This window comes from Vipera berus (assembly GCF_964194415.1).
Source record: "Vipera berus genome assembly, chromosome: 2".
In the NCBI taxonomy this organism is placed as follows: domain Eukaryota; kingdom Metazoa; phylum Chordata; class Lepidosauria; order Squamata; family Viperidae; genus Vipera; species Vipera berus.
Window position 1 is genome coordinate 149,567,451 of NC_138203.1, and position 144,179 is coordinate 149,711,629.

General features: G+C 40.9%; 2 protein-coding genes and 1 long non-coding RNA gene across 5 annotated transcripts; 2 read left to right on the forward strand and 1 right to left on the reverse strand.

Annotated features, from left to right (window-relative positions):
* Window positions 1-4,398: 4,398 nt before the first annotated feature.
* On the reverse strand, window positions 4,399-115,133 carry LOC308662691. Of its 3 annotated transcripts, none has more exons than XR_014025277.1 (4): window positions 115,038-115,133; window positions 77,771-78,021; window positions 52,942-53,045; window positions 4,399-4,937 (listed from the first exon to the last, which is right to left on the reverse strand). It is a non-coding gene; the product is annotated as an uncharacterized lncRNA (long non-coding RNA). The 3 variants fall into 3 exon arrangements; XR_014025278.1 differs by lacking the exon at window positions 115,038-115,133 and adding an exon at window positions 114,722-114,781; XR_014025279.1 differs by lacking the exons at window positions 4,399-4,937; window positions 52,942-53,045 and adding an exon at window positions 59,340-59,950.
* On the forward strand, window positions 18,547-101,333 carry SCN8A (sodium voltage-gated channel alpha subunit 8; the record flags this gene model as incomplete). The annotated part of the gene is made up of 26 exons (XM_081318788.1): window positions 18,547-18,822; window positions 30,515-30,647; window positions 36,525-36,612; window positions 38,947-39,075; window positions 41,795-41,886; window positions 50,939-51,160; window positions 52,924-52,987; window positions 54,768-54,909; window positions 55,954-56,160; window positions 58,425-58,712; window positions 59,596-59,988; window positions 62,575-62,710; window positions 63,269-63,507; window positions 64,470-64,643; window positions 65,740-66,096; window positions 70,489-70,959; window positions 71,679-71,796; window positions 73,215-73,369; window positions 74,747-74,920; window positions 81,382-81,504; window positions 85,576-85,860; window positions 91,362-91,415; window positions 92,669-92,839; window positions 97,156-97,248; window positions 98,432-98,702; window positions 100,189-101,333. 26 exons carry the CDS (start codon window positions 18,547-18,549, stop codon window positions 101,331-101,333), a joined length of 6,000 nt encoding a protein of 1,999 aa, XP_081174914.1.
* A 1,261-nt stretch (window positions 115,134-116,394) lies between the features above and the next one.
* On the forward strand, window positions 116,395-120,844 carry LOC308662687 (thiol S-methyltransferase TMT1A-like). The gene is made up of 2 exons (XM_081318796.1): window positions 116,395-116,982; window positions 119,665-120,844. Exons 1-2 carry the CDS (start codon window positions 116,491-116,493, stop codon window positions 119,899-119,901), a joined length of 729 nt encoding a protein of 242 aa, XP_081174922.1. The 5' UTR covers window positions 116,395-116,490; the 3' UTR covers window positions 119,902-120,844.
* Window positions 120,845-144,179: the final 23,335 nt, after the last annotated feature.

Consider the following 144,179-nt stretch of genomic DNA (forward strand, 5'->3'; position numbering starts at 1 on the left):
CTTCTATTTTCTTCCCAACAATCACCTTGCAAATTGTTTAGCTGAGAGGGTGACTGGCTCAAAATCAGCCAGTTGTTTTCATGCCTAAATTGGGACTAGAACTCACCATCTCCTGGTTTCTAGCCTAGTTTCTTTCCTTATAAGTCAGAGGAAGTTGCTTCAAGCCCAGCAGAAATTGTCACTTCTTTCCAAGCTCTTTACATGTTTTGGTTAATAAGTGCAGTTGCACAATCCATTATTTTTCTAGTCACTTGAGAGAGAGAAAAGGCTTCATTCAGAGATGCCAAATAATCCATAAGCTAACTGGCTATTCAGGAGCTACCCTGAAAGCCCTTTAATTGGAGACATAAGATCCTGAATATAGGACCACATGCATACGAATGAATCAGCTGTTCTCTTACTGAGAGATAGACACTGTCTAAGATCTGACCTCTCTTCCCCAGGGAAGTCTAGAAACCGAAAGCTTTCACACCCAAAGTGCCAAAATCAGTCTCTCAGACCACACTTGTCTTGTGTAAATAAAGAACTTGCTGCAAAAAGAGACTTTGCTTTTAGAAGACTTCCACCCTTCAAGTCATGAAGCATCTCCTATTCAGCTTTAGACACTCTTGCACCTATTATACGTTGACAACACTGAGAACCAAGTCAGAGAAGAATGGGTATCTGTTTTAACATTCCATACACATCACTCTTGTGCCTTGCAAGCCCAAAGCGTGCCAGGAGTCATATCTGGGCAGGTTGTTTCTGGATAAGAATGGAGCAGAAATGAAAAGTAGCAACCTCTCCAATGTGCAAAGGAAAAATAAGTGAGCATTTTGTTCCTTTTGACTTTTATTTTGTCGTCTCAGCATCTGGAGGACATTCTGATGGCTCTTCTTCCTCCTTCTCTTAAATTCTACCATGTGAGCTCCTTTGTCCTTCCTGTGATTTCCCACTTTTCTCCAGCCATGTTTTACCTAATTTTCCTCAGAGGAGTCTCTGAGTATACGGAAGAAAGGCAAATCATAGAATCACTTACTGTGATTAAGGACGTCGCCAGGAGAGAACAGTGGGCTCAGCAGAAGCTGGTCTTATTTGAGAGAGGCTGCAGAATACAATGCAGTTGTAGACAAAAGGAATATATTGGGAGTGCCATAGCAAATATTTTTAAGAGGGGAAAGAACAGAAAGTAAGAGAATGTCAGAGATAATAGGAGGAAGAGGCATAGGATACCTAATTCTAATGGGGAGAAAATAATATGAATACATTCTAGTACAGGTAGTCCTCGACCTACGACCACAATGGAGCCCAAAATTTCTGTTGCTAAGTGAGACATTTGTTAAGTGAATTTCTTGCTCCAGTTGTTAAATGAATCACCGCAGTCCGAATTCTGAACACCACAATGGTCGTAAGTGTGAAAAACAGTCATAGGTCACTTCTTTCAAAAAGTGAAAAATTTAGTGACTGTAACTTTGAATGGTCACTAAATGGACCGTTGTAAGTCGAGGACTACCTGTATATGATTTTTTTTCATCTTTACCATGCCTAAATATGCTATAATTGAGCAGCCTAGTTAATAACGATGAACATGATATAGTAAAATAATAGGTGTTTGATCTACTCAAAAGTGACATAAGATTATTGCTTTTATTCAATTAATATGGTATATGCTTAAAGGCAGCAAGCCTTTATGATTTTTTAATGATAAAATCACTTTAATCTCCAATATATGAAGTTTTCCCAAAGGAGAAATGTGAAGTAAAGTACAAACCTATCTGATTAGAGCTAAACATGGCATATCAAGAAAAATTGCACATGCTGTTGAGGAAGTACGAATCTGACCTCAAAAACGTATCTGTTCATTTATTTTGAACAATAGCTTTTAATTATTGATAGTCATAACTTCCCAATGCTCAAGTAAACAGACTATAGGGAACACTTGATAAAAGAATGTCATGTTAGTAATGGAAGTCCTGGTGGTAGTGTTTTGCTCACAGTCGCACATTTGAAGTTTGCATACAACTTAATCTGTTCACATGTGGCACCATTGTGAGTGAATGAAGGTCAGCCAAGAGGTTGTTTGGTGCTGTGGCAATGCTGCTCAGTCTCCAAAGAAAAGCTCCCTGGCGGGATAAAATATCTAAGTTGGAAGCTCCCAATAACTCCACTAGAAGCTTCTGGACCTACAGATAGTTCTCGACTTACGATCACAACAGAGCCCAAGCTTTCTGTTGCTAAGCAAGACAGTTGTTGAGTTTTGCCCCATTTAACACCCTTTCTTGCCTCAGTTGTTAAGTGAATCACCACAGTTGTTAAGCTAGTAACACAGTTGTTAAGTAAATCTGGCTTCCCCCTTAACTTTGCTTGTCAGAAAGTCACAAAAAGTGATCATATCATACTGGGACACTGCGACCATCATAAATATAAACCAGTTGCCAAGCATCCGAATTTTGATCATGTGACCATGGGAATGCTGCAAGGATCACAAGTGTGAAAAACGGCACAAGTCAACTTTTCTGTGCCATTGTAATTTCAAACAGTCACTAAAAGAATGGTTGTAAGTCAAGGACTACCTGTAGTAATGGTCAAAACAGGATGACACAGTGGTTAGAGTGCAGTATTGCAGGCTAACTCTGCCTACAGCCAGGAGTTTGATCCTGATCCAGCTTAAGGTTGACTCCATCTTTCTGAGGTCAGTAAAATGAGGACCCAGATTGTTTGGGGCAATCAGCTGACTCTGTAAACTGCTTAGAGAGGGCTTAAAAGCACTGTGAGGTGGTATATAAGTGCTATTGCAATTGTACAGGCAAAACTGAGGGAAGTTATTCCCATCTTCATCTTGATTATAGAAGTTGAACATGCACTCCTCTTCTCCACCCTTGCTCTTCATCTATAATCCATGTGCAAATTGATGAAGAGGTTATTGCTGATTATATTGCTATCCAATGTACTAAGACTGCAACTCCCACTTTTCTCCTGGCAGGGCTGCTGCCTGAGAATTCTGGGAGTTGATATTTCAACATATGTAGAGGTTATCTGACTGGGGAAGGAAACATCTTACTGTACAAAGGAAATTTAATAGATCACAGTTTAAACCTGATGAAATTGTGGTTCTCAACATTTGAAAGGACTATAGCTTGGAAAAATTGCCATGAGGTGAACCGGTTGAGCTCCTGATGGCGCCCGACCTTCGCTCCTTCCGTCGCGATCTGAAGACATTCTTATTTGAACAAGCCGGCCTGGCCTGAAGGGGGATGGGTTGGGTTTTTATGTCATTTTTAATATCTGTATTTATTGTTTTTAGCTGGGCATATGTTTAATTTTCTTTTAACTTTTGTATTTTTGTATTTTTTATATATCTGCCCTGTTCACCGCCCTGAGTCCTTCGGGAGAAGGGCGGTATATAAATAAAATTATTATTATTATTATTATTATTATTATTATTATTATTATTATTATTATTATTATTATTATTATTATTATTATTATTATTATTATTATTATTATTATTATTATTACACTTTTATCTGGGTTTAAGAAAAGCCCATATCATGAGAATACTTAATCCCATTCTGCATGCAGGTAGAAATGATGTGTCATTGACTTTGTCTTTCAGCTACATCCATTCCAATTGGCTCTGCCAAGGCAAATGAAGCCATAATAGTACACAATAAGAAATCTAAATCAATAACCTTTCTAATATAGACAATGTGTCTTTTTAGTCTTTAAAATAAAGTATCCTAAAATCTAAACAGAATAAAATATCAACCTTTCAACTCCTTACATCCTGATGGGAAAAAGTAAATGTAAAGGGGCACTTTCACCTTTTGGGGGGATAGTGATGCTTGGCAGAAATATTTCTTAGTTGCAATGTAGTCATTTTTATTTACAGAGATGATTCTTATTATGATTATTATATTGCACAGAAATAAAGTTTTATTAGGACTGATATCCCAAATATTGAGACTGAACTAATATGGAGTGATGATTATGTAATCCTGAAATAATGAAGGATGGTAATAATGAATTATTATGATTTTCATTGTTTATTTTTCTTCCAATACAACTGTAGACAGTGTACTGCAGTCAAGAAATATAGTATAAATACATCGATTGTTGTTCTTTAACATGTGGGAATGTATTGTGTTATTTATTTTAAGTGTCCTTAGGAATCCTTCCTGAGTCATAAAATAATGTTATAAATAATAGAATATATAAATAATAGAATAGCAGAATGCCTCTCTATTGTATTCCTTTGAAAAGTTAGGAACTGGTGCCCTTGGCTGCAATTTCAACTGACTTTCTACCTTCAAGGGAATAAATAAACAGAGAAATCCAGAACCAAAGGTGACAATGGCAAATTGTTATTTTCAGGAAAGATTGCAGCAAGCACACCCCCTGGCTATTGTTCATATTTCATTGATTTCAGTTGCACCTGGACTTGCATAATGCTTTAAGGCATCTGTCTATTGCTTAGCTGAAAACCAATTTTCAGTAAATACATACTGCACATACTTGCAGCACTTATAGTTATGCCCATTCTTAACCAATACATTGGCCATATATATGGGTAGGCATCTGTTCTGGTTGAGCAGCATACGTATAGTTTTTATTTTATTTTTTAATGTTCCTGAAGGTGTTCATCCAGTGGTTGTGTCCTCAGAGTAAGTTGGTCTGTCCATGTAAGCAGATTGTAAAGGGAGAAATAAGTCATTTTTGTTGTTGTTGTTGTTAGTTGTGAAGTCGCGTCTGACCCATTGTGACCCCATGGACAATGTTCCTGCAGGCCTTCCTGTCCTCTACCATCTTCTGGAATCCATTTAGGCTCACGCCTACTGCTTCAGTGACTCCATCCAGCCACCTCATTCTCTGTCGTCCCCTTCTTCTATTGCCCTCAATCTTTCCCAGCATTAGGCTCTTCTCCAGTGAGTCCTTCCTTCTCATTAGGTGGCCAATTTCTAAAAATAAGAAAAGGAAAATAAGAAACTAGTTATCTAGAAATGACTATTTCTAGTCATTATAACTTTTGTCAATCTCTTTGTTTTCTGTGATGAATAGGTACAGGCTATATTACCAGGGAAAAGAGTCAAATACTCGTACTTTGCATAATGTATCATGATCATAATCACATTGTAATCAAAACCCAACAGGAAAAGCCAAATAGCAGGAAAGTCCTGTCATCCTCCAATGATGCAAGAGATCTGACCGACACACATCCTGTAGTACCATATCACTGCAATATACACCAGGCTAGAAACAGGGTAGTAGAAGTAGAAACAAAAGTGTGGGATGATGTTTCTAAAGAAGAAGACTCTAGAAAGGGTACAGAGAAGAGCAACAAAGATGATTGGGGGACTGGAGGCTAAAACATATAGGAAACGGTTGCTGGAATTGGGTATGTGTAGTTTAACAAAGAGAAGGGTGAGGGGTGACATGATAGCAGTGTTCCAATATCTCAAGGGCTGCCACAAAGAAGGAGGAATCAAGCTATTCTCCAAAGCACCCAAAGGCAAGACAAGAAGCAATGGATGGAAACTAGTCAAGGAGAGAAGCAACCTAGAACTAAGGAGAAACTTCCTGACAGTTAGAACAACTAACCAGTGGAACAACCTGCCTCCAGAAGTGGTGAATGCTCTAACACTGGAAGTTTTTAAGAAGAGACTGGGCAGCCATTTGCCTGAAATGGTATAGGGTTTCCTGCCTGAGCAGGGGGTTGGACTAGATGACCTCCAAGTCCCTTCCAACTTATTATTATTATTATTATTATTATTATTATTATTATTATTATTATTATTATTATTATTATTATTATTTGGTATGTCATGAAACTGGATAACAAATAACATTAGAAGACCACCTCTCTAACAGCAAAAGTTCTTCATGTAAAAGTTCTTGATGCAGTCAGTATTCAAAGCATCACAAAGACAAAAAGGGACAGTAATATTTGCATTCCACTTACAGATATGCAAACTTGGGGAAATTATGTACAATCAACGATAGGAGGCTCCAAATATAGATTATTATTATTATTCCTTCCCCCCTCCCTTTTTTGGTTCATTCAAGCCAGTTTTTTTATTCCTGGCTATTGCCTGAACTAATTTCTGTAGTTTTCTTGGCAAGGCTTGCCCTTGCCTCTTTCCCAGAGCTGAGAGAGAGGGACTGGACTAGAACTTGCAGTCTCTTAATTTCTAGCTTGGTGCCTTAACCACTAGATGTATTTGTAAAATTTCAGTGGAAAGCGCACCAGGTAGCCCTGGCAAATTTTGGTTTTGTGGCATTTTTCTTATTGCTTGAATAATGTACATCTCTTCTGGAAACTTTATAATGTATATTTATGCAGACATATTTGACAAACGTATATATCGGGCCAAAGATAGTGGGGGCAGTACTCATGGCAGAGCTCAAAGTCACTAGAAAAAAAGTTTGTCACCAAAATTTGTGACCTTCAGCCCAGACGAGCTGCCCTTGTGAAATTCCACATATTCTTATACTTTAGCTGATAATGTTCTTTTGCTGAACAGTGAGCAATTTTATTTCCTTTTCCTTTTGGCATTGTTTAAAATATGCAGAAATTATCAGCACGCCCTTTCCACTATATTTAGAACCAGTGTAGTGGTTAAGATAATGGACTTAACTATTATCATGGGAGAAATCCTCAATTATGGAAATGTGCTAGATGACTTTGCGCCAGTTGCTCCCTCTCGGCCTGACTTATCGCACAGGTTGTTGTGGGGAGAAAATGAAGGGAGATTCCCTATGTAAGTCACCTTGAGCTCCTGGGAAAAAAGGAGGTTATAAATCTCACAAATGTATGCTGTTTGTTTGTTTAAAATATTTTTTAAAAATTTAAAATTCCTTTAAACACTCCATCACTCCATGACCTGAATTCTAGACCTTATCTCATGATTTCTTTCTTTGTACAGCAATTTCCTCATAGTTTTCTTTTGTGGATGGCCAGAGTTTAGATGAATTTTGCAATCTGATCATAGTTTCCTTCCTTCTGTCTATTTGCTTTTTAACTATTTTGTAGTGAAGGCATAGATTCCTCACTACTTTGAACGTTATTTTCACGTTATTAATTACCACCAAATTAGTTACTAATTCCTGTTCCTCACTCCTGTTTTACTTGCACAGTATTAGTTACCACCTAATTAGTTACCTCTCAATTAGGCTGTGACTCGCTGGTGATAAGAGCTCATTTAAGGCATACTGTGGTATCTGTTTCTTTCTCACATCGAATGGGTGATTTCTTTCGTTTAACCCAAAGTTCATTGGATTTGACCCTAGAAATCTTCACTGTGTGTTGAACTGTGGTGCAAAAGAGCAAATTCTCTTTATGACAAACCAATCAGATGGTCCATTATTGGGAATCAGCTACCACATTCAGGCTGCATGAAGTGGGTTCTCATCAGCACTAGCTTAGCTTCCATTCTCTTTCCTCTTCACTGCATGAAAGAGGACAATTTCAAAGAGATTTTTCCCCTGACATTTCACAGCTCCCAAGAGAAACATGTAGTTCAAGCCCAGGAGATGCCATCGGTAAGGACTTATTAAGTAATGTCATTAGCAAACAGCTGGTCTTCATACATGTGAAGCTGCTGTTACACAGTGGATTCCACCCCTGAGAAGATTCTAGCATGAATGTTGATCTATTTGAGATTGTTAAGAAGTCCTTAAGCACCTCTCTATTGGGGCAAGCCATGTATAAGTCTGGGAAGCCGGAATTTTGACATTTTGCACTAAGGTTTATCTGAAATGGTATAGGGTTTCCCTCGAGCAAGGAGTTGGACTAGAAGACCTCCAAAGTCCCTTCCAACTCTGTTATACTGTTATTCTGTTTTTCTGTTTAGCTTGCCTCTTTATTTTCTATTTTCTCTGAAAAATCCCAAATAGTTCAAGACACAGGAGTAGAGAGAAAATTCATGCTGCTACATGGTTGATAAGGTGGTTCTGGGAGATATCAAAATATACTGTCATGGCTGCCATCCCCCAAGCCAAGCTTTGCAAAGCCGACAGCCTGACATTAGCAACAAGGGAGGGAAGAGGATTGGAATGCAGGGATGAGATGGAGGGGAAGGGAGACCTAAGCATGCCAGCTGAGGAATGAGGAGCACCTGTTAGCCAAGATCAGAAAATAATCTCATTTTATTTTTCTCAGACTTGCACCTAAAGCATTTTCCCCAACCATAAGCAACCGAAGCGACTCCAGAAATGAAGCAAATGTGTGAAAAATATAGTGCTGTCCCACATCAAATCAAATATTTCAGTTCAATATTACTGAGGTTTTTTTTAAAATAAATAACTAATAATTTTAGCTTTCTTTGGTTTTAGTCATAATTCTCAAAACAAAGTACTGTAGAATTATTTGATGTAATATATCAGATAATTACATCAGTTTTATGGAGTGGGGAGAAGAGGACTCAATAATTTCTGACTCATTATTAGGTAAATGAGAACTTATTAATTAAAATATTATTAGTATCATTCTGCCAAATGCTGTTATTAGAGGATCAGAAAATATTTTTTTATTTTCTCTCAAAGAATTTTGGATTTCAGGGCCTTGTAATTCCTTTGGCATTTCAGGCTGCACATATCCAAATATGGTTTTGATAAAGTAGACCATAACCTACTACTTGATAAGATAGAAAATTGTGGGTTAGACAGCATAACTACCAGATGGATTCATAGCTGGCTGACCGGCCATACTCAGCATGTAGTCCTCAATGGTACTGCATCTACATGGAGGGAAGTGTGCAGTGGTGTGCCCCAAGGCTCTGTTCTGGGCCCAGTTCTCTTCAACATCTTCATCAATGATTTGGATAGGGGATAGATGGGGAACTCATCAAATTTGCAGACAACACCAAGCTGGCAGGAATATCTAACACTCCAGAAGATAGGCTTAAGATACAGGAGGATCTTGACAGACTTGAGCATTGGTGCTATCTAACAAAATGAAATTCAGTGGCGAAAAAAGTAAGGTTCTACATTTAGGCAAGAAAAACCAAATGCACAGGTATAGTATAGGTGGTACCTTGCTCAATAGTAGTAACTGTGAGAGGGATCTTGGAGTCCTAGTGGACAATCACTTAAATATGAGCCAGCAGTGTGCTGCAGCTGCCAAAATAGCCAGCACAGTTCTAGGCTGCATTAACAGAGGGATAGAATCAAGATCACGTGAAGTGTTAATACCACTTTATAATGCCTTGGTAAGGCCACACTTGGAATACTGCTTCCAGTTTTGGTCACCACAATGTAAAAAACATGTTGAGACTCTAGAAAGTGTACAAAAAAGAGCAACAAAGATGATCAGGGGACTGGAGCAGGGCTTTTCAACTTTTTCAACTTTTTCACCCATTGTACCACTTTTAGGATATGGCAACATCCGAGTACCACCAGTCGCCTAGCAAAAACTTGATGACCAAAAAAAAAAGGAAAAAAGTGATGAAGTACAGGTAGTCCTCAACTTACAACAGTTTGCTTAGTGACTGTTCAAAGTTACAATGGCACTGAAAAAAGTGCCCCCCAAGCCACAGCTGAGCAAGGTTTTCGTTGTTGTGAACATTTCTGTTGAGGATTGGCAGCAGCGGTGGGGTGGGGGGGATGTTTGGTTTTTATTCCCCCCGTCTGCTGGGTGGTTGCAGCAGGTTTTGGTCACTTCACATGACCCTGGGAGACTGTGAACATCATAAATATGAATCAGTTGCCAAGCATCTGAATATAAATCACAAGACCCTGGAGATGCTGCAACATTCCAGCTGATTGGCGCTTCTTCTGGGCTCAGCAGAAGTGCCAGGTTGAACACCAAGCTCCAGCTGGATCCTGGCGCTGATTCTGGCGCTTCCGCTGAGCCCTGACAGCCCTGCAGCTCCAGCCATCTCTCGCTCAGCCTTGTGCGGTGCTGCCACCGGTTCAGCTCATTCCCCTCCCCCGCTGCCACTTTTCTAGGATGGTCACGTACCACCTGCCAGGTGCCAATGTACCACAGGTGGTACCCATACCACTGTTTGAAAAGCCCTGGACTAGAGGCTAAAACATATAAGGAACGGTTGCTGGAATTGGGCATCTCTAGTTTAATGAAGAGAAGGACGAGGGATGACATGATAGCAGTTTTCAATATCTCAGGGGCTGCCACAAAGAAGAGAGAGTCAAGCTATTCTCCAAAGCACCTGAAGGCAGGACAAGAAGCAACGGATGGAAATTAATCAGAGAGAAGCAACTTAGAACTAAAGAGAAATTTCCTGACAGTGAGAACAATTAATCAGTGGAACAACCTGCCTCCAGAAGTTGTGAATGCTCCAACATTGGAAATGGTATAGGCCAGGGTTTCCTGTCTGAGCAGTGGGTTGGACCCTCCAATTTTTTGTTGTTGTTGTTGTTGTTGTTGTTGTACACCTTGTTGTGTTTTTTTCCCAGCCATCTTGCAACTTTCCCTCCATCTACATGTTAGAATCCTAACCCTAATTTCGCTGAAAAATTGAAAGCTAGAGAACTGAAGATCATCTCGGAAAGCCAGCTCCTGAAAGAAAATAGGAACATCACATCCTAAGTTGGGAAGGAATCTAAAGTAAATTTGATGGCTAGAGACTGTAAGCTCTAAAGTTATATAGATGTGTTTTATCTTGTCCCTATTGATTTCTGTATCTTATGGGTTTGTGAACTGATTATAAGGCTAAAACAATAATAGACAGATGCATCCTTGGTAGTAGAACAGTCTAACAGAACTTGGTTAACCTTATTAAATTTTTGCTGTCTTCCTTCTCTAGGAATGAGGACTGCTTACTCTGCTGGTTTTATAAGACTGAAGGTGAGATGTTATCACAACCATTATAGCAGGAGCTATAGATGCTTTTCTCCATTGTATAGTTGGATAAGCTCCAAATCATTTACATAACACATATTTCATGCTTAGTAGGGTTGGTTAAATCTTCTTGAGGTTGATTAAGCATCTGTTTAAATTTAAGTTCAAAAATTAAATACATTACTAATTAATCAGATTTAAGACTGACCCTGAAGACATGGATGCTTCAACAATCGGGCCTGGACTGACTATAGTTTTCAATTTGGTTTTATGGGGTTAAATTACTATGTATTGAACATATCTACTGTTTAATTCTTTTTTAAATTTTGTATTTTCATGTTCTTTTTTAGTTTTTATTGTTGTGAGCCGCCCTGAGTCCTTAGGGAGAAGGGCGGCATATAAATATAATAAATCAAATCAAATCGAAACAATATCTCCATACAGAAGGCTCCTCTGTTTGCCAGAGCAATTGGAAGAAACTTAAATGTGAACAGTGCAAACTATCATTCATTGGTTAAGGGGTCCAGCAATTTTTGTCTGTTAACTACAGCAGAAACGTATCAAGGTCAAAATAGCTTCAGAAAATGACCAAATTGGCTTTTTTGCAGCAATGAAGTAAAGCTTTGGTTATCTACCTGAACTTTGCACTCATACTTGAATGTCCTAGTAGATTTGGGGAAATCATAGAGCTCCCTAGCAGCAGAATAAACTTTCTCTCAGAAATTGGAATGTTTAAATGGTTTTGACTGTCTGTATCTTTGAGTTGGTGTTGACACCTGGTGATTTCCTGGACAAGTCCTTGCAGTTTTCTCGGCAAGGTTTTCAGAAGTGGTTTGCCATTGCCTGTCAGAAGTGGTTTGCCATTGCCTGCTACCTTGGGCTTTAAGAAACGGATTGCCCCAAGGCTGTCCAGAGAATAGAATAGAATAGAATAGAATAGAATAGAATAGAATAGAAGTAGAGTAGAGTAGAGTAGAGTAGAGTAGAGTAGAGTAGAGTAGAGTAGAGTAGAGTAGAGTAGAGTAGAGAAGAGTAGAGTAGAGCAGAACAGAGTAGAATAGAATAGAATAGAATAGAATAGAATAGAATAGAATAGAATAGAATAGAATAGAATAGAATAGAATAGAATAGAATAATAACTTTATTGTCACTTTGAATGTACGCTAATTGGCATACATTAAAATGAAATTTCATTGCAAACAGATTGCTCTGTGCCTAAGGTGGAACTAGAACTCATAGTCCTCCAGCTTTCAGCCTGGTGCCTTACCTAGTACACCAAACTGGCTCTCTCATTTTTATGTCTACTGTATGGTTGCATTTTTAACTGCACAGTATTTTCTCCAAGGAGATCAAGATAGCATACATTATCTCCTCTTCTGATTTTAATTTGACAATATTGTGAAATAGGTTAAGCCAATGATGGCTAACCTTTTAGAGACTGAGTGCCCCAAAACCGCCCGCCCCCTGCCCACCCCCACTCTGCTCCCTGCTCCACCCCCATCCTGCCTGCCCACAGGGCCACCCATCGCCTTCATGGCCTGCCGCAACAGATCACCCAGGCGGCCTTGCAGTGCCATGGCAGCCATTCCCTCCACCTGCACCCCACAACATCATCTCCACACGACAGGGCATGGAGTCTGTGCTGCTCCAGATGGGCTGTGCCCAGGGGCAACTCTCCTCTTTGTGGGCTGATGTGGGGAGTGGGCTGCAGGGGGAGGCAGGGCTTGGGTGACGGTGCACAAGACCACAGAGAGGGCTCTGAATGCCGCCTCTGGCACACGTGCCATAGGTTCACCATCACTGGGTTAAGCCAAATGCCAGGTCTCTTCAGCTGTTTCATGGTTGAGGGTGATCTCTCTGATCCAATCAACATAGCAAAACACTCAGCTCCTTTTATGTTTTTTTCTCTTAGGTGATTTTAATGAAGAATGATTCTGGATAGTGACCATAATAAAAATATGTATGTCTGGTAAAGAATAGATAAGAGAGGCAAGGAAGCAAGTTGGATTTCTCAGTGAGAATGATGACTGACTTCTTGCTGGAATAGCCACCTCATAATGATTTGGCCTTGTAGGGGTTCATTGACTTCAAACAATGTATTGAGTCATCCTTCTTTATTCAAGAAGTCCTTGCGAATCACTCATTTATGGGAAGATGCCTGCGTGTTTGGACTGAAAGAGAGGATGGATACAATATCCTACACCTCTGCATTTGTTTTTAGAAACCACCCTGTCTGTGTCAGGTGTGTAGCAAGATCAAGATTTCTGTACTTCAGACCTTCTGCACACTGAACAGCTGGATTCCTCCCTTCAACGCCAGAGCCATTGTGCTCTGTTGTATTTCAGTCTGCAGTGCTGCAGTGCCGTTGCATCAGTGCTCTGCTTCTAGAACTCCACTCCCCTTCTTCATTCAGTGTAAAATGCTGTCGTGAAGGGAGCCACAGAGCAGAGCCCAAGGCTTCCTGCTTTCCCTGCAAAGGGGTCAATCTGCCAAGAAAGGGTGCTTGTGTAGCTTGGTGTCTCTGCATGCATGCTTGACAGAGGCATTTGATGCAGATAAACTTGTGGGGGGGAGGGTTGTTTCTGACTCATGCATTTATTTTGTCTGAGAGCACGTCATACCTGGACGGTGCCCTCTTTGTTGGGACACAGTGCGGTCCCTGCTGCATGCAAACTTACTTCTCCAGGCATAGCCTTTCAACCATATGTATTTCTTTGCTGTCCTTTTAAGTTTCTTTCCTTGGATTTAATCAGCATCTTTTATAATCACATTTTATTTTTATATATATTTTATAAATATCTGGAGGACTGCTACTTGCTCAATTTGGTGTAAGGAAAATAGATTTGGCCTCGCTAGCCAGACGGATTTATTAAAAAGGATTGCCAAAACCTTCATTTGAGTCTTTCTGAATAGTAAGTTGCAGCTCTTGGTAAAAGTACTGTATATTGGACACTTTTTCCCCGATCTCAGCATCAAATATACTTTTACCAAGAGCAGCAACCTACCATTCAGAAAGACTCAAATGAAGGTTTTGCTGCATTTCTGAAAGACCAGTCCTGCTGTGAACCTTCCCTTATGTAGCTAATACAACCAGATATTCATTCTGGAGCCATTTTTCCTATCCAGGACTTATGTATAATACTGAAAAAGTCAGCTAGCTATTCATATTTCTCAAGCATGTCAACAGATTCTGGATTCTGGAAAATGGGTTCCTTTTATCAATCATTTTTATTTACTGAACGGGAGAACAAAGTTCTTTCATCTTTTTTGCCTGGAAATAGAAACCTAGATCTCCTTCAACTAAACCCTAGGTTTGTGCACTGCAACAAATTACTGTATGATTTTTTTTAAAAAAAAACACGAAACCACAATTTGTTGAACAAATGGCCATGTTCATTCATAATGCCAGGCCACTGTGGCTGAACTGGCAGATTGTGCTATGCCGCAAACAACCACAGTAAGATCCTCCTCATAGAAACTGAAAGGGTAAGCCTATTGTGCAAACATTTTAATGGTCAACCTACACTAGAAAAACTACCCCCATCTACCTACTTTATGTGAATTACTTTCTAGGTGATTAGTTGATGTTTTTCACTCATGAGACTGAGACAATAGTCTGGAGAGAACTCTTTGAAATGGTGGTGGTGGGTGGTTAGCAGTTTTGCCACTATCTTTTTCCTTTCCTTTTCACACCAGCCCAGGCAACGAAATAATATATGATCTCCTGCTCAAGCAGGGGGTTGGACTAGAAGACCTTCAAGGTCCCTTCCAACTCTGTTATTCTGTTATCTGTTATGTAGCAGAGGGTAAGTTCTCTCTCAGTCCATCTGCAGTGTAACTCGATCCAGTTGCGTAACTGCAGAGTCCTTGCCCACAAACATACACAATCATACAGGGGAAAAAGACAAGAGTTGAGAAGCGATAGTCTTTTTCACAGAAGCTGAGAGGAGTAAAAATATAGTAGCTACATGACAAAAATCCTGCCATCTTTGCCATTTGCTACCAGTAGAGGAAAAATGAGTTCTTCCTTGAATGGAGTAAAGTTATTCCTGTCATGTTAGGACAGCCTATGGCTTTGCAAATTATATGAAGGAAGACCCAGAATGATATGTGTCCCAACCTAGATCACACGTGGATATCTAATGTTTTAAAATCAAAAACTCTATGCTTTCAGCCTAAACATACAGTACCTACAACTCATGGTTGTCTCATACCTGCAAAAGTGTTCAGAGGCAAGTACAGAGCAGGTGTATGCTACAGTTGTGTGAGTCAGGTTTGATTTCATTTTGTGGCATAGAAAAATTAATGTTTTCTTTATTTAAAGAAAACCCTTAAAACTTGCTAATCTTTGTGCATTTAGGGACAAATACTTCTTGGATCATCTTTGCATTTAGAGCTACATTTCAGAGAGTTGATTCCCAGTGTAGCTTAAGGGAAAATGCTGCTTTGATATAGCTTTTCACAAATTCTTCCCTTTTGTGGCTGGTTGAGTTCTTCCATACAAAGCCAAAGGGTCCTGTCTTAGTATACTCAGAGAAGAACCACATTCTTATGAAGAGCTCTGGTTTTCAGGTGGCGCAATGGGATTCCATCTTTTTTTTTTCCCTTCAGGGAACCCTTTGAAATGGGCTTATGTGTCAAGGGACCACTGAGCATCTGGCAGAAAGTGTTTGTGGAGATTCTCAGTCATCCAGGTCATGGTTGTCCCAAAGGTGCTTTTCCAAAAGGCAACTCTACTTTCTTGGACTTTTTCCTTGAAAACTTTTAATCCAAGAAGCTTCTTCAGTTCTGACTCAAAGGTGGGGAATAGAAGCATTTAAATTACTTTGGGAAAAGCATCTTGGGACATCTGGCATGAAAATTCTGGGGCACACTTGATGGGTCATGCTTAATTCAGGCTGTCTCTGGTTAAACTACAGGAAGGGAAGCCATACAAAACTTTTGGGAATCTGTAGCTCAGCCAGTCTGAGGTGGATGCCAGAAGGCCATTGGTCAGCTTCAGTATTTAAACAAAAATCAACTTTATTAAAGGTGCCGAAAAAGATAAAAGATCCACACAGAATTAAAAAACACCCAGATATAATAACATATGCACACTCACACACACAAACCCTAACAGAATTCTACTCTAGAACAAACTAATTCCTCAGTGTTCAGGGTTGCCTCAGGCAATCCCCCTCACCATCAGTCCAGGACTAAAACCAACTCTAAAAAGTGTTTCTTGCCCAAAACGTGAGAGAACGCCTTCTTTTCCTCTCAGGGAATAGATAACTATTTCTGAACACATCAGGCTGGTTTGTTATGTAAAGGGACAGCAGTTCCCTACTATTCTGTAACATAAAAAATAGAAACAATGTTATAACATAAACCAAATCAAATATAGGAAGTCTTTGATTTACAATCATGGTTGGGACCAGAATTTCCATTGTTAAGCAAAGTGGTTAAGTGAGTTGCATCCAACTTATGACCTTTTTGCCATGGTTGTTAAGTGAACCACTCAGTTAAGTGAATCATGTGGTCCTTAAGCAAACCCAGCTTCCCCTATTAACTTTGCTTGTGGGAAGCTGGCTGGGTAAATCATGAATGGTGATCCCATGACCCCGGGATGCAGCAACCATTGCAAATGCATGCCAGTTGCCCAGCACCTGAATTTGATCACTTGATAGTGCAGATGCTGCGATGGTTCTAAGGGTGAGTACCAATTGCAAGTCACTTTTTCCCGTGCCACTGTAACTTCAAACAATCACTAAACAATTGGTTGTAAGTTGAGGACTACCTGTAATAATAATATTCCCATTCAAAATCATGCCAAGAAATGGCACTCTGAGTAACAATCAGCACAGAAACTCACCATTCCATTTATACCCCAAGTCCTTCTGGAAATGCTACGTTTTAGGGTTTTTCTTAAATGCCCACAGAGTTGGTGATGATGTGACCTCAGGTAGAGCATTATTTCAAAGGGGAAGGGCAGCAATGGAAAAGGCATGCCATCATAGTCCCCGAAGGGGGTTCAAAAGGGATTCAGAGGCTGTTCCCATTGAGAGAAAGTGGTCTCACGGATAGCAAAATCCTGAGCCACAAAGGGCCTTAAAGAGGACAACCAGGACCTTGAATTGCACCTAGAAGCAACCCGGCCACTAATACTCCCCTCCCAGTAGTGGTGTCACTTGAGCAAACCAGAGATGCACTTAATTGGTTCATTGCATTCTCAACCAGCTTTAATTGATGCTCTTCAAAGACATCGCTGTATATAGTGTGTTGCAATAAGAGATTTATTTATTTATTTATTAAATTTTTATACCGCCCTTCTCCCAAAGGACTCAGGGCGGTGTACAGAGCAATAAATATCAAAATACAAATACAAAAGTTAAAAAAGATTAAATAATTATGCCCAATATAATACAATAATTAAAAACTATGCTAAAACCCAAACCCAAACCCCAAACCCATCAGACCAGGCCAGATTGTTCAAATAAATAGGTTTTTAGATCGCGTCGGAAGGAGCGAAGGTCGGGGGCCATCCGGAGCTCAACCGGCAAGCGGTTCCACAGGTCTGGCGCGCCCACAGAGAACGCCCTCCCCCTGGGGGCCACCAATCGACATTCTCTGATCGGAGGCACCCTGAGGAGGCCCTCTCTGTGGGAGCGCACTGGACGGAGGGAAGTTGATGCCGGCAGCAGGTGCTGCCGTAGGTAATCCGGACCCATGCCATGTAGGGTTTTATAGGTCATTACCAGCACCTTGAATCTCACCCGGATGGCAACTGGCAGCCAATGCAGCTCGCAGAGCAGAGGTGTAACATGGGAGTATCGGGAGACCCCAAACACCACTCGCGTGGCTGCATTCTGCACCAGTTGAAGCCTCCGAGTGGTCCTCAAGGGCAGCCCCATGTAGAGAGCATTGCAGTAGTCTAAACGAGAGGTCACGAGGGCATGAGTGACTGTGCGCAAGGCATCCCGGTCCAGATAGGGCCGCAACTGGTGCACCAGGCGAACCTGGCCGAAGGCCCCCCTAGTCACAGATGACGAAATGTTGTTTTGAAATCATTGATTTAGCATCTCAGGTTTTGTAAAACTTTCCACGTTTCTTAGTATGAGCATCTGAAACTGAAAGAAAAATATTGGAACATATAACACAAACTGAGATGAAATTGCCCAGAATGGAAACAGGATAAAAAGAGAAATATCAGATTAATATGTAGTTGAGGAGCTGAATCTTCAGGAGAGGCAGAGCCCATCAAAGCATTACAAAACACAGTAAATTCTGGCAATAAAAGCTGCTGTTTCTTACTGTTTTGAACGTGGGCTATTAAACGGAGCAATCCCAATAATTTATTCTTCGTCTGAAGAACTCGGAAACTTGTGGTAAGGTCAATGTCTCAAATGTCCCCAGAAGAACCCAAAGTTAAGTGAGGCAAATGACATAGGAAAGCATAGTCCTTGAAAGTTGATGCTAATTTTTGGCATGCCTTAATGCTTTTTTATTGTTTATGCTACAATAGACAAAACTGATTACTCCACTGGTGAATGTAGGAAGTGATGTTTGTTTGTTTGTAACCTCAAAGGATTCTTGGTCTACTACTTCAGTGGGGAAAAGGCTCAACCGGATTAATTCTTTCCTAGGGAAGTTCCCAACTATCCAGCCAACCCTGATGTTGATAACTGATTTGTGGTTTTGTGTTTTTTTCCCTTCTTCTTTTGTGCTCTCCCATTCAGAGTTGACCTATCCTGGGTGCAACATAACTGAACAAGTTTCTGCAGGATGAAAAGATGGCAGGGCGGTTGCTTGCACCACCAGGCCCTGACAGTTTTAGGCCTTTCACTCCGGAATCTCTGGCTAACATTGAGAAGCGCATTGCAGAAGACAAGAAAAAGAAACGTCCTAAGCAAGACAGCAGTCACAGAGATGATGATGAAGAGAACAAGCCAAAACCAAACAGTGACCTGGAGGCAGGAAAGAGTTTGCCTTTCATCTACGGGGACATCCCCAAAGGCCTGGTTGCTGTGCCATTGGAGGACTTTGACCCTTACTATATGACGCAGAAAGTGAGTCAGCAAACAACCAGCTATGTTAAAGTCAGCCTTCAGATGGTCAAAGGAGTTACAGGTTTGGGTTGACGGAGTCTTCACGTGAAAGGCAGCGGGGGTGGGGGGGAGAAAAATAACATCTGTATGGCCTTTGCAAAGATGTACCTTGTCTTTGGGTTGTTGTGGGATCGGAGGAGAAGGGAAGAGGGGGAAAGTTAAGGGAGCAATTGCTGGGCCACTGAGTTTTTCCAAAACTGCCACATAGTTTCTGTCATTGTGTGAGTCGGAAGATTTAGTGGGGAGGCAGTAAAACATCCAAGAAAGATGGCAAATGAGAGGGAGAAGAAGATTGACTTTTCTTAGCAAATGGTCCATCCAAATCAAGATAACCACCTCATACCACTTATATTCCCGGAGGAAAAATAGGAAAATAGGATGTAGCTAGTGGTTCAGTTATATTTGCAAATATGCAAATGGGTACAGAAGTAGTATTTTGTGGCACCAAGAGACAGCCCAAAATTTTCTGGGAAAAACAATGACATTGACTCCCTCTTTTTTTGGAAATAGGAATTGCAGCTGTTAAATATTAAAGTCTAACTTCTTTCCTTTCTTAGGAAAATATGTGGAAAAGAGGTGAATCGGATAGCAATATGGAAACAAAGATTCAGCCTCTCACCTATATGGAAGTATAATCCATAAATTGGCTAAAAAGAATGACATGAGTGGAATTTCTTCTATTTTTTCCCCAGTGTGTACATACAAATAAAACCAGGTTCCAGCATTAGGGATTCTAAGCGGAAAACCAGATTTTTGTCAGCATATAAATGATATCATTATATGAATAATGACAGACTGGGTTTATTTGTCTGGTGTCAATTGCAGATGCTCCAGCCTTTCTAAAGAATGCTAAGCAGACCGAGGAAATTACTACTAAGGTTAGGATTAATACCACTACTGTCCATGCACTGCTCAGATTTCTACATGAGTCAGTCCTGTTTCTTATTTCCAAGGTCATTTAAATCTTAGGTAACATCTATGATTATCAGGGGGCAAGACAAACAACCAGTTTAAGATGTCGGAATCTTGAGCGCTTATCTCTCTTCACATGGTTTCCAGGCTCTTGATTCCAGCATCTTACACTTCCACTAGACAATGCCCATCTCATTCCTTTATTTTCTGTTTGTTTCAGACACTTGGCTATGTTTACCTCGCATGCCTAACTTGGAGACTGAATAACACATTTTCTGGTTTTGTACATTGAATTGCAAGCTGTCCCTACAGGCTGGATTTACACAGTGTGCACAGAAAAAAAAACTAACCAAGATTAACCCTAAGTCAGATTCAGCCTGAGTAAAATATCTTCTAACCTTTTTATCTGACCTGTCTATTTGTGTTTTGTGATCATTTGCAGTGCATCTACGTGAGAACTAACAATTGCATTGTAAAGGATGCTTTCTTACATGTATTTGCCAACTTGTCACAAGTTTGTATCTTACAATACCATGAATGGGAGCCTCTTTCACTCTTCTCATCATCTTCTTCAGTTGATGCCCTTGGGCGTATTTTGGGTTTTTATTATTGGAGATCTGAAGGCTGTATTCCAGAGTATATACTGTATGGTTAGTGAGGGGTCCTTGGTGCTCTCTGAGCTTGCTTGTTTTCTTGCAGATATTTCATTACCCAAACTAGGTAACATCATCAGTGCTAGTAAGGAGTGCGGTTTGCTGTCGGTTTATATTCTGGTGTCTTGTCCTGTCAATGTTGGTGGAGGTGGTCTTGGTGATTCTTTGGTTGGGCTGTTTGCTGCTGGCTTCTTTGGCAGTTTCTTGACTGGGGTTTGGTTTACTTGATTCTTGGTTTGATATTAACCTTGGTGTTAATCTAAGCCGATCTGGGTGCTGATTGCTGGTGGAGAGGTGCTTGGGTCTTTTTGTCCTTTATGGGCTGGGTGATAATCTCTTTTGCATAGTCTATAAAGGTAAAGGTAAAGGTTCCCCCGCACATGGGTGCTAGTCGTTTCCAACTCTAGGGGCCGGTGCTCATCTCCGTTTCAAAGCCGAAGAGCCAGCGCTTGTCCGAGGACGTCTCCGTGGTCATGTGGCCGGCATGACTAGACGCCAAAGGCACACGGAACGCTGTTACCTTCCCACCGGAGTGGTCCCTATTTTTCTACTTGCATTTTTACGTGCTTTCGAACTGCTAGGTTGGCAGAAGCTGGGACGAGTAACAGGCACTCACTCTGCTACGCGGCACTCGGGATTCGACCCGCCAAACTGCCGACCTTCCAATCGACAAGCTCAGCGTCCTAACCCACTGAGCCACCGCGTCCCTTATGCATAGTCTATAGATGTTGCTAATGTTCATGTGTCTATTGATGGCTGATTTGTCAGAGTGCCAGGCTTCTAGAAATTCCCTGGAGTTTGGGGGTTTGGCTTGGTCTAGGAAGGTCACATTTTCCCAGTTGAAACTATGGTTGAGTCTGTCCATATGTTGTGAAATAAAAGAGTTTTCATCATGTCTTCTGACTGCTAGTTGGTGTTTGTGGATGCGTTCTGTCAGTCTTCTGCCCGTTTGTCCTACATAGTGGTTGTTGCAGTCCCTACATTGTATATTGTAGATGACTCCTATTTTTTCTTCTGGGGTTGTTAGGTCCTTTGGTCTGCTTAGGACTTTTATTTTTTTTAGAGAAACAATCCAACCTCCCACAAGAAAAGCTGGGTAAGGACTTTATTTAGACAAGCCCAAACACACTGCAGCCACCTGGAACAGCAGAAAAAGAAAATAGAGCATCTATGCAACATATTCCAACAAAATGGATATCCACGGAACTTTATCAAAAAGTCCCTGACCATTCATACAACACAAACCCTAAAAAGAATTACACTGCCCTACATCAAGCATACCTCAGAAACTGCCAAGAGACCACTACAACCACATGGAATCAGCATAACACACAAGCCAACTAAAGCTCTTCAAAACATCCTAAGCAGACCAAGAGGGAGATGACAAGTGAAAAGATCTTGAGAAGGCTTTGCCTCAAAATCTTCCTATAAAATATATACACAATGCACATTCTGTGCTGAGTATGGAGTGTCTTGGCTTAGAAGTGAGCAAGTTTTCCTGAGCTAAGGGGCCACTGGCAGTTATTTACAGCGTGCTCAAAGCTGCACTCTAGAATTGGTGAACCAAAAGGAAGGGGAGAGACTAGAGCAATAAATAGATATGGTAAGTATTGAATAAATAGGAGATATCAGTGAATAAAAAAGCAGTCTTTGGGCAAATGCTTCCAAAAGGTTCAAAGCAAGGCCATAAAAGCCTGAGCCAATTAATAGTGCCCAATGGCTTTTATGAAAACTGAAGACAAACTGTGATAAACCAAGCAATGTGAATGCACACCCACACACATAAACCACCGGTCATCACATGAGAGGCTAGAATGGAAGAAGAGTGGTGTTTTAAAGGCCACTGGGTCAATCTGAAAATTTTCTCAGCATTTACTATAACTGATTACTCTGAACTTGTAAAGAATACTATTCCAGAACTTTTTCCCATTGTTTTAATTTTATAACTACATTCTTAGTCTTTTCAGAGAGTTAGAAACCATTTCCAAGTGGGTTTTTTCCCCATTACCATTGTGTACCAATCACAGTGGTCAATGGAATAATGGACCACAGTTTGCATCTTATTAAACATCTATGTATCCTTCTACGTCTAGGTTCCATTTACGCAGTCTATCACATTGTTTGTTTGTTAAATTTATTTGCCACCCATCTCACCGAGGAGTTACTCTGGGTGATAAATAAATTTCAAAAGTGAATAAATTAAAAAACAAATGTTGATTAGATGGACACTAGATATGCAACTGAACTGTCCAAGTTGCATTTATAGCTAAGAATTTTTATACCAGTTCATCTATTCTTGGTGTCATGCTTATTTGAAGTAAGAGAATATTTAGAAACCAAGATTGGTCAGGAACCAAGGCTGCCCATAATACGGTTGTCTAGCTGGGGCTTTGGGTATTGTTTCTTTCTTCTGTAGAGATGTTTTTTATAGTCTTATTCTCTTGAAGACTTCAGGAGCTTAAGACAGAGTTTTTCAGCCTTTTCACCAATAGCGCCACTTTTAGGATATGGCAATATTCGAGTACCACCAGTCGCCTAGCAAGGTGTCAAAAACTTGATGACCAAAAAAAAAGGGAAAAAGTGATAAACTACAGGTAGTCTTCGACAGCAGTACACTTAGTGACTATTTGAAATTAAAATGGACTGACTGAAAAAAGTCCATTTTTCACACTTATGACCGTTGCAGCATCCCCAGGGTGACTTACATTTAGATGCTTGGCAACTGATTCATATTTATAATAGTCACAGTATCCCGGGGTTGTGTGATCCCCTTTTGCAATCTTTTGACAAACGAAGTCAATGGCCAGGGCCATGGCCAGCTCAACATCGCTCAGGTCGGGGGGGCACCTGGGGGGCAAGGTGGGGTGGTGGTGATCTGGGGTTCTCCAGTGGAGAGGATCCCTCTTGGTCCACACAGGGGACTCCCAGATAGTGGCACAGGCTGCCCAGAGCCCTGGATAGTGGAGGGCAAGTGTCCAACCCAGTGCTCGAACTCCCGGGGCACCAGGATACTGCAGCCCAACCCAATCCAGCCCCACTTCCCCAAGGGGGCATCCGGCTGCGCTTACCTCCTCCCTGAGGCTGCTGCTGCAGCTGTGCTCACTCTCCTTGGCCAGGTTGCTCATGGTAGGTGCAGGCAAAGTGCATGGGTCAGAGGGAGGGCCTCTCCCTGCAAGGAGATCCAGCTTTGTAACCAAAACATTCTCAGCAATGGGATGGGAGACCACCAGGAGAGGCCAAGAAGAGGGGGCAAGGGGATGGCGAAAGGGCAACTGAGCTGCTGGTGGCCAAGTGCTAAGGTGGCACATCCTTCAGAGTCTCCCTCCCTCTCATTCTAATCTCCCTTCCTTCCTCCCTCCTTCCCTCCCTCCATCTCTCCTTCCCTACCCTCCCTCCTTCCCTGCCTCCCTGCTTCTCATTCCCATCTCCTTCCTTCTCTTCCTTCCTCCCTGCCTCCTTCCCTGCCTCCTTCCCTGCCTCCCTCTTTCCCAGCCTCCCTCTTTCTCATTCACATCTCCTTCCTTCCTCCCTCCAAGCCTTGCCTCCAGCTGATGGTGCCTTTCTTCATTCCTTGTGGAGAGTGAACCCTCTCCAGCTGCATTTCTCCCCTGTTTTTCCCTGCCACCTGTGTGCGTGCCCAGCACAGATGGCTGCCAGGAAGTTGTAGATCAGCTCCCGGCCAGACTGTTTGATCTCCTCTCCTCTCTCCCCCCTCCTTCTTTTCCCTTCAGTGCAGCTCCAGCTGACTCCTCCTCCCAAGGCTGTGTCTTTTTTCTCTCTCCCTCTCCCACCAAAACTGCCTCCTTTTATAGCCCTTCTGTCTCCGCCCTTCTCCTCCTTTCTCTTCCGGGTGAGCCAGAAGTGCCAATGCTGCAGCTCCTGAGGACCCTCTCACGGCAACTCCTGTGCTGCACCACTTTAGCTCGTTCACTCCCCCCTCTACACTTGTCCAGGCTAGGCAAGGTCATGTGCCATCTGCTAGGTGCCAATGTACCACCAGTGGTACGCATACCACTGGTTGAAAAGCCCTGTCATATAGCAAACAATAATAGGCATCGAAAACAAAAATCTGAAAAAAGAACTCAGTCCCCAGAGAATCATGGAAAAGAGATGAAGATGGCAGAGATGGGTTTTGCATCAGTGGAGAATAACTCTACCAATAGATCTCCAATGCACTAGCAGTAGGTATAAATCTACTGACAGTAGGAAGCCCCAGGATATTTCAAGAATGGTGCAGAGATAGATAGCCTTGGATCCTTTAGATAATGGACTGTTCCTTTTCCCACTGAGTCCACCAGATTTGGATCTTCTAACAGAAAGAAAAATGCTAATAGGAAACAACAAATGTAATGATTCTTTCCCCCCCCCAAACTTCCCAATCCTAAAAAAATATACTGTTTTTTCAGTCATGTACCACATAAACCAGCAAATCTTCAGGTTTAGTATATTATCTGCCATTTCCAATCCTCTGCACCCTCTTAAAAAGGTAAAGCTTCCCCCGCACATGCGTGCTAGTCGTTTCCAACTCTAGGGGGCGGTGCTCATCTCCGTTTCAAAGCCAGCGCTTGTCCGAGGACGTCTCCGTGGTCATGTGGCCAGCATGACTAGACGCCAAAGGCGCACGGAACGCTGTTACCTTCCCACCATAGTGGTCCCTATTTTTCTACTTGCATTTTTTAACGTGCTTTCAAACTGCTAGGTTGGCAGAAGCTGGGATGAGTAACAGGCACTCACTCTGTTACGTGGCACTCAGGATTCAACCCACCAAACTGCCGACCTTCTGATCGACAAGCTCAGCATCCTAACCCACTGAGCCACCACGTCCCTTTGCACCCTCTTAGGTTGATATAATTGTCAAGCAATAAACTTCAGACTACAAAAACTAGAAGGCTTTCTAAATACAAATATTTTAATACTGTGGCAAAAGGCCAACAAAGCAAAAGCAAAATTTACATCCAAAGCCTGCTTGCCTGAAAGTGATCGTAAACATGTTTATATTGAGGAAATTCCCAGTAAAGTATTTGACCTTAATCCCATGTTATTGCATGCTTAAGTTGCACTCTAACATGAATTTGCTTGGGAGTGAGGCCCATAGAAGAGAATATTTGTAGCTCAGGGTTGCACTGTGGAATCCTTGGTGCTCTCTGAGCTTGGTGATTTTCTTGCAGACATTTTGTTAACAAATTAGGTAACATCAGCAGCATACTGATGATGTTATCTAGTTTGGTAATGAAATATCTGCAAGAAAACCACTGAGTTCAGAGAGTACCAGGGATCCCACAATGAGTCCCACAGAAATTAGCATTTTTGAAGGATGAAGGACTGCAGGCTAAGCATAGCTATGTCATGGATCTTTGGGGAGGATTCTTTATTTCTACATTGTGATATTCTATTCCCCACTTGAAAATAGCAGAATCTGCCATCAGTTTTCAATAGCTATGCTCAGAGAGACACCAAGGACTGCCACAGTGAGACTTGAAGTTCGCAGGCCCATCCCAATCATAAGTATATAATATTGTCCATTTCTATATAGGAGACCTATATGTTGTTTTAATCAATTGCCTTTCTGTCCTGTCTGGTATTATTAAGTGCCCTGATCTTCCTCTTGTATAGATAGCTATATGTCAGTGAGACTGAACTCATGTGCTTCTAATGTAGATCCTTCTTATGAAGAGAATGCTGTAAATATTTTTTTTAAAAAATCATTGTACACATTACTTGCCACTGTTCCGTCACTTTTGACATTTTGATAGTCATGCCATTTGTTTATTCTCTGCAGAGTGTTTTGACAGATATGAAAAATATTTTCTTTTTGTTTCCATATTAGGCCTTTTTTAGAAAAATAACTTCAATTTTTAGCTGAACCATAATCTCTAGTTCATTTTTTTTGTACCAGGTGAATGCAGAAACATTATGGAATGGGCATAGCATGGCTGAAATGTTATCATTAATTACTTCTCTTCTATGTTTTTAATCATGATTTTGAAGACCATAAAATCTTTGCTTCTATAATTATTTGGTTTTTTTTAATCCATCCATTCTCTAAACAGGAAGATATTTGCAAATTTGAGTAAAAAGCATATAAAATTCATCAGGAAAATGCAATGTTTCACTTTCCTGAAACAAAGCAAGATTTCTTTGGCCTTTTGATCCCCATAAACAAAAAAGAAATTCTCCCCCCCCCCCTAAAATAATCCATGTCCATTGTAAGGTAAAATAATAGGAAATGACTGCCAATTGGAAGATTCTTGAAATATGATGCAAAAATTATATAAAAGGAGCAGTAAGAAAAAGAAAAGAGTGCCATGTGTATTTGTGGCAACTGGCATTTATGGGATTATAAATTTCCATGGCAACTGATGCTTCCATTTTATATTTGCTCATTTCAGAAACAACACAGGCACTAATGATAAAACTTAATCATACTTTTGCATGACCAACAAAGGAAGTAAAAGTTTGGCTGAACCTACTGGCTGGCTCTGGTTCTCTAACACAGTCAACAATAACTTGCAACAGATCCAAATATTAACAAAATCTGCTCTGCAATTTAGACTTGGGATCACCAGGAAGAACCTGAATGCTTTTATATGCCTGAATAGCCACTCTATATTTATGGAAAGTGAATTGACAGAAATTATATTTACCTGCCAGCCCATAATATTAATAGTACATTTGAAATTTACTGTGTATGGACCTTCAGGCTTGTCTGCAATAAACACATTCTGTAAGCAAGAGCAACTTGCTCATTGTAATATGAGCACTTCTATTCATAGAGAACACAGGTATCAAACTCGCCACATCACGTCACGTGACGTGTCGTGACTTTTTTTGCATTGCCGGAGCTGGGATGGGCATGGTCTCCATATGATGCAACTGGCCCATGGGCCGGCAGTTTGACAGCCCTGATTATAGAACAATCAGCTGCAGCCAGTTCAAATATGTATATAAATATTAAAATAGCAGTATGTTTTTAAGCAACAGATGATTGGCAGCCATATTGTTCTTCTCACACTTATCATAGTAAAAAACTACACAGGAAGAGGGGAAAACCAAATTTCTCAGCAGAAGCTTTGCAGAGGGAGGCAGATTGTTTTTCTATTGGCCCAGAAAAACTGCTCAGTTTGACTCCCGGCTGGTGACCCTTCCTCTCCCTTCATTTCCTGTGGAAGCAAATCTATAGTAGCTTTCTGTTAGCCATACCATGATTTTTTAATTGATCAAAGAAATAGGACTCTAATAGCTTACAGCTCTCCCTTGTTGTTGATGCTCAGACCTGTCTCCATGGTACAGTGATGACAAACCCCATGGCATGTGCGTCAAAGGTGACACATCATGACATTTTGGTTGATATGCCAGTATTCACTAACAAATAACAACCAATACAGTATTCTCAAAAGCATACTCCATTCTTGCACAATTTTCGGAGATTGCAGAGGCTGCACAAGAACAGGATGTGCTCGTCCATGGCCTCCAGACCCTCTGAAAATGAGGTGAGATAGCCATGTCTTTGGAGCCTCCCAAAATTGCATGAGAACACGACATGCTTTTATGTGGTTTTTGGAGGCTGCAGAGGCTGTGGAAGAGCATTCTCCAAAGCTGCTTCATGATCGAAGGCCTTGTGTGTCCCAGAGCAACCTGGGATTGGCCTGTCAACAGAAAGAAAACATGGCCTAAGGGTAGGTGGCGCAAGGCAGATCCTAGGGAGTAGCGGGCCATGGATGCAATCACACCATTCCCAAGGTTGTGCTTCTTGGGGAATGACGTAAGACTTTTAAGTGGCAGCAGTGGTGCTAGGGCTGAACCCAAGGCCCAGCTTTTTTTCAGCTCTTGATGCTGCCCTCGACTGCAACTGTTCAGGGTGGCCTAGATAGTGTTGGGGAGATAAAAAAATTTTTTCTTATGTTGGGTGGGTGGGGTGGCTCCAGCAGAATCAAGTTAGGCATTTTCTGAAATTTTGATACTCCAAGCCGAAAAGATTCACCATCATTGTCATAATAAAAATGCATAAGGGTGTGGTTGAGCTTCACTTTTTGCACTCTCTTATTAATCAGTTGAAAGGCAAAGTGGTTGATGTGGTTTTCTTAGCATTTTGAAAATGGTGGTGAAATGACCACAGGTCAATTTGAAATAATTTCTAAGACTCTGGAGAGTGAAAATATACTCTATCTTCATTCAACTCAAATTTATCATACCTGTTGCACCATTTATAAATTGGATAAATTGGAGTAATTTTTAAATATTTAGTTAGTTAGTTGCCTGTTTACACATTACACATTAGATAAGTATTTTCTAATTCATTGGTTGCAATGTTCTTCCAGAACTTCACAAAAGGAGTGGTTGTTCCACCTCTTTCAGTTGTCTTTTCTTCTCCATATGGAGATAAACATTAGCATCCATTACTAACTTTGGACCAAGCGGTACGTTTACTGCTCATGTTAGTCCTGTTTGGGCAACAGAACTGAGCAGTTCTTTGGACTACAGTCAGGGATACACCGAAGGAAGATCTCAAGTGTGTCTGTGCAACCTTACATACTAGGCTTTGGTTGTGCAATTGCCCTGAGTAACTTGCTGAATTTTATGTAGTGATCCTAAATGCAGTGATCCTAAATGGGTTTTTTCCCATTTGTAACCTTCCAATGTTTTCCTATTGCTTCCTTCTTCTTCTTCTTTCTTTCCTTTTCCTTTTCTTTACTACTGTACAGTAAGGAAAGGAGATTGGTAATAAGGGAAGTCATCCATAAAGTAGTATGGGGTGTATCGGTACGTATGGGTGAAGAAGTGTTTAGGGATGGGAGGTATAGACTATCCATGTGTCTGGGCTCCAGGAGCAGAAGTTTTGTATTTGCATTGTTTTCCAAAGCCAAGCAGAAAGAGCTTTGCAGAGAACCAAGGTTGCTTCTTTTCTGTGATTGGGCAGGTACTGTACATTCTTTATTATAATTTATAAAATGGCATCTAATACAAGTCCATATGCTACAGAAATACTAGAGGAGGAGTAAGAATTCAGTAAAAACGCATTCAAAGCAATATGACTCACTGGCTGGAGAAGAAACTAAAATGTTCTTGTTATACTTATTAAGAAAAACCATGTTACTTGACTGATTGTCTTTCTAGGGCTTTGCTGTTGTTGCTGTTATATCTCTTTCATGCAGCTACATACTGAAATGTTTTCAATAGTTAAATAACAAATGTGATCCTTTTTTTTTGAAAGCCATTCTATACACAGTATAGAAAGAAACAGGAGCAGTATTTGCAGAATTCTAGTCTGTTCCAATTAAACTCCAGGGAAAGCATTTAGACCAATCCTGGAATCTCCCCTCCAGATAGAAGAAAAATGTTTCATGGTGTACAACATGTAAGTTTTATGTGCAGAGAGTAACTCTCAAAACAAGATGGCAGCTTGTCTTGCAGTCCGAAGTGCTATAATGTCAGCCCTTAGAGACAAATCAGTCTTTAACACCAAAGTCATGAATGGTAAAGCTACTTTTATTACAGAGTTATAGTAACATAACTTTGCAACCCTGAATGTGTCTCTCCTCTCCCTCCCTTTATCCTTAGGAGAAGTGGGATAGGGTCCAATGGTTTTGTCTAACTCCATTCATGCTTTGGACTGAGATTTCTCTTATCTGACTGTTGCCTTGGCTGTGTCTCTTCTTCCTCAAGGTTATTCCCACAGCCCATTACATGTACTCTATTCTTTCACTCTCCATGTGCTACTTCATTCCTCCTTTTGTGGAGTAAAGGCTGTGAAATATCTTGTAATAACAGTTATACACATTTCACAGTGGGACCTGTTCTCGGGCTAATGAAGCCTTAATCAATGTATACATTTGCTTTAAGGATGTAAGCTACTGTTGTGGATAATATTATTGTTGCTGTTGCTGCTGTTTTTGTGTGCTGTATATACACTCTAAAAAAGCTGTCAGATCAATTAAAGTAAAAGTATATTGTGGAATATACAGAGAATCACCCAGTTAACAAGATTCTTTATAAAAATTGTATATTCATGGTCTTTGGATTGAATATGTATGCTTTCTGCCTAGGTGTATGAATGTGTAACTTTTCCTTCTTTTTCTCTTTCTCTGCAGACCTTTGTAGTACTAAACAGAGGCAAAACACTCTTCCGATTTAGTGCCACGCCTGCCTTGTACATTTTAAGTCCTTTTAATCTGCTTAGGAGAATAGCTATTAAAATTTTGATACATTCATATCCTTTTCATTGTAATGTGTACCACTTATTCTGAAGTCATTATTTCCTGTTTTGCAGGATTGATGTGCTACCTTAAAAAAGCATTATTTGTGTTTAAAAACAACTTTTATAGAAATAGCCTGGCTTGGGGAGATTGAAGTTTCCCTAAGCAACTGTAAGAGTAGGTGAATGAAAGTGAATTTACGTATTAGGGATGATGTTAGGGAATGTATGTACAAGATATGCCCATAGATTTGAATACAGGCAGTCTTTGACTTATGACCATTGATTCAACAACTGTTTGGAGTATTGAAAAAAGTGACTTACCACCAGTCCTCATACTTACAACTGTCACAGCATCATCATGGTCACGTGATCAAAATTTGTACATTTGGCAATCAACATGGTTTATGATAGTTGCAGCATCCCAGGGGGTCACATGATTGCCACCTTCCCAGAGAATTTCTGACAAGCAATGGGAGAACCCAGGTTTACTTAATTATAGTTGTGATTCACTTAATGACTGGGACAAAAAAGGTCATAAAATCAAGTGGAATTCACTTAACAGCTACATCCCTAGCCATAAGTCAAAAACTACCTGTGACTGGTATTCTGCAAGAAGTGCTTACTATCAAGCAGAACTCACACTAGAGAAAACATAAAAATGCTACTGTCTTCTCCTATTCTCTATGTCAGCCAGTTCCTTTGCTCAGCCCAGGGAGTAAATACATCCCAATGCATTCTATATATCTCCATATACAGATGCCACAGGAACTAGAGAGGGAGGCTGGGAGAGAGAGAGAGAGAGATGGGGAACATGGAGTCTAAATATAAAATGAATCAAATCATTAATTTCAAAAGAAAGATGCATACTAATTCTAAATGAGTGGTATTGCCTTCCTGTGTGAGTCCATAAACAGTCCATAAAACAATCTTGCAATTAAGGTATATTTCTCAAATCTAAAAGCTGACAAGTCAGAGTTCATCTTTTCCAACTGTACTGTTTCTATGTATGTAGAGAAATGCACCCATAAGATTTGGGATGTTGTCTGATTATGTATATGATGCCATTTATTCAAGGTCATTCATTTTGCCTATTTTACTGACTGGGCCTTGATTGTGATAGTTTTTCTGGGTCTAATTCAGTTTTTATCACTTCCTCTCTTTCTTCCCAGTGAACTGGCCTCTTTTTAGATCTTCTCATCTGCCTGCAGCAACTGCCTGAGAAAATTAATAGGAGCATACAATTGCCCTAAATCAGGGGTGTCAAACTCACAATGTCACGTGATATGTCATGAAGTATCAGGACTTTTTTTCAGCTGCCAACAATGGGGTGGGTGCGGTTTCGCCATGACGCATCTGGCCCATGGGCCGCCAGTTTTACACCCTTGCCTTAAATAGACCTGGATGCTCAATTGTCCTTATTTTCACTTTTGCAACCATATAAGAAACTCCCCAAACCAATTTGATTTAAAGCACATGGAATAGGTTTCACCCTTTATACTAAATCACAATGTGATTGATTTGTTTCTAGCTTAGCCTGAGGCATGAATGAGGCTAGTAAATAAAATGTGGTTCCATAATCACATGATTTGGAATTTCCTGATTTGTTTTGGGTTCCAGCCAAGCCTCTGCCCAACCCAAAGTGGTGTAAAGCAAAAGCACTTTAAAAAAGCATGAGGGAAAACAAAACAGGTCAAAATTATTCAGATAAAACCAGGATTATTTTGGTTGTTTGCAAAATTATTAATGATTTGTTTGGAACCACTTTTACATATAGATCTGGATCTTTATATGTTATAGTTTGAGCATTTTAACATTAAATGCTAAATAATGTGTTGAAAATGGTGGTGGTGGGTTTTCAGGACATTTTCTGTCCCCTTTATCCATTTGAAAATTTCTTATCTCCACTTCTTGTTAAGCTTTTTGCCAAAAGTTTTTTAAATGGTTGAAACTCTTTTTCCTTTTTTAATCCAGAAAAAAAAGTTGACTCACTAAGTAGAATTTTCTTATCCTTCTACTCAGAAAGTCTTTGTTTAGCTATAAATGATTACATCTAAAAGTGTTGAAGAAATGAGGCTTGTCAAACCTTGTGTCTATTGTGTTACCTTGTGTTACCCCCCATTGATAGGGCCCGCAACTTGGGTGTCCTCCTGGATTCACGGCTCAGTTTGGAAGATCATATAGGAGCCGTGGCTAGGGGGGCTTTTGCCCAGGTTCGCCTGGTGCACCAGTTACGGCCCTATCTGGACCGAGATGCCCTACGCACAGTCACCCATGCGCTCATGACCTCCCGGCTAGACTACTGCAATGCTCTCTACATGGAGCTGGCCCTGGGGACCACTCGGAGGCTTCAGCTGGTGCAGAATGCAGCCGCGCGAGTTCTGATGGGAGTCTCCCGATACTCTCATGTAACACCTCTTCTCCGCGAGCTGCATTGGCTTCCAGTTGCCCTCCGGGTGAGATTCAAGGTGCTGGTGATGACCTATAAAGCCCTAAATGGCATGGGCCCGGATTATCTAAGGGAGCACCTGCTGCCAGCGTCAATTTCCCATCGTCCTGTGCGCTCCCACAGGGAGGGCCTCCTCAGGGTACCGCCGGTCAAGGATTGCTGACGGGCGATCCACAGGGGGAGGGCGTTCTCTGTGGGCGCGCCTGCCCTATGGAATCAACTGCCAACGGAACTCCGGACTGCCCCCAACCTTCATTCATTTCGCCGGGACCTAAAAACCTGGCTCTTTGAGCTATCTGGTCTGGACTGAGGGGTTTAATGTTTTTAAATTGTGATTTAATTTTTGTGGCTAGACTTAATTTAATTTATTTTAATTTTATATTGGATTGTTTTAAAATTTTGCCTTGTAAACTGCCCTGAGTCCTTTGGGAATAGGGTCGTGCCGAGGAGTTTAGCCAACATCTGCTGGACAAAATCGCTCGGATCTGGACCGGTTTGGATTCCGACTGGGCAGAATCTGACGATGAGAACATGGACAGTCTTGTTGATGTTATCTGGGAAGAGTTCGATCCTGTGACTCTGGACGAGGTAGACAGGATCATGGGGAAACTGAGCTCCACTACGTCCTTATTGGACCTGTGCCCCTCCTGGCTGGTTTATGCGGCTCGGGATGGGACACGAGGCTGGATCCATGCAGTGATAACTGCTTCATTAAAAGAGGGTAGTTTTCCCGCCGCCTTGAAAGAAGCGGTGGTGAGACCCCTCCTTAAAAAGCCTGTCCTGGACCCAGCTGTTTTAAACAACTTTCGCCCGGTCTCCAACCTTCGCTTTCTTGCGAAGGTTTTTGAGAGCGTAGTGGCACATCAACTTCCTCTGTTTCTGGAAGATGCTGATTATCTAGACCCGTACCAATCGGGTTTCAGGCCCGGACACAGCACGGAGACGGCATTGGTCGCTCTGATGAATGATCTCTGGCGAGCTCGGGACAGGGGTTGTTCCTCTGTCCTAGTCCTATTAGACCTCTCAGCGGCTTTTGATACCATCAACCATGGTATCTTACTCAGGAGGTTGGGAGTGGGAGGCACTGTTTTTCAGTGGTTCTCCTCCTACCTTCTGGAACGTTCACAGTCGGTGTTGGCGGGTGGGCAGAGATCGACCCCGAGACCTCTCGTTTATGGAGTTCCTCAGGGGTCAGTCCTCTCACCTCTCCTGTTTAACATCTATATGAAGCCACTAGGTGAGATCATCCGTGGTTTTGGAGTGGGGTATCATCAGTATGCTGGTGATACCCAGCTTTTCATCTCGACCCCAAACCACCCCAGTGATGCCCTTGACGTGATGTCCCGTTGCCTGGAAGCGGTCCGGGTCTGGATGGGGAGGAACAGGCTTCAACTCAACCCTGACAAGACTGAGTGGCTGTACATACCGGCATCTCAGGAAATTCAGATTATTCCATCTCTTACTATTGGGGGTGAGTTACTACCCCCCGTAGATAAGGCTCGCAATTTGGGTGTCCTCTTAGATTCACAGCTCTCCTTAGAAGATCATATAGGAGCTGTGACTAGAGGGGCCTTCGCCCAGGTTCGTCTGGTGCGCCAGTTGCGACCCTATCTGGACCTGGATGCTTTGCGTACAGTCACTCATGCACTTGTGACCTCTCGTTTAGACTACTGCAATGCTCTCTACATGGGGCTGCCCTTGAGGACCACTCAGAAGCTTCAGCTGGTACAGAATGCAGCCACGCGAGTTCTTTTGGGGGTCTCCCGATACTCCCATGTTACACCTCTGCTCTGTGAGCTGCATTGGCTTCCAGTTGCCTTCCGGGTGAGATTCAAGGTGCTGGTGATGACATATAAAGCCCTACATGGCATGGGTCCGGATTACCTACGGCAGCACCTACTGCCGGTCTCAACTTCCCTCCGTCCTGTACGCTCCCACAGAGAGGGCCTCCTCAGGGTACCACTGGTCAGAGAATGTCGACTGGTGACCCCCAGGGGGAGAGCGTTCTCGGTGGGCGCACCAGTCCTTTGGAACCGCTTACCGGCTGAACTACGGATGGCCCCCGACCTTCGCTCCTTCCGGCGTGATCTAAAAACTTATCTATTCAAACAAGCCGGCCTGGTCTGATGGGTTTGGGGTTTTAACTTTTTTTTAACTAACTTACTACATTGGGCACAATCATTTAACTTTAAATCTTGTATCCTGTATTCTTATTTTTATTGCCGTGTACACCGCCCTGAGTCCTTCGGGAGAAGGGCGGTATATAAATCAAATAAATAAATAAAAAAAATATAAACCGAATAAATAAATAAATAAATAAATTTAGGCTGCGTTACAGTTGTGAGTTAGGTTGCAACTCCTTGACTTACAGCAGCTCACTTTACAAGCCAACTATAAAAACCTCAGTTCCTGCAGTTATCTCATGTGGAGTAGCTGTCCAAAATGCAAGTGCATGATCTCACAATCTCTCCTTTATCCAGAAAGACAGCACCAGCTAGAATTCAGCAACCTGCCGCCAATCATCACTGCAATGCTATGCCTGTTCCTTCAGGGACATCTAGTCTACAATAAATCCTCAACAGAAGACCAGAACATTTTCTTATTTGAGGTGGTATCAGTTTGAAATATGAATATGAAACTATCACTGGGTAGCATATACAGTATTCCAGATCAGATAGGCTTCTTTTTTAACATTCATACGTTAAAGGGATTCTTTTTTATTTATTCCTTAAAAAAGGAAATATCCTAAATGTGTATGTATATTTTGCAACCAGGGTAGGCAACAGTTGCACTCCTGATGTTGCTAAAATATTGGACCCATTGGCAGATGTTTCTAGAGATGGTTGGAGTTATAGCTAAGCAGTTGGAGTTATAGCTAAGCAGTTTCAGGAATGACAAGTTTTTTCTAAAGACTTACACTGGATCCTTTCAAAAAAGTTGAAATTTTTTGATAAATGAACTAATTAATGAATTGATAAATGATTTAATGGAATTTAATGGAGTCTAAATAATTAATGAATTGATGTTATGGCCCTGCATGGACTGAAAACCATTATGATTGGTCATTTATGGATGTCCATATTCTGCATCTAATTATGAGAAACCTATGTGTCCTCAGTAAATTGAGCCTAATTCAATGCAATTGCAGTACAAGTGAATTCAATTCCAGTGAAGGTTCCCAAAGCACTCCTTTGTTCTCATGTGGTTGGGTTCAGTATAATCTAAACTGCAAAAAGGTGTAAATCCTTCTTAAGCCAAACTCAAAACTAGGCCTATTACCATGTTTGTTATCAGGAAAGTTTCAAATCTACACTATACTGTACTATTACTTGTAAAAAAATGTTTGATTTTTCTTCCCAGATTTAAACAGGTGAGATGTACCATCAGTTTGATGTTCTTTTGTTAATGTCAATAAGAAATTTCTTATCTTTTCTGCTTCCTTGACTTTGTTTTACAGTATTTAGCATGATCATTATGTGCACTATTTTGACGAACTGTGTGTTCATGACTTTTAGTAACCCACCAGAATGGTCGAAACAGGTGGAGTAAGTAATAATATTTTTGTTTGTTTCACTTTGATTGTTTACAATTCTTTAAAGTAATAGTTGCCAATTTTTGAAGGAAAAATGTGCCATATATAAACTCCCGACCCAATATGGTTTATAATATCAAGCTGGGAGTTAATTGAACATGTTCTCACTCTTGTCATAAATGTCTCTCAAAAGAAAGACAGGATGCCTTCTGTTTAAAATAGATAATTATTAGATTATTTTTTTTTAGTCTGTATTGAATCTCTCCAGGATGGATAATTTTAGAAAGTCTTTAATGTTGCTTGGTTAGGCAACATAACTGAGAGGATTTTGACTTCTCAGCTTCAGGTACTTCTTGTACAAATATATTAACTAGATCTCCTTTCAAGCAGGATTAATAGGTTGAGATGACATTAATAGGCTTGATGACTTTTTGTCTAGATTAGAATCTGATAATGGGGCTGTTTATTTTAATATTTTTTGGGGGGTGGGGGGTCAGAAATGACTTTCAATAACAACAATGATGCCAAGAAGATCATTTGGGAATAATAGACATTGTTATTTGAATCTAAGATTATGGTGCCTGGAGTCTGCTGGGGAGTTATGATATGGAGTTCTTACAATACATCCACTCTCCAAAGATTTTCCACTTTATATAAAACCACTGGAGAAGATCACCAGGAAAGCTGATCCATGATGGTGTTGATATGCATTTTTTTAACCACCTTATTGGGAAATGACAAAACCTCTCCAAATTCCTACCTTCAGGCATTCATTGGTTAAAGGAGAGATAATAAATTAAAACTGAGACCTTATCTTAAATGCCTTAGGCCTGGATTACCTAAGGCAGGGGTAGGCAACCTTGGCTCTTTTATGACTCCTGGACTTCAACTCCCAGAATTCCTGAGCCAGCATGGCTCAGCTTGGAAACCTCTCGTTTTCCCCTCAGCATGGCTGGCTCAGGAATTCTGGGAGTTGAAGTCCATAAAAGAGCCAAGGTTGCCTACCCCTGACCTAAGGAAACATTAACTTCTAGATCAACCCTGGCTACTTTAAGGTGTGTAGACTCCAACTCTCAGAATTCTCCAGCTGGTATACTGGCTGAAGAATTCTGGCAGTTGAAGTTCATGCATCTTAAAGTTGCCAAAGTTGAGAGACACTGTACTAGATTATGTCCACCTAGCAATGCCTTCTTCACTGCTTTTCCTGAGGTCTGGAATGCACTGGAATGCACTCACTTTTGAAATACTGTAAAGGATTGTTTTTATGCTTTTAAAACTCAAAGTCATGTTTTAAAGGATTTTTAAATAGGGATTAAGATAAATTGAATAGTATTATTTGCATGCTTTACCCTTGTTAATTAGTAGCCTATATATCTTTAAACAAAATAATTAATGACTTATATTTGCATGCATCGACAAGGTAAACATTCTTTGAATTTCTATTTATTATGAATGAGCAACCATGTTCATTATGGAGTGTGATCACTCTATCTTAATTCTTCCTGACAGTGGGAACAACTAAAAAAACAACCTGAGTGGTTCTATCTGTGATTTGTTTAGCTTATGTATGAACAGGATATATTATGTATTTCTGTCCTAAGCCTCAAACTTAAGGCAAAAATATATTTTATTGTATTTATTGGTCTATATACTTGCCCATCTCTGGGTGGATTGCCAGTGTCGTAAATCTTGACTTATAACTTTTTGGAGGTGGTGGAGGGAGGAACCAGGATCCTGGATTGCATTGTAATGCTAAACAAGATACTGATGAAGCGATCCAGGATTATTATTTTTTAACCATTTCTCTTGCCAGAAAGCACAAATATTTTCAACAAGATGCCTGAAGTCAGAATTCTAAAAAAAATGTAGTTTATTGTTGGTACTAATGCCATTCCAGTGCATGAGATTTGTGTGCATATATTCACACACACACACACACACACACACACACACAGAGTTTTGCATGACTTCATGCAGATTTTAATTAGATTCTAAATAGCGTCACTTCCTGAATGTGGCAAACAAGATTGCAGTCCTAATATTATATCAGCCCAGATCTATATACGTTTATTAAGTTAAGTCAGCAGAACATTCTTTCCTCCCCTTCACTGATTGTACAACACATGAAAGCTGTGTAGCAGTCTAGTGCAAGCCTATTCTATTAAAATGTTCCTTGACATATCCACTTCGATCAACAAGATTTTGCAGTGCCATCCAGAAATCTGAAAAGGGATTATGAAATCATTACAGTCAATAAATATTCAGAATCTTGCCTTTTAAGATGTAAAATATATTTCACCTTCCTTCATTATAAATACTATTCATCATTATTCTTCACTTTCAACAGGTACACATTCACTGGTATATACACATTTGAATCCCTTGTGAAAATTATTGCAAGAGGCTTCTGCATAGATGGTTTCACTTTTCTTCGTGATGCATGGAACTGGCTAGACTTCAGTGTCATCATGATGGCGTAAGTGCCACAATTAGTGTTATTCTTGTCAGAAGTCGTATATAATTATAAGTGAAAAGAAAATATATATATACTTTTGAAGTAATCCAGAAAATCAAAAAGCCCCCAATCAGTCAACTCTTTGATTATTCTGGACTAATTACTGGTAAGTTATCTAAGATGGCTTCACATGTAAGATATGAATATCTTCACATCTAAGATACAACATTCTAATATTAGGGTGCAGGATTGAGAAATGTCCTTTTCCATAATATTACTGCAGCAATATGTATTTTGGAGTAGTTTTAATTGACAATATGTTTTGCAACCATTCTTAATTATTCTTGACCTAGATGTTTCAGATGAATTGGAAAATGAATCTGATTCCTGGATTTGTCTCAGGATTTTCTATTTATTTTTTATTTATATTTTGCATTCCTTTTTACTTTTGTAGTATATAAGAAGTAAGCAAAAAAGAAAGAATTCTGTTATAGCTAAAATGTTATATAATGTATAAATAGAATTTAGTTGATTCATTTTGATCAACTTACTGTATATGGGTGTCTCTCAATTAAATGAGGAATCAAAATCTATGTTGTCCAGATATTCTGGTCAGCAACTCCAATAATCTTCGATACTTAGGCAGGTTGGTTGAGTTTGTGTGGGAGTTGTAGCCCAAAATATATGCAGACCATGAGATTGCTAACTTTTGGCTTAGGTGAACTAACTCTAACTGAAGTATATACAGCATTCACAAAGAGAAAATTCAAACTTTCAGGATTTTTTTTAAAGTAAAACTCTTTTTTAATGTTAGCTAACCCCAGCATTTAGCCAGTAGTGGAAATGGTGTATTTTTTAAAAAAAATCTACTGATTTGTGGCCTTTCTGAAATTCATACTTTACATCATGTTTATGAATAGATGCCTTAATTTTAGCTTCTGCAGTAAAATCCACTGTAGGGTTGATCAGAAATAAGTCTCCTTGGTTCAGTGACACTCCCCCGCCCCCAGTACAGGAATTTGTGATGTCCCCATAAAGTCCAACATCTTCTCAGATGTATACAGATAAACCTAGTTTAGCCACCACAATTGGGACTGGCAACTCAGTAGTGAAGTGAAGTGGTTGCTAAATGAAATCACAACAGTGCTTATCTGATTTTGGCTTTCCTTTGTGTTACAGATCTGGGTAGGTTATAAATGGGAGGATTGGTCACAAAGTTACTTTTTCCACCACTGCTGTAACTGTGAACTAAATCAGGCAGTCACTAAACAAGGACCCCTGTATAGTCAACTGTTCTAATGCTCAAATTCAGGCATCTCTTAAATTTTCTACCGATTCTTGGGGAGGAGGAGTCTGAGATAGCAAATGGCAACCTAGCCATCACAGCTGTAGACTGTGACTTTGACTTTAAAACATGAGACAGTCTTGTTACTTTTTTCCTGCGGAGCTGAGGTGATGCTCGTAGGTGAGGAAAGACAATGGAGAAAAGCAGTCAGAGAAGGTAAATCATAACTCCTATGGAATGCCACAATGGCACTTTTCCTACTTTAGGGAGACAACCTAAAAAACCCCCCAGAGAAATGTCATGTCTGCAGCTGACATCCCTTAGCCATGTAAGGTAATCCAGAATTTGCCTGTAACCCCCACCCTCTATAACGAGAGGGCCAGCACAACCAAACAAGAACTTTGCAGACTATTACACTGTACTTCAGTTTCTCTATGGCACATATTGCTGGTGTGCTGAGCAAGTGTTCTTACACAGGAACAGGCTGTTAGTAAAGCTGATCTATTGCATTACAGTTCTCTTCCAAGAAATAAAAGGACAACCATATGATTTCAAAGAAAAAATAATAATAACCTTGTATCATCTGAAAGACTAACACATTTTTATGCCATTTCTTTTATCCCACAAAAAGAAATAGTTAGATTTTTCATCATTTTTTAATACAACTATGACTATGGCTGCTTTTGGGGTCCACGTGTCCTGGATAATTGATCTTTACCTCACCTCAATTTTCTCTAGAGTTGGAAGCAATGTTTGTTACATTATGCTCACCCTAATCTGTTTAGAACTTTGTTTTTTCCACACCGCCCATTGAAAATGGGTGGTGTTTTTTAAAAAAAATAAAATAAAAATCATGTTCTAATTGCTATTATCCTGGTTAGTTTCCCTCATTATTTTTGTGATGCTAGATCACCTCTTTTTCTATCTTCTACTTTTCCCCACAGCCACATTCTTACAGCTGATGAAGATAGTCAGTTGCTCAGATTTGGGCTCATATTAGAGATGTCCTTGTCAAATTATCCTTATTAAATTAGCTGACCTGGGATAACTGAAACACTGAAAATTGTCTTATTTACATCTTTGTTTCTTCTCTCCTTTTTTAAACACTTCAAAACATTTTACATTTGAAAGTTGTTTCTCTGCAACTGAAGATTACGCTCTTCTTTTCAAGGCAGGTGACCCCAATGGTGCCATTAACTCTGGTTTAATTCTGCAGGTATATAACAGAGTTTGTAAACCTAGGCAATGTTTCAGCTCTGCGCACCTTCAGGGTACTGAGAGCTTTGAAAACTATTTCTGTAATTCCAGGTAAGGCAGTTTGGTGTTAGGTGTTGGGTTGCAGCTCCCTGTGAGTGATGTACTGCTGTTTGTAGTTGTTGTTTTATTCCTCGTTCCCCTTTTGGTGTGTGTTATTGTCACTGTGTCTTTTTTTGTGTGTGACCTCCCTCATTGCAGATATGTCACAGAGTTTGTGGACCTTGGGAATGTGTCAGCCTTGAGAACTTTCAGAGTTCTCCGAGCTTTGAAAACTATCTCTGTCATTCCAGGTGAGAAGTGCTCTAAGAATGACCGTGTCTTACATTTTCCTTCACTTCCTTTTGCCTTCCTTGTCACATTTCAAAAATGGCTGTGGCACATTTCTGATAGGCCTTGTGATTTGCATGAGCATAAAATATAGTATGGTTGTTCCTCAACCAATCCACTCAAAGCACTGCTGCAAAACAAGGGATTATAATTCAACTGATAGAATAACTTTATAGTTTCAAGGGTTTGGACGCATTCAATCTTAACAGTTATGCTTTCCTATTATTTTTTATTACTATTCAAAGATAAGACAAATAAAATGCAATGACAATGTAATAGGTTAGGTTAGAAGCAAATAATATAAATGAGCAAATAAATGAACACACACACACACACACACACACACACACACAATGTGTTTGAATATTAGTAGCTCGGGTTGGTAGCCGGGCTGTTTGTTTGATCTCTGGGCTGGGTAATTAGGCTGCAAATGGTTTGTCTCGATTTGAGGGGACATCTTCAGTGCAGTTTGAATTGTGTTTGGTTTGTTTGGAATGGTGCTTCCGGTATTTCACACTGAAGATGTCCCCCCCCCCAACGAAGAAACGTTTACAGCCTAATTACCAAGCCCGGACATCAAACCAACAGCCCATACATATACATATATACATATACTTTTATGACCCAGATAGGCCACACTGGGCAGGCCTCCAGAGAGTTCTTTATTGCTCCTGGAAAGGGTTAACAAATGACCCTCCACTGACCAGTCAGGCTCCACCCTCAGTCCTCCAAACAACAGCCCTTAATTACTTGGCAAGTCCACAAGGCAAAAGTCCGGAGAGAAAGCCAGGGCAGTTCTCAGAGAAAGGCAAAGGTCCAAGACAAGGAGCAGTTCTCCGAAAGGGTCACAGTGAAACAAAAGACAAACGCAGTTCACAAACAAGGGCACAGTTCAAACCAAAAGGCAAAGAGCACTTCTCAAAAGAAGAGGGGGTCCAAGGCGAGGCAGGTCTGAAGGGGGATTCTTCAGGGCTAAGGCAAGCCACAAACAGTCCTCACAGCAAGGCAAAAGCAGTCTTCGACACACAGGGCAAAAGCAGTTCTTAAAGCGAGGCAAAAACAGGCAAAGCTGAGGGAGTGTAATCCTAAAACAAACATGGCATCTCCTTAAATGTTATTCTCCAGGTGAACTCATGGGGAGCGGAGAGGCGCCCTCCTCCTGAGGAGTCGCATCACCCTGTGCTGACTTTGCCTTCTTTCCAATCTTCACACTCAGGGATCTGGCAGGGGAGGCATTTGCTCGTCTCCTGAGTTCCTCTGCTCTGCTGCCTGCCCTTTCTGCCTCCTCCCCGCTTCTTTGCTCAGCCTGAGCCCTCTCTTCCTCCCAGCCTACTCTTCTGAGGCCCAATGGACCCGGGGCTGCTTCGTCCTCATTCTCAGGTTGTTCCTCTTGAGCCATAGAGACTGCTCCAGCCCCCTGCTCCAGTCCCTGCTCCTCCTCAGACTTGGGCTCCAACGGGGCCATGACATATACGTATACGTATACGTATATGTATTATTATTATTATTGTTATTATTGTTGTTATTATTATTATTATTATTATTATTATTATTATTATTATTATTATTATTATTATTATTAATTAAATTTATATGCCGCCCTTCTCCCTAAGGACTCAGGGCGGCTCACAACAATAAAAAATTAAAAAACATAGAATACAAAGATTAAAAAAGAATTAAACAATAAATAAAGAAATAAAGGATAATTTAAGCCGATAAAACCCAAATTTAAAAAACCATAATCAGTCCAGGCCCGCTTGTTGGAACAACCATGTCTTCAGGTTGCGGCGGAAGGATCGAAGGTCAGGGGCCGTCCACAGCTCCGGGGGTAAATCATTCCAGAGGGTCGGCGCGCCCACAGAGAAGGCTCTTCCCCTGGGGGTCACCAGCTGGCATTGCCTGGCCAACGGCACCCTGAGGATGCCGACTCTGTGAGAGTGAACCGGGCGATGGGAGGTTGACATTGGCAACAGGTGGTCTCGCAAGTAACCCAGGCCTAAGCCATGTAGGGCTTTAAAGGTAATTACCAGCACCTTGAATAGCACCCGGAGGGCAACCGGAAGCCAATGCAGCTCGCGCAGGAGAAGTTTAACATGGGAGTATCGAGATACTCCCATAAGCACCCGCGCAGCCGCATTTTGCACCAGCTGAAGCCTCCGGGTGCACTTCAAGGGCAGCCCCATGTAGAGAGCATTGCAGTAATCCAGTCGAGAAGTGACTAGGGCAGGGGTCAGCAACACGAAACAGCAAAAGAGCCACTTGGAACCGGTTCCGTCACACACACAAAAAAGTGGGAGCCGCAAAATGTGCGCGCGCATGTGGGCACGCACACGCATGCGCAGAACAAGCAAAATCATACACCTCCCTGATGCCCGCGCCGCATCCTGAGCCGCACGCACCTGTCGCTGCCCAGTGCCGCCAGCTTATGGGGGGGAGGGATGGACTCGCAGGCTGAAACGACCGCAGAGGGCCGGGCGAAGACGAGGAAGGAAACAGCCTTTCAGAGGATCCCGCCCAGCCCCCCTCGGAGGCAACGGGCCCTTCCCTGGCCGAAGGAAGCCTCGCAAGCGTCTCCTGCAGCACGGCTCCCTCGAGCTGTGAGGCACCTGCGCGACGGCAGTGTTGGGTCTCCCTGGCGACGGACACTGGGTTGCAGCGACGCCTTCAGTCCGGGCGCCATCAGAGCCACCCGAGTGCCCTGCCCCTGCCCCGGGACCTCCAAACCTCTGCGTTTGATGAATGCAGCAGCTCTCCAAATGGGGAGGCAGAGGTTTGGAGAGCTACACAGCTCTCCAAACCGCCGCCACCCCGTTTGCAGAGCTGCTGCGTTCCTCCGCGTGCGCATCTCTCCAAACCACCGCCACCTGTTTGGAGAGCTGCTGCCTTCGTCAAACATGGACGAAGGTAGCATCTCTGCAAACGGGGAAGTGGAGGTTTGGAGAGCTGCGCGCTGCAGGCAGCAGCTCTGCAAACGGGGCGGTGGCGGTTTGGAGAGCTGCGTGCGCAGCTCTCCAAACCGCCGCCACCTGTTTGGAGAGCTGCTGCCTTCGTCAAACATGGACGAAGGTAGCATCTCTGCAAACGGGGAAGTGGAGGTTTGGAGAGCTGCGCGCGCAGCTCCCCAAACCTCCACCGGCGGAGGAGGACTGGGAGCCACAGGAGACGGCTTAAAGAGCCGCATGCAGCTCCGGAACCGCAGGTTGCTGACCCGTGGACTAGGGCATGGGTGACCATACATAGGGCATCTAGGTCCAAAAAGGGGCGCAACTGGCGCATCAGGTGAACCTGTGCAAAAGCCCCCCTGGTCACAGCAGTTAGATGATCCTCCAAATTAAGCCATGAATCCAGGAGGACACCCAAGTTGCCAAAGTGAAACTTTGGCATGAGTACTTATTACTCCATAAGTACATAAATTGGCTTCTCAATTAAAATTTCCATTAGATATTAAAACCCATCATGTCACAACTTTATTCATGATAAACAAGACATTTTCTTAGGATGCCTTCACCTCTAATGGGTGAAGCAATCCTCAAGGAAGGCAGTGATACAATACATAGGCTGTCAATTTGAATGAGCTTATAATTTCAGATTTTAGATCTAATGTGGAGACTGTATATTGCTGCTCAAAATCACAAATGATTGAAATGAAATGTGAGCCCAAATAAGTAAATACCCCTTGCGCTTGTCACTTAAAATTGAGTCACATATTCTATTTTGCCTGCCCATCTTTTTAAATGATCTGATGGGTAACAGAATAATTGAAATATTGCCTAGCTCATTGATGGCAAACCTATGACTTATGTGTCAAAAGTGAAACACCATGATGTTTTGGGTGATACATTAGCATTCATCAACACCTGATCACAATTCTCAGAAGTATGGACTTTTTTCATGCAATTTTTGGAGGCTGCGGAGACTGCATGAGAGTGGGGTGTGCTCTTGTGCGGTCTCTGGACTCATCAGAAGTTGCATGCAAGAGCCATGTTCTCATGGGATGTCCAGAACCTCCGAAAAAAATCACACAAGAATGGAGTGTGCTTTTGTGCAATTTTCAAAAGCTGCAGAGGTTGTGAAAGAACTTTCTCCAAAGCCACTTCAAAAATGAAGGCCTTGTGTGACCCATAGCATCCCTGGGTAGAGGTCTGTCGAGAGAATACCTCCTGAAGATAAGTGGTGTGTGGCCTTTTTGATGATGGTGGTAGTGCTAGGCCTGACGCTGAAGTCTCTACTTCAGGCCCAACCTCTGTGCGGCCATTGCCGCTGTTTAGGGAGGAGGGCTAGATAAGGGGGAGATAGAGAACTGCTTCTCTTTTGTTCGGTGGAAGTGGTGATACACCAGTAGAGCCCAGTTAGGTATTTTCTGAAGTTTTGACACAACAAGCCCGAGGTTCAGAATCAGTGGCCAATGTACTAAGCTTACTTCACCCCACCCATTTTTACCCATTATGCAGTTGATCAACTTCAAGCAAATAGCAGGAAATATAACGTTACCTCGGCTGGAGAAACTGATATCTGATATGGTATCTGGAGAAACATCTCTGAGAAAGGAAGCACAAGGGAGAGTTCTCCTCTACAAGACTTGTGATTTGAAGGCACATTTTTTAAAATTGTGCCTTCAAGTGACGTCAGTTCATGACTCCTGGTGGCTGCCTGGATAAGTCCCTGCAGGTTTTTTGGCAAGATTTTGGAAGTGGTTTCCCTTGCCTGCTTCCTGGGGGCTGAAATGGGCCAACTCGCCACGGCCATGGGACAATTCAACACAGGATAACTCAAGAGAGGAATAAGTGAATTGCTTGTCCCTCTCTTGTTTGTACAAGTGACAGGCCTGAAGTCACCCAGCTGCAGTGGTGGGATTCAAATATGTGAACAACCGGTTCTTTGTGTGGATGCCGCTTCCGGAAGTCCATTCTGGGCCTGGGCAACAAAAAATTAGCTACCGGTTCTGCCGAAGTGGTGTGAACGACTGAATCACACCACTGCCCAGCTGGCTGTGTGGCGAAGGAGGTGCTAAAACTCACAGATTCTGGGTTTCTAGTCTGATACCACAACATTTAAATGGTTCCATTGCATCTTATCTCACATTTATATTCATAATAGTAAAGCCATTTTTGCAATTAAGTAAGTTCTTAGAGCCATTTCACAAATGATGGCACAGTCACATATGACTGTTTGTTATTCATTTTGTTAAAATTATCTACTCCAATTTTCCTAGTGAAAATAAAGTTCCCAAAGCAGGTAAAGGTGTAAATATCTGTAAAAGACATATTTTAATTAAATTATAAAGGTGCATAGTAAAAGCACAATAATTAAAATTGCATCAGTAAATCAGGGACAAGAACAATCTACTGGAACAAAACCAACTTAAGAAAAGCAAAACGATGAGTACAAATGATTGACTTCCCAACAATGTAAAAAAGTGGCAGTAGTCCATATCTTTGCAGCTGCAGTTTCAAAGGCATCCCTTACATTTACTTTCGGTTTGTCACAGTAGCCCAAACAAGATATAATAAGGAATATGTTACTTTAAAAGTTCCAACAACAGGCATAGTGGGGACACTGCTGGTTTCAGCAATTATGAAAGGAATGCATACAGAATGCAGATCCCTATGTCAAAGCAGCATTGGGCTCTGGAAGGGTCGTTCATTGTCACTTAGCAAAGGAACACTTGCAAAAAAAGTAATTATAAGCTTAAAACAGAATAAATCAGAATGAGCATCACCCTCCCAAATCCTTCTAAAAGTGGAGAGCTTTGGGAAATCTTGAAAGCAAGAGGCTGGAAATATTAATATCAGTTACAGCTGAGGGAAATTGTGAAAATAGACTTTGAATCGGGAAATGAATGAAATGAAGAACTGGGAATAACAAACATGTCCAAATATGCTTGAAATAAGGTGAGAAATTAATAAATTAGGCTCATTACTGTGCATAATTCATGCATAGTAAATTACAAATTAGAATAAATGTTAATGTCCATAAATTAAAATAAATGTGTATATGAATTAAATGTGCAAATAAATTAAAACAAATAAATTAAAAGACATGGATTATAGCAGAGGTCTCCAACCTTTCCAGGCACGCGGACCGGAAGGAAGGAGAGCAGCTTCAAAATTGGTGTGCGTGTATGTGCGCATGCACAGGACCATGCACACTGGCGCAGCACTAGCAGTCCCGTTCATGCATGCTGCATGCGCTGGTGCCATGCACATGCGCAAATAGGCCACACAAACCATCTGGGCTAGCGGCGCATGCACAAAGGGCTGCAGATACCAGCCCTGTGCTAGCGTCCCTGTTTGCGCCTGTGCACAGGCGCAAACGGGGCCACAGGCACTAGCACCAGTGGGGGGGAATGCGCACCCACATGGGCACGCACTAGCCAGCCATTTCCACAGCCCACTGTCCAAGAGCCATAGGTTGGGGACCCCTGGCTTATAGTATATATCAATTGGGTATAAATATTTTGGTTGATTTGATGAGAAGTTTGCTGGCTGAATCAAAAGTTGGATAGCACTTGGATCAAAAGATGAGGGTTAGTTCATCACAATGAGCTGGGGGAAAAATGATGCTATTGTGTCCAAAATGCTGCTTTCTGACTTTCTCTTCCCATACAGAAGCATAGATACATGTACAAGCATGTACGTGAACACTCAAACACAAACACATACACACAGAGAGAGAGAGAGAGACAGAGAGACAGAGGGACAGAGAGACAGAATCTGAATTCATCCTGGAACACTTGGAATTGTCAAAGAACCTTAACAAACTCTCAAGATGGGTGATTTGCTTTTAAATCCTATGTTCACCAAATATACTGCTCAAAAAAGTAAAGGGAACACTTAAACAACACAATGTACTGTATTTAATAGTAGGATGTCTTGTTTTCTGTTCCCTTTATTTTTTTGAGCAGTATATAAAAACATAAAAACACAACTTAAAATGCAAAAAAAAGTGCATTTTGGACAATGAATTTAGTACTCGCATGCCTGATTTACTCAGTCAAGTAAATTATCCATTATTAAATATGGAAATGCAAAAATCATTGCAGTCTTTTAAAAATAAATGCGTCTAAAACTATTACCAAATAATCCAGAAAATGCATAGCAGTGTGCTGGTTCACATATGCAGTTCTGGAGTACCCCAAGCAGTGCTTGAGTATGTGGTTGTTACTGTGAGATCATCGTGTCTCCTGGATGTGTTTACAGGTAAAGTTCTTGATAGTCATGTCTTATATTGTAATCATGTTAAAGGGCACAGTAAGCTTCAAAGCCAGGCACAACCCCTTCATTTTTGCAATATGTACTTATGGAAGACACATGGCTATAATCACAATAATCTATATGGTAGATTATCTGTTATAACCCAACAGATTTGGAGGGCAGAAGATTGCAATACAGTAATTGATTGATCCAAAAATACAGTGCAGTAGGAGTGCTGATAAAGCATATAACCTACCCCCAGTTTTTAACAGATTGCAGTTGTTAATTGATTAGATTCTGGCAATCTATCTCACACCTATCTAACTGCCCTGGCTTTCCCTTCTTTTTCCCCGCTCTGCCTCTTCCCTATTTAAATTATATATCACCTTAGCTATTCCATGCATGTGAAATTTATTTGTTCTGACATTTTCAATATACTTTCCTGTATCTTGCAAATCTTGTTTAAACTTTCAGAAAGAGGAGCAGTAGCTGGGAGCATGTTGGAAAAAAATCTGTATAAGCTCTCAATTAATTCTGTCATTCTGCAAGATGATGTTCATTCAGTTAAATCAAATGTTTCATCCCATTGGGCATGCCAAAAGTGTAGCATAGCATGATTTTTTTGGATGTACATTCTTAAGGCAACCCTAGAACCAAAACATTGGGCCTATTCTTAGATTATTTTTGTGCAGTAGGAGTATGTGTGCCTGAAGCCTTGTACTGTAGATGCTTAAATCTCTAAAAACCCTTTTCCAACCCCCTGCCTCAACTTAAGATCTGGTTTCCAAAAGAGCATCAGCTGAATCAAAAATCTTTTTGATTCATTGACAAAGGCTTTTTTCTTTTTTTTTGGAAGTTTTTCCTTCTTCATAGTGGTTCTAATAAAAAATCCTCCGAGAGCTGTTAAGCCATAGCTTCTGTCTATGTGCAGAGACTTTAACTTCTGCATATAGTTTAAGAAAGATAAATATGAAAGGATGGCTTCTTACGCAGGGTATTTTCAGTTCTTATCTATATGTCCAAGATTTGCTCTCTGAGACACAGTGTCTCAGTTCTCTGTACAAAATGAGACGAAATGTGTCTCATTTGGAATCCTGAATACATGCTTACGTGTAAAAGACTATGACATCTGAAAATTGATTGGGGGGGCAGGTAAGCTCTGGATGCTCTGTTAACTTCTTTCACCCTTCATTTTTCATTGTTTAAGCAAATTAACACTATGCTCGGCATTCATGACACCGACTTCTTGGAAAAAAAGAAAGTGAAGGTGATGTTCATATAATTTTCTGTGAATGACTGGGGAAGTACATGCCAGCACAATTGAATACCGTACTGTGTAAGAAAGTTCTCACTCCTGGCAATGCTGCTTTATTATCCAGAGAAATCCTCCTTGGTGGGGGAAACTTCTTTTCCTAGCTTCCTTTTTAACCATTGATCTGACCAACTTATTAAGATGGGAATCTTTTATCTGGTAGCAGCTTCTAATAAATCCATCAATCTTCTCTGTTTTCCATCCCACTCCCTATTAATATAGATTTCTTTGGACAATAAAATAACTTTCCAAAGAGTCAGGAAACTTTGGTGTATTATTCAATTGTGCTGATAGGTATATCCATCACCACTTACTGAAAGTTAGACGAACTTATGTTTTCTTTTCCATGCCATTCATTTATTTTTATTGATTGCTTTTTATCTTGCCAGTCCTTACAGATCATTCTGTTTGTCTTTACTTATATATAATCTGGGCACCCTAAAAGGTTGTTTTGTGCTTAGGTCTATGTTTCCACATAAATGTCATTACTGGTTTGTTTCCTATTTCCAGGCCTGAAGACTATTGTGGGAGCCCTGATCCAGTCTGTGAAGAAACTCTCTGATGTGATGATTTTGACTGTGTTTTGCCTCAGTGTATTTGCTTTAATTGGGCTACAGCTGTTCATGGGGAATCTAAGAAACAAATGTGTCATCTGGCCCATCGATCTCAATGAGACCTACCTAGAAAATGGCACCAAGGGATTTAATTGGGAAGAATACAGCAACAATGTGTGTAGGTGCTACCTTTTGCTGCCATCATTTTCTCTGTCTATATTAACTGTAATATTTATTGGACTACCCCATGAATACTTCGATTAAGGCCAACAGTTACTGTACTTTGAATGGCAAGTACGCATCTTGACGTCTACTTGCTTATCTTTTCCTTAACAAGCTATATTTGCATAATGTCTTCTTACCATTGTTAAAATTCCTTTGATGTTCCATTAGTCTTAATCCCTTTAAACATACTGACTATGGGTATAATATTACTTTTATAATCATTGTTCCTTCGGTTTGGCAAAGTGTATGTGTTTATTAAAAATGGTTTAAACCAAATAATCCCTTTATAAATGTTTTTTGGGATGGCTTTATACTTGGGATTTCTAGACTGGTTTAAAAGGTAAATGCCAGAGCACATTTTAATTGGCATTAGAAAATGAAGTTACAAATCACCTGTCAGAATAGTGCTTGGTATTTACAGGCTGGTAACGGGACAATTCAGCCATAGATGATCATAGACATGTTCCCTTTCCAATCACACTTGCTTTATGAAATGGCAAAGGCTCCAAATAATTCTTGACACTGAGGTGTCTGAAAAGCTAGCACTTTTTTAATTTATTTAGTGTGATTTTAAATCCTTTTAATAGCACATGTTTTCCAGGCAAATTATGTGAAAATAAAATGCTAAGAAAAATCAAGGATAAAATATACAGCCAGCTCCAAGCAATACTCAGAGGATACCGTTCCTCCATTCTCCAATTCCATCCAATTAAATTTGCAGATTGTATCTAATCTCTAGGGCAGGGGTGTCAAACTCAATTTCATTGAGGGCCGCATCAGCATTGCGGTTGCCGTCAGGGGGCCGGGTGGGTGTGGTCAGGGTGGGCATGGCCTACTGGGTGGGCGTGGCTGGAGTGTGTGTGGCCTACTGGGTGGGTATGGCCAGCTATACATCATTCATGTCAAGGGTGCCTTTGGGGGCCTGGGCAGAAGTGGGGCAGATCTGAGGCAGAAGGAGATGGGACCGGGGCAAGTGTCAAGGCATGGTCCACTGGAGGAGCCTCACTGTTCCTCTCAGGCCATGCGGGGGGGGTGGGGGGTGGATGGTGGCATGGAGGTCAAATGCCCAGCCCAGTCCTCAAACACCCACGGCACTAAGCCCAGCCCCACTTCCCCAAGGGGGTGTCCAGCTGCACTTATTCCTCAAGGTTGCTGCTGCTGTGCTTGCTCTCCTTAGCCAGGTTGCTCATGATGGGTACGAGGGCAAAATCAAGAGGGAGTCCCACTCCCTCTCCATGTGAGGAGACCTGGCTTTGTATCCAAAGGTTTCTTAGCAATAGGATGGGAGACACCCCAGGATAGGCTAGGAGGAGGGCGACGCGGCAGGGGCTGGTCCCTCGCTGTTTCCAGACGGCCTTGTGGAGCTAAGACTGAATGTGTTTCAGCATAGATGGCCACCACGAAATTGTACATTGGCTCCCAGCCGGCCTGGGCCAGGGCCAAGGCAGTGGGGGTCGTTCCCTCACTGTTTCCAGGATGGGTCCGCGGGCCACATGAAACCAGTTCATGGGCCGGCCCGGATCCGGCCCCCGGGCCTTGTGTTTGACATGTCTAATTCCTAAAATGTACAAGAAGAAAAAAAAGATCTTCAGGTGGCATCCTTTCTAATATTCCAGTTTAAGAAGCTTTAGATCAAAAGTGTACAGTATTTGGTCTAAATGTCTGTGTTCTTCCTCAATATGCTTATTCTTACGTGCTTTTCTTTATCTCCTCCAGCAAATTTTTACACAATACCTGGGTTTCTTGATCCATTGTTATGTGGTAATAGTTCTGATGCAGGGTAAGTTTTCAACTCAGTTGAGCTTTCTTTGCTCTTCCCCACAGCCAGTCTTTCTTCACTAATGGGAAAATAAAAGTCAGCATACATAGATTAATCCATATATAGACTTACATGGATTTATTTATAAAGCAATTTGTCTACCTAGTGCTGAGAGACCTTAGGCTGTTTGAAAAATTAACCTCTTTTTTAAATGGGAAGCTTATTAATAATAAACTATCTGAGACCCGTGGTGGCACAGTGGTTAGAATGCAGTCTCATTGAGTCAAGATTGACTCAGCCTTCCATCCTTCCCAGGTCACTAAAATGAGGACCCACATTGTTGGGGACAATACGCTGACTCTGTAAACCACTTAGAGAGGGCTGTAAAGCACTGTGAAGCGGTATATAAGTCTAAGTGCTACTGCTATTGCTATCTGTCACCATTAGCTTTGTAAGGCATGAACTCCACTTTGCTAAAGTACAGGATTGGGATTGGAATTGCACTTATTCTCTTCACCTACATTCATTTGTAATCTCATGTCTGAATAGGATGCTCACTCAATCTTAATTACTCATTGCCTCAAGTCAAAAGAAATGGAGTACGATAACTGTTGGTAACTACACTGTCATCTTACGTTGCAATCTTCCCAATTGCCAGACTTTGCGTAAATGGGGTGCTTTGCAAATTAGCTCTTTCTTGAATATTTGTGAAATATTGGTGCAGAGACGAGCACAATCCAATTGGTCTTTTATTTTGTTTTTTGTTCTAAAGTTGTATTTACTTGTTTCTCTGAAGTGGCCTATTGGCTTGGTACAGAAGGAATTAAGATTGCCATGACCAATGAGTATATAGTGCACATGTCAGCCTTTTGAAGTTGATCAGATCAGAATTCACAAGATGATTAAAGCTATAGGGTTTTTTTTGCATTAGACTAAAATAAACAGAATTTATTGCAGATTTTTTAATCCCACCTTTATTATTTTTATACAAAACTCAGGGCAGCAAGTATACTTAATATTCCTTCCTCCTCCTATTTTCCCCTCAACAGCAACCCTGTGAGGTGAGAGAGTGTGAGTGGTCCAAGTCACCCAGATTATTTCCATCCCTAAGGCAGGACCAGAATTCACAGTCTCCTAGTTTCTAACCTGGTGTCTTAACCATTAGGCCAAACTGGCTCCCTGTTGTAAGTCTGGTTGCGTTTTCCCTTCATTTGCTCTTATACTCCGGGGCAGGCATGTCAAACTGCCGGTCCGTGGGCCAGATACGTCACGCCGAAACTGTGAGCACTCCATTGCCAGCAGTAGGGAAAAAGTCACAATAAGTTGCGCAACATCACGTGACATCACAAGTTTGACATGCCTGCTCCAGGGAGTCAGGAGAAATGAGACTCTTCATATTTTCCCTGTTTCTGTTTTGCACATGCCACTATAATCTTCTATGAATAATTTCCCCAAGGTCATCTCTGTGGTTCCCTACAATATGACTTTTGCATATTTGCCTATAGAACATACAACCTTTTCTTATTTGATTAATTGCAGTTGGGTTGAACACCGACATCTGGGACTTATCAAAAACAACCCAAGTGTGGGAGGCTGTCCTAGATGAAAAAAATCATTCTAGTAATGTTGAGTCATAAAAATAATGTTATTACCAATGATATTTGGTAACATGAATCAGTTTAGCACAAAACCGATAGTTGAAAGAGAAACTGTGAAAATGACTATGGTTACTCTTTGCCTTTGGAGTTGGATATTTTCTACTCTCCTAAATCTGAAGTATCTCCTTCCATCTTGTCTGCAGCCAATGCCCAGAAGGATACACGTGTATGAAAGCAGGGAGGAATCCAAACTATGGCTATACCAGTTTTGATACTTTTAGTTGGGCCTTCCTGGCCTTATTTCGCCTCATGACTCAGGACTTTTGGGAAAACTTGTATCAGTTAGTAAGTATGTCTATCCATGATTTCTTGCCTTAAACAGGGATGGGCAATGATTTAATGGCTGGAGCTGAGTGTCCAGAGTCTGCAAAGGTTAGATTTATAATGTAAAGAAGGTGGGAGCCAGAACTGTTTTTTCTCTATTGCAGGAGGGAAGAACTTTCAGAATTTTTCTTGGCTCTGTTTTGGGATTTGGCTAGATATAAATCCAAGGCTTGCAGTCTAACTTCAGAGATTCTTCTCTCAAAATGGCAAGAAACTGGCCATTTTTCCAGCAAGAAAAGCTCCTTGGTTCACAATCAGGGTTTTAGGGGTTTACACACCTCTGCCCTGCTTTATTTATTTATTTATTTATTTATTTATTTATTTATTTTAATCCCATTTATATCCCGCCCTTCTCCGAAGACTCAGGGCGGCTTACAATTTAAGCACAAACCAATGGGCTTAGCAATAGCAATACCCTGCCCTGCCCTATGTATCACTTACAATCTGAAGAATGCAAAGCAATTGTACGTCATGCTTATGGGTGCTTGACAAAAGGAACTTCTGATGTTAGAAACATTAACATTAAATGGTATTAGCCAGGTGTTAGTGAAGAGGACACTTGCTGTTATTGGCAACAAAATAATGTTCGTATTAGATCGATTGTGATGGTGGTGACTTGAATTAGCTGCTGCAAAACTTCAGCTCTGGTGGAGAGAGGTCTAGAGACATATACAGTATGAATGCTTCATTCTTGAAAAGATTATCAGTTCTGGTGGGTAGAGATCATGAATGGTTTTTCCAACAGAAAGTTTGGTGAGAAATAAAACTCCTGGTTAGTCTCTTATTGAGCCAGGGCAGCAGAATGCATTAGAGAAGGAGCAGGATATATGTAAAACTGAAATGCAACATCTTATAAGTCACTTGTAGACAAAGCAAAACATTAATTCCTTGTACCAGGAATACTAGGGATATCTGTGCAATGAGGAAGAAGCAGTGCACCATAAATTCTTCTTTTACTTGGTGGTGCGGTCAGGAAATCTTACAATTACCCTCCCTTCTTTACAGACATTGCGAGCAGCAGGAAAAACCTACATGATCTTTTTTGTCCTCGTTATTTTTGTTGGATCATTCTACTTGGTGAACTTGATTTTGGCTGTAGTGGCTATGGCCTATGAAGAACAAAACCAGGCTACATTGGAAGAGGCAGAGCAGAAGGAAGCAGAATTCAAGGCCATGTTGGAACAACTGAAAAAGCAACAGGAGGAAGCCCAGGTTTGTTTCTTTCCTTCTTCTACCCCATTATTTAAAAAATGGTGTTAACTATGAATACCAAAATTTTACTTCCATCTAAAACCTATGCAAATATTCTGAACCATTTAATTCCACCCATTATTTCATAATGGTGTTACTTGTTATTTCTTGCCCCTAATCCCAATAATATAGAAAGTTTCCTCTACAGGTAGTCCTCAACTTACAACCACAATTGAGCCCAAAATTTCTGTTGCTAAGTGAGACATTTGTTAAGTGAGTTTTGCCCCATTTTACAATCTTTCTTGCCACAGTTGCTATGTGAATCACTGCAGTTGTTAAGTTAGCAACACAGTTGTTAAGTGAATCTGGCTTCCCCATTGACTTTGCTTGTCAGAAAGTCACAAAAGGTGATCACATGATTCTGGGACACTGTGACCGTCATAAATACATGCCAGCTGCCAAGCATCTGAATGTTTATCATGTGATCATGCAGTGGTCATAAGTGTGAAAAATAGTCATAAGGCACTTTTTTCAGTAGTGTTGTTACTTCGAATGATCACTAAACGAATTGTTGTAAGTTGAGGACTACCTGTAATCCTAATAATACAGAAAAGTGATGCTGAAGCATTATCCTTATCAATGCCAAATTGGAAGTTGAAGAGTATTCAGTTCATAGTTGGAATCTGATAAAACACAGTGATGTTGTTCACATGACATGCTGTGCAAAATTTGGTTAGAAATATGGCCTGAACCTAGACTGTGTCTGTGACTGAAATTAAGGCAAAAAGTCTTAACCGCCATTTGAATTATGGCCTGCAAAAGTAGACTATTTCTGTGATAGCATAGCTATTGCTCTGCTTTTCACAAGCTCCATCCTACTGATGGCACCATACTAAGGAACTGCTGGAAATTCCTAAGGAAAAAGTTAGAATACTGTAGTTACTAGGCACCTCCATGAGGATTTTAGGAAATCTGCCCAGAGACACAGAAGACCCCACCAAAAGTTAAGGTGTATTGTGAGGTAAATGTCTTCAACCAATCAAAACCACTGATGTAATCTGTAAGGCACATACACCTGTTGTGAGGGCATGTAGGGGCCATTTGCTTTGTCATTCTAGTCCAATGATGGCGAACCTATGACACATGTGTCAAAGGTGACATACCTTAACATTTCGAGTGACATAGCAGTGTTCGTCAACACCCAACAACTATTCTTAAAAAGAATAAGATGTAATTTTGTGCAGCCTCCAGACTCTTTAGAAAGGAATTTGTTTTACTCGTGTTTTATTTTTGTAATTACTTGACATTTCTTTATACATAGCACGCATGACTAGACTGTATGGTTTAAAATAAATGAATGTATATGTTTCCCTTGTGTTTGTGTGCGACAGGCCAGCGGAATCAAGTTAGGGTTTTTCTAAATTTTTGATATACAGAACCCAAAGTTTGCCATTACTGCTCTGGTCCCAAGTGTGAGCTCCACAGAATAGAAATAAAGTTTGAATATGTTCCCACTCACATTTATGTGATTATTAGCTAACTCACACCAGTGAAACAAACCATCCGACTTTGGGCTGGGCCAATACTTCAGGGCTTGTAGAAGATCTAGACTTTATCTGAAAAGCCTCTGACTCTGATCAAGCCACCATACTCCTGTATTCTTGTTATGAAGGAATGGTTATCCACAGATCACATGGCATATTACTTGGTTGGCATATTAGTCAGAAGGGGAGGTGACGTAAAATTGCTGTCAACTAAATAATCTGTGATGTGTCCTATATAGAAGTTAGTATTACGTGTGAACACACACAAGGTTTCCAAGACTGGAAAGTGTTTTCTCCCAAGTTCAGATAGGCCTATTTGCATTAGATAAATCCTTGTGAATTTTGTCAGTTGTGAGATTATCTCAAATGGCCTCCTTGTGGCTAGACTGGGTAGGCCTATCCCTGAGAAAAAATATGGAGGGTGGCTTCTACCTTGCAGAAAAGTTTTTTTTCTCTCTCTTTTACAGAAATTCCTTTTCACACATAATCCATGCCTGGTGACCTCATTATAATGTCAGCATTATAATGCATAGTGATAGGAGCATTATTTGATAGGAGCATTATATGGCTCAAAAACTGGAAAGAGACATGATTTTTGCTGATTTACTGAATATACCATGTATCTACCAGCAGATTCACTCTCCTGAATGCTACTCCTTGCTTGATCCTGTGTTAGTTGATCACTTTACTGACCTTTAGAAATTCATATTTTAACCTCTCGAAATTTCTCTTTTCCCGAAGGCTGCAGCCATGGCTACCTCAGCAGGGACCGTGTCTGAAGATGCTGGAGAAGAAGACGGTGGAGGAAGGATGTCCCACACCTCATCCGAGTTCTCCAAGCTCAGCTCTAAGAGTGCCAAAGAGAGACGAAACAGAAGGAAAAAGCAAAGGCAAAAGGAGCTCTCGGAAGGAGAGGAGAAGGGAGATCTTGAGAAAGTATTCAAGTCAGAATCAGAAGATGGAATGAGGAGGAAGGTTTTCCGCTTGCCGGACAACAGGCTTGGCCGGAAACTCTCCATTATGAACCAGGTAAAATCTCAGTTCCATAAACAAAATTTCCAAATTTATATTGTGCCGAGGCTGTGTGAGAGAAGGATGGACTGGAGTCTTTATCCACCTTTTCAGATAGCTGTGCAACATGTTCCCTTTTTATAATCAGTGTTTTAATTTGACTCAGTGCATGCAGCAGTCTTTGATACAATGAAGGCCTTGCTTCTGTTCCTTCTCCACCTTGCTTAAGCTTCGCAGCTACTACAGGTAGTCCTCGACTTACATTTAGTGACTGTTCAAAGTTACAATGACACTGAAAAAAGTGACTTAAGACCATTTTTCACACTTATGACCATTGAAGCATCCCCATAGTCATGTGATCAAAATTCAGACAACTGCTTGTCAACTGACTCATATTTATGAAGGTTGCAGTGTCCTGGGGTCATGTCATCATCTTTTGCGACCTTCTAACAAGCAAGGTCAATGGGGAAGCCAGATTCACTTAACAATCACTTTACCAACTTAACAACTGCAGTGATTCACTTAACAACTGTGGCAAGAAAGGTTGTAAAATTGGGCAAAATTCACTTGACAAGTCTCACCTAACAACAGGAAATTTGGGCTCAATTGTGGTCATAAATCGAGGACTACCTTTAATCTGCCAAGTCCAAGGAGTAAATGGGACTACCAAGCTACAACAAGAGAAGTGGAGTGTAAATTATGTATTTGATTTGAAATAACTGCCCAATTGCTTGACAACAGACCTCTAGTACATTTGCGAGGTATTTTCATGAAGAATTTGTTTTCTTTCCAGCTTTTTTTTTAAATCCAGGATGTCATTTCCTTCAGTAGTGGTACTTTATGGATTCTTGCCTCTGTTGCCCAATTCCAATTTTGGCTTCTTCTTTGTTTTCCCTTTCAGTCACTGCTTAGCATTCCAGGATCCCCATATCTCTCTCGACACAACAGCAAAAGCAGCCTTTTCAGCTTCAAGAGAGGGTGCCGGGATCCTGGGTCAGAGAATGAATTTGCCGATGACGAGCACAGCACAGTGGAAGAGAGCGAGGGCAGGAGGGATTCACTCTTCATCCCAATCCGAGGCTATGACAGGAAAAGTAGCTACAGTGGTTACAGTGGTTATAGCCAAGGAAGCCGGTCATCACGCATTTTCCCCAGCATTCGTCGGAACGTGAAGCGGAATAGCACTGTGGACTGTAATGGTGTGGTCTCCCTGATTGGTGGCCCAAATTCCAACATTCCCAGCGGGCGTCTTCTGCCTGAGGTGAAAATAGATAAGGCAGCTACTGATGACAATGTAAGGAAGTCAGTGAGTAGACAGTCTAGGCATGGCGGTCTGCCCTTTCTGCATTCCTGTATGCCGCCAAATGGATCCCTGATGGAATGACTAGAAATTGGTTTGACATATGATCATCTGAACCCTCTTTTTAAATTATTCTGCTTTTAATCCTTATTTTTCCTTCTACCTATTCCCATTTTCTTCTTCCTCTTCCTTCGGACTTCTAAGAAAATAATGGCTTGGAATATTTTATTTTTTTTAAAAAAGGAATATAATACTGATAAATGTGCTATTTGTTACATCAAAAAAGTGAAATTATCTGAAAATTACCTAGAAAAACATCTGGGTAGGAATGAGGTAGAGGAGATATTTTTAAATCCCACATGTATAAATAGAATTAATTCTGTGTAATATTTTCCTCACAGATTATTTCTTTCCTTTTTTGAGAAACTTTAGTTTATAGTTTAAAAAGCAAGATGATTGAAATAAAATGTAATAAAACTTCCCTTCATGGCTCTGTAAGCTATAAATAATGGCATTATTTCAGAATTTTCAGGGTATTGAGAAAAAAAGATGATTTTCTCATAGTGAAAACAAAGAGACTGCAGGTTGCTCTTCACTCATAATATGTTAGGCTGAATCCCAGTAAGATCCAATCCGGTTTAATTCTTTATTGGTTTTCACCTAATGGACAGAATCTTGCCAAACTAAAGTTCTAACCTTCTATCCTACTAGCTATAACTTGACAGATTCTAGGGTGGGGCTACCCTGAACCTCTTCCCCCTTCCATCTTGGAACTATGCAGTCTCTTAATCTGGGACAGCTCTGAGTTTGCAAAATACTCCTCCTCTGCTGCTGCACAGGTGCACATTCCATCACATAATAGTAGCTCTTGTAATTTGGAACACTGTAGAATCTCCTCTAAAAGATGATCAGTATAGCTTTTTCTAGGGCACAGAAAGCTTTGCCTAAGATAGCTGGTTTAAAGAGAAAAAATTGCAGAATTCTCCATTTTTTTAAAAAAAACCTCTTATTTATTATTTATTCATTCTTAATTAAAAAACACACATTCCTTCATGAATAGAAAGAATAAGAATTCAGAACATATTAATATTAAAAAAGGTGGAATGGGGAAAATATTAGGAGATTTATTTAATGTATGTTTCTGCTACAGTCATGAAATTATAACCCATTGACATATATGTTTAAAAATAAACAAAGAGTCAATGAGAGGTAAAAGATCAGATATACTGTATCCATCACCGTCACAAAGCAAACCTTAATGCTATAAACTTTTAATACAAATTTATAGGGTTATTATCCAGATGCAATTTAGGCTGACAAAAGGCACATGAGTCAGGAGTCCCAACTTGGACTAGAAAAGTGAAAGAAGGAGATTTATTTTGTCTCCTTAGACAACTTTTCCAAACAAGATCCTTTCTTACGTTCTTAAAGCTTCATTTTTCCCCCATTTCCAATTTATAGTAATACAGCTACTTTTCTATTAAAGTGAAAATTTCACCAGTGGCAGAAGAAACACTAAGAAAACCTTCTTTTGTCTTTGGATAAGGTACATAACGTCGGTCTTACTTCTTGTCTGTGAACTCCAAGCTCTTTTTTTCCAAAACACAAAAAAATGAAATCCCAAACATCTTTAATTCCTGCAAGCAAAATTAAATCATTTCTCCCTGAGAATGTTTGAAGCCTTTCCTAATTAATTTCAGTTTAGTCCCCACCCTTTTCCCTAGTTAGCATGTTAGTATACTGTGTTGTTCTAGAATTTATTTCTCTAACAGCATGCAAAAATTACAAGTTGCTAACAACAGCATGATGCATGGAGAAACATTATGAGATATATTGCTATGTTACATACCAGTTTCAACTGATATTTTCCTTGCACAGGGACTTCCCAAGCAGTGCTTTTGTTCAACTAATCACTACATATGCAAAACCATTTAGGGAATATTCACTATTCACCAGATAAATAGTGGATTCCAAATAGCAACATATGTAGTTCATAAGCAGCAGATAATGAATTTGTTTGTCCTAAAGCTATAGCGAATCAAATTATTTGTAATACAATATAGTTGTGTTTGTCTCTAATTACAGAGAAACATGGAAGGAACCGGTCGAAATTAAGTTGCTACTAGAATCAACCGTAGACAAACACAAACAATATAATCACTCTATGTTTGTATTTATGCCTATTTAATTTTCTTTAATTTCATAGATACAAAACTGCACTCTAAATGATGATCTAGTGATGTTTAGGATTAAGCTAGGTATGTACAATTTGAAAAATTCTTCTAATATTTTTTTTGTTACAGCTGAGTCTGAATTTGACTAAAACTAAAAAGGAAGATTTTTTAACTTTTCCTCGTGGATAATTTTTATGAACCAAGTTTTCCCATTAATTGCTTTTATTCTTGCAGGGGAAAAGATTTCCCTGCAGCAAGAAAAGAAACAGGAGGATAATTTTGACAGTGGAAGTCCCATCTGCTATATAATCCAGATCTGATAGAGGAGTAGAAAACAAATTCTCTCTTTTCAGTCAAAAGCCTATTTAAAGAAAAACATTTTAAAGAACATTAATGGATTTTGCAGGCAACCACAGAAGTAGAGATTAAGAAGAAAGCCACTGGGTCACTTCTGGTGTCAATGGACCAACTGAATGCTTCATTTGGAAGAAAGGATCGAACCAATAGTATAATGACAGTCATAACAAATACTCTTGTAGAAGGTATGTGTAATAGGAATATATCCATTTCAACAAGTTCATAAGGTCACTACATTTTCAAAGATTATTTCCTTTTCTGTTACTTAATCAACCAGAGCAAAACATCATGATAAATACATGAATGCTAAAAGTATGCAGGTCTTACGAAGTTACGAAGTTTAACTGACATTCAAGCCTCAGTTTATATATTTTTTTATTTATCAGGCATATGTATTTTGTGCCCCATTTTTAACATGATGTTTTGCCTTTTTTAATATCCAAAAAGAATAAATCTACATATCTGAATTAGAGGTAGCCAGTGCTTTTTTTGTAAAAGAAAAAGGTGCCGGAATTCACACGTCATACAACCTGCTTTGCCTACCCTACAAGGTTCCATGCAAAAAAGGTGCCGGAACTCCGTTCTGAGCGTTCTATGACAAAAAAAGCCCTTGAGGTAGCAGAGCCAACAAATTAAGAATGACTCAGTTCTGGCATTAAGTTTCTTTGAGTAGTTTGAATTTTGAATAAACTATGTATTCACATTAATGTTAACTTCTTTCTCATTTTGTTGTGGTGATACAGAACTGGAAGAATCCCAAAGAAAATGTCCCCCTTGCTGGTACAAATTTGCTAACACCTTCCTCATTTGGGAGTGCCACCCACACTGGGTGAAGTTAAAAGAGATTGTCAACCTGATTGTCATGGATCCTTTTGTGGATTTAGCCATTACTATCTGTATTGTTCTAAATACTCTTTTCATGGCAATGGAACATCATCCCATGACCCCACAATTTGAGCATGTCTTGGCTGTAGGAAACCTGGTGAGCAGTTTTTACATTAAAAGTTTCCCAGTGGCGGGTGGAATTATTAAGAACAGTATTTATTTACTAGATTTTATTACGTTTATTACTTTATAAGTAATTAAAGGTGGCAAATATACTAATACTCCTTCCAAACCCCTATTTTCCCCACAACAACAACCATGTGAGAGTAACTGGTCCAATCTGGCTTTCATGCCTAAAATGGGATTGCTCTTCTGGTTTCTAGGCCAACACCTTCACCACTACCACCACAAATCCAGGATATCTGATTAGTATTTTGTAATTGTAGAAGAGTGGTTGAATTATTCACAACCTCTTCATCAGACTGAAGAGAGCTGTTGAACTTTGTTAGACAAATTCAGAAAATTAAGGGGCATGTGATTCTACAAAAATCATTTCATACTATTGCCCACAGGGCTATTTTTGGACCATCACAGCTTTAAGTGAGATCATTGTGTGATTTTTAAATACTCATCAAATCAGATAGAGATAGGCCAGGATTGTAGTTATTTTATTTTTTTAATATATGAGATGAACAAGGGATTTCTTCCAGCTTGTTTTGCCATTAAGAAGCACATTTATAGCAAAATCATTTACAGCTTTTTTGGTGGAGAGGGTCCGTCCTGTTTCTGGAATAACCGTACATGATTTTTTTTTAAAAAAAAAAATCAATCTCCCCAATATTGCTGTTTATTTTGCTTTTATTTTCATTATTTTATTTTACTTTTGAGAGATGGTTGAATATCAGCTGTGCTTCTCTTCTTCATCCCTAAAACATCAAGTCAGCTCCCAGGAGAATAATTGGAAAATTTCCTCTACATTTCTTCCGGTGAAACAAGCATTCAAATTCTAGAAAAAAATAACTATTAAGTTATGAACCTGCAGCTAGGAATTTTTTTTCTCTTCCCTTCACACTTCACAAACCTACATTAATTCAGTTTAAATGTTCTCTTTCTTTTCAGGTTTTTACTGGAATTTTTACAGCTGAAATGTTCCTGAAGCTCATAGCAATGGATCCCTACTACTATTTTCAAGAAGGGTGGAACATTTTTGATGGATTTATTGTCTCACTCAGTTTACTAGAACTGATGCTAGCAGACGTGGAAGGGCTTTCAGTGCTGCGATCTTTCCGATTGGTATTCCTTATTTATTTTACACATTGAACATTGGCTATAAATGTATCTTTATCTGGATATAAATATAAGAAATTGCTGTTGGGCTCCATGCAAATTACTATGTGCTAGTGATGCTTGAGAGTTTGAAATTTGTTAAATGCTTTAATCCAGCCACAAGAAAAAGTTCCTGTGATTTCTATCTATGGTTTATGTAACTATATTGCTCCATTTCAAATTTTCTATAGTTGAATGAAATAAATATGGTTGCTTTCAGTGGTGTCCTCTTTCCAACTGATGAAAAAGTCTTTTTCATCCAGTGGAATAATGAAGAAATACATAATTGTTATTATTCTCCCTAACCAGTTCAGGCCTTTAGGTAGTACAACTATGATACTGAAGATTCCCCAAACTATGTGTCTTCATCATTTACATCAGTGTATCTGATCTTTCTCAAATAGCGCCTATGAGGATGATCTGAGGGCCACTATAAATATTCATGCAATTGAAACTAATAGGAGTGTCCATCAGAGAAAATTCTATCATTATGCAGAGAATAGGAGCAGAAAAGTAAAGTGAAGTGAAAAGAAACAATGTGGTGAAAAACCAGATTGTCGCTTGAGTGTTATTGTTATATTTATTAGCATTATGTACATTTCAGAAGGATAATTAAAAAGAATATTGTTTATTAAAATGAGGTAAATTAATTGACAGGGGAAAAACTTTTACAGCCTGTTAAAATTGCTTTTATAATATTATATGGTAATATGTAATATATAGAAGTATATTCCTGGAAGAGTAAAAATATTTCCAGGCCTTTGTCAAATGGATCTCAAGACTGGATTAAAGAATATTCCCAACCTGCAATTATGTTTTCATGTCTGGCACGATGTACAGTGATAATGACTGATTGAAAGGCTTCATGATGAGCCTTTCCAGCTGAAAATTCATAGTTATAATTCTTTATCTCTAGAGATGTCCTGTCCATTGTTTAATTAATGACAATCAGTTATCCTCTCTTGAAACTGATCCTCTATTTCTATAAGTATTGTTTTATTGTGTCATTCCCCCCCCCTCCCGGCTTTTATTAAGTATGTGTGTTTTCTCCTTCATCTTGCAGCTGAGAGTCTTCAAGCTGGCAAAATCCTGGCCAACTCTGAACATGCTGATAAAAATCATTGGTAATTCAGTGGGTGCCTTGGGGAACCTGACCTTGGTGCTGGCCATCATTGTTTTCATATTTGCTGTAGTGGGGATGCAGCTTTTTGGCAAGAACTACAAGGAATGTGTCTGCAAAATCAACCCTGATTGTACTCTTCCACGATGGCATATGCATGACTTCTTCCACTCTTTTCTTATCGTCTTCCGTGTACTATGTGGAGAATGGATTGAAACTATGTGGGACTGTATGGAAGTGGCAGGACAGGCAATGTGCCTTATTGTCTTCATGATGGTGATGGTCATTGGAAATCTGGTGGTCAGTAAATATCTATGGTTCTTTTTAAGTGGGAAGTGAATGGATATCTTGTAATAATCCTATTTGTTGTTAAAGGTATATGTCTAGGGGTCCTATAAAATGGTACTGAACTACTCATGTAGGTATTCATTTCTCAAAACTAGCATTATTCTGGGATATTGTGAGAAATTTAAATTACAGCTCCCAGATTAAACCACTTTAAAAAAAGCTTCTAAAGAAGGCATCAGAAGAGAAAACCTAATACGATACTCGAGTCCTTACTGCCCATGAATGCTAAATCCAATGCTGAATCTGGGTAATAATGGACTTAGCAATGTTGCCCCAATATATGTGTTTATGTGTGTGATATTACTTAATAAAATGGTATGGAATGCACGACATAAGGGCAGGGAAAAAACTTGTATTATTTATGTCAAGCAGAATGCTTCTGCCATAACAATGGTCCCACAGTGTGATTCATATTTTAAAAATATGAATATTGAAAAGTTCCAACTTTTCAAACTGCATACAACTTTTAAAATGTTCATGTCTTTTTTTAAAAATGAACATTTTATTACTCTACCTGTTTTGTTCTTCCCCTCCAAGTTGTACAAATTTGTTCCTATATTAAATATTTTAATTAAGCCAGCCCATTCACAAACAATGTGCAAGCTTTCACATTATCCAGAACTATTTTTCAGAAAAGATGACAAATATAGTATTGGGTGTTGAAATCTAACTTTCACATAAAAATTCATTTTATCTTTCAATCACTTGTTTTTTCTTTTCTCTTCAATTTGTTTTTGCCTTTTTTATTTTTTTACAAAAGCCACTTCAAGATGAGCCATACCTAAAATGACAGAAATGGGTACCATTGAGAATAAACTAATAAGTTTAGATTGACTGACTGATTAACTATTATGTTCTATCAAGTAGGTGTTGATTCTTAGCAACCGTATAAATAGATTTTCTGTAGGATAATCTGTCCCCAATCTGGTTCTTCAGATCTTCTTATGCTGCATCCATTACTGCTGTAATCCAATCCTTTTACCTTGCTGCTTGTTGTTCTCTTTTTCTTTTTCCTTCCACTTTTCTCAGCATTTTAGATTTCACAAGACAGCTAGGTCTTTGTACAATGTATCCAAAATATAATTCAAGTCTGGTCATTTGTACCCTAGAGAGAATTCTAGATTTATTTGTTCTATGATTCATTTGTGTATTTTATTGGCTATCCATGCTGCTATCAAGATTCTTTTCCAACAGTAAAGTTCCATAATGTTAAAATTGTTTCTGCACTGCTTCTAATTTCAAATTTTCTATAGAATGTTACAGTAAAAAATGTTGCCTGCACAATTCTGATTTTTGTGGCTAAAGACACATCAGAGCACCTAAGTATCTTTTTTCAAGACGTTCCTTGTTATTCCACCCATGTGGCATATTTCTTGACTGATTCCTTGACTGTGGTAAATGATCTTAAACAGCAGAAGATATTTGCCATCTTAGTATCTTCACTATCAAATATAAGGCTGGTTGCTGTGCTTCTTGACTTCTTTTCTTCTTTATTATTTAGTCTTAATCTTATTTTTGCACACTCTATTAAGACTCCTTTCTTGGGTACAGGTTATCTAGACTGGCCTCTTCCAGTCTATTGGCCAATATGTCATTCTCCAGATTTGCTGGTATAGTGTGGTTAAAATCTTTATTGATTGTTCATCTGTTGCTTGCCATATTTTTGTGGATACAATATCAACCCAGTATGATTGAAGTACTGGTCTATTAGAGGTTTTTGTAAGTACAGAATATCTTGGAAGTTGATTATTTATTCACTAGTATCCCATAGCATACTACCTCAAATTTGGGACCTCCTTCTAAATTTGGATATCATTTGGAAGACTTTCCTTATTTTTCTATGTGTGTTAAATTCTTCCCTTGAGATCTTGTATTTATTTATTTTGGCTTCTCTTCTTGATAATTTCCACTGTTTGTTCTGACATCCAGTTTCCTTTCTTCTGTTTCCTCATCTTTGGCAATCTGTGTTCACAGTCATCCTCAACAATCTGTTGGACTTCATTCCATAGTTCTCCTTATTCTGTATTAATGAGGTTCAAGATTCTGATGTGATTGCTGATATTCTCCTTGAAAATTGTGAATAGATGTTCAAGATTATTTTGTGGATACTGGTTGACTTTCTTCTCCCAGTGTAGCTTGACTTTGAACTTGCACATGATAACTTGTTCCACAATCAGATCCTGGCCATGTTTTTACTGTTACAACTGAGTTTTTCAACCTCCTTGTACCAATAATATAAATTTTTGTTTATGTGATATCTGGTGATGACCATGTTCATAAGCATTTGTTTGAACGTTGTGATTCTCCTGCTTCATTTCTGTTTCCTAAGTCTTACAATCCAATTACATTTTCTTTCTTAATATTTCCAACTTTGGTAGTCCACTCTCTCATTTGCCTGATCTGTTGATTTCAGATTAAATTTGATCATAAAACACATTAACCATCTTATGCATCAGTGGTTGGAGCACAAACTTGGATAATCATCATATTAATGGGTTGTCTGAAGTCTATGTGGTATTATTCAGCAATGGACTGCATAGCCAAGTGCTGCCCATCCTGGGTATGAAATCAAAGCTGTTCCTTTTAAAAAAAATTGTGTCCTTAATAATAAACCATATTATTTTCTGACTGAAAGAGTCCAATTCTAGTCCACTTCAATTGGCTAATGCCTACATTTTAATGTGTAGACTGTTGATTTTATCGTTCATTATGTTGAGTTTACATGTTCAAGCTTACATTCTGTGGTCCCATTGTAAACATAATTAATCTCTGAAAGATCCTCAATTTTTTCCTCAGTAGAAGGTTGACTGCCATCTGAACTGAAAAGCCCATGCCCCAACACTATATTTTCAATCATTTTATATTGTCTGTCTATGTCTATGGAGATTCTAAGTCATCCAGGTCATGGTTGTTCCAAAGTGCTTGAAAAAGGTGCACCTTTTGGACATTGTCTCTCCATATGTTTTCTTGGTAAAAATAGAGGAGTGGTTTACCATTGCCTTCTTTTATGCAGTATGAATTTATGTCTTTGCCGTTGTCACAAAACTGATCATCTGCCTCACATCCTCGTACATCACTGCTATTCAATATAGAGTCCTGTTTGCTTTAGCTAGCAGCCACGATGATATTCAGCCTTAGGTTACCCTGCTGGATTGTATACTTTTGGAGTACACACCCAATGTTTCTTACTCAACCTTCCTAGGAATGCACACACAACTGTGATGAGGCAGATCTCTTCACTTGAGGAGATATGATTATGTACTATAGTTTAAAATGGGAAATGAAATAGCCTGCTTAATTCCCTATTAAATATGTTACATTTAAGAACGGTTCCAATGCTAATTTTTCAGTATTATTAGGAGAAACAAGCTGGATCACCCAACAGCTCAAATGCTGAATAGAATACATTTGGAGATCCTTCTGCAAACTGCATTGAATATCTGTGATAATCACCCTCTCTTCAATCATCCCAAAATTTGCTTTCTTTCTGCATGGCTTCTTGATATGCTTTTAACTAGCATCATTATCTTCCAGAATTGAAAATAGAAAAAAGCAACATGTATGAATTATAGCTGTGCCATGCTTCAGATTCAAAGGGAAGATTTTTCCTATTCTAGAAAAGAGTCAGTTGTTTCAAGGAGTTGCAGATAGATGCCATGTTTGTAATCCTGCACAATCAGAAGCATCTTTTTGCCCTTGAATTCAAAATGTTTCACAACCTTCTATATGTGCGTGCAAAAGTGTGGTGGTGGGGAGAACAAATTAATTAAAAATTTAGTCGCATTCATCCTGTAACCAAAATGGAAATTCAGTATGAGAAAATATATACTTCCAAATGTTGGGGTTTATGATGCAGTTGCTGTCTGAAATTCATAAGATTTTATGTGGCACCCAGACAGCTTCTATTAACCTGACAGGGGTATTTTTTACTACTGTATTTCTAATTATAAGAATGAATGAATACATAAATGAACGAGTGAATGAATGAAACACACGAAGAGACATATTATGTATATAGTGTGTGTGTGTGTGTGTGTGTGTGTGAATATGTAATTAAAAATGTATTGTACTATAGGAGTGTTTATACACACACACATACACATGTGCACACATACCATACGTATGTGTGCCACAGAATTACAAAAAGAAAAAGGGAAAGAAGAATCAATAAGCAAATTCATTCTTACTTAGTTGTTATCAGAGAGGACCCTACTGGCAATTTGGTCCAAGCAAAGCTGTCTTACTTCTCTTACTATTGCCCCATGAAACAGTGCCTTTGTGGGAAAAATGCACCAATTGCTGGTTAAGAAGCATCATCCTGATCTGCCTTTTCTGCTCATTCAGGTGCTGAATCTGTTCTTGGCCTTGTTGCTGAGCTCTTTTAGTGCAGACAACCTTGCAGCCAGTGATGATGATGGCGAGATGAACAATTTGCAGATCTCTGTCATCCGGATGAAGAAGGGCATTGCTTGGACAAAGATTAAAGTGCATGAATTTGTGCAGACGCACTTCAAGCAGAGGGAGACAGATGAAGTTAAGCCACTGGATGAGCTGTATGATAAGAAGATGAACTGCATTGCTAACCACACAGGGGCAGATATCAATCGGGAGATTGATTATCAGAAGAATGGGAACGGCACCACCAGTGGCATTGGCAGCAGCGTAGAGAAGTACATCATTGATGAAGACCACATGTCATTCATCAACAACCCTCACCTCACTGTTCGTGTTCCCATTGCTGTGGGTGAGTCTGACTTTGAGAACCTCAACACAGAAGATTTCAGCAGTGACACTGACCCTGATGGCAGCAAAGAGGTATGACCCAATGCTCACTCAAACCATGTTGTCATGCCATCATTTTGGATAGCCATTTGTATTACAGGAGTAACAAAGGAGGACTTGTGACTAAAGAACAAAGCTTCACAATGAAGCAGAGTGATGTTTTGATCAGAGCACTAGGTTGTTGTGAAGCATATGGGGGTTGATAGCTATAGCACAGAGCCTTGCAATCAGCAGATGCCCATAAATTTGGTGCTGTTAGCCATATTTGGAAAAATGCATCTTAAAATATTGAAGTGTTTTGTACAGTATTGATATGTCACTCATAAGAACAAAAGGAAAGGCCAGCTGGAGCAAATCAAAGATACATTTGGGAAATGCAGAAACTGGTAGATAATTAAGTTCCTGTTTGCATCTTTTCCTGCCTACGATGTTCAGGTCAGAATCAGTTTCCTCAATCTGAAAACCAGTTGTTTTATAGGACAAGAAAATATTGTCAATCAACTGCAGTTAATATTAAGTGGCACACTGCTCCAGAAAAATGAATGTTTTATTAATTTGTTTAATACAGGTTCAGCTAGGGCTTATTTTACCATTCCTCTCTTGGCTTTTCCTCTCAATTTTCTGAAGGCTAATCATTCTTGTTCCCTCAGTTCTTCTTTTACAATTTCATTTCGAGTTGCCAGATCATCCTTGTTTTGTTTTGTTTCTATAAAGAATCTCACCTGATGTTCCTGCTATCATTTTTATTCCAGAAGCTGGATGATACAAGCTCATCAGAGGGGAGCACCATAGATATAAAACCAGAGGCAGAAGAGGTACCTGTGGAAGCACCAGAAGAATACTTGGATCCTGACGCATGCTTCACTGAAGGTGATACTAAATACAGGGTATATATAAAAATCCTCAAGACAATGGGAAGAATTCATCCATCATTTTTCATTTCCTACAAAGTCAACAACATAATATCATAATACAATTTGGGGTTGTTGATGGACATTTACATGGCAGCTCATACAACAATTCTCTTTTGCACGTGTTCTTAGGTGCAGATTCTGCTGTTTGCTCTAATTTTCTCGAGACAGTATAGGAATTTCAAGACAAACTTACCAAGACAAGCAACTGAAAAAGGGAAGGTGGTTGGGTTGTGGAAATGTACAAAAAACTGTTCAAAGGGTAACAGTCATAGGCAAGGAACTTTTTCTTCACTATGGCTTCTATATATTGAACATAGGGCTAAGTGGCAAGTTTATCACATGGTGGGGGGAAGGTACACCTTCTATGATAGACTTGGTGAAGAACAGCTTCCCAAAATGCCTGGCTGAAATATTTATCTGGTCAAGACTGAATATTGTATCATGACAGTTCTGGTGAGTATGCTTAGAGAACCTCAAAAATTGGAGCTTCTGGTAATTGTTGGTAATTGTTGGAGCAGAGGAACTGCACAAAATGACTGAGCTGTGAGTCCTTCTGGAATAAAGATCATGCACATTTGACAGTGTGTTTCTCACAATGTACTTGAGCTCTGAATGAACAGGACAAGGGTTTTGCATAGATGCATCACTCATATGGGTGATGTACGGAAACCACAACAGAGAATCAAATTTACATTTCTGTTCTTGGCCTTTCAATTTGGCTTATGTATTCCTTCTACCTTCAGTTGTTCAATGTCTGGAGGCCTGATTAATCCCATTTGGATGGAAGAGTGAATGTAATAAATCCAACCCTTATGCTTGCCTGGGTTACATTCAGTGAAGAACAATTTTCTTGGGCCTGTACTTTTATAATATAAAGTGTACTTTTATAATATAAAGTGTACTTTTATAATATAAAGTCACATAATAATGTTAAAAGTTTACAATCTTGTGAGGCCACATTACTAGCTGTCCAGGGCCATATGTGGCCATGGGCTGCAGATTGGAGACTCTTGTAATAAATGGAATGGAACCTGAAATTATACTAATATAAATTTTCACCAATCTCTAAAATGCCATTATGAAGAAGGTGCAAGGATGCCTTTTAGCCAAGTGATCTGAAACTCTTGATGCCTCTTATGTTTATAGCAATATTTTACCATATTATTTTATTGAATCACTAACTTGTTTCCTTTTGATGGCATAGCATTAGAGGTGTGAGATTTAGCTATAAGATTTGTACTCCATGTTAATTTTAATTGACAGCATTTTGGAATGAAGGAATAATGGGAAAATACCTTACAGCTGGATAACATATGACTTTTGGGGTTGTTTTCTGTAACAAAATTAATTACAAAGTTAATTCTACCTTTGCAGGCTGTGTTCAACGGTTCAAATGCTGTGAAGTCAGCATAGAAGAAGGACTGGGCAAGTCTTGGTGGAACTTAAGAAAGACATGTTTTCTCATTGTGGAACATAACTGGTTTGAAACCTTCATTATCTTCATGATCTTGCTCAGCAGTGGAGCTTTGGTGAGCAACATTTTATTTTGCTAGTCAAACTGAACAATATGTGAAATTCATGAATTAGGTGCAAATGCCTTCTCTTTTTTGGAAAAAAATATTAGGTAGCAGCAGCCAGAGGTGCCATAAATGTATGATAGGAAAATATTCCTCCTTGGCATATTCACAATGAAACACCATCCCTTACTAAAGCTACTGCAGAAGGATTTTGTACTAGTATATTTGATGGATTTTTAGGATATCCCAGATATTTCAGCAGGATCTTACACTGATGTTGAGGGGGCCTTTAGTGAAAGATAGACTTGTTCTCTCCTTGCAGCAGTGTTTCATATTCATGACAAGGTCTGAGGTGCTTCATTTTGTCTCAGATGCATGGTGTAAGTGTAATAAATAGCAAATGGCCGTTTGTGCATAGCCAGCAAAGCGTGAGAATTACACACTCTAAATCCCTATCTGAAAAAAACACAGTGTTCTTTCCTCTGCTAGTGCTGGTCTCTCCTTAAGTCTAGGCAGTGTGGAAACAAAGAAAAGAGCTGCTCACACAGGTCAAATGGAACAATATGGTAATATTTGATTTTAGGAAGGGAAAAAGGGTTGGTAATTGGGCTGCAAAGATGTGAACTTAGCTCCTTTGCCTCTTTATGCAGCCTTTGAGTTAATACAGTAGTCCTCAACTTGTGACAGATTTATGTTCATAAGTCAAGTCAACCACATAAGCGACCCAATTTTACAACATTTTTTTGTAAATGTCATTTACTGAATGGGAGGGGGTTGCCTTAAACCAGAAAAAATGTCACAAATTGCTGTCATGTGACCATAGGACAACACAACCAGTCATAAAGGCCAATCCATTGCCAAGCACCCAAAGTGCGGTCACAGGAGGACAGGTGACACAAGGTCAGAAATGTTTTATGAGTGGTAAGTCATCTCATTCAGGCTCATCGTGATTTTAAATGGTCATTAAGCAACTAGCTGTAAGTTGAGGACAACCCAGTTAAATGCTGAGATATCACAAATAAGTAGCAATAGCAATAACACTTAGACTTATATATCGCTTCATAGTGCTTTATAGCCCACTCTAAGCAGTTTACAGAGTCAACGTATTGCCCCCCACAACAATCTGGGCCCTCACTTTACTGACCTCAGAAGGGTGGAAGGCTGAGTCAACCTTGAGCCTGTCAGGATCGAACTCTTGGCAGTGAGCAGTGAGTTAGCCTGCAATACTGCATTCTAACCATTGCGCCGCCACGGTTCAATTACACGTGTAAACTGAGTTTAGGTACCACAGTTTCCTCCAGAAGTACCTATATTAAAACAAAACACTTTTGTAGCTCAGTAATGCCAAGACTAGGATATGATAACAATTACTGTTCTTTTGTTGCTTAGGCCTTTGAAGATATTTATATAGAACAGAGAAAGACAATACGCACTGTCTTGGAGTATGCTGATAAAGTCTTCACCTACATCTTTATCCTTGAAATGTTGTTGAAGTGGTGTGCCTATGGATTTGTGAAATTCTTCACGAATGCCTGGTGTTGGTTGGATTTCCTCATTGTAGCAGTAGGTATCTTTTTGCTTTTTTCAATGCACTGTTTTCCTAAAGATCTAAGATTGTACCTCTATCTAAATAAATAAGACCTAGCATTGTTACTCTTGTTTCTTTCTAAAATTTTTCTAAGGCAAAACATTCTGTTGTTTTCATTCTTGCTTGCCACACCCCAAAATGTTAATTGGTTGAGGAGGTTTCCCATTTCCCATATTTCACTTTCAGGTCCACTTTATCACTGAGATTTGAATGGTGAATGAACTTCAGAAAATGCCACAGAGATAGTACAAAACACACAAAAACAAATATAAGTGCAAAGCAAAACTTATTTCTATTACTCTATTAAGGTCCATGAATTCTCCTTCTATTAAAAATCTCAAACTAAGAAACGAATCAGTGAGTTGTACAAATGGACTGAAATAATGAGAACGCAATAGGGCTATCTTACTCATAAAATAAAGTACAAAAAATGAATTGGGAAAATTGAAAAATTCAAAATTAAACTTGATCAATCTTGGTCAAGAGTGAAAGACAGGCTTGCACCACTGCAAGAGTACAATGTTTGCTTCTGCTTAAGAGCTAAGATGTTTGGTAAAAATGCAGTCTCTTTCAATTCCAGTAGAGAAGGTTTAAGTGATTGCCTGTTCAGTTCTTCTCCCACCGTGTTTCTTTTAGTTTCTCTTGAACAATACGGCCTTTCCTTCAAAACCTTCACCAGTCATAAAGCACAGGATATGAGGGGGGCAAATTTTGAATAGTTATAAATATTAGATAAATAATATTCCAAAAGGAGCTTTATAGAACTTTTGTCTTTTTTTGGTCACAATTTACTCTTCAAAAGACTGGGATCCAAAAGGCAAACCGAACACATACTTGCACTCATGCATGTATCTTATATTTATATACCTAATTTTTACATGCTAATTTGATATATTTTGGGTCTCCAAGTATTTGTTTTCTTGAAGCAATGGGACTTTCCACTGACTGCCTCTCTTATTTATCAGCATGCTATTTTTGTGGAATAGAAGACCTGAACGTGATGTAATATTTTTGATAGCGCCTTTATTTTCTGGGCCTTATTGGCGTATAGCGTTGTTATTGCTGCTGTTTAAATGAAATTTACAAAAGAGTGCATTAAATGTTTTTACATTTTGAACAGAAGCAAAATGAAGTTGACCTGGATCTTTTAAAACAAAAGTCCACCCTACTCTTAGATAAAAAGGCATTAGAGGTCTGCACGATTTGACACTGCATTATTAATGGGAAATACTGTGATCAATGATATTTCTGAGATCTGGGGACCAGATCTGTTCTTGTTCTCTTCAGATTTCAAAAGACATTGAGTATCTTTGTGTGTTTGTTTCCCCACATACATCTTCTACATACAGTAGTTTGTCACTACTGTACTGCCCTGTACTGCTTGACTTTTTGTTTCATTCTTTAGAAAAATGTGATTGCTGTTAGTTCAATATCAAAATATCAAATATATATTTGAATTTTTCATCTGAAAACTAACATTTTATCCCTGTATAAATAAGCAATATGTTTCTAATTAGTCTAGAGTTGCGTTTGAAGGTTCAGAGAAATATACTGTATTTTCTGGCGTATAAGACGACTTTTCAGCCCATGAAAATCTTCTCAAAAGTCAGGGGTCGTCTTATACGCCGGGTGCTGAAACTTTAGGGACAGGGCTGGCTGGAAAACCTGGAGCGGATCTCCCATTTGGTCTGCGCAGGGAAAGCGGGACCAATTGGAGAAGAAGCTGCAGTCTGTGATTTTTTACAGGCTGGGGTCTGGGTGTCTTTCCTTCTAAAGTTGAAGAGCAGCCGCAGTCTATCCCAACTTGAAAGGCAGGTGGGGAATGCAGCAGCCAGAGCAGCTGCTTAGCTCTAAGGACACATTTGACTCAGGAACTGGGCGGGCTGGCTGGAAAACCTGGAGCGGATCTCCCATTTGGTCTGCGCAGGGAAAGCTTTAGAATGAATTAGGAAAAGTTTAATCCACTTGCACTGTTTTATGTTTACATGTTTGATGACAAACAGCCTTATGTTTATAAGTGACAGTTTTCCTACTAAGTACCTGCATAAGCATTTGAATTAAAATTACCATATTAAAATCAAATCTGATGTTTTTTAATTTTTATTTGGTGTGCGTTGGAAGAGGGGTAGTCTTATACGGCGAGTATAGCCCAAAGCCTATAATTTAACAGGAAATGTAGGGGGTCGTCTTATACGCCCAGTCGTCTTATACGCCGGAAAATACGGTATTCTAGATCTTTTTTAAAAATGATAATAATAATGTTCGATGTCTGTTTGTGTTGAGAAAGAATCATCTCCTTAACTTTCATTCCCCTAGTGTATTTTTTTTCTATAAGGGGACCTTTAAACTCCAAAATTTAGATTTTTATAAAAAAATTCCTTTTCATTCCTATATTACTTATCTATAAATGCAAACCGTAAATGCAATGCAAGATCATGCTAATTCCTGTCAATCAATATTGTGCTAAAATAGAGAATCAGGCACGTTGAACACAGTGGAACTTTCTGTTGAGTAAACATACATGGGTTTGTTCTTTTAGACAAGATGTTGGTGTTTACCCCTAATTTTGAATGAATAGTATTTCCAGAATACAATATCTATATTCACTCCAATACCTGTTCCTCATTAATAGTTACTATTTACCTATAACTGCTAATATTCAGAGTGATTTCTGTAGAGGAGGCAAAGAAGTCAAAATATGGTCATGACCGCATGATTGAAACCTCACCCTCTTGCACATGTGTCAGTGTGTCTCACACGCAAAAAAAGCACTGGGGTTTGAGCATGCAATCAGGGCCATCATTCTGAGAAAAAAAAGACATTACCTCACTTATTCAAGTTCCTGCAACTCATAAAACATCCACATCATTTTGTTTCAGAGTGTTGGAGATGTGTGAAAAACATCCAGTCACTTTAATGAATTTCAGAGAGCAGCTGAGACGGAAACAGCTTCTTGTAAAACAGCATTGCCCAGTTAGCCTCCTTCAAGAAATAGGAGAAGCTTCTTCCTCCTGAGATCTATAATTGCTGAGACAGGAGACACTGTCACTTATAGGACCCTATAAAAGAGACTATCCTAGAAAATAAAATAACAAAAATCATCAATTTCTCGTTGCTTAAGAGAGCACTTCTGCTCCAAACCCCTAGCATTCATGCAAAATTGGCTAAAAGACAAGTTTTCAAAGTCTGAAAGTCAGTTCCATCTGACAGATTCCAGTGGAAGTGATTAGGCACATCTATTATTCTTTCTTTGAAATCAATGAAATTTAAAATTCAATCATATTCATGTCTGCTAAGAAGTAAGCTTTATTGTGTTCACTGGCTCATATTTGGGGGGGGGGTAATTGTATCATATTAAAGGAATATTTTCCATACTTAAAATTGTTTATTAAGATATTTTATCTTTCAGTGCTTTTGCATGGATGGACAAAATATTGTTGAAGTACAATTGTGAATTGTCTGGCATTTTAAAAATAGAATTACATTTTTAAAATTAGATATTTTACCATTTTTATCCCAACACTGATACATTTTCAAATACATTTCTGGTTTCATTGATTGTAAGCTTATGTCTCTGTAAGTTTACAATCTCATTTTTTATTTATTGACTTATTTCCACTTTTCAATTATTAGATCCTCAAAATTTCTTTTAATCACCTTCCCTTTAGTTCAGGTATTCTAGTGCTCCTTGATCAACTTACAGAGTCCATCTATCATGTTTTTAACCAATACAAAATAGATAACCTATTGGGCCAGGGAAACATTTGGCATTTTGAAAACATGCAATGGAAATAATGACAAAATAGTTGTCGTAGGAGTTTTGCTTATTCAAAAATGGCTTCATGTTGGACATGGCAATCGGAAATCCACTTGGAGAAGATTAAGGTGAACAACAATGAAACGATCTGAAGACAGACCCATGCTGCCTACCTCATAATTATTTATTTTTTCACATTTGTGCTTTGCCACTATCCTACACAGACTTTCTGGGGCTCACAGAATAAAAGAAAAATAGCAATAACATTGAAAATGTCATAACATAAAACCAGAAGTCAAAACAGACAAACCTAAACTCTGAAGAACATTTGGTCAGTCCCCCAATGCACTCTGGACCTGAAATGCTTCTGGAAGGGAATCAAGATTGGGGCCTTGTGGAAGCCATTCCAGAAGGCCAACCCTTCAATGGACTGATCTCCCCAAATGAGATACAATCAGTTGTCTATGGAGATTCTCAATAATCCAGATAATCATTGTCCCAAATATGCTTTTCAAAAGGCAACTGGACTTTTTTGGTTGACCAACCAAGAAAGTTCAGTTGTCTTTTGAAGAGCACCTTTGAGACAATCAGTTGCTTCTCCCAGCCAGATCAAATATATATTACTATATTTCGAAACTTCAGCATATTATTCTCCAATCTGGTTGTCATCCCTGAAAAAAACCAGTGTCCTTAACTTTACTTCTTTGGCAGTTGCTTAAAAGTATTGTCCTCTTCTTTGGAGCATTCCAGGCAGTACTACGGTATTTCATTTAATTAACATAAGTGTTAACTCAAATCAATATTTTAAAACACTCTCTAATAACACTGTTACTTATAGAAGGTTAGGTTTCAGAATGATAGACAAGATGTTTTAAGGAGACATAAGTGAAAATATAGTACCTTCATACGTACATATCTACAATACATCCCATAGCATATCAAAAGAGAGAATGAGAGAGACAGAGAGTTCTAATTTCTCCATACTTTATATTATTGTAAATCTTAAATGCTATCAGGACACCACATTATTATTATTACAGTCAGCCAGATCTTTAGACTGGATTTGGCATTCTGATCCACATACTGAGTCTCTCCCAAGGACTGTGGATAGGCAGATGTTACTTTTATTATTTTCCCAAAATATAGGGGGAAATGATGGCTCTAAACTGAAGGTTATGGACCTGTAATTCTGTTGCTCCAGTGCAGGTCAGTGGATAGAATATACAGGGTAGTCCTCAAACTATGACCACAATTAAGCCCAAAATTTATGATGCTAAGCAAGACATTTGTTAAGTGAATTGTGATCCATTTTACAACCTTTCTTGCCACATTTGTTAAGTGAAATACTTCACTTCAGGAGCTACCAGTGCAAAATGGGAGCCAATCCTGGAAGCAGCAGCGATACTGCAAATGGTAATTTGTGAACTAGCTCCCAGAATGCATTCTGACATTAGAACAGGAATGGGCTTCATATCCTGAACTCCAACTTCAAATGTTGTAGAACCCCAGTCCTACAGTCTCATCAGTCCTATCATGTATGAACACTGACAAGAAGCTAACATATTGCATTCCAACATGATGCACACGTTGCAATAAAGAATATCTGTGGAGTTTCTCAGTCAACCAGGTTATAGTTGTCTGAAAGATGCTGTTTTTTCCGAGTCCACTTGCTTTTTGAAAAACACTCCAGTTGCCCATTGAAAGAGCACCTTTATTCCAATAAAGAGTACAGCATCTTCCACCTGGGCCCAACTATCTATTATTCTAGCCAAGGGTAATAGGCTTGTAGCTGAGCACATATAGATGGTACCAGAATTTGGAAGCCTGAGATAAAGAATTCATATGTGATGCATCCACTATATCGTATTAACAACCTAATGTGAGGAAAGGATCTTAGTCCTCACCAGTAGTACAATACAGTCCTGTTATTACTTAGAATAAGAGAAAACAATAACCTTCTCCACTAGATGGCTTCCAGATTCTTTGGATGGCAACAGCTATTCCATGCCACCCATTCCCTACACCAGGAAACAGAAAGCTGGTGATACGAAACCTTCAGAAAGGCTTTGCTCTGACACAAAGGTTGCAAACTCTTAAGAGATGAACTGCTTTTTCAGAGGAGAAACACGGAAAACTAGATATTTGTTTTTCTCTTAATTTTGTAATGCTATGTCGGTGGGTCATCCTCATTTCCCCATCCCCGCCCGAATGAGAGAATTAAGGAGCTTTGTGCAGCGTGTGCATTTATCTGTATTCTTTTTCATAGGTCCTTTAAAAATTTGTCTGGCTTAATTTAATGGGAGCTGCTGGGATCCTGCAGACTGTTAAGAGGGCGAGGGTAAGGTTCTTGTCATCCGTTTGGGCTCCTAATCTCCAACAGACCCTGTTTCGTCTGTGTGTGTCTGTGCCTCTCTTTCTCTCTCTCACTTATTTTTCCCCTTTTGTTTTATATTTATGCCTCTCTCAACTGCATTATTTCCTTCCAGGTCCTTTCAGTGAAGTGCTGTAGGCAGCTGATGGCCATGCCTTCTCCGGTGTCACTGTAAATGGGGGTGGCTTGGGCCTGCAGTCCAATTTGGGGGATGGCTATATTGCCAGTGCTAGGGGATTTATGCTAACAGTCTGGAACCTCTTCTTTTTTCTTTTTCTTTTTCCTTTCTTTTCCTGTTTTCTGTGTAGGTGTCTTTAGTCAGCCTTATAGCTAATGCCCTGGGCTACTCGGAACTAGGTGCCATTAAATCCCTTAGGACACTCAGAGCCTTGAGGCCTTTAAGAGCGTTGTCCCGATTTGAGGGGATGAGGGTAAGATGCCATTAGTGAGCTGATCCTTCTGCATGCCTGTGGATTATGGTTTGTTTTTTTAAAGCATGCTAGAACCGATCAAACTGGTAGAAAGATGTAACAAACAGAATCATGATGCAGCTGCTGACGTGATCACTTCCCTCCGTTTATGATTCTCCATCACCTTGCTGCACTGTTCTCCCTTTTTTTATTTGGTGATTACCATAATAATAATAATAATAATAATAATAATAATAATAATAATAATAATAATAATAATAATAATAATAATAATAATAATAACAACAACAACAACAACAACAACAATAACAATAACATACTAATAGAAAAAAGGGAGATATATTAAGCTGCCCAAACTACATGTCATTTGTAGATTCTCTGTTGGCACTTGGCTGCTCTTTTTTGGCCTGGCTTTTAATACCTGTAGTATTCAAGGGGGCATTTCTGGCTGTAAATCTGGGATAGGGAGAATCACCAGGTGCAAAGAATCAGAATTTGAACCACCCCAAGTTTTTCTTCTCCCACTCTCCCAAAGTTAAGACCAAAGATGGATAAAAAATGAGATAAAAACACAATGGTTGGTTTTCAAGTTGTTCCTGCCTTGTTTGGGGAAATATTCAGGACTGCAGAAAAGGGCTGGATATTGGGGGGAATCTAGTGCTCCCCTCAAGAAAAGATTTCTGGTTTAATTCCTCTCATTTGCACCTCGTTGTTCTCAGTCCAGTCCATTCGTGACTGGCTGCCTTGACTGATAGCTTTTCTCCCTCTTTTCCGTTTCCTGTTTACATGCTTTATGCCCCCACTCCACTCTCCCCTATCAATCTGATGTTAGCAACAAATCACAAGCAAAGCATAGAATCTGAACTTTCTAGATTTATTACAATATGCCATCTATAGAGTTTGAACTTAACCATGTTTTAAAGGAGATTGCCAATTTAATTTTTTTGTAATGCACAGCCTATATAAAAGATACAAGTCTGAAAGTTGTGATCCTATATTTTATTAAGGAATGAGCCCTTCTGAATGCATAGGTTTGGGCTGCATGTGTGGTGCATTCTAATACAATCTCTTAATTGGAACAATATTGACAGAATGAAAACTAGGAGAGGTTGCAGAGAAGAGCTTCAACCCTCATTCAAAAATCTGAATATATCTGTGTTCAAAACAGATCCTAAGGGGAAAAAATATTTGGGATTATTAGTCATTTGCTCAACCTGTACAGAGATTTTGTTTAGTTGAAAGGTTCAATTGAAATCCAATGTTATCCTGAAATTGCATATTATACCTGCTCCAAAAGGACATTGAAGTGGGCGCATTACATAATTATGTTTACTAAATTACATTGCTAAAGTTCCATCAGTTTGGTTTTACATGGAGATTGGATGTTATCTATTATATTAATATCTTCCTGTGCTGTATAACAGTAAAAAGATAATCCTTATTTAACTTTCTCCACATATTAAGGACAAATGTGCAGGGATGGGGGAATTATTCACATGGAGAAACAATATGAAACATTTTGAGCCCTGGGTATATAATTGTATAATAAATTGTGGCCAATCCTAAGAAAATGATGGTTGTAGAACAACCATTCTTTTCAATGGGATTTCAAAATGATCATGTTCAGTTATCATTTTAGGTTTGAGTTCGTTAGTTCTAGACACCAAGCAGAACTAAATTAACAGGACAGTTTTATTCATGTTTATACTGAAATCACCCCCACTGGTTTTGGTGCGCTTACTCTGGTAATAGTAAATATGTTCAGGACTGCAGTATAGTGTTAGACCTTGACCCAAATTCAGTGGAATGTACTTCAGATATGAATGTGGATTGACATTTGTTCTGACCTGTACAAATGTTACTTTTACAAAAAATCTGGACAGCTGCTTTTATTATAGTTACTTTCAAAAGAAACTAGTTTCTAATGAAAGTAATGTAACATAAATTATCAGACATTTTAGCTAATTTAACTTGAAAAATTGTTTCCCAGCATCTTTCTAATAGAGAATGGCTCTTTTCTGGTAGGAATTTTAAAGCCAGTTAGAAGTTATTTAAATCCATATATAATTCAAGCCTTATCTTTTTTACCATCAGTATAAACTGACTTCATGAGAATGAAAAAAAAAACATTTTTTCTAAAGAGCATTAAATATTGTTCTTTGTTTGTCCTCTACCGCCTAACAACTTAATATTTAAAAAAATATCTTCAACTCTATGTATTTGGGGAAAGGGAATTAAAATATTGTTATGAAATATGCATGCCCTTTACTATTTCTAATATATAGATGTCACACAAAAGCCATGTTCCCTTTTTCATGCAATGCAATGGTTTTGATTATTTAAAACTATGTGCATAATGATTACTTTATAAGTGAAAGAGTAGAAAAGTAAAAGATACATTATGCAAGACAAATAGAGAGCAAATAAAAATGCAACAGTGTGTCAAATCACAATAATATGACCAATAAATTTACTTGGTTTTTATTTCCCTCATTATTTCATCTCAAGAATAAAAATGAGATCTTTGAGTTTTCAGTTGGTATCTGAAATATAGGCTGATAACGTTGAGTTTAATAGTTTCTGTTATTTTTGACAGCCCTCTATTCAGAAGTCAATGGGCTGTTGATTGCAATGATTTTTCTGCTTCATATAGCGCCTAACTTTTGCAGAAGATTATGCATCTAAACACAAATTATGCTATGTCACCATTGTGAAACTTAATGTAAAATAATAGTGCCATCTGTTGACACTTAAAAAAATACAGTAATCAGCAGAAAGTAGATGAGGGTTTTTGACTGGAGGAACTTCATGTGATATTTGCCTTCATCCCAGCGGGTAGAGTTGACAGAAGAAGTCAGGGAGATTACAGTGCTATGAGAGCTAATTCCTACTGGCTAGTGGCAGTATTCCAGTATTTGAGGGGCTGCCACAAAGAAAAGAGAGGGTCAAACTATTCTCCAAAGCATTAGAGGGCAGGACAAGAAACAATGCTTGGAAACTGATCAAAGAGAGAAGCAACCTGGAATGAAGGAGAAACTTCCTAACAGAACAATTAACCAGTGGAACAGCTTACCCCCAGAAATCATGGGCTCTCCATCACTGGAGATTTTTAAAAAGAGGCTACACAGTCACTTGCCTGAGACGGTATAGGTTCTCCTGCTTGAGCAGGGAGCTGGACTAGAAGACCTCCAAGGTCCCTTCCAGTTTCTATTCTATTCTATTCTATTCTATTCTATTCTATTCTATTCTATTCTATTCTATTCTATTCTATTCTATTCTATTCTATTCTATTCCTGTCCAGTCAATGGGAAAGGCTCTAAGAGGAAGGAAGGAAGGAAGGAAGGAAGGAAGGAAGGAAGGAAGGAAGGAAGGAAGGAAGGAAGGAAGGAAGGAAGGAAGGAAGGAAGGAAGGAAGGAAGGAAGGTGGGTGAAGCAGAGAAGGGAATATGGCTTTTGTTTTTGAGCTTGCAAATATGCATGCTCAGCTCTTAGGACACTTCTAAAGAATATATAGTACTGATTAATTTTATACTAAGCTACCACTAAGTCTTAGGACCAGTTTGGCACCCTTTCCTACTCCCATTTGAAATATGTGGCTTCATGGGAATAGGAGTAACAGGGCCCACAAGTTTATGAATCTGGTTTTAAAATGGGGAAAGATTGTTGGCTAAGTTAATTTACATGTGTCTGAATTCCAAAAACTTGATTAAGACTTAAATTTTAGACTCTCCTGGACTCACAACATTATCAAGGCAAGGCACCCCCTCCTATCCACATTCTTAATTTTTCTTTTTTTTAATCAACCACCTATTGAATGGCAAAAGAAATAAAACAAATTCCTAATATTTGTTTGGATGAGTTATTTACTAAAAGGTTTTTGAAAAACAAAACACTTGGAGACACATGATTCTTTTTGAATTAAGATGAGTATTGTGGGACTAGCCTTGCTTCTGTTCCCCTTGCTAAAACTAGACAGATGGATGTTTTGCTTGTAAAAAAACAAACAAACCTCAAGCCCTCCTATTTTCTGTACTGAAGCTTTCTCTCCCTTCCCTCTCCCTCCCAACACAGGTGGTTGTGAATGCCTTGGTGGGTGCCATACCCTCCATTATGAATGTGCTGTTGGTCTGCCTTATCTTCTGGCTGATTTTCAGCATTATGGGGGTTAATCTCTTTGCTGGGAAGTATCATTACTGCTTTAATCAGACGGCTGAGTATCTATTTGAAGTAGAAGAAGTCAACAACAAGACAGAGTGTGAGAAGCTGATGTATTCCAATGAGTCTGACATCCGATGGAAGAATGTAAAGATTAATTTTGACAATGTCGGTGCAGGGTACCTGGCCCTTCTACAAATCGTAAGTTTTATTTTGTTGTTGTTGTTGTTGCTTGACAGCTAATGTTGAGATCTTAAAAACGTTTTCCTTTTGTGTAATCCCATGTATCTTTTCCCGTATTCGGATGGATCAGCCAAATATTTTTTGGCTTTTTTAAAATTGTGCTTTGAAGTGATTATCAGGGGGCAATCAAGAAGTTATTTCCATTTTTGAAATAATGAACATGGGAAAGAATCTTAATTATTTTCACTTGCATCCCCTTTATTGGTGAGGATTTAAGAGCAGTATATTTTTTAAGCACAGAATAGAATAGAATACAGTAGAGTAGAGTAGAGTAGAGTAGAGTAGAGTAGAGTAGAGTAGAGTAGAGTAGAGTAGAGTAGAGTAGAGTAGAATAGAATAGAATAGAATAGAATAGAATAGAATAGAATAGAATAGAATAGAATAGACCTTGGAGGTCTTCTAGTCCAGCCCTCTCCTCAACCAGGAGAATAGCAAGGATCTGTTCGTATAAGGCCGGAGCCGCATGCGGCTCTTTCAGCCGTCTCCTGCGGCTCCCAGTCCTCCGGCATGTGCAGTCCCCCCCCAAAAAAAGTGGGACTAAAAAAGTTCATCCAATCAATTCAAACTTCTCACGAAAAAAAAACTAGCAAAGTTAGAATTGATTGGTTGAACTTCTTTGGTTTGTGGGACTGCTCACAAACCTCCTTTCTTCTTTGGACTCCACATGGTGGCAGCAGAGGAGGACTGCTGGAGGACTGCTGGAAAGGTGAGTGGGCCATTTTTCTGTATGCTGTACCTTCCTCTTTCTGCTGCGAAAGAGTGGGGTGGGGAGGGACTTGAGTGAGTCGGCAGCAGCCCTTTTTCCACCTACTGTGCCTTCCTCGGGCTCCCCTTCTGTGAAAACGTTGCTGCTGTCTCTCATTGAGAGAATGGGGCAGCGGAGGCTTGCAGAACGGTGGATTGAGCCTCTGCCGCAGGCTTGCAGAATGGCAGATTGAGCCTCTGCCGGTGGCGGAGGCTTGCAAAACGGTGAATCGAGCCTCTGCCGCCGGTGGCGGCTTACAAAACGGTGGATTAAGCCTCTGCCGGCGGCGGAGGCTTGCAGAATGGCAGATCGAGCCTTTGCCGGCGGCGGAGGCTTGCAAAACAGTGGATCAAGCCTCTGCCGGCGGCGGAGGCTTGCAAAACGGTGGGTTGAGCCTCTGCCGGAGGCGGAGGCTTGCAGAATGGCAGATCGAGCCTCTGCCGGAGGCTTGCAGAATGGCAGATCGAGCCTCTGCCAGCGGCGGAGGTTTGCAAAATGGTGGATCGAGCCTCTGCCGGAGGCGGAGGCTTGCAGAATGGCAGATTGAGCCTCTGCTGGAGGCTTGCAGAATGGCAGATTGAGCCTCTGCCAGCGGCGGAGGCTTGCAAAAAGGTGGATCGAGCCTCTGCCGGTGGCGGAGGCTTGCAAAACGGTGGATTGAGCCTCTGCCGGAGGCGGAGGCTTGCAGAATGGCAGATCGAGCCTCTGCCAGAGGCTTGCAGAATGGCAGATCGAGCCTCTGCTGGCGGCGGAGGCTTGCAAAACAGTGGATTGAGCCTCTGCCAGTGGCGGAGGCTTGCAAAACAGTGGATTGAGCCTCTGCCGGCGGCGGAGGCTTGCAGAATGGTAGATCGAGCCTCTGACGGCGGCAGAGGCTTGCAAAACGGTGGATGGAGCCTCTGCCAGTGGCAGAGGCTTACAGAGAGGAGAGTGGCTTACTGCACCTCCATCAAGGTAGCGGGAGTGCTTCGGGGAAGCCACGCATGACTGGTGGGAGGGGAAAGCTCTGCGCCGCCTGTCGCTCCCTCCTCCTTTCCCAGCAGCTTCGGGGGTTCCCGACCGGGGCCTTCTCAGAGTGCACGTGGGGGCTTCCCCTCCGCTGCCCCTCGGCAAGATGCGCCCCAGCGAGCTTCTCCCACACCTGCTTTGCCTCTCTGCTGAGCAACTGGGATGGCTCAGCAGAGGGAATGGGCATTTCTCCGTGTGCAGGAAAGGTCTGTTAGGGAGGCGGTGGTCTGGTATTGTTTACCTCCCTCCTGTGTGTGTGTGTGTGTGTGTGTCGGACCCGCAGGGAATGGCTGGTAGAGGTGGCCGTCTGGCGTTTCCCCCCTCTCCTGTGTGTGTGTCGGGCCCATGGGCTCAACACACAGAGAGACGCAAACACCAGACTGCCGCCGCCTCTACCAGCCATTCCCCACGGGTCTGACACACACACACACACACACACACACACACACGGCAGCAGTGCGGATCTAGCCTCTGCTGCCGGCAGAAGCTGGATCCGCCGTTCTACAAGCCTCCGCCACCAGCAGAGGCTCGATCCGCTGTTCTGCAAGCCTCCGCCACCGGCAGAGGCTCGATCCGCCGTTCTGCAAGCCTCCGCCGCCGGCAGAGGCTCGATCCGCCGTTCTGCAAGCCTCCGCCGCTGGCAGAGGCTCAATCCGCCGTTCTGCAAGCCACCGCCGCTGGCAGAGGCTCGATCCGCCGTTTTGCAAGCCACCGGCAGTGGCTCAATCCGCCGTTCTGCGAGCCCCTGCCGCCATGTGTGGTGTGTGTGTGTGTGTGTGTGTGAGAGAGAGAGAGAGAGAGAGAGACATGGGGAATGGCTGGTAGAGGCGGCGGCAGTCTGGTGTTTGCGTCTCTGTGTGTCGAGCCCGTGGGCCCGACACACACACAGGAGAGGGGGGAAACGCCGGAGGGCCACCTCTACCAGCCGTTCCCTGCGGGTCCGACACACACACACACACACACACAGGAGGGAGGTAAACAATGCCGGACCACCGCCTCCCTAACAGACCTTTCCTGCACACGGAGAAATGCCCATTCCCTCTGCTGAGCCATCCCAGTTGCTTGCGTTGCAGAAGGCAAGTATTTGGGATGAAGACTCGAGATTCGGCGTTTCTCAGCCCTCTCTCGAGTCTTCATCCCAAATGCAGAAATCAACCTGAAACAAAGAGAAGGAGACTGTAAGGAGGGCGAGATCAGCGCGGCCTGAAAAACGCCGAATCTCAAGTCTTCATCCCAAATACTTGCCTTCTGCAACGCAAGCAACTGGGACGGCTCAGCAGAGGGAATGGGTGCACGCGGAGAAATGCAGATTCCCTGTGCGCCCTTGCGAGATATGGAGGTGCTTCAGGGAAGTAACTGGGATGGCTCAGCAGAGGGAATGGGCATTTCTCCGCACGCGCTGATCAGCGGGCGTGGAGAAACGCGGAATCTCGAGTCTTCGTCCCAAATGCAGAAAGCAAACTGAAACAAAGAGAGGGAGACTGTAAGGAGTGCGAGAAACGCCGATCTCGGAGGGAGCAGGGCGGCTGCATATCTCCGCTTAGGCTCCACTGTTCTGTCAAGCGTGTTGTTTTGCGCATGAGCACGCATGCACGTCCTTCTTTGCGGCTCAGAGTTTTTTCTTTTGTGAGGGAACCGGTTCCGAGTGGCTCTTTCACTCTTTCAGGTTGCCGACCCCTGGTATAAGGAGAGGTCTAAGCTAAGTAAATGGCAACTTTAGCTTTAAGGGGAGGAATGGTATATAGCCGTGGTGCTGAACCTATGGCATGCGTGCCACAGGTGGCACACAGAGCCCTCTCTGGTATATAGCTTCCTGAAGAATTCTAAAGAATTCTTAATTCCATGTTGCTTCTGGAAAATGCTGCGGGGTGTGTTTCTAGTTTGAATATATTCTAAGCAATACAGTCTCTTTTCACTTTTGTTTTTGGATTTTACCAACTGACGTTTAATAGAGGTCATCTTGAAGATAGGCTGTGATCCAAGCGATCTTATTTCATAAGTCCATCTGTTCTTCCAAAAGCAATTAGACTTATATTCATGAGAAGCAGAGGTGGGGTAGTAGAATAAATCACTTGGAAATGAATTATAGAGCAACTTAGGATTTATTTATTTTTTGAGATTCAAAAATGTATGGTATGTCTGCCATTTTATAGTTTCAAGTTTTCCTGCAAATGTATTTGAAGATTTCAGGAATTGTGGTGCTATAAAAAAAAGAGGCTGATTGTATCCTTAAAAAATCCATTAATCTGAAAGTTTAAAAAAAACTAGATGAAGATTCATTATTTTAATTTAAAAAGTGATATTATTTTAATGTTATTTTATTTATTTGATTTCTCTAGCCGCCCAGCTCAGCAAATGACTCTGAGCAGCCTACGTCATTATACTTAAAAAACAAAGTAAAAACAATAAATATAATTTTTTATATTTCTATGTTGTAAATTACATTTTATTACATGGGATGATATAATGTATTATTTTGTGAAATATTGTTAACTAAGCAGGAATATTAGGTTTAAATTATTTTACAATTTGCCCCAAATCATAATAACAACATACAAATGTTTTGTTAAGGATTTACAGACTATCCGAGTGCATGTTCCATATACAAGCCAGAGAACAAATTGATGCACCATTTACCAAAATAAATGCACTTACAATATACCCCTTGTATGTTTAGAATGAGTGAGAAATTCCACAAAAGTTATTTTTCTTGAAAATAGTGTAATAAAAGCAGTTAATAACATGTAATCAGCATAGCCATACTTTTAACAGAATCAGTACGCACAATGTAAATGTTTTAAACTATTCCCAAAATAAAAATAAATGTTTTCATAGTGGCTGAGGAAAAGATTGTTTATTGGTTTCTTCTGCAAAACTTCAGGTTTGCTCAAGGCAGCTGACACCTTCTTATGGAGGGATTGTATCATTTTGACTACATAGGGACCAATATTTGCAGAAGTTAGTATGCTGATGGTGTATATATAATATTATTAAGAGCCTTGGTGGAGCAGTGGGCTAATGCCTCCTTAAGTAACACCAGCTGCCTGCAATTAGTGCAGGTTCGCATCCCACCAGGCTCAAGGTTGACTCAGCCTTCCATCCTTCTGAGGTAGGTAAAATGAGGACCCAGATTGTTGGGGGCAATTAAGCTGACTTTGTAATAATGCCGCTGGGGTGTGTGTGAAAGCCCTAATAAGCAGGCATATACATAGAATGAAGGCTACTGCTAAGCTTGTAAGCCGCCCTGAATCTTTGGAGAAGGGCGGGATATAAATGGAATTAAAATAAAAAAATAAAATAAAATAAATATTATGTATTCTATTAGGTATGCAAAGTAATTGGACTTTGCTTTAAAACCCTTTCAAGCAGGTTACAAAGGTTGGGAATTATAATATTTTATGTTCTGGGATTACAGTCTGAAAGATGTGACAAGAAGGAAAAAAGTTGGGGGGGGATGAAACTCAGGCATCTGATATTAAATCACAAAGTGGAAAAGTAGATATATACCTCTTGGGTATTTAGAACGAGATAAAAATGTTAACAAATGAGAATTCCTAGGCCTAATTAAAAGTGAATACAGCATTTCAGATCTTGTTTGTAAGTAAGCGAAAAAATAAATGTTGGTTATTCATGTTGCTCCATGCTACTGTTACCCTGCTTTGTTTTTTCCTCCTCTTTAAAAGAAGCATGTTTTTTTCCCCCATAGGCTACCTTCAAAGGCTGGATGGATATAATGTATGCAGCAGTAGATTCTAGAAAGGTAATATTGCTATGATCTTTTAAAATAAAGAGTAGACACCCTCAGATTGAGATCAATCCTTGATCTTTGCACAGACAGAACCATTTACTTTGCTTGGCAAGAATACAGAAGTGATTTGCTATTGCCCTAGTCTAGGATATTTCTCAGCTTCTTGGTCAAATCCATAGCTCTGATTTCTCTGATAATTTTCTCAGCCATACGCTAACCAGGTTTGATTCAGCTTCTGAACCCAAAGAAGGCAAGTCAGCTGCTACTACTTGCAAGAGCAACTTTATTATTTTATATAAGAAAGAATGCTAATCATCATCTCAAGGGAAAATAAAAAAAATATCCAATTGTCAGATGCTAGCTGCACCTTCTCTGTACAGGTCTTGATCTCTTTTGTGCACAGAATATTCAGCAATGGCCCCAGAATTAATTTCAAAGTAAAATTAAAAGGGATTTATGTACCTAATGGATCCCTGTGAGCCTTTGAATCAAAGGGCAACTTTACTAATCATTGCATAATGCATAAATTACAATGATTTCCCGGAAGAGGACATCATTTAATCATTTCATTCTTTATTAAATGTGTAGATTTAACCAGAAGCAAAATATTTAAACTGCCCTGTTTATTAGATGTATGTGAGTTTGACACAAAATAGGAAAAAAATAAAAAGAATTTGAATGCAGTGAGAATGGTTATGCAAAAAATATGTATGACATAACACAAGAAGTAATAAAGGTTAATGTCAAAGGAATCTAAATGCAGAACAAAAGTGAATAGTACAAAATAAATACGTGAGAGCTACATGGATTGTATAGAGAGAATGAATAAAGATCAAAACTAAGAACAAACAGAGGAAAAATATTAAAGGACAAAGATAAGGGAATGAGAAAATTTGTAGGTGGATGGATAAAAGGAGTTCCTCAGAAGTAATGTATAAAGAATAAAAAAGTCAGTGTATAAAGTGAGGCAAGGATATAGTACCAATAAGGGTGGTTTGCAACAATAGGAAGGTTTGCAGTAGTATAATAGATGCTGTTGGTATAAATAAGATTTAGTTAGATTTCATTTTTCTTTTACCTTTGCTTATACCTTTTGACCAGTATTTTATTATTTTTCTGCACAATGTTGCATTATTTAAAACCGAATACACTGTGATTTGTTAGATTAATAGATTAAATATAGATTGGGGTTTCTCTCTTTCACTCTCTTACTTGCTCTCTCCTTCTCTCCCCCCAAAGTATAATTATTTTTTCTTTGCTTATAGCAAGAAGAGCAGCCCAGCTATGAGGACAACATCTATATGTATATCTACTTCGTTATCTTCATCATCTTTGGATCCTTCTTCACTTTGAATCTCTTCATTGGTGTTATTATTGACAACTTCAATCAGCAAAAGAAAAAGATAGGTCAACTTTTCATATTTTCTAGCACACAAGTAGAAGGAAGAGAAGAGAGAAAGATACATCCTAGAATGCGTTTAATTATCTACTAATACACTTTGGACTCTCCCAAATCTTGCTGCTGTTGATCCAAAATGTAAATGATTAAAAGTCGATTCTCACATGCCAGTCAACTGTTGCAACTGTAAGATGAGATTAAGTGAGTGAAAGAGGCATTGCAGGTGGTCCTTGACTTTGTTGTTGTTGTTAGTTGCGAAGTCGTGTCCGACCCATCGCAACCCTATGGACAATGTTCCTCCAGGCCTTCCTGTCCTCTACCATCTTCTGGAGTCCATCTAAGCTCACGCCTACTGCTTCAGTGACTCCATCCAGCCACCTCATTCTCTGTCGTCCCCTTCTTCTATTCCCCTCAATCTTTCCCAGCATTAGGCTCTTCTCCAGTGAGTCCTTCCTTCTCATTAGGTGGCCAAAGTATTTGAGTTTTAGCTTCAGGATCTGGCCTTCTAAAGAGCAGTCAGGGTTGATCTCCTCTAGGACTGACCGGTTTGATCGCCTTGCAGTCCAAGGAACTCGCAGGAGTCTTCTCCAGCACCATAGTTCAAAGGCTTCAATTCTTTGGCGCTCAGCCTTTCTTATGGTCCAGCTTTCACTGCCATACACTGCAACTGGGAAGACCATAGCCTTGACTATACGCACTTTTGTTGACAGGGTGATGTCTCTGCTTTTTAGTGTGCTGTCTAGATTTGCCATGGCTTTCCTCCCAAGGAGCAAGCGTGTTTTAATTTCTTGGCTACAGTCCCCATCTGCAGTGATCTTGGAGCCCAGGAAAATAAAATCTGTCACTACCTCCATTTCTTCCCCATCTATTTGCCAGGAATTGAGAGGGCCAGATGCCATGATCTTGGTTTTCTTAATGTTTAGTTTCAACCCAACTTTTGCACTCTCCTTCTTCACCCGCAACAAGAGGCTCTTTAGTTCTTCTTCACTTTCTGCCATTAGAGTGGTATCATCTGCATATCTTAGGTTGTTGATGTTTCTTCCGGCAATCTTAATTCCAACTTTTGATTCATCTAGCCCTGCCTTTCTCATGATGTGCTCTGCATATAGGTTAAATAGGCAAGGCGACAGTATACAGCCTTGCCGGACTCCTTTCCCAATTTTGAACCAATCAGTGGTTCCGTGTCCAGTTCTCACTGTTGCTTCTTGGCCCGCATATAGATTTCTCAAGAGACAAATAAGATGGTCTGGTATGCCCATCTCTTTAAGGACTTGCCAGAGTTTGTTATGATCCACACAATCAAAGGCTTTAGCATAGTCAATGAAGCAGAAGTAGATGTTTTTCTGGAACTCTCTAGCTTTCTCCATGATCCAGCGTATGTTAGCAATTTGATCTCTAGTTCCTCTGCCTCTTCGAAATCCTGCCTGTACTTCTGGTAATTCTCGATCCACATACTGCTGGAGTCTAGCTTGTAGAATTTTAAGCATAACTTTACTAGCGTGAGAAATGAGTGCAATGGTGCGATAGTTTGAACATTCTTTGGCACTGCCTTTCTTTCGAATTGGAATGTAAACTGCTCTTTTCCAATCCTGTGGCCACTGTTGAGTTTTCCAAATTTGCTGGCAAATTGAGTGTAGCACTTTTACTGCATCGTCTTTTAAGATTTTGAATAGCTCAGCTGGAATACTGTCACCTCCACTAGCTTTGTTGTTGCTCAGCTTTTCTAAGGCCCACTTCACTTCACATTCTAGGATGTCTGGCTCGAGGTCAGTGACCACCTCATTGTGATTATCAGGGACGTTAAGCTCATTCTTGTATAGTTCTTCTGTGTAATTTTGCCACCTCTTCTTAATCTCTTCTACCTCTGTTAGGTCCCTGCCATTTTGGTCCTTTATCATGCCCATTTTTGCATGAAACGTTCCTTTCATCTCTCCAATTTTCTTGAAAAGATCTCTGGTCCTCCCTATTCTATTGTTTTCTTCTATTTCTTTGCACTGTTCATTTAAAAAGGCATTCTTATCTCTTCTAGCTATTCTTTGGAATTCTGCATTTAATTGGGCATATCTTTTTCTCCCTTGCCTTTCGCTTCCCTCCTTTCCTCAGCTATTTGCAAAGCTTCCTCAGACAGCCATTTTGCTTTCTTGCATTTCTTTTTCTTTGGGATGGTTTTGGTTGCTACCTGTTGTACAATGTTGCGAACCTCTGTCCATAGTTCTTCAGGCACTCTGTCTATCAGATCTAATTCCTTAAATCTATTTGTCACCTCTACTGTATATTCAACAGGGATATATATGATTTAATTCATACCTGACTGGCCTAGCGCTTTTCCCTACTTTCTTTAATTTAAGCCTAAACTTTGCAACAAGAAGCTCATGGTCTGAGCCACAGTCAGCTCCTGGTCTTGTTTTTACTGACTGTATAGAGCTTCTCCATCTTTGGCTGCAGAGCATATAGTCAATCTGATTTCTGTGTTGACCGTCTGGTGATGTCCATGTGTAAAGCCGTCTCTTGGATTGTTGGAAAAGAGTGTTTGCTATGACCATCGTATTCTCTTGACAAAATTCTATCAGCCTGTGCCCTGCTTCATTTTGTACTCCAAGGCCAAACTTGCCTGTTATTCCAGTTATCTTTTGGCTTCCTACTTTAGCATTCCAATCCCCCATGATGATAAGGACATCATTTTTTGGTGTTAGTTCTATAAGGTGCTGTAGGGCTTCATAGAACCGGTCAATTTCATCCTCTTCAGCACCGGTGGTTGGGGCATAGACTTGGACTACTGTGATATTAAATGGTTTGCCTTGGATTCGAACTGAGATCATTCTGTCATTTTGAGGATTGTATCCCAGTATTGCTTTTCCTATTTTTTTTTATTGACTATGAAGGCTACTCCATTTCTTCTGAGGGATTCTTGCCTGCAGTAGTATACCTGATGGTCATTTGAATTAAATTCACCCATTCCTGTCCATTTTAGTTCACTGATACCTAAGATGTCAATGTTTAGTCTTGTCATCTCTTGTTTGACCACGTCCAGCTTTCCTTGATTCATGGATCTTACATTCCAGGTTCCTATGGAGAAAGAATCTTTACAGCATCGGACTTTCCTTTCACCACCAGACATATCCACAGCTGAGCATCCTTTCGGCTTTGGCCCAGTCGCTTCATTCTTTCTGGCACTACTAGTACTAGCCCTCTGCTCTTCCCCAGTAGCATATTGGACGCCTTCTGACCTGAGGGGCTCATCTTCCAGCGTCATATCGTTTTGCCTTTTGGTACTGTCCATAGGGTTTTCATGGCAAAGATACTGAAGTGGTTTGCCATTTCCTTCTCCAGTGGATCACGTTTTGTCAGAACTCTCTGCTATGACCTTTCCGTCTTGGGTGGCCCTGCACGGCATAGCTCATAGCTTCATTGAATTACGCAAGCCCCTTCGCCACTACAAGGCAGTAATCCATGAAGGGGGTCCTTGACTTACAACCATTCATTTAGCGACTCTTTGCTCTGAAAAAGATGATTTATGACGCTTCTCACACTTATGACCATTGCAGTATCCCCACCATCACGTAATCAAAATTCGGCAAGTGGCATGTATTTATGATGGTTGCAGCATCCCAGGGTCCTGGGACTGTCATCTGCAATCTTTCTAGGAAGCTCCTGACTAGCAAAGTCAATAGGGGAAGTCAGATTCGCTTATTGACCACATGATTTACTTAACTGCAGTGATTTAAGAACTGTGGCAAAAAGTTCGTAAAATGGGACATGACTCACTTAACAACTGCCTTGCTTATCAATGGAAATTTTGGGCCCAACTGTAGTTGTAGGTTGAGTACTACCTGTATAGATCAAATATAAAGGAAAAGCTTAGTATCCTTTTGTATAATTGGTTCCATTTTGATTCTTCAACTAAGCCCCAGAGAAAGTTAACCAGTAAATGCAGAACAGTTATATTTCAGATAAATAATTACCTCTTTGACTAGTTTCTCGTGTCTTTCATCACTTCAAACAAAGTATTACAATTTATAATGCTAAAGTGAACCTTTGCTCTACATCAGGCTTCCCTAAACCAATGCAATGGATTAAACATTCCCAGGCATCATAGCCATTAGGCCTGTGGCTGATGGGCATTGTAGTCTGAGATCTGGTGGACAATACATTGACTTAAATGTTCCCACAACAGAACTAAATAGAACCCAACTCTGTGAGACAATTACTTCCAGAGATGGTACAATTTCTTTGCCACACAAAGTAATAAGAAAAGCCTGCTCATTGAATATGCACCATAATCCTCAAGCATGGTTGAATGGATTGTAACCAACTTCCTTTTCTTCCTCTCTTCCCCTTTACTTTGGAGGTCAGGATATCTTTATGACAGAAGAACAGAAGAAATACTACAATGCTATGAAAAAATTAGGCTCCAAAAAACCTCAAAAGCCAATTCCCAGGCCTCTGGTAAGTTTTTCAATTTTTTTCTAGCATGCCATTCCTTATATGGAACTGCATCTACATGGAGGGAAGTGTGTGGTGGGATGCCTCAAGGCTCTGTTCTGGGCCCAGTGCTCTTCAATATCTTCATCAATGACTTGGATGAGGGGATAGATGGGGAACTCATCAAATTTGCAGATGACACCAAGTTGGCAGGAATAGCCAAAACTCCAGAAGATAGGCTTAAGATACAGAAGGAGAGCACAAAGATGATTAGGGAACTGGAGGCTGAAACATAGAAGGAACAGTTACTGGAATTGGGTATGTCTAGTTTAACGAAGAGAAGGACGAGGGGTGACATAATAGCAGTGTTCCAATATCTCAAGGGGTTGCCACAAAGAAGAGGGAGTCAAGCTATTCTCCAAAGCATCTGAAGGCAGGACAAGAAGGAATGGATGGAAATTAATCCAAGAGAGAAGCAATCTAGAACTAAGGAGAAATTTCCTGACAGTTAGAACAATTAATCAGTGGAACAACCTGCCTCCAGAAGTTGTGAACGCTCCAACACTGGAAATTTTTAAGAAGAGACCGGACAACCATTCATCTGAAATGGTTAAGGTTTCCTGCCTGAGCAGGGGGTTGAACTAGAAGACCCCCAAGGTCCCTTCCAACTCTAGTAGTAGAAGTAGTAGTAGTAGTAATAGTATTGTTGATTGTAATTATTATTGTTATATAGTCAAGTGTACTCTTTCATTCCTCTCCTCACCCCCAAGTATATTGGGATTATTAGGAATAAAAAGGAAAACTATAATTGCTAATGTGTAAAAATATCAATTGGGAGATTTCTGATTCAAATTTCCATGTTAGAGAGCCTTGAGAAAGTCACAAATCTTTAACCTTTCTTTCATCATTCCACTCCTGGGACTACCGTACTATCTTCCAGAGTTCTTGTAAAAATTATGCCTGAAGAAAAAAAATGAATGCCAGATGAAGCTAATCATACAATTATATTATATGTATTTACATGCAGCAAAGCTTCATTAATACCATGCTAACTGAACATTTTTTCAATCTGCCTTTAAGCGTCCCTTCAAAATGGAAGAAAAAAAACCTCTACTACTGTCTTATTAAAATCTTATTTAACTGGATAATACCAAAGGTACACTGGTTATTTCACAATATTCATATGCATGTTTTCTGTGTATAATAGAACAAAATCCAAGGCGCTGTCTTCGACTTTGTCACCCAGCAAGCCTTTGATATACTAATAATGCTGCTCATCTGTCTCAACATGGTGACTATGATGATTGAAACAGACACACAAAGCAAAGAGATGGAGGAGATCCTCTACTGGATCAATTTTGTCTTTGTTATCTTTTTCACTTGCGAGTGTGTGCTGAAAATGTTTGCCTTACGTCACTATTATTTCACTATTGGATGGAATATTTTTGATTTTGTGGTTGTGATACTCTCCATTGTGGGTAAGTATATAGAAATATTTTCATGATACTGCATGTATCTAGCACAGTAATCAAAGTGCCTGGAGAAATGGAAAATTCTAATGTAAAGTTGCAAACATCTAAATGAAAATGTGAACTTGTAATACTGAAACTGAGACTTATTAAGAGCTGAAATTTTGGTTCTTTCTATCATTAATCAGTTCTTTTACAGCCAATAGTTCAGCGGTTAAAGGTGCTGAGCTTGTCAGTCAGAAAGTTCAAGGCCTGAGCACTGCGTGACGGGGTGAACTCTTGTTATTCGCCCCAGCTCCTGCCCAGCTAGCAGGTCGAAACCATGCAAAACAAGTAGATAAATAGATACCACTTCAGTGGGAAAGTAACATTATTCCATGGACATAGTCATGCTGGCCACATAATCACGGAAACGTCTTAGGGCAGGGGTAGGGAACCTTGGCTCTTTTATGACTTGTGGACTTCAACTCCCAGAATTCCTGAGTCAGCATGGCTGCTTCAGAAATTCTGGGTATTGAAGTCCACAAGTCATAAAAGAGCCAAGGTTCCCTACCCCTGTCTTAGGGCAACGCTGGCTTCCCTCAGGTAAGAAACTGAGATAAGCACCGCCCCCTGGAGTCAGACACGATTGGACAGGGGAAACCTTTACCTTTATAGTCACTAATCTGTTTTGGATTATATTTCTTTACAACATAATTTGAGACTGCCTCTTAAAATTGATACTTATATACAGTAGAATGTTTTCTATTAAAACTAATTGAGGAGCAATGGAGAAATCCCTGGAATATATTAAGTTCCATTGATTCTCATCTCGTTATTCATCTCATCTCAATTCAAAGGACAACTTTTTATATGAACTAACTTGATACACTGAGATTTTCCTTGGCAGCCCTTTGTATCTGCTTTCTGTGTCTAATAAAGTACCGTAAGCGGTCATGCAGAGGCTATTTCAGCAGTGGTTACCAAAATGGTGCAGGCCTTCTCTCTTGCTCTTTCCTTTTGTGCCGCTTAACAGTTTAACTAACCATGCACCATTTTTTTAAGGGTTTCTACTTTTCTACTTGAAACACCGTGGTCATAGGTGTGAAACCCATTGTCTGCTATGGGCATGATTTTGAAGAAAACCGGAACCATCAGTTTTTGGCAAACTGTCCTAAAATGTGGTCATGTGCCAGCTGTAACTGCAGGCATGTTACTGAGCACCTGATGCACAGTCAGGTGGCTATGACTTATGACTGTGAGAACTTAAGATCTGGGTCCCATTTTTTCAGGCTGAATGGTCACCAAGCAACCGGTTGTAAGTTGAGGGCTACCTATAGTTATTACTAAAAGGACCTAATGGTCAAGAGATGGTCACTTTTAAAGCAAGCTGTGATTTTCTTAGACTTATAAACTGTCTTTTAAATTTGCCCATTATTTCCATACTTCTGAAGAAATCATGTGAGATGACTTGACACGATTGTAACTCTCTTTTCTCCCCTCAATATTTTTAAAGGTATGTTTTTGGCAGAAATCATAGAGAAATATTTTGTGTCACCAACTCTCTTCAGAGTCATCCGCCTGGCCCGTATTGGTCGAATCCTGCGCCTAATCAAAGGAGCTAAAGGGATCCGCACCTTGCTTTTTGCCTTAATGATGTCTTTGCCTGCCTTGTTCAACATTGGCCTCCTGCTCTTTTTAGTGATGTTCATCTTTTCCATCTTTGGAATGTCAAACTTCGCTTATGTCAAGCATGAGGCAGGTATTGATGACATGTTCAACTTTGAGACTTTTGGCAACAGCATGATATGCTTATTCCAGATCACTACCTCAGCTGGATGGGATGGGTTGCTCTTACCTATCCTCAACCGTCCTCCAGACTGTGATTTGGAAAAAGAACATCCTGGGAGTGGCTTCAAAGGTGACTGTGGGAATCCTTCCGTAGGGATCTTTTTCTTTGTTAGCTATATCATCATCTCCTTTCTGATTGTGGTAAATATGTACATTGCCATCATTCTAGAGAACTTCAGTGTGGCTACAGAGGAAAGTGCTGATCCATTGAGTGAAGATGACTTTGAAACCTTCTATGAGATCTGGGAGAAGTTTGACCCTGACGCTACCCAGTTCATTGAATACTGCAAGTTGGCAGACTTTGCAGATGCTCTGGAGCACCCTCTTCGTGTTCCTAAGCCCAACACCATTGAACTCATTGCCATGGATTTGCCAATGGTGAGTGGGGACAGAATCCATTGCCTGGACATCCTCTTTGCCTTTACCAAGCGTGTATTGGGTGACAGTGGTGAACTAGACATCTTGAGGCAACAGATGGAAGAGAGATTTGTGGCTTCTAACCCTTCCAAAGTGTCTTATGAGCCCATCACAACCACGTTACGGCGCAAACAGGAGGAGGTCTCTGCAGTGGTGATCCAGAGGGCTTACAGGGTCCGTTTAGCAAGGAGGGGATTTATCTACCGAAAAAACGTCTCCAACAGAATAGAAAATGGAGGGACAAATAGGGAGAAAAAAGAAGGCACTCCATCCACGGCTTCCCTCCCATCGTACGACAGCGTAACTAAGCCTGAAAAAGAGAAACAGCAGGCCGAAGAAGGGAGACGCGAAAGAGCAAAAAGGCAAAAAGACGTCAGGGAATCCAAATACTGAGATGATCTATAATAATAATATTAACTGTAGAAAACCCATGAGCAGAAAAGATTGTTTACAAACTTCCTGATAAAATATATATCAATAGCAAACAGCTGTGGAGAAACTTTTAAAGATCTTATACCAAACATAGTCTGCTTACTGTGTGACCATGTTGCATCTCAAAGCAGTGATCTACCACCTGTTTAATGGACCCATCTAGACCAATATATTAAAAAAAACAGGAAACAATGCAAAGGAGAAAAAGGATTTTATACAGTCTGGGCAGGTGGATACTGCATGTTCCACATCAGTCAATGCAACTTAGGACAAAAAAGCAAAATAAAACACACACACAAACAAGGAAAAAAATGCTGCTTGAGGATTCATATTTTCTTCCAAAGCAGCAAAAATTTATTTTATTTTATTTTATTTTATTTTATTGAAAGGAAATCTGGAAAAATATCACTTAAAGGGTTGATTAGTTCATGCAAAACTAGATTTTCATACTTGACATTTAGTTTAAGCAGCAAAAAACAAAAAAAGAAGGAAAAAAACAAGTAGAGCAACAACAAAAAGCTGAAATGAAATGACACTTATTTAGCCCGTATCATTTAATCATCATCATTCCTTTAGTACTTATTATATGCATACTTTTTATTCTATGGGCTCCACCATGGTTTGTGAGAGTTGGGGGTAATCAGGTATTTTCAGTTTGCCAAACTCGCTCAGGCTGATTCCAAAAATAAATTAAATAAAATTGTGCTCGTTTCAATGCATAGAAATGATTTGCATGATGGCATGCTGTGATCAGGAATCATGCATGAGGAATCATAAAACCACAAGACACTCAATATGCTGTCCAGGCCGTGTGTTAAGCCATATGTTTGAGGCATTCCACTGACTATGGCACACTGTATTTGGAGAGTTACTCTTAGCTATGATTATGCTTTTCACCTAGTTCCCAAGTGTTAATCTTTCCATGTACCCTCCCACAAGAGGAGAAAAGTGAAACCAATCAAGGAGTTTATGCGTATTTTTAATAAGCTTCATGCAGTCAACTTCTTTTGTACTTTTTAAAAGTAACTCCCCAAATCAGCACCAAAACGCTGCTCTAAAACCCTTCCAGTTCAAGAAGTGGTTGTAGTACAATCTCAATATCTGGAACATTAGGGTTCAAGAAAACTCACCAAGTAGATCTGTATCCTGCGATAGTTAGAGTTAAGTATCCGTTCTGCCATATGCACTTTTTTTTTCCTGTTGGAAATAAGCACTGTAGAAAACAACATATCGTCTCTCAAAGACACATTTTTAGCAGTTATGTAAAGCAATCTTATGGCAGGCAGGTTTATGATAGAGGAGTTTACAGCATTGTGTGCCATATTTACTGGCAAAATATTGCACCCTTTTGGAGTGCTGTTAATGTGAGAAAGGTACCCGGCAGAAGTGGATTTGTTTTTTCACTGACAATTTTCTGCAGCTACATGGTTTTATCCGATTCTTTGAGCTGCATTGTCCCCCTAAGGAAAGCAAACCAAACCTTTTTTAATGATGAGGAAAATAGTTTAAATACGGTATCTGTGAATGCAACATCCTACTCTTGGTGAGCAAAGTAGCAGTGTGACATGGATGCAGCACTGAGAGGAAAAGTGTCATATTAGACATGTGCCTTCACCAGTTCCACATTTCATCCCATATTGTTGTATGATGGTAATTCTAATGGTCCTGCATATTCAGGGAGGGATGAAGAGCTACCTCTCAACCAGTCTTAACTCTAAATTGATGGCCATTCTAAAGGGAGGGGAACTAATATTTATGTTTCTAAGAACTACTTTGGCATGTTTCATTTTTTCTAAAGTGTCCATTATGACCCCTTTTAATAAATCGATCCTCATAGTAATTCATCTTCTAAGGGCACAGATTTATGGAATGGTTCTCGGGTCAGTGCCGGCATTGCACTACAGTCAAGATTGTTCAGCCATACAGCTTTAAAAATTAAAGTTTGCAGAAGGCTGTAAAGAAATATGTTGAATTTCTGCAACATAATGAAAGAGGCTGTTTGAATGTGGACCAAAACCATTTTATCTTATAAAAGGGCAAAAAATATTTTTTAAAAAAGATTTAAAATTTTCCAAAATCAAAAGAAACCTAAGAAAGTTAGCAATGCCTTTTAGTTTAGTGGCAGATGCTTGACATTTAGAATTTTGCAACTTAGATACCAATTACAAGGTTAATCAGAAAGTAAGCCATTTGATAGAGATCTGTGCCAAGCTGAGCTTTTTAAAATGCATAATCAAGCTACCACGACATCAGTGGAATAATTCTGCTGTACCAGATACCACAAGGAGCAAAATATTTCTTTCTTGTTAGGTTTTATTCCAACTACTCATAAAATATGTATGATAAAATTACATGCACTTGTACAGGCAACATTGTAAACAGCACAACAACAACAAGAGCTGAAAAGTGTGACTGAACTTTTTAAGACAATAATATAAATACTGTAATATATCATTTTATTTTACTGGCATGCCTTTTTGTACATGACAAAGGACTACAAAAAATTAAATAGAGTGGCTTCTGGCTTATGCCACTGTCCATATTTAATTTTCTATCTCTCTAAAAATATCTTTTTCCACTTTTCAGATGATGTCAATTTAAGTACATCCCTTCAGAGGAAAAATATCCTCTCAAAAGCTTTATTGCAAAAATGTATTTACAACAAAACTATTTAGATTGTATTTTGGCTCTGTGGTGCAATACATTTTGACCACTCTATGCAAGATTTGGCTAAATGTCATACTTATTCTTCAGTGGGACTATGGCTCCAAATGAAAAGCTTGGCACATATAGTGTTTGTGCTATCAAATTTTATTAAGCAAATTTTAGTAAAAATACCCTGCAATCTATATTTATATTTGCTTATTATTTAAGAATACTTGAATTTTCTTACATTACTCTAGCTTCACTTAAGAAAAAAACTATTAAGAAAATACTTCAAAACTGTGAACTATGTCCTACTAAAATTAATATCTTTCTAGTTTCTGCACAATGTTTCTTCAAGTTTCTTTCCATTTTAGATTTCTTTAATCAAATATCCCAATTAACCAGAATCCACTGGGATTAGGAGCCTCACTCTGGTATTTTTATATATAAGCATTACATTTTGGAAATCTTCTTTAAAATGAATCATCTTATAATGGTCTGAACCATTATAATGAACTTTTTTTAAGGAGATGAAAGAGAAAGGAATTTATTATTTCATCAAAAACAATCAGTGCTTTTTAGAAAAACCTGGTTTAAACTAGGAATCAGTCAAAAGAAATTTCAAATTTATTGAGAAACATTTGAACATGTAAATTTAATTTTAATACCATTTGTTTTTAAATCTCATTGTTTCACTCCACCCTCCTTTCCCCTGGTCAAAACAGTTTTGCTAAAATTAATTTTAATAAAAATAACATTACATTTAGTTCATTTGTTTATAAATTCTTTTTTAAAAATTGAAATAATGATAATCTCTTTGGAAGCGAAAGTTGATGTCTTCCTAGCAAATGAATGATGTATGGAAAAGAACTGAAAATAACATACATGGGAGATAATCAATATAAACTGAAATGAATAAGCATTCATAATTAAGTAATTTGTCATCCCTTTGATTTCTTTAATTATTGTCAATGACCAGCACAATAAGAGGCCAAATACGTACAATAGTCATAATGCCAAAACTAGAGAAAGGAAAATTTGAATAAAATGCAGTAAAATACTATAAAACATAAGATATAACATAGACATGGAATGAAACTGGAATATAACAGACTAAAAGAAGAAGGGGAAACCCTTCATAATGTCGTGATTCCAAGATTAGGCCATTTTATGTCTTCTTATGGAGATCATTGTAGATAGAAACCTAGCATCTTTAGTGATGGTAGTGGTAAGGCTGAAAATAAAATTTGCTTCCCACTTAGTGTAAATCTAGGGAGAAAACATTTTTTCCAAGTCTACCATTCTGATAATGTTCTTTAAAATAAAGAATCCTATATCTAAAATATTCAAAAAGTATTTTATGAGAGTCATAGTCATTTAAGAGCGATGAATGTTTGGATTGTTAATGTGATGACAACGACAATTCAGTAAAACTGGATTATCTGCAGCTAACTTTGGTATGAATAAATTTTCAATGAAAACAAACAAAGCAAAAGTAAAACAAATTTTTGTACAGAAGGAAGAGAATTCTCAAATATAAAATATCTGACGGGTGAGGGCTGAACAATGGTGTAATGTGTTCCCATTGTAATCAGTTAATTTTGTTCAAGAATAATGGACTTTTGATATTTGAGTATTGAAGAGGAGGATGCAATAATAGACTGAGTCTACATTTCACACTTGTCTAGGTTGACGTTTAAAGGAAAAATGTGCCTATTCTTGCTTGCAGGTGTGTTTGGTAAGTGGCACAGCTAGCAAATCATCTATTTTTGGTAGTTAAGAACTGGGCACGTTGTTAAAACACAACACAATCAGCCAGAAGAACAGCCCTAAGCCAAGTTCTCTAATTACTAGGCATCAGTTAAAAATCTTACTCCATTGCAAATAATTGTATCATTCATCACATAGCAATTTCCCAATGAATCAATTTTCTTTAGCTTAGATAGCAAAAAAAGAAAGAAAGGGGGGGTATATTCTCCTATCTACGAGAAATTACACTGAAATGTTTTTAATTTACAGTACTGCTCTCTTTTTATATTTTGTTTCATAAAATAATGCAGCCTATATCATCTTGCACTTGGTCTTCTTTCTAAACCTTCTGATAAAGAGTAAATGGAAAGAAAAAGAATCATACACTGAGTTAATCCTGGAGACAGTTATTGGAATTTCCACAAATCTGTCTGGGTTTTTAATTTGTTTCAAGTAGTATTACAAGAGCAGGTAACCAACCATTGGAGAATATCTGAATATTATTATTCTTGGGAAAGGTCCATAATCATGCAAATGAGCTGTATGTATGCAGATGATCTTGGTTCAGTCTTGGTTCAATTAAAGAGGATGTATAGGAGATAATGGGAAGGACCCTTTTCTGCCTGAGACCTCGGGAAAGACGCTGCCAACCAAACTGAACAATAATAGCTTAGATGGAAAAATTAGGATCTTCCTAATTATTTCCTGGTTTAGAAAGTTATTCCAATTGTTAACCAACAAAGAATCACGTGTTTGGAAAGCTATGTAGTCCCATACACCAAAGAGCCCAAAATAAACATTCCTGGTTTTATTTTACCAAGGTATCAGTTTGATCTTTTGGGTAGTTCACTTTGTAAGGTTAAAAACAGTTATTTGATGTTAACTGTAAAAATAATAAATAACAATGTAGGAACAGATGTTAGGAATAAGCCAGTAAGACTAACAATTTATACTGTACTGAGTTATCTTTTTTTCCCAGTGGATATTATGGGCATATAGAAATAGCCAGTTTCAGATTGAGTGTAGTTTTTGACCATAATGCTTTGTTGAAAAACTGTTGAAAACTATTGCTAAGTTAATATTGCTAAATTACTATTATCCTACAAACCTTTATGGTTTTGATGCTTCAAAATCCAAGAGAGGGAAAAAGTAAGGACCAGAAAGTCTGGAACAAATTGGAAAGCAAATGATTGAGCATTGTTACTCAGCTACAACATTCCCTGTCATACAGGGTACATTCAGGTATAATGAACTGGGCCAGACTTGGTCCAGTGATAATATTTCCTTGGGCTGAGTTTTGGATGTATAATATTGTCTCTTGGCAACCAGTATTTGGGAACAGAGTAATGAGAGAGAGAGAGAGAGAGAGAGAGAGAGAGAAAATGCAGCCCCCTACACGCAGCTGGGGAGGTCACATTATATTTCATGGTGCAAGATGTTTTCTATGTGTATATAGCTCCTTTTGAAAAAGTGATATATAGTACATGGTTCCTGGGTTTGCATATATTTTCTGTTCAAATGCTTTGGTGATTATGAGGCTTGGAAGCATTCTGCATAATCAATAATGGAAAAACGGTAAAAACATCTGAAAATTCACAGTCACCTCTTGTGGTGGGAGGGAACAAAGAGAATTGGATCAAGCTGATTCTTGTTTGGACGGTTATAAACAGAAAGGGCTTAAATACTATGTTGACAAAAATGATAAAAGAAAATCAGCTTGAAGGACTATCTGTCCTCTTATGACATTAAGAACCTCAGCTTCATGCACTAGTGTGTAAACACCCTTATCTGCTAAGACAGGTAAGCTCTTGAGAAAAGCCAGTATTGTTTGCAGCATAACAATCACTCTTTCACATATAGGTTCTCAGGTGGAGGCTGCATTTACCTTGGCACAGGAAATGGGTAGTTTTGCAGTACTCTGTTTCATGCCTTTTTTTCCTTTCCCTAATCTTTATGTACTAGTGACACTCTCTCCAGAAACAGCTATGTGCTAGGGCGTTAGCTGTGTGTTTGTCAGTGGACACCCAGACCTCAGCTTGTGCAGTTTAGTATCCATCCAGTGAATACCGTAGCAGCAGTGTGCCAATGTCTTATTCTTAAATTCTTTGTTCCAGCAGGCTTTTTCTTTAAAGCTTTCCATTTGAAGGGCTGAGATGAGACATCCTTGCTTTACGCACTTGCTTTGCTAGGAGTTAAGAGCAAAAGAAGACCAGATGTTATGTTTTTAATAAGTCTCCCAAGGGAGACAGTTCACGGTCCACTTGCTCTCTTGAACACTTGTATGGTAATACGTGGCCAGAAAAGAAAATTCTTCTGTGCTACTTCTCCTATGTGGAGATCATCTGTGTCAACAAACAAATGTATGCTGTGTTGCTGCGGTGCCTTATTTTTGTCATCAATACTTTAATTGGGAATCATACTATGATTGGGAAGAATTGCATGAGACTTATGCAAGTTGTCCTTCTGAGAGGAATACAACCATGCAACAACTTTTTCTGCATATAATTACTTTTGTGCATCTGTTTGTGATAATATTGCTGAGAACTGACATTTGCTTTGGAACAAGCCTGTTTTGTATGAATGTGTGGTATAGATGTCTGCAGATCTCCCTTTCATACTATGATTTTTTTTTCTATCGTAGTCTTCCTTCCAAAGTTCACCATTTTAGCTACAATAAGAATTTCACAGCCACAGAATACAAATATTGTGTTTATGAAAGCAGCACTGAGTAGATGTTTTGTCAATACCCTTTACAAAGAATCAGTATGTTTTGGACCATGCAGGAGAAGCACTAAGCATTCACTGTTTTAAAATTCACCAGGACTATTGTGATCCCCAGTTAGGATAAATAGCACATGTGGAATCCTTTTAAAAGGGAAGTTAATATTAACAGTCCACTCAGCCACTCCAGAATGCAAAGTATTATTTTTAAAGTTCCTATCTATCAATGAAAAGGAGAGATTTTCTATTTAAGGCTAGTGTTAAACTAAATTGGAACATTTTGATGGAGAGAAATTCAAGACAACAATCATATGGATTTCAATGTCTACTAGAATTGTGCCACATTAAATTGTGTCATATTAAATATACATCCACATAAAAATTTCTCATATGTTGCATGTTGCATTTATATAGGGAGGTATACTTGTGTGTATATGTTTTTGTGGGAGTGTGTGGGGAAAAGAAAATGAGAGAATTAGAGGGCATGATGAAAGACTGATTTTGTAAAAGAATGGGAAAATGTCTTTTTCAGGTATTAGAATTTGATAATTCTTTAACAGAGCTCTAGTGATTTCTGTTTTCAGCTTTGTGTGAATGAGTGATCGAATGGCAGATTGATCTCGGGCAAATTATCTAACCTCTCTGTGCGTGCCTCAGTTTTACCCATCTGTATAACGGGTAATTACCTACCTCACAGGGGTGTTGTGAGGTTCAACTTAATTCACATCTGTTCAAATGCTTTTCTGAGGTTCACATGAACAGTGTGCTCTAGACATGTATGTGATAGAACCATGGACTAAAGGAAAAAGAAAATTAAGATGGTGTTGTCAATGCTGCTAAAATCTCCATGAAAGCTTTTTTTCCCCCAATAGGTATCAGGGCAAATACTTTTTTTTCCTGCTGCATTCTGCTTGTTATGACATCTCATGAATGTGTTTATTGTCCACATCTTTAAACCCCAGCCAGTAGGTTTGCTTGGTTTAAGATAACAGTAGCAAATGAGAGAAAGGTGTTTTGGGAGAAGGGAGAAAAAATAACATGCATTTTAAAAGTAACAAAACAGGTTGAAAGAACAGCATCTGACTTCTCCAATTTCCTTTGTACTGTACATCTTTTTACTTTGGAATTTGCAATAAAAAGGTATGTCCATATTGTTTTACCCTCTTCTCTTGGATTAAATGTTATTCCATGTCTGAGGCTGAAAAGCTAACAGGGCAGATTTGCAGTGTCTCATTTCAGTTGTGCCACTTCACAGTCAGTGGTTTCCATGGAAATGAAGTCAAGGATAACAAATAAAATTAAACTCCGCCCAAGGGCAGTTTAGGCAACTTAGAAAGGAGGGGAAATTGCTCTTCTACAGCAGGGGTCTCCAACCTTGATAACTTTACGACTTGTGGACTTCAACTAGTATAATTCCTCAGCCAGCCATGCTGGCTGAAGAATTATGGGAGTTGAAGTCCACAAGTCTTAAGCTATGAAGGTTGGAGACCCCTGCTCTATGAGAAGGGAAGCTGATGCATTCCCAGAAAGCTTTACAGGCAAATTAGTCTGGGAGGACTTGTCTGAAAGAGAGGACTGGAGCAGGTCTGGGGTCTCTGATCTGAAGTAGCTCATTCAATGAACAGATCCCGCTCTAGCCATAGAACTTCTCTGACCCCAAGCCACTAGACCTCTGCATGCATGCTAAAAGCACACTTTGGGAATCTGAGCATAACAGATAGGTAATTCCTAAATTTAAAAAAAATCTGCCTTATTCCTTTTCTTCCTATTGATTCCCATGAGAAGAGAAACTTGAAAGGAAAATAATTGATTTAAAAAATAAAGAATTATATTCTAGTCATTAGACACAGCACTAGTTGCACTACGAATTCTCACTTCCCTTCCCTATATTTGGTATTGTTCCTGACTGCCTATGTGGTTCTCTAGCTGATTTATAAGCCAAATCAAAGAAAACGTTGACATTTTTTAAAAATTGTGTTCACGTTTATTCCAGTGGGTCTTAGGTACAATTAACTCAATTAAGATTTACTCTAAACTTTATTACTTTAAGGCAACTGGGGCTAATTTCAAAAAACCCAAACATTTTTTTTAATAAGGTAGCCTGATGACAAGAAGAATACTAGTCTGTGTGATTATGAAAATAGAGCTTCTTTTCTTCTCTGGTAATGATTTCCAAGCTATGCCCGTTAATATACTAACTAGAATATTGCACATATACCAGCAGCAATAGCAGCCACCTCCAAAATGAAATACTGTTAAGTAAATCCACTTCAGGATGAACACCTCTTTATTAAAAATTATAAGCCATAATCTACTATGTTTATCCAGTTGGTGTAGTGGTTAAGGTGCTGGTCTAGAATCCAGCAGATGGTGACTTTTAGTCCCACCTTAGCCAGGAAAGCCAGCTGAGAGACCTTGGGCCTGCCAGTCTTTCTCAGCCCAACCCACCTCACAGGGTTGTTGTTCTGGGGGAAATAGGAGAAGAAAGGAGCTTTATTTATGTTCACCATCTTGAGTTATTTATAACAAAAATAAAAAAGGGAGGATAAAAATCTAATACATAGATAAAATAGGTTGACAGATAGGGCTCTGAAAGTATGATTGGCCCAAAGATACCCACCCAGCTTCTTTGCCCAATGGAGGATTAGACTCCATAGTCCTGGTCCAGCATCCTAACCACTCTCCTAAAATATACATACATAGACATATATATGTGTTTGTGTGTGAATTTTAATCCAGGAAGATTATATCCAATTTTAGTTTTAGAAGCTATGGCCTGTGAACCATCCATTGATTATTCAGAAAATATATGTAAATAAATACAGCTATGTCATGGATGTCCTAAAATAGTCAAAGGGATATTGATACTGTCCCCTAGTCTCCAAAGGGCTGCCACATAGTAGGATAGAGATGTTCAGAATTGTCTCAGAAGGAACAGAAACACTATTGGAAACTATAGGTTTGATTTATAAGGCAGGTGATTTTGGGTTCACATTAGGAAAAACATCCTATTGTTAAAAAGCTGTTCAATAATGAAAGAAACAGTCTAGGGACATGGAGGACTCTGCTTTACTGAACTGACTAAAGGGATCTCTGTCAGGAATGGAATAGCAGGAATAGAATAGCAATCCTGCCTAGGGTAGATTGCCAATCATGGGTGGGGAATTATGGTCCTTTTACGATCTGTGAATGAACCTTTATTGTCAAAGTACAACCATATATACATTGAGATTGACTGAGCCTCCCTTCATGCCCCCACCCCCCAATTTACAGTGACACAAACCCTCCATCTTATTACACCATGTCCAAAAATTCTGGGAGTTGAAGTTCACAGATTGTAAAAGGGCCATAATTCCCCACCCCTGGCCAAGATGATCATTGGGTTCCCTTCCATCCTATTTTATTTACCCAATATCCATTGATATTGATTAAATAGTGACTGGCTGAAAAACACTTTGACAGTCTGATTTGTATATTGAGGTTGGGACTATATGTGGTACCAGATCTTCTTCTGCAGGCCTTGAAACCCCTTTGATCAGCAGTCTCTAGGACACGGGTCGGCAACCCACGGCTCTTTCAACCATCTCTTGCGGCTCCCAGTCCTCTGCCTCCACATGCAGACCAGGAAAAAAAGTGGGACTAAAAAAGTTCAACCAATCAATTCAAACTTCTCATGGGGAAAAAAACTTGTGAAGTTTGAATTGATTGGTTGAAGATCTTTGGTTTGTGGGACTGCCCACAAACCTCTTCTTCAGACAGCACGTGGTGGCAGTGGAGGAAGAGATGGGAGGACTGCTGGAAAGGTGAGTGGGTCGGTCAGATGGGGCGTGCGGGGGTGGGTGGTGGTGTTTCTGAGCAGCATGCGGAGTCTTGGACCCTGCCAGACCCCCTCCTTCTTTCCCCCCTTTTCTCTTTCTCTTTCTCTCTCTCTCTCTCTCTCTCTCTCTGTGTGTGTATGTGTGTGTGTGTGTGTGTGTGTGAGAGAGAGAGAGAGAGAGAGACCAAGTCAATTGATTTTCCAGTGAGCTACCACTGCCTCATCTCCTGCCCTTGCTGCCTCACCTGTGGAGATGCGTTTGCGTCTCTCTGTGTCTCTCTCTGCCACTCAAAGCCATGCTGCAGCAGTTTCAATTGGCCCCAATTGCCAAGTGTCCCCATGGAAGTCAATGGAGGTCCGCGGCGCCTCGAAAGGACAGCCGCGGCACCTCCAAGTCTGTTGGTTTTACCGGAGAGCCACTGCCTCCTGCAGCTTCTCACCACCTTCTTTCACTCTGAACTGCAGCCCGTGAGGATTCCTCTCCCCACAGCTGCCACGCTGGTACATTCCTTGCCCTGTTGGTGCTGCAAGCCGTGGGAAGGCCTTGCTCCAGCAGCGTCGATGAGGAGATCGTGTGGACTACAGCCCATCGGCCAAGGCTGGGCCAGCTCCGGGATGCCGCCAGAGTCAACGAGAGGCTCGGCACGGTTCTGACATCGTCGGCACAGCTGGAGCACAGAGGAGCCAGCGGAGGCGGGCCAGTGACGCCACCAGGGAGAAGAGTCCCCACGGCTCGCAGCACCAACAGGGCAAAGGATGAACCGGTGTAGCAGCTATGGGGAGAGGAATCCTCGCTGGCCATGGTTCAGAGTGAAAGAAGGTGGTGCGGAGCTGCAGGAGGCAGTGGTTCGCTGGTAAAACCAACAGACTGTCACTTTGAGGTGCCGCGGCTGGCCTGTTGGGGCACCGTGGACCTCCATTGATTTCCATAGGGGTGCTTGGCAATTGGAGCCGGTTGAAACTGCTGCAGGATGGCTTTGAGTGGCAGAGAGAGACACAGAGAGACGCAAATGCATCTCCACAGGAGAGGCAGCAAGGGCAGGAGATGAGGCAGTGGTAGCTGGCTGGAAAATCAATGGACTTGGTCTCTCTCTCTCTCTCTCTCTCTCTCTCTCTCTCTCTCTCTCTCTCTCACATGGATAACATGGAACATCTGAAGGATGATAGAGGTACCAAGGAAACCAATATCTAAGGGGCTGCCACAAAGACGAGGGGGGTCAACCTATTTTCCAAAGTACCAGAAGGCAGGACAAGAAGTAACAAAAGGAAACTTATCAATGCAAGTTCTAACCTAAAAGTAAGGAGAAATTTCCTGACAGTTAGAACAATAAATCAGTAGAACGGCTTGCCTCTAAAGGTTGTGAATGCTCCAGCAGTACAGCATCTCTTTTAAGAATAGATTGGACAATCATTTGTCTGAAACGGTATAGGGCCGTGGTGGCGAACCTATGGCATGTGTGCCACAGGTGGCATGCAGAGCCCTCTTTGTGGGCACGCGTGCTGTCGCTCCCGTCCTAGGTCTTCAGCTAGATTTTATAAAATCTTTTCACTTTAGGCCTCCGCCGCTGTGTGCAAAAAAAAGGTTCAATCAATCAATTTCAACTTCTCGCGGGGGGGGGGGGGGGAAAGATCTCGCAAAGTTGGAATTGATGGGTTGAACTTTTTAGTCCCACCCAGTCTGCCATTACCACCGCAGCCACACCCACCCAATTGGCCACACCCAGCCAATGGGCCCCACACACCCAGCACCCGATGATACATAAGTGGGTTTTGGGTTGCAGTTTGGGCACTCGGTCTCTAAAAGGTTTGCCATCACTGGTATAGGGTTTCCTGCTTCAGCAGGGGGTTGGACTAGAAGACCTCAAAGGCCCCTTCCAACTCTATTATTCTGTTCTGTTCTGTTCTGTTCTGAAACTAGAGAGGCTCTCCGGCTTTATCAAACAGCTTCTCCGCTTCCACTGAAGGAAGTCCCCCCCCCAGATAAAAGAAGAAATCTTGAGGCAGGAAAAATAATTAAATCACAAAATAATTAAAACAGAACAGTTTAATCCTTTTAAAAATAGCACACAAACCTTATCTAACTCATTTCCAGAGCTTACAACCTCAGGTGAGCCAAGTGCAAACACTTAAGAATACCACAAAACTGCAAAGAACGCAGTCTAGCACAAGAATGTAACAAAATGTAATAAAATACTTGTTAAACCAATTAGCAAAGGCCCCTTCCAACTCTATTATTCTGTTCTGTTCTGAAACTAGAGAGCAAATCTGGCTTTATCAAACAGCTTCTCCGCTTCCACTGAAGGAAGTCCCCCCCCTCCCCAGATAGAAGAAAAAAATCTTGAGGCAGGAAAAATAACTAAATCACAAAATAATTAAAACGCAACAGTTTGATCCTTTTTAAAAATAGCACACAAACCTTATCTGACTCATTTCCAGAGCTTACAACCTCAGGCGAGCCCAAGTGCAAACACTTAAGAATACCACAAAACTGCAAAGAATGCAGTTTTAGTACAAAATGTACCAAAACACTTGTTAAACCAATTAGCAAGACAAACAGATACAGGAATTAACCAGATTTGCCAAACCCCGCTTCTTTTAGGAACAGGGATTAGCCCATTTCCCTCCAAATAAAGCCAAATAGGAAAATTATCCCATCAACAGGCACAGGATTATACAGGTTTTAGTATATGTTAGACTGGAACCTCATAAAACGTTATACAGAATAAACTCACATTTGGATATCAATGTTCCTAGCTAGCCAGGAAACTTTGCTGACTCATCTTGGTTTCTTGCCATTAAAGACGTCTTCCCGGCAGCTCTGCTTCAATTCAATTATTCTTCAAAGCGCTGATCGAATCCTTGGGGGAGGGGCATTTTCCTCTCCACACCACTTTGCCACTTATTTTTCTTAAGCTGTTCTAGTCAACATATTTTCATAATGAAATAATTAATAGAATGCCTAGATTCATATATCAGTCCAATTTCTTTTTTAAAATCTTTCTTGCAACTCCTCTCTCTACCACAGCACCTCCTCTGCCCAGTTTCTCTATTCCAAAGTGGGGTAAATATTTTCAAAATTACTTTTACAGGGACCATATATCTTTATTAATATAAAAGACGGTCCATTATTTCATGCAACTGTCTTTTAGATTTATTTAATTATTAATTTTCTTGGTTTTGCTCTAAAATTTTCCTTTGTAAAGCTAAGCTTTCAATATACACACACACACATCTCAATCTCTTTCTGATTTACCCATTTTACAGGTTCATCCTTTATTTTATCTAAGAAAATACTGTCACTGTATTTTTGGGCACACTTCCGGTTTCCTTAATTCTGAAATGTTTCAGCTACCAGGTGTTTCTCAAAAATTTCTGCAATAAGACTTTGGAGAGCTATTGATGTTAAATTGATCTAATTTTTTTTTCTATTCGATGTGGATTTTTATGCTATTAAAGTTTATTATAAAATAAAAATACAAAAAAGAAACAAAAGTTAGAAAGCTAAGGGAAATAAATGTGCAAAGAGAAAGATTGAAAAAGTAATTTCAGGCTTTTTTCAGAGCAATAGCCTACCCCCCCCCAAAAAAAAGAATTAGGACTTGAACCTTTTGTTTTACATTTCTAAACATTTGAAGCCGTTTCTAGAACAAAATCATTCTAATCATCAAAACCTAAAATCAATTTTAAAGATGTCTAATTTCTTTTCAAAAATGCGTAATTCCTGAGATTTCCTCAGAAACAGACATATTAAAGAAAAATATGAAAAATGTCTTGCAGATTTACTTTAAACACCTGCCAACGCAGTAGACAATTATGTGTGGGGGGGTGGGGGGGGTGTAATTCATTACCTTGAGCCAGTTTTAAATTGGAGGTTGGACTAGAAGACCTCCAAGGTCTCTTCCAGCCCTACGATTCTATGGAAACAATTTGCATTTTAAATCAAATTCAAATATTGTGAATTACAATATCCACTGGGTGTTTTTTTTTCAACAACTGGCCGAAAGAGTCGCTGTCGCTTTAAGGAAGAACTGGAACAGATCCCAACCGGGGGAACGGATATGATCGGTTTTACTTGCGCAACTTCATTAAGGGAACGGGGAGGAGCGGACTATATTTAAAGCAAATCTTTGAGGAAGTAAAAGTTGCTTTGCTGCAGGGAGGGCTTCTCTTCCTAATCCGGCGACGATGCTGCTTTTCATCTTGCAACAATGCCTGAAAATCCTCACCCTGCCCATCCATGTGCTTGCCTATTTTGGCTTATGGGACCCTATTTGTAAAAAAACCTTCCCATTTTTCATGAAGAAGTTGAGCAAAGACTACAATAAAAAACTGCACAAGGAAAAGGAGACGCTGTTCAAGAACATGGAGGACTTCGCCGACGCCTCGGGAAAGCTCCACCTGCTAGAGATCGGCGTGGGCACCGGCACCAACTTTCAGTTTTATCCACCCAACTCGCGCGTTACCTGCGTGGACTACAATCCCAACTTTCGAAAGTTCCTCCTGGAGAGCATGGCTCAGAACAAGCACCTGCACTTCGAGAATTTTGTGGTCGGCTCCGCCGAGAACATCTCTTCGGTACCGGACGGCTCTGTGGATGTGGTGGTGTGCACGCTACTGCTTTGCTCTATCAACAGCATCCAGGCTGTCCTGAAGGAGGTTCTGCGAGTGCTCAGACCGGTAAGTCAAAGGGCAAAGACCACCGAATAATGGGTGTGCGTGCTTTAAAAATGATGGGGAGCAGGAGCTTCAGATCCTCCAAAACAGTACCTCTCTGCTGCGCTTTACGCTGCCGGTTTTCAGACTTAACTAAATAGGATTCCTGCCTGCCTGTGTTTCTGGATCATTTTCAGACAAACTACTTTTGAATTGTTTCCAAAAATGCCCTCCCCACGTGGAAGTCTGCATGAAATCACCAGGGATCAAGTTTGATTTGGAGGAGACTTGAGTAGGAACCAGAGTAGATCAAGCTGACATTGTAGCAGGAGGACAAAGAGGGTTAGGAAAACATGGGGGAAAGAGCATTATTCTGTCACCGCACAGGCTGTTCCCTTTTTTTTTTAATCCCATTTATATCCCGCCCTTCTCCGAAGACTCAGGGCGGCTCACAATCTAAAGCACAAATCAATGTGCTTAGCAATTTGGTATGTCTGCTGGGGCTCAACACTACTTTGGGAGTTTTTTTGGCTAGCCTTTCATTCTGCAGAAGCCTCTCTATCTTAAGTAAATAAACTGAAGGCTGCCCTTCACCTTTAAATAAAAGTTTAAAATGCTGCCCCAAATCAGCCATTTCCCTGCAGAATTTCAAAGCTAGGTTCATCTAGTGATAAGAAGCACAAAGAGAGGCTGAGGATAGCATGCAGTCTAGCGGCTTTGGGATGCTCTATCTATCTATCTTGATATTGATATTGATATTGATATTGATATTGTATGCAATTTGAGAAATGACCTACATGTTTGCCGTACAGAGAAAATTAGCAGCCATTTTCCTGGGTGGAATAGTTATTCTGTGCTGCCCTCTGTAATCAAATAATAATCACCAGTAAAGCCGACGTTATCTTCCAAATAGGAAATGTAGGGTTGTTCCTAGCACCCTGGAATGTGACTAAAATTTAGATTTTATTCTTCACAGGGTATTTGTCCAAGTAGCTAATTTTTCTCCAAAGAAACATAGTGTTTGTTAAACTTTATTGTTGTGTTTATAGCTATGTTCGTCTAGGTTGTTGTTTTTTACATTTTATTGAATTATAGAATAAAATACAAAATATAAAGCAAATGGAAGGACACAGTGGGGAGAGAAAGGGGAAAGGAAAGGGAGGGACAGAAGGGAGGAAAAAGGTAATTGACTAATGACTTCCTCTATTGCAGTAGAATAAAGCATTAATATCGAAACTCAACTTTTTACTTTTTCATAATAGTATAAACTACCAATTTCTGTAACAACAAATCAATCTAATCAGTAAGGTTTGGTGCTCCAAACCTCAGATTGAATTTTGGCTTCTCTTCTGAAACTACTCAGGCAAGCTTGTATTTCTATAGACTACAAATTTTGATGTATGTACCTTTCTTTGTTACCCATTTGGCCTTGAGTAAATTATAGTTCTAATCTAGTAACTGTGTGTGAGTGAAACCTGAAAGAAGACTGCTTGTTCCATATACAAACTTTTCCTGGCTGAGAGAGTGAAAAGCTTTTGAAACTACTTGCAGCCAGAGGCTGCTGAAGGTGTGTCTGTGTCTGTGTCTCTGTCTGTCTGTCTGTCTCATTACTAGCTCTGGGACTTGCCAGAAACATGAGAGTGTTTGGGGAACAATTGGAGCAATAAAGGGGCAGTTGGAACTGTCAGCTGACTGTGTTGCCTCTGTGCTGTGCCCTGGATCATCACAATTATCCTTCTACCATTTCTGCTTGTCAAGATACGAGGCTTATTTTATTCTCCCTATCATTCCTTTGAAATTTTGGTGACTACATCTTAAAACGATATTATAGAATGAGGAAGAAGCAGTCGAAGGGCAAATAAAATGAACCACTCCTTTAAAAAGAGAAGCTCCAACATTTGATACTTTTTAGTATCAAGGAAAAGGAAAACAGTTGAACAATTAAAACTGTGAATCTGTATAGTTATTAGAAAAGAATTTGTTTCTTATAATAATGGTATCTAGACTGAATGCAGCTTCACTGGATAGTCACAATAAAAAGTAGCATTTTTAGAGGGGAAAGAATTGAGACAACAAATGAGTTAGGGGACTATTATCCAAATATAAGTTGTTACTGTACATATATTACAGCTTGTTTGTCCTTTAATAGGACTTGTTTGACTCCATGGTCAAGTGTATCTTTTTATTCATTTAGCAATAGATAAATCAGCTTCCTTCATAGTATCTTGATGTATTGAGTTCAAGTCCTGCCTTGGCCATGAAAGCCATGAAAGTGGGTGACTTTGGGTCAGCCACTCTCCTCAGCCAACTCGCCTCACAGATTTGAGGAGGAGGAGGAGGAGAGTGTGTTGGATGTGCTCGCCGCCTTGAGTTATTTATAAAAATAAGAAAGCAAGGATTTAAATAAAAGAATAAATTATTAAAATTTTGAGTTTGATATGCAAAAATATATTGAACTGGTTCAGCTACTTTGTCACCATCCTTAAATAAAAAAGACCAATTCTGCAGTTTTCCTAGAACTTGAATTTCCTGTAAATCATTAATGGCTAAATTGTATTCCAGTTTCATTTTGTCTCTATACTTAATTATTGCTTCAGATCCCCAGGAAGTTACATAACAATTTTGATTACAGTGTGAATTTTCTATATAATATCAAAGTGTTCTGCTTCAAATTCTTTCTTTTTTGTACTATTTTACTTTTTCCAGGGTGGTGCATTCTATTTCATGGAACATGTAGCAGCTGACAGATCAACCTGGACCTACTTCTGGCAACAAGTCTGTAATCCTACCTGGAAATATGTGGGAGATGGGTGCTCCTTGTTAAGAGAGACCTGGAAAGATTTGGAGAACGCAGGGTTTTCCAAACTGAACTTGCAACACTTCATAGGCCCATTGTCCATAAGTATAGTTCGTCCCCATATTTATGGATATGGAGTGAAGTAATTGTTCAAACTGGAGAAAAGCGTCTTTCAGATTTCTGAGTGTAAGGAATTAACACTAACAATGCATATACTGCTATAAGAAAAGGGTTTCCTCTATTCTATATGATTCAGAATGAAGAAAGGTTCCTAAGAGTTCAGGCTGCACTAAGCTTAAAGGGTACCTTGGATCAGATTTGGAGGGAGGGCAAATAATAAACATAAAAATTAATATAAAAGAAAAAAACCCCTACTGTTCAAAGACTATGTGGGGGGGAGTCCACACCATTTTGCTGTGGCATCACTCAGTCTACGGTGTCAGCTACCCAGGAAGGAAAGCTACAGGAGGTCTGTTTCAGGATATTACTCACAACCTGTGTGGAGTTCTCTAATAAAGTGGTAATGGACAAAGCTCTAACTCAGGGAGGTCAAACTTGCTGCGTCACGTGACATATCACAACTTTTTTTTTCCCTTGCCGGAGCTGGGTGAGCGTGGCTTCCATGTGATGCTTCCGGCCCGTGGGCCGGCAGTTTGACACCCCTGCTCTAACTTAAGCAGAAGCAGAGCAGGGAATCTTGCTTAAATAGTACTTCAGGGAGAAGCCTTTGATGGCCTTTAGGCAGTGGTGGGATTCATCCAGTTCAGCAGAACTGGTAGCTAATTTTTTTGTTGCCCAGGCCCAGAATGGACTTCTGGAAGTGGCATCCACACAGAGAACCGGTTGTTCACATATTTGAATCTCACCACTGCCTATAGGAGAGGCCTACACAGAAAGATTTTTCTCAGCTTCTTACTCCCTGTACATGTAGAGTGGTTAAAACTACATATATTATCATGGAATTAGACTGAAAGCTAAGACTTAGCATTTAGAAACTGATAATGTTGTATCAAAACTTGCTAACTGCTGAATTATGTATTATTTCCTACTTATCATGCTTTTCGTTTTCAATAAAAAAGGCTTTGGGTTGTTTTTTTTTCCTCTCTCTGGTGAACCTCGTCTCATGACTTTTTCTGAGCATGGGCAAATGCATATATTGTGTCCTCTGGTTCTGGGATATATTGTGAGTTGAGTAACTGATCCATGGAAAAGCCTGGCTGTCAGGACCCACCCCCATCCACATCTTAGGAAATAAGAACTCTTGGAGCCAGGGTTGTCCAAAAGGGAAAAGTTTACTAGGATGAGATCGGTTGTGGCAATACAAGACGGGATCTAACAGAATTACATTTCAATCCTATATAAAGCATTCCCATTTCAGCCCCCTCCCCTCATCCATTTGGTCAGGCTCACATCATTTATATGGTGTCAGGCTCTTTCATGGGAAAGGGAACTCTCCTTGTGTTTATTGTTATTGCTTCTTCCTTTCAGTTGCAAATGGAGATGCAACCCAGATCTCTCCCCCTGTTCCCCCCAGATCAAAAGCTTCCTTGGTCTTTGAAAACAGCCTACTGCAATCTGAATAACCATCCTCTCTCCCCCCCCCTCGGAGAGATGGCAGAATCCCCAGAATAAGCACAATATTCTAACCATACATTTATGAAACGTGATATAAATGGATTCTGACAATCTGCTCTCCTTTCAGAAAAAAGATGGGTCCATCTGCGGGGAAAAGAAATCATATAAATGTTAGCCCGGTTTGTTTGGATATTCTGTATGAAACCTCTTAAGCAACTTTTGTGCTTTAACATGGAGTTTGTTAACCCACTCATTTTCTGAGGAGGGGAGGTGTTTCCATGCCACTAAATATTGTATTGTTCCATGGTGTTTTCTGGAATCTAAGATTTCTTTCACTTCAAAATGTTGTTCTCCTTCCACCATGATGGGGGGTGGTGGGGGTGGGATTTTTGTTCGTAGGGGTGATTGTTGTTCTCTCTTTATTAAACTGCAGTGAAAGGTTGGGTGTATTCGACCAAGATTTTTGGGTAGTTCTAATTCAACTGTTACTGGGTTTGTTGTTGTTGTTAGTTGCGAAGTCGTGTCCGACCCATCGCGACCCTATGGACAATGTTCCTCCAGGCCTTCCTGTCCTCTACCATCTTCTGGAGTCCATTTAAGCTCACACCTACTGCTCCAGTGACTCCATCCAGCCACCTCATTCTCTGTCGTCCCCTTCTTCTATTGCCCTCAATCTTTCCCAGCATTAGGCTCTTCTCCAGTGAATCCTTCCTTCTCATTAGGTGGCCAAAGTATTTGAGTTTTAGCTTCAGGATCTGGCCTTCTAAAGAGCAGTCAGGGTTGATCTCCTCTAGGACTGACCGGTTTGATCGCCTTGCAGTCCAAGGGACTCGCAGGAGTCTTCTCCAGCACCATAGTTCAAAGGCTTCAATTCTTTGGCGCTCAGCCTTCCTTATGGTCCAGCTTTCACTGCCATACATTGCAACTGGGAAGACCATTGCCTTGACTATACGCACTTTTGTTGACAGGGTGATGTCTCTGCTTTTTAGTGTGCTGTCTAGATTTGCCATGGCTTTCCTCCCAAGGAGCAAGCGTCTTTTAATTTCTTGGCTACAGTCCCCATCTGCAGTGATCTTGGAGCCCAGGAAAATAAAATCTGTCACTACCTCCATTTCTTCCCCATCTATTTGCCAGGAATTGAGAGGGCCGGATGCCATGATCTTGGTTTTCTTAATGTTTAGTTTCAACCCAACTTTTGCACTCTCCTTCTTCACCCGCAACAAGAGGCTCGTTAGTTCTTCACTTTCTGCCATTAGAGTGGTATCATCTGCTTATCTTAGGTTGTTGATGTTTCTTCCGGCAATCTTAATTCGTAGTGGTGATTGTTGTTCTCTCTTTAATAGACTGCAGTGGAAGGTTGGGTGTATTCGTCTAAGATTTTTGGGTAGTTCTAATTCAACTGTTACTGGGTTTATGATTCTTTTAATTGGAAAAGGTCCAATATACTTTGGTCCTAGTTTTTTACAGGGTTGGAGTGATTTCAGGTATTTTGTGGATAAATCTCTCCTACCCTGAATGGTGTGGGATCGGTTCTTTTTTTTGTCTGCCTGTGTCTTGTATGCTTTTCTGGCATCTTCCAACGCTTTCCTAACAATTGGCCAGGTATTTTGTAATTGAGCAATCCATTCCTTCAGTTCAGGAATGACGAGCAATCCATTCCTTCAGTTCAGGAATGACCGGTTCTTTTGGGGTTAGTTCTGGTATTGGGTTGAAACTCTGGCCTGTAGCTACTTGAAAAGGAGTGTAACCTGTGCTTGAGTGGACTGCATTATTATATGCTACTTCTGTGAAAGGCAGTAGGTCCGTCCAGTCAGACTGCTGAAAATTAATAAAGCATCTTAAATGTTGTTCAAGTACAGAGTTAAGTCGTTCAGAAGCCCCGTCCGTTTGAGGGTGGTGAATAGATGACAGTCCTTGGGTGGTTCCTAAGAGGGATAAAAATTCTTTCCAAAATGCCGACGTTAATTGCACCCCTCTATCAGATATGATGCATTGTGGTACCCCATGCAATCTGTAAATATGCTGTACAAAAGGTTTTGCTAATGCTTTTGCAGTCAGGATTTTTTGGCAAGGTATGAAATGTACTTGCTTAGAGAACAGATCTGTGACAGTCCAGACTATGGTGCTTCTATTACTTTCTGGCAGTTCTACGATAAAATCCATGGCTATTTCTTTCCATGGGGCTGAGGGGTTCGCCACCGGTTGTAACAGACCTGGCGGTTTCCCTTGCAGTCTTTTGGCCATCGCACAAATTTGACAGCTACCCACATAGCTTTCTATGTCCTTTTTCATAGATGGCCACCAAAATTGCCTTTTAGTTAAGTGTAAGGTTTTTACAAAACCAAAGTGTCCTGCTGATTTTGTATCATGGCACAATTGCATGAAATTGATTCTCTGGGTGGCAGGTATATATAGCTTCTCCCCCACCCATGGCAGTCCATCTTTAATTGTGCACACATGTCTATTTTTCTGGAATCATTCATCACTTTCCAAAGACTTCCTGAATTCTATTCCAGTTTGGCTATCTGCCTTCGGCTTCATTTTTTCTTGTGCCCTGATGGTGACTGGTGCTGCCAGTTGTTGTTCTGGCACAAGTGGTTTAAAGTCACTAACTCTTGTGCTGTTATATTGGGGCATGCGGGATAATGCATCTGCCAGGAAGTTCTTTCCCCCCGGTAAGTGTTTGAGAGTGAAATTGAATCGGTGAAAATGTTGGGACTAGCGGGCTTGCTTAGGAGTGAGCTTCCTGGGTGTTTTTAGTGCTTCCAAATTCTTGTGGTCTGTCCAGACCTGGAAAGGTATTTTATTTCCTTCTAAAAATTGGCGCCATGTTAGTAATGCCCACCTCAATGAGAATGCCTCTTTTTCTCATATTGGCCAATGTTTTTCTGTTTCTGTGAGTTTTCTGGATGTGTATGCGCATGGTTGCAACGTCCCCCCATCATTTTCTTGTAATAATATGGCTCCTACTGCTACATCACTCGCATCTGCCTGTATTACAAAAGGTTTGTCGGGATCTGGGTGTTTTAGGACAGGTTCAGCAGAAAAAAGTCTCTAGCCTCTCAAATGCTGCTTGACACTCCATTGTCCACTTTACAGGCTGGCTGGATTTCACGGGGGACCCCCCTTCGTTTTCAACAAGTTTGTCAGGGGCATGGCTATTTGGCCAAATGCAGGGATGAATTGGCGGTAGAAATTTGCAAACCCCAGGAAACTTTGCAATTGCTTCCGTGTGCAGGGGGGGTGCCCACTCTAATACTGCCCTGACTTTCTCAGGGTCCATTTCGATGCCCTCTGGGGATATGCGATATCCCAGGTAGTCAATTTTTTCCTGGTGGAATTCGCACTTTGATAGTTTAGCATATAGGTGGGCAGCTCGCAACTTTTTCAGGACTGCTCTGACTAGGTTGATGTGTTCCTCTTTGGTCTCAGTGAAGATAAGGATGTCATCCAGGTAAACCAGGACCCCCTTATAAAGGTGCTCCCTTAGCACGTCATTAATTAATTGCATGAATACTGCAGGGGCCCCTTGCAGTCCAAATGGCAGTACTTTGAACTGGTAGCAACCCAATGGGCAGTTGAATGCAGTCTTCCATTCATCTCCTTCCTTAATCCTAATGCGGTAATATGCTTCCCTCAGGTCTAGTTTAGTGAAAATCCTTCTTTTCGATAGGTGGGATAGCATATCCTTCATTAGGGGTAAGGGGTACAGATTGCATTCACTAATTGTGTTCAGATTCCTATAATCTATACAACAGCAGTAAGAACCATCCTTCTTCTCCCTGAGCAGAACTGGGGCGGCCACTTTGGGTCTGGCAGGCTCAGTGAAGCCTCTTTCTAAGTTTTTCTTTATGAATCTTTCCATTTCTGCCATTTCCCTTGGGCTCATGGCATACATCCTGGGTTTTGGGAGTTTTGCCCCGGGTTTGAATTCTATAGCACAGTCTGTGGGGCGGTGGGGGGGAAGCTCATCTGCCCGTTCCTCACTGAAAACCTCAGCAAAGTCCCTGTATTCCTCTGGTATCTCTGGTAACTTCTCTTCCCCCACTGCTGCTGTCTCCTCCCTCCGGGTTGGGGGGATGCTTTTGGAGTCTAAGTTCTTCTGCCCCCCCCCTTTGGGAAATTGAGTTCTGCTGTCCTCCAGTTTATCCTGGGGTTCCATTTCTTCAGCCATTCCAGTCCTAGAATCATTGGGCATTCCATGCCTGGGGCCACTATAAATGTTATGTCCTCCTCATGGGACCCCAGTGATAGGTGGATTGGTAAAGTGGCTAGGGTGGCTAGTCCCCCCCCTGCTATTGACCCATCTAATTGACTAAAAGAGATTGGTTGTTTTAGCCTCCTCACTGGGATGCTCAATCTGTCCACCAGCGTTGGGCTGATGAGGCAGCGGATGCAACCAGTCTATCAGAGCTTTTATTTTGGCTGCTTCAGGCATAGAGGAAGCTAATATAGTCACTGTCTTAAGTATGGGTGGAAGGGGTCCGCTTACCAATGGTTCTCCCTCTGAGCTGTCTTCCGAGTTGTCCACCATCCCTGCGGTGCAGGCCGGAGTCCAATCCCAGTTCCTGGCAGGAGTTGTGGACTCTACAGCCTCTGTCCCCTTCATGGAAGATTCTTTTGTGTTGCCTTGGGACTTCCCCGGCTTCTTGGAGGATGATGCCTCTGGTTTTCGTGGGGGGGCTTTTGAACGACATTCTGCAGCACGGTGGTCCTTTCTCCCGCAGTTGAAACAACCCGTTGATTTTTTGGCTGTGGCTGGTGGTTTTTCCCCCTCACGTGTTTGCTTGGGTGGCAGGCGGCCCCATGGTTTTCCTCTGCGTTGTCTCTTCAGTGGGTCTATTTCCACTTCCTCCGCCAGGATGTACCAGTCGTCAAGATGGGGTGGGTCTCCTCGAGGCAGGCAAGCATCATACAGGTCGTAGTTTAGACCGTCTTTGAAGTGGCTAAGGAGGATATCTTCTGGCCAGTTCAGCTTGCTGGCAATGGCTCAGAATTCTTGGGTATATTCGGCCACTGCTCGCCTGCCCTGCCTCACCGTTTTGATTCTCTCCCAGGCCTTACGGTCAGCCAAAGGATCCTCGAACCGCCACCTCAAAGATGACATGAATCGGTTGAAATCGTCGATTTCTGGGGCGTTGGAGTCATGCAAGTTCACCACCCAGTCTGCAGCTGATCCATCCAGGGCAGATTGCACAATTCAGATGCGTGTTTTGTCACTAGGGATATCCCGGCCATATTCTTCCACATAGCTGAGGACTTGGGTTAGGAAGAATCCCAGTCGTGATGGCTCCCCCTTGAATTTGACTTCCAGGGGCGGGAGTCTTTGGCTGGAGCGTTGTCTGTGCCACGGCCAGTATCGCTTCTCATCCTGGTCCCCGTCTGTGGTTCGGGGGGGGTACTGCTGAGGCAGCAATTTCAGTTCCATTGGACGGCCCCGGGGTTTCAGGTGCTGGATCCCCTTCGTTACCTCTCCAGTTGCGGCCCCAGGCGCTGCCTCGGTTGCGGCTTTCAGCTCTCTCCTCCCTTAGTGAGCTCAGGGTTGCTTTCATCAGATCAATGGCCTTTTCCAGGATCCACTCCTCACTGGCGTGCAGGGAACTCTCCATCTCTTGCCTCCATTCCGGTTGGTGGTCGCTCCGTCTCAGGGTCACTTCTCTCGATGCCTTTTCCCACTCACTTTTCCTTCCAATGCCCATCAACCACCGGGGTTTTCGGTCGTGGTGCTCCACTGCTTCTTCCCCGGGGAAATATGCCACTTCAGCTTCCCATCGTCTCTGGGATTCCATTCGGGGGGAAGACTCCATCTCCATGGGGCTTCCCTCCTCTCTTGCTTCGTCGCCAGACAATGTATTTGTTGCAAAGTCCCCCGGTAAGGTTTTCCCTTCCAGGTTGACTCTTATACCAGATTCCGTCTACTGTCAGGACCCACCCCCATCCACATCTTAGGAAATAAGAACTCTTGGAGCCAGGGTTGTCCAAAAGGAAAAAGTTTACTAGGATGAGATCGGTTGTGGCAATACAAGACGGGATCTAACAGAATTACATTTCAATCCTATATAAAGCATTCCCATTTCAGCCCCCTCCCCTCATCCATTTGGTCAGGCTCACATCATTTATATGGTGTCAGGCCCTTTCCTGGGAAAGGGAACTCTCCTTGTGTTTATTGTTATTGCTTCTTCCTTACAGTTGCAAATGGAGATGCAACCCAGATCTCTCTCTCCCCCTGTTCCCCCCCAGATCAAAAGCTACCCTGGTCTTTGAAAACAGCCTACTGCAATCTGAATAACCATCCTCTCCCCCCCCCTCGGAGAGATGGCAGAATCCCCAGAATAAGCACAATATTCTAACCATACATTTATGAAATGTGATATAAATGGATTCTGACACTGGCCCTCAATAATCATTTAAAGTGGTGACTGAGAAGAGATGTGTTGTTAAACTTTAACCTGATATTTACATACATGTTTGCAGAAATATTTTTGGAAAATAATTTGGCACATTTGTTTAGTGCCAGCCCATCCCATTTCTATCATTTACAAAAGGTCCCAGATCAGCAGGGAGTCACTTTGTGGCCAATTAACAAAAAGAAGTGCGGCAGCACAAAGAATCTTCCCTGTTGTTGGACCCTGGGAGATTCCAGAATTCCAAAATCCAGCTTTAAATGCCCTCAGCCTAGTGTGTTTTTTATTTTTTAAATTTATTACAGTCAAAGACTTATACAGAAAAAACAAACTGTTTAGAAATAAAAGAATGGATATAAAACACAAGGTAAAAGAATATACATAATATTACAGATAGCCCTTAATTAAGGACCTGTCGCTTAGCAACCATTCAAAATTATAACTGACCTGAAAATAACAACAACAATAATAAAGTTGGAAGGAACCTTGGAGGTCATCTAGTCCAACCCCCTGCTCAGGCAGGAAACTCTATACCATTTCAGACAAATGGCTGGCCAGTCTCTTCTTAAAAACTTCCAGTGTTGGAGCATTCATGGCTTCTGGAGGCAGGTTGTTCCACTGATTAATTGTCCTAATTGTCAGAAAATTTCTCCTTACTTCTAGGTTGCTTCTCTCTGGTTAGTTTCCATCTGTTGCTTCTTGTCCTGCCTTCAGGCGCTTTGGAGAATAGCTTGACTCCCTCTTCTTTGTGGCAGCCCCTGAGATATTGGAACACTGCTATCATGTCCCCCCTCGCCCTTTTCTTCATTAGACTAGACATACCCAATTCCAGTAACCATTCCTTACATGATTTAGCCTCCAGTCCTCTAATCATCTTTGTTGCTCTTCTCTGTACTCTTTCTAGAGTCTCAACAATTTTTTTACACCGTGGTGACCAAAACTGGATGCAGTATTCCAAGTGTGGCCTTACCAAGATATTGTAAAGTGGTATTAACACTTCACGTGATCTTGATTCTATCCCTCTGTTAATGCAGCCTAGCACTGTGTTGACTTTTTTGGCAGCTGCAGCACGCTGCTGGCTCACATTTAAGTGATTGTCCACTAGGACTCCGAGATCACTCTCACAGTTGCTACTATTGAGCAAGGTACCACCTATACCCATGGTGGCGAACCAATGGTGAGCCCTCTCTGGGATCACATGTGCCGTCGCCCCAGTCCTAAGCCTTCAGCTGGGTTTTATAAAATGTTTTCACTTTAGGCCTCCACTGCCTTATGCAAAATTAAAAAAAGGTTCAATCAAGCCTTGGTGGAGCAGTGGGCTAATGCCTCCTTAAGTAACACCAGCTGCCTGCAATTAGTGCAGGTTCGCATCCCACCAGGCTCAAGGTTGACTCAGCCTTCCATCCTTCCGAGGTAGGTAAAATGAGGACCCAGATTGTTGGGGGCAATTAAGCTGACTTTGTAATAATGCCGCTTCGGGTGTGTGTGAAAGCCCTAATAAGCAGGCATATACATAGAATGAAGGCTACTGCTAAGCTTGTAAGCCGCCCTGAGTCTTCGGAGAAGGGCGGGATATAAATGGAATTAAAATTTAAAAAAATAAAAACAATTCAACTTCTTGCAGGAAAAAAAAATCTGGCAAAGTTGGAATATGATTGATTGAACTTTATTTTTAGTCACACAGCAGCGGAGGAAGAGACACAGAGCTGAAGAGAAGGTGCCGTGTGGGCATGGGGGGAGTGGCGGGAGCAGGGTGCTGCATGTGAGGGGTGGGGTGGGGCCTGTGGATAGGTGGAGAAGGAATGCGGCAGCGCTAGCATAGTGGTAGACCAGTTGCTTTCCTCCTTCTGCAGACACCTGCCGAAGCCGTGCAAGGTAAGGTTGCCGGGCCCACCCCTGCCCAGATGCCGTCGCCTCCCTCAAGCTTTTTTTACTAACCTGCCTTTCAGCTGCATTCCATTTCTCCGTTCGCTTCTCAGCCTTTCCTGCGTGTTTGTGGGACTATCAGTTAAAAAAAAGTTCCATGAGACTTTCTAACTTCTTGTGAAATCTAACGAGAAGTTAGAAAGTCTCATGGAACTTTTTTTTAAAAACCCATTGTCCCACAAACATGCAGCAAAGGCTGAAAAGCCAATGGAGAAATGGAATGCAGCTGAAAGGCAGGTTAATAAAATGCTTGTGGGAGGAGAGGGCATCTAGGCAGGGGCGGGCCCGGCAAACTTACCCTGCATGGTGGTAAGAGGGTGGGGCCCAGGCCCGTCCCATGCCAGGACAGCCCCTTCAGCCCCGGGTCAGCTGTGCTAGACGGCGGTGGGCAGGGCGTTGAGGTGGGGGCTGGCAGACCAACCAAAGCAGCAGGTGGGGCGCTGGAGGCTCGGGGAGGGAGGGCGCTGAAGTGGGCCTAGGCAAGAGCAACGCGTCTGAGCAGAAAGCAGCCTAGAAGCAAGTGGGGGAGGTAAGGAAAGAAATCCTTGCTCCTGCCAGAAACTGCCTTTCTTTCCTTACCTGACTTCTAGCCCCATGCCGTTGCTCGTTTGCGATCCCCCACTGCTGCTGCATGCAAGGAAACAAAAGATTTTTTGGGGAAATAAAGGTCAATGAATCAATTCCAACTTCTTGTGAAAGATCGCGAAGGCCGAGTCAACTCTCCCCCCCTCATTATTTTGTCAGAGATGTGGAAAGTGTTTCTTGCTTCTACATCCTCTCATCTGCTCTTTTATAATTTAATCCAGCCTTACCCAAACTAATGTCTTTTGGGTGTCATGGACCACAGTTCCCATAATCCTGTGGCTATGCTGGCTGGGAATGCAATGCCTTATTTCCTTTGCAGTATGCGCCTAGGAGGCAGTAGGTCTGTGGGATTTAGACCTATTTAAACATTTGTTTCTTCTGCCTAATTTATTAAATCAACATCTAATTTAAAATTAGATGGGGGAAAAATGGAGATAGTAACAGATTTTATTTTCCTGGACTCCAAGATCACAGTAGACGGGGACTGCAGCCAAGAAATTAAAAGACACTTGCTCCTGGGGAGGAAAGCCATGGCAAATCTAGACAGCACACTAAAAAGCAGAGACATCACCCTGCCAACAAAAGTGCGTATAGTCAAGGCTGTGGTCTTCCCAGTTGCAATGTATGGCTGTGAAAGTTGGACCATAAGAAAGGATAAGCGCCAAAGAATTGAGGCCTTTGAACTATGGTGCTGGAGAAGACTCCTACGAGTCCCTTGGACTGCAAGGCGATCAAATCGGTCAGTCCTGGAGGAGATCAACCCTGACTGCTCTTTAGAAGGCCAGATCCTGAAGTTGAAACTCAAATACTTTAGCCACCTAATGAGAAGGAAGGACTCACTGGAGAAGAGCCTAATGCTGGGAAAGGTTGAGGGCAAGAGAAGAAGGGGATGACAGAGAATGAGGTGGCTGGATGGAGTCACTGAAGCAGTAGGTGTTATGTATGCAGGCATCTGCATAGCAACAGCCATCAGGGGGCGTGGCCTGGACAGTTTCGGCGGGAAACCTAGGGCCAACCCCATTGGCTGTTAGCTTACCTGGCCAGGTATATAAGGAGGCCAGGTAGCCCTCATTCCTCAGTTCACTTCCCCTTCCAATAAAGAGCTGAACTCACACACCGGCTGGCGTCTCTCTTGCGTCGGACCCACTACACAATAGTGGCGACGAAGGTGGGATTGCTGCTGACCAAGAGCTGAAGTCACTGGGGAAACGCTCCGCGAGCTGAAGGGAAAGGCATTTTTCCTTTTTCCCCCCACGACCGCCAGCCGAACCGGCAACGCCAAGCGCCACATCCACGACCAACTGCCGCCATGGCTAGAGCCGGACAACCCCGCGAATTCGAGACCCGCCGCCCCGAAACCTGGACCCGTTACCTGGCTCACGTTGAACTGTACATGCAGTTCAATCAGATATCGGAAGACGGTGCAAAGGCGGCCGCCCTGCTCTGCCTTGGGGGACCAGCGCTGCTGGAAGTCGCCGCGAACCTGTTCCCCCAGGAGGCCATCAACACCGTCGCGTACCGAGACCTCGTGGCCAGGCTCAACGCACATTTCAGGCCCCGGCGCTCCAAGGTGGCCGCACGGTCACAATTCGAGAAAAGGGACCAGCGCCCCGACGAGACCGGCGCCGACTTCCTCGCCGCCCTACGGGAAGCTGCTGTCGCTTGCAGGTTCACAAATTTGGAGGAGCGACTACGGGACCGGCTGATTTGCGGCCTACGTGACAGGCGGTTGCAGGAGCGCCTGTTCGAAAGAGAGGAGGTCTCTCTCCAGGAAGCCGAGGACGCCATCCTAGCCCACGAAGCGGCCTGCGGGGCCGTCCAAGCCTGCCAGGGAACCCGGCCTGGCAACCAGGCAACCAGCGTCCACCGGCAAGGGGCCACAGAGGAGGACGACCTGAGCATCGACCTCCTCCAGCGGAAGTCGACCCCCGACCAGCGAGCCAGACGCCCAGACAGGCCCAGGCCTCCCAGCAACACTGCCGTTCCCCAGAGGTGCGCAGGGTGTGGTGGGAACCACATGCGCAGCCTCTGCAAGTTCCGGTCCGCCACGTGCCGGGCCTGCAAGAAAACAGGCCACATAGCCGCAGTCTGCCGTAGCCGCCGCCCCCGAGAGGAGATCCACGAGCTGCAGCCGGAGGAACCGCCGTTCGAAGGTACTGGGGCCCCCACCAAAACAAAAATTGGCTATGTCGAGAGCCGGCTGGCCATTAACCACACGGGTAGCCGCCGGCTGCTCAAACCCAAAATTAGATTAACAATCCGTTTGCAAGGTGTCCCTTGCAGCATGGAGCTTGACTCCGGATCAGCGGTCTCGATTATTTCGGACGAGACCCTTAACCACATAATTAGCCGGAGCAAGCAACGGATTAAATTACGGCCTACTAAATTAACCCTGACCGATTTTCAGAATTCGCCGGTCAAGGTGAAGGGGGAGGCCACCATTTCAGTGGGGTTTAAGGGTTGCGAAGGGCACCTGGACGTTGTAGTGGTAGAGGGCCGCAGAGCCAGCCTGGTCGGGCTGGACTGGTTTGAGGCCCTGGGAATCTCAGTATCCGGGATCCATCGGATCCAGGGGGACTCCGTTGAGGCCGTTTGCCGGGAGTTCGCCGACGTCTTCGACAGGTCATTAGGCAAGTACACCGGGGCCCCCATATCGTTCAAGCTTAACTCGAACGTCTCCCTCGTTAGGGTCCGGCCGCGGCGAGTCCCGTTTGCGCTCAAACACAAAATCGAGCGCGAACTAGACAAGTTGGTGGCCCAGGGAATCTTAGAGCCTGTAGATGGAGGGGAGTGGGAAACCCCCATCGTGACCCCCCTCAAATCCAACGGGGAAATAAGGATCTGCGCCGACTATAAGTGCTCGGTGAACCGCGCCCTAAACCCGCACGCTTACCTGGTTCCCGCGGTCAGCCACGTTCTCGCTTCCCTCCAAGGCGGCGCCATTTTTGCAAGGCTCGATCTTGCACAGGCGTACCAGCAACTCACGGTCACTAGGGAAACAGCTGACATCCAAACCATAGTAACCCATAGGGGGGCGTTCCGGGTGAACAGGCTGCAGTTTGGAGTCAGCGTTGCTCCCGTCATTTTCCAGGAGGTTATGGAAAAGACACTCAAGGGCATTCCAGGAGTCTGCCCCTATTTTGATGACATCCTGATCGCAGGAGCATCAGCAGAGGAACTGGCAGGGAGGCTTAGGGAAGTGCTGGCAAGGCTGCGCACAGCTGGCCTCAAACTCAAAAAGGAAAAATGCAGCATAGGCGTTCCTTCCACAGAATTTTGGGGGTTCAGAGTAGACGCCAAGGGAATCCACCCCACAGAATCCAAGGTGAGGGCCATCAAACTAGCACCCACACCCAAGAACAAAGCAGAGCTTCAGGCATTCCTGGGTCTGCTGAATTTCTACCATACATTCCTCCCACACAAGGCAGCCATCGCTGAACCGCTCCACAGGCTGCTAGACAAACAGGCAACATGGGCCTGGACGGCCACCCATGATCAGAGCTTCAAGGCCCTGAAGGCATTGCTGTCGGACAAGTCCACAGTAACCCATTTTATTGAGTCCAAGCCCATTTGTATCGCCTGCGATGCATCCCCTTATGGTGTGGGCGCTGTCCTAAGCCACCTTGAGCCCAACGGGGCACAAGTCCCCATAGCATACTATTCTAGGACACTGTCTGGAGCAGAAAGAAACTATGCCCAAATAGACAAAGAAGCCCTGGCAATCGTGGCAGGAATCAAGAAATTCCACGATTACTTATATGGCAGGGAGTTCATTGTCTTCACGGACCACAAACCACTCCTGGGCCTGTTCACCACAGACAGGCAACCCCCCCAGATTCTGTCCTCCAGGATGCTCCGGTGGTCCATCTTCCTTGCAGCATACAATTGCAAGCTGGTACACAAGCCAGGGAAGGAGATGGGCCACGCAGACGGTCTAAGTAGGCTCCCCCTAGACACACACGACCCAGACCCAGCACCAGCCACACAGATCCTAGCCCTGCAGGAACTACCTGAGTGCCCAGTTCTTGCCAAGGACATTGCCAGCCACACAGCCACAGACAACATCATGGGCAGGGTGCACTCATCGGTTTGCACAGGGTGGCAGGACAAATCCCCGGGACCAGAGTTTCAGGCCTATTTCATTAGACGCGATGAAATCTCCACACACAAAGGGTGCCTCCTTTGGGGTAGCAGGGTCATCATTCCACCCGCACTACGCGCCAGGGTATTGGACTCCTTACACGAAGGGCACCCGGGGGTGGTCAGGATGAAGGCACTGGCTAGGAGCTACCTCTGGTGGCCCGGGTTGGACAAGGAGGTTGAGGATCGGGTCAAGGCCTGTTATACGTGCCAGAGATCCAGGCCAGAAGTGCCACATGCACCAGTACACCGGTGGGAGGCCACACACACGCCATGGTCCCGCATTCACATTGACTATGCGGGGCCATTCCAGGGTCAACTATTTTTAGTAGTGGTGGACAGTCACTCCAAGTGGTTAGAGGTAGTCCCTGTCCCCAACATGACCTCGGGGAGGACAATCCAGGTGCTCAGAGCTCTCTTTGCCACACACGGCCTCCCCGACGTAATTGTGTCTGATAATGGGCCTCAGTTTACTGCTGCTGATTTCCAGGCGTTCTTGAAGGCGAACTGGGTTAGGCACGCCACCTCTGCGCCTTTCCATCCATCTACCAACGGGCAGGCCGAACGGATGGTAAGGACGACCAAAGACGCACTCCGGCGCATCATCAGCGGGGACTGGCACCACAGACTGGCCAAATTTTTACTAGCCCAACACACAACACCATGTGTGGCTACCGGCAAGAGCCCAGCAGAACTGCGATGGGGACGGCGCCTCATCACCAAGATGGACCGCCTACACCCAGACCGGGTAGCAGCCGAAACCGGTAGGGCAACATCACCATCATCACCATCACCACCAGCATCACTACCATCACCATTGCCATCATCACCCACACACAGGGTCCTCAACCTGGGGGACCTGGTCTGGGCAAGGAACTATGGGGCTGGACATCCTTGGGTTCCGGGGACAGTGGTCGGAAAAACAGGACCCCTTTCGTACATTGTAGGGGTGGAGGGGGACAGACGCATAAGGCGACACATCGATCAGCTCAGAGGAAGAGTCCCTGAGCACGTCACACACGCCCCTGAGCGCGTCACACACGTCCCTGAACTCAACGCACACGATCAACAGGAGGACCACACTCCAGGAGGGGTCAACCCAGCTGAGGACGTCACAGGGCAGGGACCAGAGGAGGAGGACTTCCTGATGCCGGCTCCTTGCAGCCCTGCACAAAGGCCTCAGGAACCCACGGTCCAAGCCCAGGGGCCAAGCACACCCAGACGATCCACCCGTCCACACAGGACACCAGCCTACCTGTCGGACTACGTGTGCAAGTGACCCTCACACAAGGACACCACTGTTTTTATATATATATACTCATAGTTATAGTAGTTGCATGTTGTTGTTGTTATGTGGGTCTTCTCTAAGGGGGGAGGGGTGTTATGTATGCAGGCATCTGCATAGCAACAGCCATCAGGGGGCGTGGCCTGTACAGTTTCGGCGGGAAACCTAGGGCCAACCCCATTGGCTGTTAGCTTACCTGGCCAGGTATATAAGGAGGCCAGGTAGCCCTCATTCCTCAGTTCACTTCCCCTTCCAATAAAGAGCTGAACTCACACACCGGCTGGCGTCTCTCTTGCGTCGGACCCACTACACAATAGTAGGCATGAGCCTAAATGGACTCCAGAAGATGGTAGAGGACAGGAAGGCCTGAAGGAACATTGTCCATGGGGTAGCGATGGGTCGGACACAACTTCGCAACTAACAACAAAAACAATCTAATATTACCCTCAAATTATTTTTTATTTGTCTCTTTGGCAAAAATCCATTTTGATCTGGGTACATAAATTAAGTCAAAAATCTTTTCAGCCTCTCAGCTATTATTGAAGTGAAGACTTTATAGTCCACATTCAGTAGTGGTATCGGTCTATAGATTTGATCTGGGTCGAATCTGAGTTCTCTTTTGGTATCAAAGTAACATTAGCTTCTGACCATGTACTTCGGAGTTTTGCTTCCAATAAAAGTTCATTACATACATTTTTCAATGGTGAACTTAATATATCTTGTAAATATTTATAATACTCTGCCGGGAGTCTATCTGGTCTGGGTGTTTTTTCCTTTTTTGGTCTTTTTATTGCCTCTGTCAATTACATCATTGTTATTTTTTCATTTAACATAGTCTAGAATTTTTGGTAAATTATTTTCTTCCATATATTGTTAGTTAGTTAGTTAGTTTATTCAATTTGTATACCGCCCTTCTCCCGAAGGACTCAGGGCGGTTAACAGGGCATATATAAATAACAATACAAAAATTAAAAAGAAATTAAACAAATGCCCAATTAAAAATTACAATAACAATAAAAACAGTAAAAAAAACCCATTAAATAACCCTAATGATCCCCATCAGGCCAGACCAGCTAGTTCAAATAAGTGGGTCTTCAGCCCGCGCCGGAAGGAGCGAAGGTCCGATGCCATCCGGAGCTCAACCGGCAGTTGGTTCCATAACGCCGGAGCGCCCACAGAGAAGGCCCTCCCCCTGGGGGCCACCAGTCGACATTCCCTGACCGGAGGCACCCTGAGGAGGCCCTCTCTGTGGGCACACACAGGGCGGAGGGGAGTTGACGCCGGCAGCAGGTGGTCCTTGAGGTACCCCGGACCCATGCCATGTAAGGACTTAAAGATCATGACCAAAACCTTGTATCATTTTCTCCCTTGGAGTTTCTTCCTTGTACAGTTTCTCATAGTATTCTTTAATTATCTTTTTTATTGCTTCATTTTTAAATTATAAACAGCCTTTTTCATCTACTAAATTGTTTATCAATTTTTTCTCCTTTTTTTAAGTTTATAAGCTAACCATCTTCCTGGTTTGTTTGCATTTTCAAAAAAGTTTTGCTTTGCCCTTTTAATTTGTTGTGCCAATTTTTCATTCTATTAAATTTAATTTATGTTCTATTATTTCCATTTGTCTCTTACTATTCCCTCATTTTTTATTTTTTTATTTATTTGTGTATCAAGCAAACATTAAGTCAATAGCAGTTTACATCACAATACGAGGAGGAAATAAGGTTGTCCCGTTAAATATTAAAAAGCAACCACAAAGAAAGGAAAAATCATTGCATATAACAAGTAATAAGATTCAATTAATAGCTCTTTTTGACATCCAGTTGTACCATTGGCTCCAAGACAAATAGCAATCTGTGTCCCCTTATCCCCTTAACATAATAGTAAGCCGATCTGATTCCGCACAGTTCAGTATTTTCTGAATTACTATTTGGTTGGGTGGGCTAACATCCATCTTCCAATATTGGGCCCACGCCAATCTTGCAGCAGTGGTTATGTGTAACAAGTACCATGCAGTTCTGTATATTTTGTGGTCTTATACCCAATAAAAATACCTCAGGGCACAGTTGTATATGGTATCCCAACATCTCACTTAGCCATTTCTGAATATTCTTCCAGAAATTCATAGCCTTTTGACAGGTCCACCATTGGTGGAAATATGTGCCTTCTTTGACACCACATTTCCAACAGATTGGGGATGTTCCCGGAAACATTTTGGCAAGCCTAGCTGGCGATAAATGCCAACGATATGCCATTTTATATATATTTTCTTTATATGCTATTGACTGTGTTAACTTAATATTCTTAACCCAAATTTCGCTCCACCTCTCAATATCTATTGAGCAACCTAAATCTCTCACCCAGGCCTCCTCAGCTATTTCTGTAGCCATAAAAAATTTGTAACACTTAGATAAGATCTTATCATTCACTCCCAACAAAATCCTATCCAGGGTATGGAGCTCTCGACAAATTCCAGGCCTCTGCCTGTCCTTCGTGTATTTACTACTAATTTGCAGATAGGTACACCAATCTAAATTTAACCCCTGTTCCTGAAGTGATAACTTTGTTTTTAAGTTCCCATTTAAATCTAATAACTCCTTATAAGTCAACTTTTTCTCAAAATTGTACAAAGTCAGATAGATCACAGCTTCCAGGGGTGAGGTCCAAGGTGGCAGTTTATTATAATATATTTTCCTAATTCTGGCCCAGATCTCAAATCAAAACTCCACGTAAATAGTGTTTAGTAAAGTATTCTGGGGTCTACCTCTTTCCCACCATAGGTGGACATGCCACCCCTGCTGGAGATCGTGGCCTTCAATTACCAACAAGCGTTTATGTGGCAATATGACCCACTCATGAACCCATACCAGGATCGCCGAATTATAATAGTTTTGCCAATTTGGAACCCTGAATCCACCTTGTTCTTTCAGTTTCTGCATCATTTTTAATCTAATTCAGGGTTTCTTGCCCTGCCAAATAAATCTACTGGTACTCCTATCCAAATTCCTAAAAAGAGTTTTATCTAATTTAACCGGGGCCATCTGAAAAAGGAATACCAATCTAGGCAAGACCTGGGTTTTGATCAAAGCTATCTGACCCATTAGCAAAAGTTGTAGCTTACCCCATTTCTCTAAGTCTTTCTCCAATTGTCTGACCAATTTTAAATGATTATCCACCTTTATTGAGGAACATCTATTGGACAGCCATATACCCAAATATTTAATTTTACGAACTATCTGGAAGCCCAAAGTATTTTGTAGTTCTAATCTCTGTATTCCCGTCATGTTTTTAACTATAATATTCATTTTTTTCTTTATTTATTCGTAATCCAGCTACTTCACCAAATGTCTGTATCCTATCAATAAGTTGGCAGCCAGAAGTTAGTGGCTCTTCTAAGACAAAGACTAGGTCATCTGCAAACGCCTGAACTTTATATTCTTGTTCTCTAACCTTCAACCCTCTTATACCCAAATTCTCTCTTATTGACCTAAGCAGAGGTTCTAGAGTGAATATAAACAACAGTGGAGAAAGTGGGCAACCTTGTCTCGTGCCTTTTGCTATCATCACTTCATCCGACTCTTCTCCGTTAACCAAAATCTTAGCCTTCTGTTGACTGTAGATGGCCCGAATTACATTCAAGAAATAATCGCCAGCCTCCATATATTTCAATTGTAATATGAGATAATTCCAATTTACCCTGTCGAAGGCTTTCTGGGTGTCTAAAAAGAGAAGCACCGCCTGCTTTTCAGGATGGGCCTCATAATACTCCAAAACATCCATTATAATTCGCACATTGTCTTTTAGCTGTCTAGCAGGTAAAAAACCATTTTGATCAATATGAATAAATTCATTGAGGTAACGGTTAAGTCTAGCTGCCAATACAGCTGCGAAGATTTTGTAATCAGAGTTAAGAAGTGAAATGGGCCTATAGTTATGTATAAGAGTGTGGTCCGCCCCTTCTTTCGGTATCAAACAAATATAGGCTTCTAACCATGACTTAGGAACTTTGGACTCCTTCAACACCATATTAAAGATATCCTTCATATATTTTATAAATAGATCTGTGAAGATTTTATAAATCTCTGCTGGTAGGCCATCAGTACCAGGGGTTTTCCCTGTCTTTTGTCCCTTGATCGCAATCTCTATCTCTCCTTCCATAACATCCTTATTTAGCAAATCCCTGGCTGATTCTGGAAATTTGGGGAGATTTGAACAATCTAAGTATTCCTTGATTTTTTCATTAGATATCTGCTCATTTGCATAGAGTTGTGAGAAAAATTCCTGAGCAATTTCTTTTTTCCATTCATTATCCACCTGTATAACTCCTCTCTTATTTTGCAATTGATCTATCCGCCTACTTTCCCTTTCCTTCTTTAATTTATAGGTGAGCCACCGGCCCGCCTTATTAGCATGCTCAAAGTGATGTTGTCTGGCCATTTTAAGCTTATGAGCTAACTCCTCTTGGTCTAATAAAAGAAGTTGATGTTTACTAGCATCTACCACTTCCTTGGCTTTAACATCTAATGAATTAGTCTGTAAACTCCTCTCAGCAGTCCCCAACCTTGCTACCCACAGTTCCCTCTCCTTAAATTTCTATCTTTGTTTTCCACCTATATATTTGATCGCTAACCCTCTCATATATGCTTTAGCCGTATCCCACAAGGTCTGTATCGAGGTTTCACCATTATCATTAACCATAAAAAACCCCAGCTCGTCCCTCATATCTGCACATACTTTTGGAAGAATTCTCCTGTTTTCTCTCTTTTGACTATTCCCCAGTTTGTAGTCCAAATCCCTCTCAATTACTGCGTTAAAATCGCCTAATATGGATACATGGTCATATTGAGGATCAATAAGCTTTTGATACACCATTTGATAAAAATCAGATTGTCCATTATTTGGGGCATATATTCCCACCAAGAGGACCTGTAATCGACCTATGTGTACCTCCAACATTAGAATTCTTCCCTCATCATCCTTATAGATCAGTTTTGGTTCCAAGTGATTACTAACATAAAAAATCACGCCTCTCTTCTTCTCATCCGCTAGCGCCACAAATAGCTCACCACGTTCTGGACAATGCAGAACTGATTCATGTTGTTTTTTAATGTGAACTTCCTGGAGACATATAACATCCATATGCAATTCCAGTAAGTTCTTAAAAACCCGCTTCCTTTACACCTGTGCATTCAGACCATTTATATTTAACAAAAACAAACATATTTCTTCCCCCATCCTTACTTATCTACGTTCTTTGCTCTAGTAGTCTGTCTAGTTACCCGTTGGTTCCTCTCCTCATCTCCCTTTCCTTCTCCTCCTCCTACCGCTTCCTTCTCCTCCAACTCTCTCTCTTGACCATTACTATCTACCTCCTCTAAATCTTCTCTTCCTCCCTCCTCCTCCCAAATTATAAATTCGCTCTCGAGGAATTCTTCAGCCTCCTGGGGGGTTTCAAGATGTAATCTTTTCCCCTGCCATGTCATGAAAGAAGCCATTTGTAACTCACCCCATATTTGCGCAATTTTATTGTCAGGGCTTGGTAATTCCGTCTTCGATCACGCACTTTCTTTGGGACCTGTCTCAAAATAGTGACCTGCCTACCCACATATTTTATCACCTGATTTCTCGATCTCTGATATACCTCCTCTTACTAAATTTTATATGGACTTCCCTAGGGAGAGTCTGTCTCCTAGTAAATGATGTAAATACCCAAAAGCACTCAACAATGCCATTATGCACCATCTGCTTGTCCTTCTGCAGCAACCCTGCCACCATCTCCACCATCTTTATTTCTAAATCTTCTTTCGGTTCCTCCCTGACATTTTGGAATCTTAGAATGCGAGCAGATTTCTCCATCTCAAGCAGAACTATATCGTCTTCAAGCTGCTTATTAACTAGTAACTGTCACAACTCACGCCTCTCCATCACCGCTTCAACCTTCTCGACCTTCGTAACTACTTCCTGTATCTGACCCTCATGTCTTTCCATTGTCACACAGATTTGTTTCATATCTCCACGCATGTCACCCATCTCTTGTTTCAGTTCCGCCAAATCCTTCGCTGTGGATTCCTGGTTTTTTGTCATAGCTTCCTGTATGGAATATAACAGATTCTGAATTCCTTGAAGCGTAGGTGTCTTCTCAGCTGCTACCACAGCCTCTAGGGATCTATGCGGAGTAGGAGGGGTCGTAATTAGAGCCGACAATGTAGCTGTCAGAAGCTTCTTCCCAGCTTTAGCTGAGGAGCTAGACATTTCTGTTATGCAGAAGAGGAACCTCCTCCAAACTAGCATATAATTAAGAAAAACCTGGAAGTATCAACTAATCCCTGCAGCCCCCCAATAGTTAATTAATAGTGGGCTAACGGATAAAGAACCAGTAGAAAGGAACAAAAATATATATAACAATGTTACAAGTCTCCCTTCTTGCAGATGTTCCTCACCGCTCTCCTGCAGTTCCCCGTGGCTAATTTACAGCAATAGCTTAATCACCATACAATCCACATCCAAGCCAGAAGAGGGATGATAAGAGGTAGCTTCCTGCCGCTTGCCAGCTGATTGTCAAACGAATTTATAAAAAACCACAGCGGCAAAAGTAGATCATAAAAAAGTCCAAGGAGGTTCCCAAATACATTTGAAATGGTGAAAAAGCTGCGCCCAATCAGTTTTACTAATTCAGCAAACGGTCCAGAACCCGATCTCCCCAGTCTTCACACCACCTCCAAGCTGCTCACAAGAAAAACTATTCTGCCACTTCCAGCCGCAATCAAGTCTTACACCTCCCGAATCCCTTCGAACTCAATTTTAAGGGGGCGATCCATTCCTCTCTCGCAGTTCAATTAATACTGTACCAACGCCACTTCTGCTCCATTCCCCCAAAAGCGCTCTGTCATGGCGATGGGCCCGATATCCTCTTGGCAGGGCCCTCTTCTCTTTACCGGAGATCAGGACTGTCCTTCACTTCACCGGAGGTTCGCACTACCCCAGCAAGCCCGGACCCCTATCCTTCTTTGCTGATCACTCCACGATCAGCAACGGCTCGTTTAGCCGCTCGGTAGAGAGAAAACAAAGCTCGGCAGTTCAAGAAAATTTTCCCTACCGCTCCACTTGCCTCTGACGTCACGCTGGAAGTCTTCTTGATTCATCTTCTCTTTTTCCCTCTTCCACCTGTGTAATTGTTTCCTCTATTGTTTGTTCTGTCTGTTTCTGGCTTTTTCCATCCTCTTGTTGATATTGTGTTCTTTCTCCCAGAAATGTTCTATATCCTTCATCAAAACCCTCTGCCTTCCACAGAGTCCAAATGATATCCTGTGTTATTCCAATTGATTAAAATCCCTTCTGGCACCAGCCATCTAAAATTTACTCCTTTTGCAATCAGCTTTGTAGTCAAGAAATGATATTGTCTTCAAGTATCCCTTATTCTCTTGGGAATCTCTTTCAACACTACTATTTTTTTATCTTTATATTGTAATGAATCATCCCCGACTCTTCTTAATATCTCATCCCTCATTGTTTTCTTCATTTTACATGGACTTCTCTGGGCAATTTGTGTTTCCTTGCGTAACTTGAATTCATTCTAAATATTTCATCCACTTCTTGCTGCATCTCTGATCTTTCCATTTCTAGGGCCTCTGTTAATAGATTAATAATCACTTCTGCTATATTTTCCTCTTTATCTTCGGGTATGTTCTGGAATCTCAAATAGAGTACTGCTTTCTCCATTTCCAAAGCAATGACCACTCCTTCTAGGTTTTGATTTGCTTGTTCTAATCTTTCATTCTCTGTCAGTGCTTCAATTTTTTCCCCAGTATCTTCTGATTGATCTTCCACCTTCAGAATTCTTTGGTCATTTTTAAGGATCATTTGTTGGTGAACCTCAAATTGTGTCTTTATGTCAAGAATTTGTTTGTTTAGCTTATTAAGATTGCTTTTTCTTTCTTGATGTTTCTTCTGCATCATTTCTTGCATTAGTTGTAAAGTCGCATGCATCTTTTTTTGCAGATTGTTTGCCTTCTCTCGTTGTAACATTGCTTCAATAGATCCCTGACTTGCTGAACTAGATGTTCTAGAAGAGGGTGCAGAAGCAGGTTTTTTTTGTAAATTTAGTGAGGTTTGGTACACTCATTTTTCAATCAGGTAGATTTTGTAAATCCACAGGGAGAAGAGGGGAAAAAAGCCAACTGCTTTAGGCTATAATCAAACTTTAAAAAGAGCCAACTGTTTTAGGCTAAAATCCAACTTTAAAAAGGAGCCAACTATTTTAGGCTATAATCCAAATTTAAAAAGAAGCCAACTGCTTTAGGCTATAATCCAGGTTTAAAAGGGAGTCAACTGCTTTAGGCTAATCAAAGTTTTTTTTAAAAAAATCCATCTACTTTAAACTGTAGTCCAGAAAAATAAAAAACACCAACTGCATAAGTCTAATCCAAATATTTCTGTCAGTTGAAAGATATTAGAGAAAAAAAGAAAAAGGAAAAAGGAAAAAAAAGCCCTGTCTCTAAATCGTTTCTATAAT

Coding starts and splice junctions, on each gene's coding strand:
- LOC308662687 (XM_081318796.1), top strand. CDS start 116,491: ATGCTGCTTTTCATCTTGCAACAATGCCTGAAAATCCTCACCCTGCCC. Junction 116,983..119,664: donor TTCTGCGAGTGCTCAGACCG/GTAAGTCAAAGG, acceptor TACTTTTTCCAG/GGTGGTGCATTCTATTTCAT.